This window comes from Cetorhinus maximus, chromosome 16 (assembly GCF_964194155.1).
Source record: "Cetorhinus maximus chromosome 16, sCetMax3.hap1.1, whole genome shotgun sequence".
NCBI lineage: Eukaryota > Metazoa > Chordata > Chondrichthyes > Lamniformes > Cetorhinidae > Cetorhinus > Cetorhinus maximus.
In genome coordinates this window covers 16,264,291-16,408,469 of record NC_135894.1, presented here as the reverse complement: position 1 = coordinate 16,408,469, position 144,179 = coordinate 16,264,291, and the positions used below count along the sequence as shown (strand labels likewise).

General features: G+C 49.1%; 1 long non-coding RNA gene across 1 annotated transcript; it reads left to right on the top strand.

Annotated features, from left to right (window-relative positions):
- The first annotated feature begins 59,086 nt into the window (after nucleotides 1-59,086).
- LOC144691921 (uncharacterized) lies at nucleotides 59,087-109,939 on the top strand. The gene is made up of 4 exons (XR_013579232.1): nucleotides 59,087-59,172; nucleotides 95,908-96,021; nucleotides 97,667-97,763; nucleotides 109,668-109,939. It is a non-coding gene; the product is annotated as an uncharacterized LOC144691921 (long non-coding RNA).
- Nucleotides 109,940-144,179: the final 34,240 nt, after the last annotated feature.

Genomic DNA, 144,179 nt, shown 5'->3' with positions numbered 1-144,179 from the left:
TTGCTTAAGCAATAATGTCTTCCATCTTCACCATCACACGAGACCTGGGCTACATGTCGAGCAGCTGAGATTAATACCAGTCAACAGTCTGCTGGAGGAATTCTGAGCTGTGGGGGTGGGTGGTGAGGGTACTGTGACAATAAGGGAGACTCCATTCTGACTCCAATGTTCAGTCTATGTTTAAGGCCTCCTTAGCCCTGTGCATTTGGTCCAAAATTTAACAATTTTAAATGTCTTACTGTCACTCCTGACTCAGCACATGTCTGAGTGCCACTCCACAGACTGCAGCGTAGTGTCTAGGTTGATAGCCCAGCCAGTATTGAGGGGGCAGGCACTGCGCTGTCAGCTGCCATCTTTTGGGGTGAAACAATAAACAGATGCCCTGTCAACCCTTTCAGTTCGGAATAAAAGAACCACGGGCACTATTTTGGAGAAGAGCCGGGAGGGGGTTCTCAGGTATCCTGGTCAATACTTATCCCTCAATCAACATCATTAAAATGGATTATCTGGTCATTATCATATTGCTGTTTATTGGAACTTGCTGTGTGCAAACTGACCGCCACATTTCCTACATTACAACAGTGATTACACTTCTAAAATACTTAATTGGATGGGCTTTGGATATCCTGAAGTTGTGATAGGCGCCACATAAATGCAAGTTCTTTTTTTTGTCTTTCTTTGCTCCAATTTCAATTGACTATTACTCAGTGAACCATTAACCATCCTTCTAACATTGTGCTTTTACTGCAGAACTGTCGAACCGTACAGCTCAGAAGGGGCCCTTGATGCCCATTGTGTTTGTGTAGGCCTTTCGCTAATGCAATCCAAAACCATCCCCCCCACAAAGGCCTTCACCATCATCTGCTTCAAATATTTACTGCTCTGAGCAGCCCATTCATGAATAGAAATTATCCATAAATTGCATATGTCTTAAGTATAGTAGATTAAAATCAGGGGGTAATGAGGAGAATGTTTTTACACAGTGGGTTATAATGAACTGGAATGTACTGCCTGACAGGATAGTGGAAGCAGATTCAATAGTAAAGTTCAAAAAGGGAATTGGATAATTAATTGAAAAGGAAACATTTGCAGAGAAAGAACGTGGTGTGGGTGGGGTGGGGGGGAGGGGGTGGTGGGGGTAGTGGACTAATTGGATAGCCCGTTCAAAGAGTCAGCACAGGCGTGATGGGCCGAATGGCCTCCTGCTGTGCTGAGGAAACTATGAAAACATCTGCCTTCAATCAGAGATTTTCTAACATGGTTGGGGGTTGGGTGGGGTTTAAGGGTAAAATCCCAGTAAACTTCAGCCTAGTTAATCGATAAGCTGAAATTCTGCTGCCGAATGATTCCCCTCTATTCTGGTGGTGACATTTCAGGCCGTTTTGAATGGATCTCCGAGCAGTTCCTTGGGAGTGGAATTATTTTGTGCAGCACTGTCTCGAGCGGTGCCAGGGATGCCTCGTGCTGTTTCAATGGTGTGGCCTGCACTGCTGGCTGCACCCGGTAGACCCAACGTGGCGCTGCGGCAGCTGTACGCGTACTTTTGCATCCCTCGCGTCCACTGGGAAGCTTTGAGTTAACTATCCTGATATCACACAAACTACCCAGCTAACGCAATGTCAGGATTCCAAATTTGGGCAACGCTTGCTCTGGCAACCAATTTGCACATTAGTCTTGGAAAAGCAAGCATCGTTGGGAAAGATGGGGAGAAAGCGGGAGCAGGCTATTGAGTTGGATGATCAGCCATGATCATAATGAATGGGGGAGCAGGCTCAAAGGGCCGAATGGCCTACTCCTGCTCCTAGTTTCTATGTTTCTATAAGAGTGCAATTTGTGCATTCTTCCCTCCCTTTTTATTACTTGTACATTATAAAATAGTTAGTTATCTTTTGCCCTAGCTTCCACAGTAGCTTTGCAGAATGTGACTGAGGTGCAAGTATTTCCCTCAACAAAATTGTCATGTTCTCAGTTATTTGAATGAGTAGAAAAGCTAGTTTTTCCCTGTTATTTCCTAGTTCTTGCTGAGGTGTAGTCCAACCCAGGCACAAATCCTTGCATCAAGGCTTTACATGTCCGACTCTCAAACAGGTGGTCGCTTTGCAGAAAAAAAATGAAAAAAAAACTTAATTTTCCTCAGTGTTCTGGCCAACATTCAATCCTCAAACAACGTTTAAAACTGGTTACCTGGGGTGGAATTTTTCCACTCTGGAGACTTAAGTGCGGTGGGAGGAGGGAAAGGTGGTGTGCATCCCGCTGGCCAGCGTGGGAGGTATCAGTGCCAGATCGCCCGCTTTCTACCCCATTATGTATGCATGAAAGAGCAGCCCATTGTATCCCGTGGCTGGGCAAGCTAGGTTTTTTTCCGCCCCACCATTACCTCACCGGGTCCTGTTTCTGGGAGGTGTATTTTAATGGCACCAACACACGCATTCAATCTCTGCAGCCCAGGACTTGTCATGGCGGGGCAGCAGAATGGTCCCCACAAGAGACAAAACATGAGCGCCAAAGTTCAGCGACAAGCTACTGGCGGCACTCTTCCAGGCAGTCGAGGACCCGTGGGAGATCCTTTACCCTGTGATGGGAGCCAGAAGTCCACCAACCTCATCACCACAGCTTGGGAGGAGCTCGGCAGGGTGGTCAGCACTTGCGCTTCTCAGAAGACTGCCTTTCTCCAGTGCAGGAAGAAGCTGAATGATCTCATCCGCTCCGCCAGGGTAAGTCGACCTTCTCCTCAGTCTCAACTCACACTCTCACAAAGCCTACAGGGATTTGCAGGGTTACATTCCACAGGAATCTCACACGCTGTCAGCACAAGGGACATGGCCACTGATACTCTCACACACATTTTTACACCTTCGTCTTTTGTCACATTCTGCACAAGTCACACCTTCATCCCTTACAGCTAAATTGGCTTAGTTGTAGGAGGCAGAGGGTGATGACAGAAGGATGCTTTAGTGACTGGAAGCCAGTGTCTAATGGCGTACCACAGGGATCTTGCTCGGTCCCCTATTATTTGTCATTTATATAAATGACATAGATGACTACGTGGGGGGTAGGATTAGTAAGTTTGCGGATGACACAAAGATTGGCCGGGTGGTTAACAGTGAGGTTGAGTGTCTTGGGCTACAGGAAAATATAGATGGTATGGTCAAATGGGCAGATAAGTGGCAAATTGAATTTAACCCTGAAAAGTGTGAGGTGATACACTTTGGAAGGAGTAATTTGGCAAGGAAATATTCAACGAACTGCATAGCACTAGGAAGTTCTGAGGAACAAAGGGACCTTGGCGTGTGTGTCCATAGATCTCTGAAGGCAGAGGGGCATGTTAGTGGAGTGGTGAAAAAGGCATATGGGACACTTGTCTTTATCAATCGAGGCATAGATTACAAAAGTAGGGAGGTCATGTTGGAGTTGTATAGAAACTTGGTGAGGCCACAGCTGGAGTACTGTGTGCAGTTCTGGTCACCACATTATAGGAAGGATGTGATTGCACTGGAGGGGGTGCAGAGGAGATTCACCAGAGTGTTGCCTGGGATGAAACATTTAAGTTATGAAGAGAGTTTGGATAACTTGGGTTGTTTTCGTTGGAGCAGAGAAGACTGAGGGGGAGACCTGATCGAGGTGTACAAGATTATGAGGGGCATGGACAGGTTGGATAGGGAGCAGCTGCTCCCCTTAGTTGAAAGGTCAGTCACAAGGGGGCATAAGTTCAAGGTGAGGGGCAGGAGGTTTGGGGGGATGTGAGGAAAAACTTTTTTACCCAGAGGGTGGTGATGGTCTGGAATGCGCTGCCTGGGAGGGTGGTGGAGGCGGGTTGCCTCACATCCTTTAAAAAGTACCTGGATGAGCACTTGGCACATCATAACATTCAAGGCTATGGGCCAAGTGCTGGTAAATGGGATTAGGTAGGTAGGTCAGGTGTTTCTCACATGTCGGGGCAGACTCGATGGGCTGAAGGGCCTCTTCTACACTGTGATTCTGTGATTCTGTGTGATGGGTCCATTCAGCACACACACAGAAGGCAGGCATGCTTATCATCTTTGGCATCTGCCCTGTTCAGTCTGTCCATCTGTTTTTATGCAGGAAAAGATCACCCACAACAACATGGAGAGATCCCAGGCTGGAGGGGACATGTAGGAGCTCAGGCCACTGCCCCCCACCCCCATTGAGGAGCAGGCAGCAGTACTGGCCAGTGAGGACCAGGACTGTTCCTGCGCCAAAAGTGAGATAGGCGTCTCCCAACAAGCCAGTGAGGCCCCACCCATTAGTCTTCACCCACCTGCCGAAATTGTGAGTGCTCTTTAATATAGGCGACTATCCGGCCAATCACTAATTATCTCTTCTATCTGTTACAGCCACCAGCAAGAAAAGCAGGAGGCACATAGCCCATCAGCCCCAGCCTCAGACTACCTCAGATGAGCATCCTGAGGTCCGGCTAGATGTGAAGCTGTCACTGTGTTTACCTGCACCCTCCACCAGCACAGAGACACACACCTCGGTGGGACCTAGTTTTAGAGCAGGCTTGGGGACACCATCTGGTGAGCAGAGTACAGATTCCGGTCCACAGCAGGCGGAGGTGGTGACAGCCAGGATCACTGACACTCGGAGGACTGCAGGAGGCCAGGCTCCTACTGAGTCTGAGTCCAATGATGAGCCTCTGGAATTGGCCCTCAGAGAAATGTTGTAACTCCAAAGACTGGCAGGGACACAGCAGGCGGGGTTGTCAGAGACTGTCACCAGATTAGAACGGAGGATGGAGGAGTCTGTCCACGTTCTGTTTGATGTCATGGCGCCAACATGCCCACGCATTGAGGTCACCATTGAGAGGGTGGCGACCCGCCATGGAGACCTTGGTCTAGCAGTTTGTACCGGATAGGTGCTCGGACCTGCACTCCACATCGCTATAGCCATGAGTGGGATGCGTCCGTGGCTATGCGAGAGGGGGACGGGGCACCTCGATCTCCCTCCAGGAGCCCCTTCTTCTCAAGGAGTCAGAGAGCCACAGGGAGGAGGAGCGTGAGCCGGACACCCCAGGTCAATCCACCCAAGCCTCTCCTCGGCTCTCCAGTCGCCCCCCAGTCCCCTCTGCCTGTCACCCCAGCAACTCCAGCTGCTCGGGCCAAGGAGGGTGCACCTGCCCCACAGCAGGAGACCCAAGGTAGGCAGGGTCTCTCCAGGCCTCAGCCCTCCACAGGACGTGTGCCAAGGTCATCACAAACAACAGGGCATAGTAGTCAGCAGGCTGCCTCCACCACTGCTGAGGATGTTTGGGAAGCACCTAGACGTAGCAGTAGGGCACAAAAAATTAAGAAATATTGAGAGCACAAAGGTGGCATGGATGTTCACTCACTGTACTTTGCACTTCTGTAAATATATTTTGCTTATCTGAAATTCTCATCCAGTGAATGTCTCTTCTATCTGATGCAATGCTCCACGGTCCTACAAGTGTATTAGGTGATCCCCCCTCCTCACTTATCTCCGATCATGTGCCTCAGGCCTATGGTGTCTCGCACACTCTCAGTACAGTGAGTCTCCTTTCTGGCCCCAGCAGCAACATGAGCAAAGTCTCTTGCTCTATCAACATGGTGGTTGGGTCATGCTTATCCTAGACTTGCCTCAGAGCATCATATCATGTGGCCTCATAAGTATAGATTTTGCAGTTATGTTTATTCTCCTGATGCTGCTGAACTGAAGCCTGGCCTATGTGAATCTTATAGGATTTAATGACGACCTGCACTGGAGTCTAACTCAGTGCATCTTTCAATGGCCTCCATGTAACGTCTGTCAGGCTTGAGTGTGGATTACATTTCAAGGAATAGTCAGGGACCTTAGCTGCTCATGATGGCCTGGAGCATGATGATGTGACTGCGCGTACAGCTAGACATCACCCCTATAGTACTTCCCATTCTCCACCTGCATGATGCAGAGCTATGGACCGAGCTAGCATTTGGTGACTCCTGAAATGTCTGCCATTCGGCAACAGCTATGTGAGATCAGAGATGTGCGTCTAGGCTCTTGATGCCGGGCTATTAAATGGGAAGATGCCACTTTGGATTGGACAGTCTGGCTATCGTGACTTGATGGAATCCCTGAGCCAGATCTCCGATGGGCAATCGGCATAGTTATCTGATCGTCACAATGTCATGAGTGTGCCAGGTTTCCCTGAGTCTATCTGAAACTGCTGGAATGAAAATGAGGAGGCTTCAAATGGGATCAGAGTGAAGCTCCCCTACACCTGATGTGTGCTCTTTATTATCAGTGAAGTTACTAAGTAATGCCTAAATGCAGTGGCAACATTTTCCAGCCCACAGATTCCAAGGCAAAGCTGGACGTGAACTTGGGAAGCTCCAGGTGAAGGCTGGGTCATTAGTAATGTCAATGATCAGACGAAGGTGCTGCTGGAGCTCTCTCTGTGCACACAAAGGTGACCGGACTCACAGGCTCACATCCTTGGCTGAGAGTGTCCTAAAGAACGGTCATGCTGGGGAATCAGTATGAGGATGAGGCCAGAACATTATTCTTGCATAAGGGATGGCCTGTGGAGAGATGCCGCAGTCCAGATTCAGAGCAGACCTTAGACAGTTAAGTGAGAACCAGTGACAGATGATTGTCCTCCTTGAGGCACTTTGCAATGTTGCAGGCATACTGCCACGAGTGCTCTGAGGTTTGCAGAGCTGCTCCTGCCTCTTGAAGGCTGCCATAGCTAGTGAAATGTTGGCCTGATGCTTGAAAAGACTGCAGCATTTCAAATTTCTTCACAGTGCACGCTGGTGGAGTTCTTATCTCATAACAGAATGGTCACATGCTCCAGAGACGGCCTAGCCTTCCAAGGATGAGGCCATCTTAACACAAGATTGTGACTACTCATTCTGAGATTGGAGTCCTTCATTGAGATGCTGAGGACAGCAAAGAGGGTGTTAATGTCGAGCCCGTATGGAGGGCGGAGGTGAAAGCGTCTCGTATGAGCTAGTTGTCATCATTGTCCTGGAACCTTCTGTTATAAAGATCTCACGGGGCGTGTCTGCCGTCTGGCCCGTGCTATGGCCTCTTTCCTGGAGCCCTTATCGAGCTCATTCCTCTCAACTTCCTCCTTATTGGAAGAGACGTGCAGCCCCTCCATCTCTCCATCTGGCAACTCACCCCCCTTTTGGAACGCTAGGTTGTGTGGGGTGCAGCAAAGCATGATATTGCAGGACACCCTCTGGGGAAAGTACTGGAGAGCGCCGCCTGATCAGTGCAGACATCTGAAACGCATCTTGAACATGCCAATGGTCTGCTCAATCAAAGAGTGTGTTGCAGAATGAGCTGCATTGCACCTCTTCTCTGAAGCACTCTGTGACTGCTGAAAGGGCGTCATTAGCCACGTCTTTTGTGGGTGGCCTTTGTCACTGATGAGCCAACTCTGAATGCGCTGAGGGCCCTCGAACATCTGCGGCACCTGTCAGTAACTCAAGATGTAAGAGTTGTATGAGTTCCTAGGGTATCTCGCACAGAACTGCATAATCTGCTTTTGGTGGTTACAGATCAGCTTCACATTGAGAGAGTGGGGCCCTTTTCTATTGATGAATCATAGTGGCTGCTGCCAAGGAGCTCTTAAGGCCACGTGTGCAGTCGATGACACCTTGCACCTGTAGGAAGCTGGTGATTGTTGCAAATCCCACTGTTCTGGCAGTGACTGACTCCATCCAGGGAAAGCTGGACGCAATTGTGTGCCTTACTGAATAGGGTGTCAGTAACTGCTCGGATGCATTTATGAGCAGAAGATTGTGTTATTCTGCAGAGGTCCCTGGTGGAGCCCTGGACTGAGCCACTTGTGAAAAAGTTAACTGCTGTGGTCAGCTTTAGAGCCACTGGCAATGGATGACCACCCAGGATGTGCAGCGTCAGATCCTCCTGAAGAATCTGGCAGATGTGAGCTACCACATCCCTTGACAAGTGAAAGTGTCTATGACGCTGTCTCTTGCTCATCTGCAAGTAGGAGAGGCATCTTTGGTACGGCCTGGGTGGTGCCAAATGCCTCCGTGGAATTGGTCTCTCCTCCTTGGCTGCTGGGTTTTCATGGGGCCCTGCTGGCCCATGTTCCGCCTCAGGCTCTTCCCTTTGCCCTGCCTGGTGGTGATGGGTCTCTCTCCTCCTCAGTTGCATGAGAGCCATGAGAAAGGCAGCGTTGCCCGCTGCCTCCATTCTGCACTCCTCCTTGTCTGTGCAGGAAAACTGAACAGAGACGTGATTGAACATAACCCCGCAATGATCACCTTCCATGCCAAGCTAGGGAGTCATTGTGAAGCCCTTGGGCTGCCCTCAGTCCAGGAATTCCATCCCCAGATCCTCCCTTGCAGCTGTCGCACTGGATCACTGGAAGCTGAACCCCATCTTCAACCCCCACCCCCAAACTCCCCAGATACCCCAGGCATGACAGTGCTTTCACAGAGGAGGTGGGATCTGGATGAGTACAGCCAGGCGCTATGAGCCTCAGTCAGGGCTCTGTCAGGCTGCCTCCTTTGGAGTGGACTAGAGCCCAGCCTTGCACTAGTGTGATGACTGTAATCGTGTAGGCTTGTAAAACCTTTCAGATGCGATGTGCAGAGGTCTTTGGAGCTTTTTGCGTCCGTACTTTAGCTGTTGCCCTTTACAGCTGGATCCTTGTGACCTTTGTGCATTCCGATGAGAGGGAGAAATGGCCATTCAAACCCAATCAACATTTGACCCCAGGCCGCTATGGATTCTCGCAAGAACACCCCCATGAGTTAAAGTGCCCAAATTCTTCAACTGGTATTTGAATATTTCTAACATGTCTCAGTTGAGCCTTGCTCTCCATGTCCTGAAGTGGAAATTTATTAGGGTGCCCCATTAATTGGCCTCAAAGCGCAGTAGTCGACTCCTCCCACAAGCCCTCAGACTCCTTCCCTGGCGATTTTTGTCCTAGGTTATTTTTCAACTTCGTCATTCCATCGGCTGTCGAAATGGTGCTGCTCTGGTTCTACTGTGAGACCAGGTTTCAACACCCCCTCCCTCCTCCCCCTCCCCACTCTGTGACCATCCAAGTCCCTCTTATCATCCTGGAAGAGCATTATTTGCAAGCTTCCCACACTCCGATCACAATCCTTCCTCTTCCCTCTAATCCTGGAGCCCACCGTAATTCCTGTAGATATTCTTGTCCTCCCCCTGTACCGTTTTCCATGGTTGTCCCCGTGCCCCATGTCGACCTGATCCCACCCCACATCTTGAGGCTCTACGCACAGGAACCTAGTGAGAACTCCCACATGAGACCATTGAGTTTTCAGTTCCCCAGATACAGGCTGCAGATGCCTCCCCTGACTGTGACTGTGCCCAATACAGCCCAATACGAAGCCAGCAGCACCCAGGACACAAATGTGAGAGGGACTGGCCACTCTCTGCACACCATGCTGTCCATGAATGACACAGGATGGACAGGCCTTCCCCCCCCGGACCAGGACAGGACATGCGTGCCAGACACAGCCTTGTCGCATGGTGCGCAATGGTCCAGGACTGTCTCTGCTTTCTGGCCCCAATTACACGGTGCGCACTGCCCCAGGTCTTCATTATAACCACCACCACCACCACACAACCCCCCAAGTCATGTGTCTCTGTCCGTTCCCTCCCTGGCTCTGGGCAACCCACCTACCCCCGACTCATCACCACCCCCCAGTCAAGCGTGTACCTTCCAGACCCCACCCCCTTGCCTTCCTGTTGGTATTGCCTAAACACAGAGTCAGAGTAGCCGCGAACGCAGCGCAGACAAAGGTAGTCGATTGCTGCACATGCAAACCTCAAGGTTGTGAGTGAAGTGAGTTTGGCAGGTGAGCGTCAGTTATATCTGGTTATGGTTCACGATGGTCTAATTGGCCGACGGCGTGATCATTGGATTTAAGTGGAGTGTGCTTCTGGCAAACTGGGTTTTTAATGAGCATTCGTGAGATGTAAATACGGTTCCTGACATGGCGCGGTGGGCAACCCGAGAGTCAGGAGGGGAAAATTACAATCCATTTTTACGCTGGCAGGAAACTGACTTTTGGCCACGCACCAAATTTTCCGGTCCCAGCTGCCATATTGCCCACTGCTGGCAGGACTGGAAAATCCCGCCCCTGGTCTTTCATCTCATGGCTGTCCAGACGCAAATTGGTCACCATATTTCCTACATTATAGCAGCGACCACACTTCAAACATATTTCGTTGGCTGTAACATGCTTTGGGACATTCTAAGGCTGTGAAAAGCACTATAGAAATGCAAGTCCTTTATGTTTGTTCTTTATTGGGTACTTGTTCGTCAATGGATGCTTTGCAAATCATTTCCATTTAGTGATTCAGATATCTGATCGGTTGATTAACAGATCAGTGGCTGTTTGTGCCTGTTATATTTTTTGTTTGCCCTCATCACAGCAGTTTGTCCTGGTGGGCTGGGCTTGTGATGATTTAGAGATATGACAATTCCGACGTGTGGGATGTGATGCTTCTGGTTGCAACATGTTGATATTTTTGAGGAGCATTTCCAGGTATGATGGGATGGCAATAAAATAGATTCAGGAGTCATCATAATAGATATTTATAGGTGTTAAACATGTATTTTCCCAGTTTCCACAATGGCTAGATGTGTAGCCACACCCTATAAGGTGATATTGAACCATAAGGATCAGGACGGTCCTGGGCCTGATGTCTGCTCCATGCTGAGGTACCTGATCTCACACAAGGAGGCAAGTCCTGTTGTCTGCCCTTTCATCCAGCCAGGTGGCAAATTAACCAGAGTTTCCACTTCTGATTCCTACTCTGTGGCTTCTTCTGGAAGAACAATGTAGATTCTGAAGGAGAAGGGGCCAAACTTACCTGGGATAGAATCCCACAGTCGTATAGTTTGCCTAAGGCCGCAGATAAGGAAAGACCAGTTGTGTGAAGTCTTGAGCCTCATTGGATTCTATCCCTGAATGTTAGCTCCTTCAGTAGGAGAGGAAAGTACATAAAGGGATCTCCTAATAGGGTTGCCAACTGTGATTAAATGTATTCCTGGAGGTTTCATCACTTGACTTGCCTCATGCTCCTTCAGCCAACACATCCATTCTTGTGATGCACTGCCTTCCTCCTGTTGTGAGGGTTTGTTCTGTCCCTCACAAAGAGGGCTGGAGTGTGGTTGGACATTGAATGTGTATTAACAACTCATTGTTATCTACATTTCCAAGGTACAGCTCTCACTCGGTACTATCCCCATGTTAGCTTCTGCTAGTCTCTACTGTACTCAGTCCACTACCACGTGAATCTCTAAATCATACTCTGGGCTGTACTGTTCTCTAGTTCCACATTAACCATTGCTATATCAAACGCCTTTATACTACACCTGCACCACATGGAAAGCAAACAGATTCATTGCCGAATCGGATGATGCTTGACTGTAGCTAAACAGCATTTACCCCCTCACCCGCTCCGCCCGCCCCCTTTTCAACATTTGTACGTTGGGTAAAGGGAAATGATTAAAGAAAATTAAAACAAAAATCCTTTATTTTTTATGGCCCTATGATTTTTCTCCAGGATTGCACACAGTGGTGTCCTGGAGAGTGATCTGCAATTCCTGGAGATGCCACACTAATCCTGGGGTGGTTGGCAACCATAGCCCACTGAGGGAGAGGAAGTTTGCTTTTGTTAAAAAAAACTCCTTTAATATGCATTTTGAATATTTTTGCTGGTTTGAATTCATTGAGAAGCCCAAATATAAGCTAAAAAGAGTGGAGAGAATTCTGATAGTTTCTTGCTCCTAGCTGGGCTGTGTTGGACTCTCAATCAAAGACCAAATTCAAATTCCAACCTTCCAAGCTGAATATAGGGGCACTGAAATTAACGGTAGCAGTAGTAACCCAATGAAGGGTGTTACAGACCAAAGAGGGATTAATTTAAACAGCCCTGGTTTCTTCTCTACTACCCATCCATAAACAGAAAGGTGTTTTTGATTTCTGATTTCCCCCTTTATAAATGGTGGTGTGTTTTCCCCCAACCCTTCAGTTTTGGAGTGATCCAATCCACACACCAAACTTGAGGTAAGGTAAAATAAGAGGGGTAGTTTATTTTACACACACACAAAACACGGGAAGGGGTTTTGTACCATCTGCCCCTTTTTTGCATTCATACAATAAAAGAGGCATAAGAGGAAAGAAAAGGGTACAGGGCAAAACCATGATAAAAATTAGAGTTATGGTTTTGTGAGTCTAGACTCCAGAATCAGAAGTCTGGTGACATGTTCTTTCAGAGGTTAGCAGGCTGAAACTGTTGCAGGGTGATCCGACTTCACAGCAATGAGGACTTCCATGGTGGGATAGAGCACATAGAGATGAATTAGTCTTGAAGGCACAGATACAGAAGTTCCTATGTTCCAGTAGTTCACAGTGTAGATGAGAGTCAGGCATTTCATCTGGACAGAGCTCTTTCTGCTGCTACCCGTTAGATGGTAAGATGATAGTCTGCCTGGGTTCAGTTCCACACGGCAGTATTACAGGTTCCAGCCGCTTATGGGAGGTCATGTGACATATAAAAACAAAAACAAAAATACCTGGAAAATCTCAGCAGGTCTGGCAGCATCGGTGGAGAAGAGAACAGTTGACGTTTCGAATCCTCATGACCCTTCAACAGAACTAAGTAAAAATAGGAAAGGGGTGAAATATAAGCATGTGACATACCTCCCACTTCTCCCAGGGCTCAATCAAAGAATGCATTTTCCCAGGTCTGGAATCTTGAGGTGTTTAAAAGAGGAGTCAGGGTCCCTTTTATCCTTTGCAGACATACTGTCTCCATTGGCCAGGGCTCTGCCTTAGAAATGTAAAGGTGGTTTCTTTGGAATTTGATTGTCGGCAGTCACAGAGGGCATTAGCACCTCTTTAAAGATAACGAGGTTCCTGCTGGTTTCTGAAGGTTAGAAATTCATCTGGTATGAGTCATGGCTAGTCAGGGTAAAGCACTGTCCACTTTTAAAATAAAAAATCAGATAATAATTTTATAGAGTAGCCAGGTTGATGTGGATATCTGTACACATTTTGCTTCTGTCTTCTGGACGGGGCACGGGGCAATTTATTTAAATACGCTTTAAAATATATCACCTGAATATTATTGTAAGCAATACTGACAGTTAAAAACATGTGTAATATTTTATTGTATGTTTTGCCCCTTTAGTTGTGACCATTTGCTGCTGATTTCACCAGGGCCATGGGAAAGGGCTCATGTTTCGGAGGAAACCCGAGAGCCTCAGCTGCAATCTGGTTCCTCCTCTTCAGGCTGTGCAGACTTCAGTATCCCAAGAGAACTATTTGTTTACCAGACTTCCTCAGACTTTGAGCACTGCCCAGATCCATTCCAAGCACTGCCCTCTATTTTAGAATAGTACACCACCATGGTTCAGCTGCAACAACACCGAACCATAGTTTGATGAGAAATTACCAACAGGCACATTTTAACAGAACGTAAACTTCCCTCATGGTGACAGTTATCACATGGGATCCATCTCTCTGCCAAATGTTATTACAGTCCCTGTCTTCATGTTAATGTCAGAGGGTAAAACTGCAACAGGTTTATCAAAAGTGTCGCATTAACAAGAAACAGCCCCCACGGTTTATGAAGTCTGATCATCTTTCATTAAAAATATTCCTGGGGCAATTTTAATGTGGTTTCCTTGGGTTTCAGTGGCTCAGTGATGGATTGTAGTCTGGTCTGAGCTCGTCTCCCAGTCGAAATGGTCATCATCATTAGAGACAACGAGAGATGGAACGGGAAAAGGAGGCCAAGTGGATTCCAATCCCGTGGTAACTCCAACTGACCAATTTGAGTAAACCAGGATTGTCAACTCATCCCCTTTAAACAGACACCTCAAAACAGTAAACAATAAACAATGGGTGGAATTGTCCCAGATTCGCACTAAGTTTGGTCGAAGGCAGGAAAGAGGACGTTTTATCTGCCGGCCACAATGGTGGCTTTTCACGCCGCATCGTCCCAGTCCGCCTCATTAATTCCGCATTCCCGGGAAACACTCTGTTTCGATGGTGGGAAGGCTCTCATTTGCCCGCCATGCCATCACCTCGCCGCGTCATCACGCCGGGCACCATATTTAACGTGCAGCTGTGAGCGCACCTCTCAGTGTTTCCAGCCCAAGACTGCTGCAAATAAGACATGGCCCTGAAAGGCAAGAGGACTGCAGCCTGCCCGGTTTAATGACGCTTCCCTTGAGCACCTTTTGGATGCAATGGAGGCTCGCCATGATGTCCTTTACCCCCACTCTAGCTGCAGGATGGGCAGCAACTTCACTAATCCAGCATGGGAGACAGTGGCTCTTCTCATCGCGCTCAACTCTCACACTCACAAACCCACCACACATCCACAAGGCCCTCACTCACTGCCAGTGCAAGGGACATCACCATTCACTCTCTCACACACACCATCATTGTCCTCATCCTGTCTGTGGGACCACTCACCACCCACACATGCCAGGCATACTTAGCATCTGGCCTGGCAGGCATCCTGCTTACACTCTCTCCATCTCTATTCATGCAGGACAGATTGTCAGGCTGAGGTGTGATAGAGCCGGCATGCCAATGCAGCAAGGTCAACACAGGTAAGATGGCGGCTGCCATGGAGACATTGCAGGAGTGACGCCCCGGACCATTGCGGACGCCATAGTTGGGCCTTCAACAGTGTGTATGCGAGAGGGGTGCAGGGCAGTTCGATCTCACTCCAGCTACCCCTTCTCCTCAAGGAGTCAGCCAGGGGCCCTTGGGCACCTATAGGGAGGGGCATAGCAGGTGCACACCCTGGGGCTATCCACCCAGGTGAGTCTGGGAGCATCTGGATCCCCTCTTCCTGTGACCCCACAGCTCCAGCTCCACAGGTCAAGGAGGGTGCCACTGCCACACAGCAGGAGCCTGAAACCAGGTCTCGGCCCGCCAGATGATGCCCACCAAGGCCATCACAGGCAGGGCATAGCCGTCAGCAGGCTGCCTCCACCTCCGCTGTGGATGTCCAGGGAGCACCAAGACATAGCGGCAGGGTTAGGAAAGCTGAGAAGATGTAACTTTTTTGACCCAACCAAATAAACTAAATTAGCAAAATCAGGGACAAATTAATAGGCAGCCCCTTAAAGGGAAACAGCAAAAACAAAAGACAAAACACAAAGGAAACTTACAAACATTAAATCAAAATGTGATTAAAGGGGTCGATAAAACACCCCACGGTGCCCACCGGACATGGAAAGCCTCCATGGTGCCAGCAGACACCGTCTGCTCCCTCTCCAGGGACACCCGGCCGCGAACGTAGCCATGGAAGAGGGACAGAGAGACGGGTGGGATGACCCTCTCGATCGCCCGCTGCCTGGACCTGTTAATGGCCAACTTGGCCAGGCCCAGGAGCAGGTTCACGAGGAGGTCCTCCTCCTTTCCAGCCCCATTCTGCACCGGGTGTCCGTAGATCAGGAGCGTGGGGCTGAAGTGCAAACAAAACAACAGTAAAAGGTTTTTCAAGAAACTAAAAAGGGGGTGTAGCCGACAACAACCAACATACACGTGGTCCACAGACTCCACAAGACCGCAAAAAACGCAGGCATCTTGGGAGTCCGTGAACCGACACATCCTGTGGTTGTAGGGGGCTGCTGTGTGCAACATCCTTCACCCCAGGTCCCCACTGGAAAGGGGGAGGACTCCAGTGTAGAGATCCCCCACTGGGGACCTCCTCCACCAGACGGCAACAAAGCACACCAGGGTGTGCCCAGGCGGTGGGCGAGGGCAAGGAAGTGAAGGGTGTGCAGCAGCAGCCCATACAGAAACGCCTCCGCACCGTGATAAAGGACATCGAGGGCATTTCCGCGAGGCAACTCAGGTTGTGGGGCACCGGCTCCCGAGGGAGGGTCCAGGGCTTGGGGCCAATGTGGTACTCCCGGACGGAAGACAACCGCACACCTCGAGTCCCAGTGTGATGCGGGGTCAAGAATGACCGTACAAAGGTCTTGAATGGCACTGGCCGCGAGCTGGATGTCCACTGACGTGTGATGTTCCAGCTCCTGTGAAATCATCCAGCCCACTCCTCCGCCACCCAGCACGTCCCCGATCCTGGTCACCCGGGCAGCCACAGCCCTCCTCTCCGCCAGCCACTGAAAAGGACGGAGGGGCAGATTCCTGAGCGGTAAGACAGCACTTGGAGCAGTCCTGTCCAGCGCCACAGGCGAGTGGTGACTTTAGCCTCCAACTCCTGCCAGTTCGCTGGCCAGGGTTCCTCAGCAGAGCAGAGTTGGGCCTCCAGGTAGAGGAGGCAGGTCCTGCTACAGGTGAAAGGCCTGAGCTCCTCGGGTAGGGGATCCATCTGCCACGGGCCGACCAGGAGTCCAGAACACTTGCCCCAGTTGATCCTGGCAGAAGATGCGGCAGAGTAGACCTCCTGGCACTCACACATCCTCCACAGGTCAGCCGGGTCAGTGAACGTGAGGAGCACGTCATCAGCCGAGAGGACCACCCCGATGCCCGGCCCACGCAGAACCAATCCCGACAACCTCCTCCGCAAGAGGTGCAGGAAAGGCTCCGCCAGACAGGGGGCAGCCCTGACGCACACCTCTCCAAAGTGAAGAGGCGCCATCAGGGACCCTGTTAACCTTCACTAGACACTCTGCAGCAGTGTACAGAAGTTGGAAATGGGCAACAAAATGCGTCCCGAACCCAAATGCTCACAGAGTCCCGAATAAGTATTCATGATCAACCCTGTCGAACACCTTCTTCTAGTCAAGAGGCAGGAAGGCGCTGGACAGACCAGCCCTCTGGGAAAAGTGGATGACGTCCCGGACCAGATGGATAGTATCGAAGATGGTCTGGCCCGGGACCATGTAGGACTGGTCAGAGTGGATCATGTGATCCAGCACGGTGCCAAGGTGAGAAGACATTGCCCTGGCAAAGATTTTGTAATCTGTGCTGAGGAGGGAGACTGGGCGCCAGTTTTTAAGAAGGCGGCAATCCCCCTTCTTTGGCAGCAGGGTAATGACCGCCCTGCACCACGAGAGGGACATCTCCCCGGGAGCGATACTTTCCCCCAGGACCCCCGCATAGTCACTCCCCAGGACATCCCAGGATGCCCTGAAGAACTCCACGGTTAGCTCATCTAGCCACAGGGACTTGCCCCTGGAGAGGCTGTTGAGGGCGGTGTTCAGCTCCCCCAGACTTATAGAGGAGTCAAGCTTTCTGGCACCCTCCGGGCCGACCTGCGGCAGGTCCTCCCACAAAACTCGCGAGCATCCTTGCTGGACAAATCCGGAGAGAACAGGGCTGTGTAATAATCTCGGGCGAAGGCCCTGATGCCCTCCGGATCCGAGACAAGGGATCCATTGTTGGCCAGCAGCGTAAGGAGCTGCTGATGGACCCCGTGCCTTTTTTCCAGCGTGTAGAAGAAGGGGGAGCCATGGTCCAGGTCCTTGAGGAACTGGATCCATGACCTCACGGATGCGCCCCGGGACCCGACAAGTTGCAGGTCCCGCAGCGCGCCCTTCTTCTCATCGTACACCAGCCGCAGGGCCGGGTCCGCGTCGGGCTGACGGAGACGTGACTCCAGGTCCCGCAGCGAGCCCTTCTTCTCATCGTACACCAGCCGTAGGGCCAGGTCCGCGTTGGGCTGATGGAGAAATGCCTCCAGGTCGAGCACCTCCTTCTCCAACTCCTCGACCCTGGATTTCCGCCTCTTTGTCGACCCCCTCGCGTACTCCTGACAGAAGTCATGGACATGAGTCTTGCCCACGTCCCACATCCCACCATAGCCTCAAGGAGGGGAACCCTCCCCGCTTCCTTCTCCAGCCGGCCCAGAAACGATGGAACGAGTCCAGGAACCGCTCGTCCTCCAGCAGCAGGTTGTTAAAGTGCCAGTACGCGGACCCCGTCCGAGCGCAGAATGGAGCGAGTTCCACCCACACCAGATGCTGGTCCGTGCATGGCACCTGCCGCACAGAAGCCGATGGAATGCAGGACACGAACGTCTCAGAAACACAGAGGCGGTCAAGTCTGGACGCTCTGACTCCAGGTGACACAAAAGTGAAAACGCTGGAGTCAGGATGGGGATGTCGCCAAGTCGAAGGACCCGCAACATACTCACACCTAGTGTGTGGTGCTGGGCACCGAGACAGTTCCTGGCCTCGAGGGTACTGTTGAAATCCCCCCCACACCTCCCCCCCCAGCCCTGGGGGATGATGTACTCGCCCCCGTCAATGGAGCCCAGATGAGTGGACGCTTCCTCAAAGAAGCCCACTTGCTGCTGCGGGCCCAGGGGAGTGTACACATTCACAAAGTGAAGTGCCGTGTCCTCTAGGCACACAGTAAGGTGCAGCAACCGGCCTGGCACCAGCTCCTTGACCCGCAAGATCGCCAGGGCCAATAAAATGGTCACCCCGCCAGAATTGGAGGCTGGGTGACTCATGTAGACCCCCCCTCGCCACTTCAGGAGCCACGTAGCTTGTCTCCTGGAACGGTCTGGATTTCCTGTAGGAAGAACAGCGTATACTTCCTGTCCCGGAGGACCGAGACATTCTGGAACCTGCGCTGTGCGTCCCTGCTACCATTGATGTTGAGGCTAGCTATGGTTGTCTTCATTGTCAGATATGTGCTCCCATTCACCCAGTGAATGTAAGTGTAAGAAGGAGAGGACATTTTTTCAAGTCTTCCTCTCCTTCAGGAGCCCAGCAAGAAATGTGTGGACCCTCCTCTTAGTGTTCCGGTCCAGCCCAGGAGCCTCAAAGGCCTCATGGGTGGACCAGAACACTAGTGGAAAAGAATGCCAATGGTCCAAGGCCAACTGGGCCCTGTCTCGGTGACTGCGATGACTCGCTAGAAAGTCCTGGAGTTCCCGTGGGGGGATGAGGGGAGAGTTGACAGCGGGCGCCAGGGGATCCACCACCTCACCTGATAATGACTCCGAGTCGCCCCCAGTGCTCACCACCGGAACCCCATCCTCCTCCGGGTCATCGCCTCTGGCCTCCAGTCCCTCCCCCACATCGAGTGCAGGGACTGATCCGGAGCCACCAGCTGGCTCTACCTCTGCCTCGATCCCACCCAAAGGATCAAGGCCAGAGGGGTCCTCTCTCTCTCTCTCTCTCTCTCTCTCCTCACATAGTGCTGGGCCACAGGGAGACAGCGGCTCAGAACACCACTCCCTCCCCGGCACCGGAACGCCCGGCGAGTCTGGAAAAAGCTCCGGGCCCAGAACTGTGGCGCTTGGTGCCAAAGGCTGAGAGGGAGCAGGGAGGCCTCCCATGTCACTGCCGCCCAATGACCCAGCATCTGCAGTAGTCAGTGGCAGGCCACAGTCCCCTGCCAAGCCAGATGGTATCTTGGGGGCTTCAGGTGGATCGGGGTGGGGTACCACCGCAAGGAGGATACCCTCACCTAGCCCCCCGAGGGGCCCTGTTCAGGGGACTGCAGTGGAATTTATGAACTTTCGTGTTCCCTCAGAGAGCAAAATGAGATCTTTTGTGGCAGAGGCACCACTTCCCCCAACAGGAGGGGAGGCAACCCCGACCTCATCGGCTACAGGGTCCTTCCCCTCAGGCGGGTGGCGCCTCTTCCGGGGTAGGCTGGGTTGGGGAGACCTCCAATAGGGAGGCCTCCACTGCCTCATTCACCGCCCCAGGACGTACCACCCCCTGCGGTATGGACAGGTTAACCCTCTCAATAACATGACCGGCACAGGGTCTCACGCCTCACCGCCGGGGGACCCGGGAATCCACGCAGGGATGACACCAGGCCCAGCACCTGGTGCTAATGTGCCTACAGGCACATGAGCATCGCCTGGTCACACCGCTGGGGCCAGATGTTGTCATTCCCCTCGAGCCAGTGCCTTTGGGGGTCTGGGGGATCAGGGTGCATTTTGCAGGGGGGGGCTGCCTCTGTCTCCTCACCTTCTCTCGGCACGGGGTCTCTCCCCGGCCGCCTTGCTGGCAGCCGAGGTGGTGTTGGCCACTGGCATCACCTCCCCTTGCAGGGAAGTAATTGGAGTGATGGCGGGGGTGGGGCGGGGGGGTGGGGTGAGGGGGAGGTGGGGGGGTGGCGGGGGTGGGGGAGCGGCGTCGCCTGCCGTGGCCGACTGAGTGTTGCTGGCGGCCGTGGAGATGGGGCAGTTCTTCCTTACATGCCCCACCTCCTTGCAGGCATGGCACCGCACAACATCCAACCAGAAATTACAGCACCTCCAGGAACAGGACCAGCACCAGGACCAGGACCAGCACCAGCACCAGGACCAGCACCAGCACCAGGACCAGGACCAGGACCAGGACCAGCACCAGCACCAGGACCAGCACCAGCACCAGGACCAGCACCAGGACCAGCACCAGCACCAGGACCAGGGCCAGCACCAGGACCAGGACCAGGACCAGGACCAGGACCAGCACCAGGACCAGGAACAGGACCAGGACCAGGACCAGCACCAGCACCAGCACCAGGACCAGGACCAGGACCAGGACCAGGACCAGCACCAGCACCAGGACCAGGACCTGCACCAGGACCAGGACCAGGACCAGGAACAGGACCAGCACCAGGACCAGGACCAGGACCAGCACCAGCACCAGCACCAGGACCAGGACCAGGACCAGGACCAGCACCATCACCAGGACCAGGACCAGGACCAGGACCAGCACCAGGACCAGGACCAGGACCAGGACCAGCACCAGGACCAGGACCAGCACCAGGACCAGGACCAGGACCAGCACCAGCACCAGGAACAGGACCAGCACCAGGACCAGGACCAGGACCAGGACCAGCACCAGCACCAGGACCAGGACCAGGACCAGGGCCAGGACCAGCACCATCACCAGGACCAGGAACAGGACCAGGACCAGCACCAGGACCAGGACCAGGACCAGCACCAGGACCAGGACCAGCACCAGGACCAGGACCAGGACCAGCACCAGCACCAGGAACAGGACCAGCACCAGGACCAGGACCAGGACCAGGACCAGCACCAGCACCAGGACCAGGACCAGGACCAGGGCCAGGACCAGCACCATCACCAGGACCAGGAACAGGACCAGGACCAGGACCAGGACCAGGACCAGGACCAGGACCAGGACCAGCACCAGCACCAGCACCAGCACCAGCACCAGGACCAGGACCAGGACCAGGACCAGGACCAGCACCAGGACCAGGACCAGGACCAGCACCAGCACCAGGAACAGGAACAGCACCAGCACCAGGACCAGGACCAGGACCAGCACCAGCACCAGCACCAGGACCAGGACCAGGACCAGGACCAGCACCATCACCAGGACCAGGACCAGGACCAGCACCAGGACCAGGACCAGGACCAGCACCAGCACCAGCACCAGCACCAGCACCAGGACCAGGACCAGGACCAGGACCAGCACCAGCACCAGGACCAGGACCTGCACCAGGACCAGGACCAGGACCAGGAACAGGACCAGGACCAGGACCAGCACCAGGACCAGGACCAGCACCAGCACCAGCACCAGGACCAGGACCAGCACCAGGAACAGGACCAGGACCAGGACCAGCACCAGCACCAGGACCAAGACCAGGACCAGCACCAGGACCAGCACCAGCACCAGGACCAGGACCAGGACCAGCACCAGCACCAGGAACAGGAACAGCACCAGCACCAGGACCAGGACCAGCACCAGCACCAGGACCAGGACCAGCACCAGCACCAGGACCAGGACCAGCACCAGCACCAGGACCAGCACCAGGACCAGGACCAGCACCAGGACCAGGACCAGGAACAGGACCAGGACCAGCAACAGCACCAGCACCAGGACCTGCACCAGGACCAGGACCAGGACCAGGAACAGGACCAGGACCAGGACCAGCACCAGGACCAGGCACAGACACAGACACAGACACAGCCAGCAGCAGCTACAATCACAACAGCTCCCACTCAGGCAACAACGAGCTGGTCCTGAGCCCAATCAGGAAGATGTAACTCTTTTGAGTCAAAAAAAATAAACTACATTTTAACAAATCAGGGACAAATTAAAAAGCAGTCCCTTAAAGGGAAACTGCAAAAACAAAAGACAAAAGTTAAAGGAAACTTACCAACATTAAATCAAAATGTGATTAAAGGGGTTGATAGAACACTCCAGTCCCCGTGGTGCCCATCGGGCACGGAAGGCCTCGATGATGCTGGCAGACACTGTGTGCTCCCTCTCCAGAAACACCCGGCTACGAACATAACCGCGGAAGAGGGGCAGACAGTCGGGTCGGACGACCCCCTTCATCGCCCACTACCTGGACCGGGTGCCCGTCGATCAGGAGCTTGGGGCTGAAGTGCAAACAAAACAGCAGCAAAAGGTTTTTCAAGTAACTAAAAAGGGGGTGTAGCCTACAATAGCCAACATACACGTGGCCCACAGACTCCACAAGGCTGCAAAACACGCAGGCATCTTGGGAGTCCGTGAACCGACATAACCGATGATTGTATAGGACTGCTGCGTGCAACACCATCCACCCCAGGCCCCCGATGGAAAGTGGGAGGACACCCCCATAGAGAGCCTCCCACTGGGGACCTCCACCGCTGGACGGCAACAAGGCACACCAGGGTGTGCCCGGGTGGTGGGCGCAGTCAAGGAAGTGAAGGGTGTGCAGCAGCAGCCCGTACAGAAACCCCTCCACACTGTGCTAAAGGACACGGAGGGCATTTCCGCGAGGCGACTCAAGTTGCAGGGCACCAGCTCCCGAGGGAGGGTTCGGGGCTTGGGGCCAATGTGGAATTCCATCTGAACAGGGGTACGCTTGGACAGAAGACCACCGCGCAGCTGCACCACCTCGAAGCCCAGTACGATATCATGGCCGAGCACGACCATCCTAAGGTCTTGAATGGCACTGACCGCGAGGCGGACACCCACCATCACGCGATGCGGCAACTCCTGCGGGAGCATCCAGCCCACTCCTCCGCCACCCAGCACATCCCCGATCCTGGTCACCCCGGCAGCCACAGCCCTCCTCTCCACCAGCCACTGAAAAGGGTGGAGGGGTGGATTCCTGAGCAGCTGTTCTTTGACAATAGCCCCTACTGCTGACGGGGGAGAGCTGCATCGCGAGGCGACCACGTTCTAGGCTTTGATCAGGTGTACATACTGTTCACTATTGTAAATAAACTCCCAAGAGTGTCTCCTTGCCTATGGCACCTTGTTCTGAGGAACAGTGCTCCTCCCACTCAGATGTGGAGCCTTGATTTCTGCTTTCAAGATAAAGGCAGGTGTCTTAGTCCAGGGCCTCTTCCCTGTGCTTTGTGCGGCCTTCAGACCACAGTGATGGTCCAGCCTCACACTCACTGGAAACATTACTGATGCCTGCACCTCAGGGGTGCTGGTCATTGCTGCCAGAATATCGTGGGCAGGCGTCACAATGTTCCATCATTCTCTCTGTGTGCTCTCAGCACCTTTAAGGTGGGGCTGGACCCCCATCATACCAGCATCTGTGACCAGTGATGCTGTGCTCCTGAAGGGGACAGGAGATGAAGGTTGACAAAGGATCAGGTGCATTTAACATTTCACAGCTGTGGCTCTATGGTATATCCCTGATCACAGAGCACAAGTGAGCTGCCCTCAGACAGACAGGAGTCAGACATTCTCAGAGGCTATGTGAAGATCTATGGAGTGTCCTCACTGCATGTCATCATCATCCTCCTGCAATCAAGCGACTATTAGGGCCTCTACTGCGTCTCTATGACAGGGGCATTCTCACAGAGGGTCTGTGCGTTGCCATAAGCCAGACTGGAGTCAAACGTTCACAGATGCAATGTGAGGATCTATGGGGACACCTTACTGATGTCATCATCATTCTCCACACATCTAGCAGCTATGAGGGCCTCCCGAGCATGCCTGCCTCACCTGGCCAGTGTGAGGGCGTCATCCCCGTCATCGGCACCTTCGAGGACCTCCTCACCCTCATCCCCAGCGATGTCCTTCTGATTGGAGGAGACCTCCAGTTCCTTCATCTCCTCCTCAGCCAGCTCCTCTCTCCGTTGCAGTGCCAGGTTGTAAAGGTTATAGTAAGTGATGACGATGTGTGGCACCCTCTGTGGACTGTATTGCAGGGCTGCACCAGACTGGCCCAGGCACCAGAACCTCATTTTCAACATCCTGATGGTTTGCTCCACCAAACTGCAAGTTGCAGCATGAGCCTCATTGTACCGTCGCTCTGCTGCAGTCTGAGGCCACCACACAGGTGTTATCAGCCATGTCCTCTGCGGGTAGCCCTTGTCCCCAAGGAGCCAGCCTGCAGCCTCTGTGGACACTGGATGACCTCAGGGATCTGTGGCCGATTGAGAATGTAGGCATTATGCACACTCCCTGGGAACCGTGCACAGACTGCAAAACGTGTTTCTGGTGGTCACACACCAGCTACACATTCAGCGAGTGGAAGCCCTTGCGATTGACATTGTTGACCGCTTGTTGCGACAGAGACCTGAGCGACATGTGAGAGCAATCATGCACCCTGCACCTGTGGGAAACCTGAGATCTGGACAAATCCAATCGCTCTTGCAAACTGGCTTTCCTGGTCCTGTGCGAAATGCATAAGGTTGTGTGCCCTCGTGAAGATAGCAACCCCTCAACCCTTCCCCTCTACTCCACTCCCTTATGGATGCATTGGTGGGTGGAGGCTTGCGATATCCCACTGAGGTCACTTGTGGAGCCCTGGAAGGAGCCACTGGTGTAAAAAATGAGCGCCACAGTCACTTTCACAGCCACTAACAGTGAATACCCTCCATGTCCCCATGGCGTCAAATCCTGCAGCAGGTGGCAGGTGTGACTGACCAGTTCCCCAGACATGCGCAGTCTTCGGTCATCTGCAGGAGTGAAAGGCGGTGTCTATAGACCCTGGGTGTCGCTAGGTGCTGCCCACCGCTGGCTCGCTGTGGCTCTTTGGCAGTGTGTGCAGGAGCCCCAGCTGCCCCTTCTTCCTGAGGGTGCTGCTCCTCTCTCTGCCCAGGCAGGCATCTCTGTCGCTCTCTTCTCCTTTGTCTCCGCTCACTGTAAGCCATGAGGCCTACAGCTAGGTTACCAGGCTCCATGCTCCTGATGTACTCCTTCTGCAGGATGAAAGAGAGAGATGCGTGGGTTAGATTGGGTGTTCTAAGAACCTCTCTTGGTTAAGCCTGAAGGCCCCTTAACAGACCCTGGGGAGTGCTGGCCATCACTTGGAAGGCCAGAGTTTAGTGCGCTGCATGGCTACCCGAGACCCCACCTTCTTCCGCCCGATTCTACCTGACCGATTGGCGGCAGTTTGGCCACTGGACTGCATGTTATGCTCTCAGCTCAGACACAGGCATTCTCCTAACCCGCACTGCAAGGCTGCCCTGTTAGCTTGAACCATGGGGGAGACTGGTCCAGACCTGAATGGGATGATGACTGGGATGATGACATTACAAGGGGCTGTGATCACCTCCACCAGTGACTGCTCCATGGCCAGATTTAGCAAGGAGATTGTACAACTTGCCCAGTCATCCAACTGTTCTGCAGTCCACTAAAGCGCACATTAGTTTGCAGTCTGTGCCCGTGGAGTGAAAAGCTTTGGATGCCTCTGCGTTGCTTGAGTGGGCAGAGAAGCTAGAGGCCCGACTCCAATCATATCAATGTGGCTGCGTCTGACTTGTCTCAGCTGCAGAGGAATGGTAACTTTACACAAGGTTTCCCTAATGCATGGCTGCTTCCCTCCCCATGCCCTGCACGTGCTTGTGCACTACCTTCAACCGTGGTGCAGCCCTTGCTCCTCCCCAACTTGCCTCAATCGCAGGTCAACCCTTGTGCCTCCTCGCAACTCACCTCACCCACAGGCAAACCTTGCCCCCACACCCAATGCGCCTCAACCTTGAAGTCCAACAGTTGACCCTTGGGAGCGCTGCACAAAATTACTGTGGGCTGACCTCCGAGTTGCCCTCAAAGTGTTTATAATGATATGCAGATGTATTACAGTGAGGCCCCCAACATCCGACAGTGGGAAACGATGGGCAGAGCAGACGATTATGAACCAGTTTCACGATGTCATGAAGCCTTCTCGCCATATTGTCTGCTCATGGCACCTAACACGCTCGACGCCAGCGCTCACGGAAAATTCCACCAAATATCTTTGTAATCCAATGATGATGCAAATAGTTAGTGTTATTTGCCTGATATAGGCGCTTGCCTGTAATAAGCGAGGAGGGGGTAAATGGTGACAACTGTATTAAAATGAGGCCAGGGTTACTCTGCCTACATCGCATCAGCTATTCGCTAGTCATGGGTGTCTTCTTCCTCAGCCTCTGCTAGGAAGATGGCACCTCCTCAACCCCCTCCCCCTCTACTCCACTCCTTCACACTCTGCAAAGTCACCAGTGCCATCTCCTCAACCCCTCTCCTCTACTTCCTCACCCATGAATTAGCCAATAGCAGCTGCTTGTTTCTCCTCTGCTCCCTCATGCCCTGCGAATGGTCTGGTGCCAACCTTTCCCCTCTCAATGTCCTAGTGCTAACCTTTCCGCTCGCAATGTCCTGGTGCTAACCTTTCCCCTCTCCTCCGCTCCCTCACACTTTGTGAATACCTGGTATTAAACTATCCCCTCTCTTTTGCTCCCTCACACATGACCCTGTGCCACATCTCACTAAGCCTAGCTAATTCCCAAAGCCTATTTAACTGCCTCCAGCTGAAAGTACTTGAGCTGGTGCCTGGGAGTGAATGAGGAAATGATGCAGTGTGATGGGAGGCTGTGGTGTTGAGATCAGAAGTGTTGCAGCAGGTGGCACTGGTGACTGTATAGAGTGTGAGGGAGCGGAGTAGAGGGGAAGGGTTGAGGAGGTGCCATCTTCCCAGTGGAGGCTGAGGAAAAAGACACTCATGACTAGCAAATAAGCTGATGAAACGTAGGCAGAGTAACCCTGACCTCATTTTAATACAGTTGATACCATTTATCCCCTCCTTTCTTATTACAGGCAAGCACCTATATGCAGGATCTAATAGCAGGGCTCGACCTTGACACATCCGTGTCTCTTCATCGCCATCCGCATCTCTTCACCGCAATCTGTGCCTCTTCATCGCCATCCATGTCTCTTCGTCACCATCCGTGTCTCTTCGTCACCATCTGCATCTCTTCACCGCAATCCGTGTCTCTTCGTCACCATCCGTGTCTCTTCGTCACCATCCGCATCTCTTCACCGCAATCCGTGTCTCTTCGTCACCATCCGCATCTCTTCACCGCAATCCATGTCTCTTCGTCACCATCCGTGTCTCTTCATCACCATCCGTGTCTCTTCATCACCATCCGCATCTCTTCGTCACCATCCGCATCTCTTCGTCACCATCCGCGTCTCTTCATCACCATCCGTGTCTCTTCATCACCATCCGCATCTCTTCGTTACCATCCGCGTCTCTTCGTCACCATCCGTGTCTCTTCGTCACCATCCATGTCTCTTCGTCACCATCCGTGTCTCTTCATCACCATCAGTGTCTCTTCGTCACCATCCGTGTCTCTTCGTCACCATCCGTGCCTCTTCATCACCATCCGTGTCTCTTCATCGCCATCCGTGTCTCTTCATCACCATCCGTGTCTCTTCATCACCATCCGTGTCTCTTCGTCACCATCCGCGTCTCTTCACCGCAATCCGTGTCTCTTCGTCACCATCCGTGTCTCTTCATCACCATCCGTGTCTCTTCATCACCATCCGCATCTCTTCATCACCATCCGTGTCTCTTCGTCACCATCCGTGTCTCTTCGTCACCATCCGCATCTCTTCACCGCAATCCGTGTCTCTTCGTCACCATTCGTGCCTCTTCATCACCATCCGTGTCTCTTCATCACCATCCGCATCTCTTCGTCACCATCTGTGTCTCTTCATCACCATCCTTGTCTCTTCATCACCATCCTTGTCTCTTCATCACCATCCGCATCTCTTCACCGCAATCTGTGCCTCTTCATCGCCATCCGTGCCTCTTCGTCACCATCCGCATCTCTTCACCGCAATCCGTGTCTCTTCGTCACCATCCGCATCTCTTCACCGCAATCCATGTCTCTTCACCGCAATCTGTGCCTCTTCATCACCATCCGTGCCTCTTCGTCACCATCCGCATCTCTTCACCGCAATCCGTGTCTCTTCGTCACCATCCGCAACTCTTCACCGCAATCCGTGTCTCTTCGTCACCATCCGTGTCTCTTCACCGCAATCCGTGCCTCTTCATAACCATCCTTGTCTCTTCATCACTATCCATGTCTCTTCATCACCATTCTTGTCTCTCCGTCCTTCCAATGGATGAGGAAGAAATACCATTGCTGTTCCTCCTAATCCTCACCCTTCTCCTCTTCCTAATGCTCACCACTTTCTGCTGTGGTGAATGAGCAAGGAAGGATTGTGCAGGTTAAGAATGGATGAACAGTTCCCCCCTTGGGATGAAGAAAGCAGAGGAGGGGTTTTGGAAGGTCGTGGCTGTGTACTCCTTCACAGAGATGCCATAGTGACTGTGTAAGAGGCCAACCCAACGCTGGATATCTGCCCCCCTTTGACAGCCTCCACACAGCAGTATTAGTTCCAAGGCCAGTGACAAGTTGTTTAATATGAGAATGCCCCTCTGATACTGTCTCTAGCTGATGTGATATGCATGTGACCTCTGCAACAAGTTTAGTTGAATTAGGTGAAGGTTGCAGTCTAGGGCTGTTTTCTAGGTTGCATTGGGGATCCAAGGTATCACCCTGTTAAAGTGGAAGAAGGAGTTCTAAGGTTCTGCTGTTGGGCGAGATAGCTCCACATACTGATAGATCCATAGTCTGTGCATCCTTTAACCAGACCGCAGTGAAAAGGGTTAGTTACAGAGTGCTTCATTCTCCAGAGTGAAGAGAGAGGGACAGTTCTCACACCAGGGAGCCAGAACCTAGGAAATAGCAAGGAGGTATTTGGATTTATACAGGGTCTTTCCTAGCTCCAGGAGATCCCAAAGTGTTTCACAGTCAACGGAGTGGAGTCGTTGTCATTTGTAGGCAAGGTCAGCAGCGGGACTGTGCACAGCAAGATCTCACAAATAGGCGTACGGTGAGCACACCATCTGTTCCTGGCCGTGTTGCTTTGATTCATTCAAATCCGCTAGATGTAAGAAGATTTCTCATTTTCCCTTCTGTCACCCATTTGGAAGTTGTAACTGACAGCCAGGAAAATAAGGAAAAGCAAAAGGGATGTGCTCGCTCGTTTTCACCTTGGCCACAAAGCAAAGCCTGTGGATTGGATTCCACTGATTTTGCAGGGAACAAAGTAAAATACTGCGGATACAGGAGATCAGAAATAAAAACAGGAATTGACATAAAGCACTCAGCAGTTCAGAAAGCATCTGTGGAGAAAGAAACAGAGTTACCTTTCCAGCTCCATGACCAGTTCCGATGAGAGGTCAGAAACACTGTTTCTCTCCACGCAGAAGTTGCCAGACCTGCTGAGTGTTCCCAGCATTTTTTGCTTATATTTCTGATCTTACAGGACCCTGTTCAATTCCACCTTCATCCAAATGGCTGTGAAGGACCTGTGAGTGAAAGGAGTTTGGGTGGTGACTCCTGCTGGGTTTCTAGTTGGGGGCGAGTGCAGGTTCCAACGTCGGCATCACTATTCTAAATCAGCACAGTGAAAAAAAGAGGGACAGATGTTAGTTAGTTGGGCAAAATTCAGCTTGTTTTCAGTTCAATAGTGATCAAAGATTTGCAGAAAGTATTGAGCAAGATGAGGGAGTGCCCTTTAAACCCACAGCAGACTATAAACCACTGTTATTCTCACCAAGAATCCCATTCACTTCTCCTCAGAACCTTTGATAGGCTTATTAATGAAGTAACTAAAGTACATCTGCAATAATATCTGTGACAAGGGTGTGTAAGATCAAAAGGAATTTGACACTTGCTCGATGAAAGGAGGCTAGTGTCTAGGTAATCGCATTGTTTCAATAGTATAGTCTTTGCTATTATTCTTTTAACTATGACTCATTTTTAAACAGTTCAGGTTTATTTGAACTCATGTTAGTCTGATGTGAAGAGGAACTTGAGACCACAATAAACAGTTAGGAAGGAGTGAACGAGAGAGCTTTGATTTGGTTGTTTACTTCAATTTGCGAGCAAGCCTCAGGCTCAGTGGTAACATTCATATCTCTGATTCACAAGGTGCTGGGTTCAAATCCCACTCCAGACTGCACGGTGAGTGGAGACTGGAACTCTGGCTCTGAATTCTGGGTTGACTTCCAACAGGATGCTTGAATCCAATGGGTGCGGGCGGAACTCTTCCCTGTCACCTGCCCACGCCTCCTCCCCTCACTGTGTGGGCTGTGGGAGTTCATAAAAGCTCTGTTGCTGCATAGGGCTAACCACCCTCTCAGTAACTCTTTCGAGTTATCAACAGTCACAGATTGTAACTCTTTCGAGTACATTCACAGTTCTTGGTTTCCGGGAGTGGGACATGAACCCACAACCTTCTGATTCAAAGGTGAGGGTGCTATGGACTGAGCCACAGCTGTTTATTGCAAAGGAAGGAGCATTCGCATTGTGTCCTGTTAGACTGTTAACCAGCCTGCGTATCCTCCCACTGCTGTGCTCCAAGGACAGAGTGTGAAAATATGAAAACACCAACAGGGGTTTTAATACAGTAAATGAGAAGCTGGCAGAAGGGTCATTAACCAGGGGGATACAGACTGAAGACAATTTACACAAAAATCAAAGGAGAGATGAGAAGATTTATGCAGGGATTTGCTATGATCTGGAATGTGCTGATTGAAAGGATGGTGGAAGCAGACTCAGTAATAAGTCTGAAAAGATGGGGTTAGTGTGGCTCAGTTGGTAGCTCTCTCACCCCTGAGTTAGAAGGTTCAAGTCCCACTCCAGATCTTGAGCACAAAAATCAAGTTTGACACTGCAGTGCAGTACCTAGGGAGTGCTGCAATGTCTGTGGCACTGTCCTTTGGATGAGATGTTAAACTGAGGTACTGTCTGCCCTCTCAGGTGGATGTGAAAGGTCATAGGGCACGATTTTCAAGAAGAGCAGGGGAGTCATCCCCGGTGTCCTGGCCAATATTTATCCCTCAATCAACAGCTCAAAAATCAGATTATCGCATTGCTGTTCATGGGAGCTTGTTGTGTACATATTGATTGCTGCGTTTTCTACATTATAACAGTGACTACACTGGAAAAGTACTTCATTAGTTGTGTAGTGATTGAGATGGCTGCCGGTCCTGAAAGAAGTTATATAAATGCAAATTTTCATTTCAAAAGGGAATTGGATAATTGCTTGAAAAGGAAACATTTGCAGGGCTATGGTTAGTAGGAGAGTGGAATTAATTAACTAGCTTTTTCAATGATTGGCTGTAATCTATGCTGTAAGATTCTATGGACTGGATTTAATGGCCATGATGGTGAGTTCATTCATTGGCTGGAGAGCCAGTGGCAACCCTGCTGTAGCCCTTCCTAGGCGATTGAATGCGATCAAAAGCCAATCAAGCACCTACCTGGTCAACGCCAAGGTTCCTGGGGGCCTGAGGTGTTAGCTGTGGCTCAGTTCATAGCACCCTCGCCTTTGAATCAGAAGGTTGTGGGTTCATGTCCCACTCCCGGAAACCAAGAACTGTGATTGTACTCGAAAGAGTTGCAATCTGTGACTGTTGATAACTCGAAAGAGTTTCCTGGGGGCCTAAATAACAGATGTCCCGCCTTCGAGAGCTGCTGGCCAACCAGGAGCAGGCAACTCTTCAGTGCCAGAAGTGCCACTGGAAGTGGTGGCTGCTGCTGGCAGTGCAGTAGGTATCAGAAGGATGAACAGCCATGGAGTCCTGGAAGCCAGGTGAATGAGGCAGACTCGCTGGGGCCAGTCAGGAAGGGGAGTGGGGAGGGGTGGGGTTTAAAGGGGGGTGGTCTCCCATTGGAGGGCTCTTGCCGCTGGCAGGTCCCTCCGTTGGGCATAGGCTGCCCAAACAGGAGGGGCCCCCAGCCGCTGACAGGCTTGCCAGGGTATACCTGGCTGCTTTTCCACATACCGTGGTCTCCGTCAGCTGCTGGCAGAATAACAGTGGTGGTGGCTGAGGCACTTAGGTGGCTCTTAATTGATCAATTAAAGAGCTCACTTGGCCTCCAGGCTGGAAGGCCGTCCTCCACTCTTCCTTCCCCAGACTTGACTGGGGAGTCAGCAAGGAGACAGGGTCTCCATCTTGAGACTTCCCATTCCATCATATACCCCCCTGCCCCCAAACCCCCCAACCACCCCCCTCACCCCAAACTGCCTCCCTTCCCACTCCTGGGGGGAGCATTAAATTCCACACTAAGATTCTATGAGCGTCAATACGAATACAAACATTACGTTTTTTTCAAAACAAGCCGACTGACAGCATGTTGCAAAACCAGGCCTGACCTGTGGCAATGCTGTACAGTAAATGAGGAAAGCCCTATTGCTTGTGGAGATACTGGGACTTGGTTGGAGAGCTCGTTTGCTCCTCTTCCATTGAAGTAAGCTTCAGCCTCCGAGATAGGTGAGATGCTCATCCTCGAGAGGCACAGCTTCTGACCAGATGGGAGCCTGGCAGCCAGCCTGCTCAGGGAGGCCGACAATGTAGCTTCCTGATCAAGAATTTGTGCCAAATTTTTCTAACCAGCAGTAAAGGGATGAAATGGAGTCATGAATCTCAACTTAAACAGTTTCTCAAGCAAAAACCTTCAGGGTGGTGATGAGACTGACAATATTACAGGGTACAGTCTCAGCTCTTGAATAAACCTGCATATTTGACTCTTTCTCTGCCTGTAATATATGCTGGTGGGTTATAGCCACACAGTAATGATAGATTGGGCAATAGTGTGAAATGGGCGTTAGCAAATCAGCAGACTGTTATACACCCTGAGCTATTTCTACACTAATCATCAGAACATGCAGCAACAAGCTGACTGAATCTGTGGCTCACTGTGTTTCTCAGGTAAATGACATGTCTATGACTGGGTTGAAGGTGTCTAGCTATGATGCTGCAACCCATCGTGAGTGTGGAATAGACCTGATGGACCAGCTAGTCTAATCCTGCCCATAATTCCCTTAGTTTCAATTATGTTTCCCAGCTTGTTTTTAAGAAAAATGCTGTTGCCTTTCTAAAATAGTTTGGTTATTTGGTAACGTTAGTGAGGTGGTTGATGTGAGGGTGATCGAATGGATGATCCACATCTCGCCACATTTGATCAATATGATTCTTCGTGCTGGCGCGCTATTACAAATCACTTCACATCAGTATTTCACAGCTAGTGCTTACCCCTCACGAGGCACACTTCAAACAGAAAGCTTAACTGAGATCAGGAAACCTGATTCTCAGTTTCCCAGGCCCCAGGCACCACACTTCAAAGAATGCAGTCCTTTTACCAGGTTTCAGCTGCTGATCTTTGCACTTGGACAGTTGTAATTAATTTTTTTTCCATGGATGTAAGTAAAACAAATTGTAAACAATCAGCTTTGGCTCATTTAAAGTAAAGATGTGTTTGACTTTTAGCGCTGGTTTGATACTGGTCCCTACTATAGAAAGAACTTTTGTTTGTGCTCAATGCGCAAGGAAGCTGCTACGAAAGAGAAAGACTTGCATTTCCATAGCGCCTTTTACAACCTCAGGATGTCCCAAAACCATTTACAATCAGTGAAGTACTTTTGAAGCATTGCTACTGTTTTAATGTAGGAAATATGGAGCATAATGTTTAGGAGGCAAAACTCCACTCCAAAGCGGGATTGCTTCCCCCAAGCTTTAGTTTATTATGTTCTCGGGAGGTGGGCATCACTGTCAAGGTTGGTATTTGTTGTCCGTTCCAAGTTGGCCCGAGAGTGAAGTCATGAGCCTTATTCTTGACCTGTTCTTGTCCGCGTGGTCTCCTTTGTAGCATGAACTCTAGTGGCAGTGGGCAGGCCAAAGTCACATTTAACCCAGAGTGGCTAATCCACAAGCCCAGCTGGGATTTTTACATCAATCTGAAAGTCTCACCATCACTTTCACTAATACCAGCTCCTTAGTTCCAGATTAAAAAAAAAATGTTCTCTGGATTATTAGTCCTGAAAATGACTACACTTCTATACCTGCTAGTTTGTGGGTTACCAGAGATATTAGAAGTGAGCCAAGGCCTTTCAAAATGTATACAACTGTAACTTTAAGCACAAATTCTTCAAGTAGTAATGAATTTGCATTTATTTGGTGCCTTTTTAAAAATTTATTCATGGGATGTAGGTGTCACTGGCTAGGCCAGCATCTATTGCCCATCCCTAATTGCCCTTGTTCAGAGGGCATTTAAGAATCAACCACATTGCTGTGGGTCTGGAGTCACATGTAGGCCAGACCAGGTAAGGATGGCAGAGTCCCTTCCCTAAAGGACATTAGTGAACCAGATGGGATTTTATGACAATCAGCAATGGTTTCATGGGGCGGGATTTTCTGAGCCCGCTGGCGGTGGGCACGATAGGTGGCGGGTATGGAAAATATGGCGTGACCTGCTTCACAAGGGTGTTAAGAAAGGTGGCAATTGTCCACTCAGGCTGCTGATGGTGGGCCGCGTTTCCCATCATCGGTCAGCAGGGAGCTAATTGTAACACATTAGCAAATAATGAAAAGGCCATCCACCAGGCTCTTGGAACCTCACCGTATCGTCTGTCCACGTCGGCGAGAAAGCACACTGACGTGTTTCACAACAGCACACAGGTGGCGTACACTTGGCAACCTTCACTTTGGGGGAACTGAGGTGAGTGAGCAGCAGCGTTTTCCACAGCTCGCCCATTGTTTACAGGCCTCAGGGGCACCGGGGGGAGGGAGCAACCAATGCCTGGCCTCGGAGGCAACTGCTAAGGGCTGTGGGGGAGGGGGACATTATCTGGGGGCAAGTGTTGGCCAACCTCGGAGGCAACCGTTGTCGGTGGTGGGGTGGGGGTGGGAGGGGGTCGAGTGCTGCCCTGGCGCTGCATCCCGCGCACAGGCAATCGAGGTGGGGGGCAGGATAAGCGAGGGGAGTGGGCACACATTAGCGACACCTGTATAAACTGACCATGTCTCTGCAACTGAGACAGATCAGGCGCAGCCACAGTGATATGATTGGGGTCAGGCTCCTAGCCTGCCCGCCCATGCAAGCAACACGGAGGCACCAAAGGGCCACCAAGCGCTCCATATCTTACCCCACTACCCCCCACCCACCCACCCATCACTCCTGGCACAGACTTCGAGTCCGTCACCACTTTATTGGACTGTGGAGCAGTTGCACTGTACATGTTGTACAATCTCCTCACCAATGCTGGCCATGTAGCAGTCACTGTGGGAGGCGCTCGCAGCCCCTTGCAATCTCAGCATCCCGGTTTGCACAAGTGCCCCCCCATGTTGCAGGTTGGCGGGACAGCCATGCAGCGCACTCATCTCTGGCCATCCGAGGGGTGACCAGCACTCTCCGGGAAGCATTAAGGGGCGGTCACACAGGGCCAGGAAAGGTGCTAAGTAAAGCCATGATAACCACATCTCTCTAACTTTTGTGCTGCAGGAGGACCACGTCAGGATCATGGATCCTGGAGACCTAGCTGTGTGCCTGATGGCCTACAGAGACTGTAGAAGACGGAGGAGAGAGTGACTGAAGCTCCTGGCTGCGCAAAGGCAGGAGCAGCAACCTCATGAAGAAGGGCAACAGGCTCCTGCACAGACTGCCCAGGAGCGACAGCGAGCTGTGGCTGGTCAGCGACTAGTGACCCCCAGGGTCTATAGACACCACCTGCCAGTCCTTCAGATGACTGAGAACCAGTGTCGCCAATGACTGCGCATGTCTAGGGACCTGGTGGCTCACATCTGACACTTGCTGCAGGACTTGGTGCCAAGGGGATATGGAGGGCATGAACTGCCAGTGGCTGTGAAAGTGACCGTGGTGCTCAATTTCTATGCCAGTGGCTCCTTTCATGGCTCCGCAGGTGACCTCTGTGGGATTTCACAATCCGCCACCCACAAATGTATCCACGAGGTCACGGATGCCATCTTCTCCATGGCACACAACTTTGTGTATTCTGCCCGGGACCGGGACAGCCAGGATGCCAGGGCCATTGGACTCGCCCTGATCTCGGGATTCCCACAGGTGCAGGGTGCGATTGGCTGCACTCATGTGGCGCTCAGGTTTCCGTCGCTACACACAGTGGACTCCATCAACCACAAGGGCTTCCACTCACTGAACGTGCAGCTGATATGCGACCACCAGAAACGCATCCTGCAGGTATGCGCACGGTTTCCAGGGAGTGTGCACGACGCCTACATCCTGAGTAGCTCGCAGATCCCTGCAGCCTTCCAGGGTCCACAGAGGCTGCAGGGTTGGCTCCTCGGGGACAAGGGCTACCCACAGAGGCCGTGGCTGATGATACCCGTGCAGCGGCCTCAGACTGTAGCAGAGCGACACTATAATGAGACTCACGCAGCAGCTCGGAACCTAATGGAGCAGACCATCGGGATGCTGAAGATGAGGTTCCAGTTCCTGGACCGGTCTGGCGGAGCCTGTAATACAGTCCGCAGAGGGTGTCACACATCATCGTTGTCTGCTGTGCCCTTTACAACCTGGCACTGCAACGGGGTGAGGAGCTGGCTGAGGAGGAGATGGAGGAGCTGGAGGTCTCCTCAGATGAGGAGAACGTTGATGAGGATGATGGTGAGGAGGTCCTCAGTGGTGACAATGATGGGGATGAGGTCCTTGCACTGGCCGGACAGGCAGGTGCACTCGGGAGGCCCCCATAACTGCTAGATTTGTGGAGGATGATGGCGACATGCAGTGAGGTGACCTCATAGATCCTCACATCGCAGTTTGACTCCAGCCTGGCTTATGGCAATGCAAATACCCTCTGTGAGAATGTCCCTGTCATGGAGATGCAGTGGAAGTCCTAATAGTTGCTTGATCGCAGGAGGGTGATGACAACATGCAGTGAGGACACTCCATAGATCTTCACAAAGCCTCTGAGAATGTCTGACTCCTGTCTGGCCGAGGGCAGCTTGCTTGCGCTCTGTGATCAGGGCCATCTCAGAGACATAGCCATGAAACTTTAGATGCATCTGATGCTGTGTCCGCCTTCAGCACCTTCAGGAGCTGGTGCACAGCATCACTGGTCGCAGATGCTGGTGTGATGGGGGCCAGCCCCACCTTAAAGGTGCTGAGAGCACACAGAGAGAATGAGGGAACTCTGTGGCACCTGCCCACTACACTCTGGTAGCAATGACCAGCACTGCCGAGGTGCAGGCATCAGTAATGTGTCCAGGGAGTGTGAGGCTGGACCATCATTGTGGTCTGAAGGCTGCACAGAGCACAGGGAAGAGGCCCTGGACTGAGACACCTGCCTTTATCTTGTGCAGAAAGGTTTCACATCTGAGTGACAAGAACACTGCTCAACAGAACAAGGAGCCACAGGCAGGGAGACATTCTTAGGAGTTAATTGACAATACTGAACAGTATGTACAAGTGATCAACACACGTCTCCAGGATGTGCAACTAATTTTACCCAACTTTCCTAACCTTGCTGCTACATCTTGTTGCTCCCCGGACATCCACTTGAGGTGGAGGCAGCCTGCTGACTGCGGAGCCCTGTCTGTGATGACCTTGGCAGGCGTCCTCTGGAGGTCTGAGACCTGGAAGGCCCCGGCCTGCTTTGGGGGTCCTGCTGTGTGGCAGTGACACCCTCCTCGGCCTGTGGAGCTGGAGCTGCTGAGGCCACAGGAAGAGGAGATTCGGATGGGCCGGTCACTCCCAGAGTCACCTGAGTGGATGGCCCCAGAGCGTGCACCTGCTGACCCTCCTCCCTGTGGGTGCTCGAGGGCCCCTGGCTGACTCCGTGAGCAGAAGGAGTAGCTGGAGTGAGATCGAGCTGCCCAGCACCCCTCTTGCGTACACACTGTTAGAGACCAACAATAGCGTCAGCAATGGAGTTCAGCCCGCGCAGCAATGGCGTCCTGGACCAAGGTCTCCATGGCGGCCGCCATCCTGCCAGTGTTGATCTCAGTGCGTTGCAATGTCGACGCTATCACCTCAGCCTGAAGATGGATGGACTCCTCCATTGTGCCTTGCAATCTGAGGAGTGCAGCGGACATCCCTTCCTGATGTTCCCGAGCTTGTCTTTGCAGCTCCAGCAACTGTGACATGACTGAATCCAGAGGCTCGTCATCTGACTCAGACTCAGCAACGTTCTGGCCTCCAGCAGTCCTCTGAGTGCCGGGGACCTGGGAAGTCCCTGCCTCCGCCTGCTGTGGATCAGACAGTGCAATGTGCTCACCAGATTGTGATCCCGAGGCTACTCTAAAGCTAGGTCCCACCTAGGTGTGTGTCTCTGCACTGGTGGAGGGTGTGGGTGAGCGCTGTGATGGGACTTCAGGGAGGGTGCCTCCAGATTCTCTTCAGAGGTTTCTTCAGAGCTTGATTGAGGCCCTGGGTCATGGGCTCTGTTGGCTGTTTGGCAGATGTGCCTGTGGAAGCAAGAAAAGATAATGTGTGCATGGCAGTGGCCTGTGAAAGAGGACGCATCACTCATGGCATGGTTGTCTGATGGATGTTACATTGCTGGATTCTCACTTGGTAGAGCAGCGCCGACCTCACTGTCAGCACAGGACCGGTCCCGGTCATCACCGGCCAGCTGGATGGCTCTGGTTTCAAATTCTGTCAGAACTTTAATTTCTGGCATCCCTCCACCTCTCCGCGACCTTTCCCTCCTGTTGTGAGCCAGTTTGTCCTGCACAGATAGAGATGGGGAGAGTGTATCAGGAGCCGGGCCTGATGATAATTATGCCTGGCCTGTGTGGGTGGTGAGTGGTCCCATGGACAGGATGAGGACAATGACGGTGTGTGTGAGAAAGTGAATGGTGGTGTCCCTTGAACTGGCAGTGAGTGAGGGCCCAGTAGATGAGTGATGGGTTTGTGAGTGTGTGAGTTGGGAGTGATGAAAAGTGTGACTTACCCTGGCGGGATGGAGGAGATCATCCATCCTTTTGCAGCACTGGGTGACTGTCCTCTTCTGAAGGGCATTGGCACTGACCACCACTGCCACCGCCTCCCAAGCTGGGTTGGTGACTTTGCTGCCCATCCTGTGGCCAAAGCCGGGGTAGAGCCCAGCCACAGCATCCAGTAGTCACTCAAGGGACCCCTGATTGAAACGGGGAACTGCTGTCTTTTTCCCTTTGCTGGCCATGTCTCCCAGGCAGCGGTGGTGAGCTGGTGGCAATGAGCGCTTTGCTGCCTGTTAAAGATGACTACCCGCATGATGCAACAGCGGGCGGGTGAATGAGAGCCCATCTGCCATGGAAACCGAGTGTTTCGCAGGAGTGAATAAATAATGAGGCGGCTCGGGACAATACGGCATCGAAACACAGCAGCAGCTCGGACTCCACTTCACCTGCCCGCTATCACACTTAGTGCAATTCTGGGGAAATTCCACCCATCATCATCAGACTTTTAATTCCAGATTTTTATTGAATTCAAATTTCACCATCTACCATGGTGGCACGCCCCCAGAGCATTCCCCTGGGTCCCTGGAACATTAGGTCAATACCGCTACACCATCACCTCCCCTTTCTTGTACCTTTAGAACCAATGACTACTTCTTGAAGTGCAGTCACTGCTCTATTCGTCCTTCAACCACAATCATTCATATAAATGTTCTGGTCTTTTATCTCTCTTGCTGTTTATGGGAGCTTGTTATGTGCACATCAGCTGCCATATTTCCCACATTTACAACAGTGACTACACTTCAAAAGTACTTCCTTTGTTGTAAAGCGATTTGGGGCATCTTGAGGTTGTGAAAGGTGCCATATAAATGCAAGTTATTTCTTTCTTCTCTCGGTTACATTGCGATGTATCTCCAAATTTGGATAAGTTTAGCTTTACAATCTAGAATGAAGGCGATTAAGAGGGAACTTACAGCAAAATATCGGTTAATATTAAATGGTATTTAAAGGTACAAAACTATTTAATAGTATGGGAAGATGATGGGACCAGAGGACATAAATGCAAATTAAGAAAAGTAAATGTGAAACAAATATTGGACAAAACATCTTTACTCAATGAGTAGCAATGTTTGGATTAATCTACCTGGCAATATAATAAAGACAAATGAATGAAAATACAATTAGGCACCATGGGTGGAAGTTAATCTGGCCTATGGGATTGGGCTGGGGTGTGGGGGAATGCCATAGAATTGGGAGGGGTAAGCAGGGAATGGAGTGCTCATTGTCTCCCTGACTCCATGCAATTCAGTCAGCTGTGGGGTAAGTCGAGAACTGACAGACCTTGACCTAGGTTGTGGCCAAGATGGTTAATTTTTAATGACCAAACCTGCACTTCTGAATGATCCATTCTCCCATGTAAGGAACTGGAAGAACCATACCAACAACTCCAAGTTGACCATTGTCTGAATGCAAATGGTGGCAGCCATTTTTTTGTATTCATTCAAGGGATGTGGGCTTCGCTGGTTAGGCCAGCATTTATTGCCCATTTTAAATTCCAGTCCATCTTTGAAGTGATAATTGACATCAGCAGGTGTGAAATTCCAGAAGAGAGTTGCCTGGACATGTCCTATTTATAATCAACATTGGAAGCTTTCAGAAACTTGACCAATTTGCGGTTGCCTTCATGTCAGGTGACTTCTGGCAGCCATCTTAAGTCAGTGTTTTAACAGGCTACATGGTCAGTCAATTCACTGTCCATAGTTATATCAAATAGGTAACCAATGGATTAGTTAGCAGTTCCGACACCTTCATTAGTTGATACTCAATATCGTTTGTGTTGACTTACAGTGATACAATGAATTGCCTCTGTAATCTTTCCTGCTCCTTTTGTTTAACGAACTTGCCATTAACGCTCAATTGCGATGTAACTCTGCTGCCACTTATAAAAGTCTATTACGTGTTCATGTACCCAACTTTAACCATGGCCAGGATTTTACATTGGTCGGGTGGGCTCGGTGGGAGCGGGCGTGGGTGGTCAGGAACCCGACTGCCACCTGCGATTGGCTCCGCAGCGCCATTTTACGTGGGCAGGCCAATTAAGGCCCGCCCAGTGTAATAGGTGACTCCAGCATCAGTGAGAAGGGGTGGGCGGGGGCGGGAGCTCAATATCCGCCGGGTCCAATGGCGACCCGGCAGCCGATTCAAAAGTGGCCCTGGCACCCATGCGAAGGCTGCCATTGACTCGGAGGATCGCAGGATTGGAGAACGTCAGTGCTGAACACGGCAGGCGGGAGGGCAGGTTGGCGGGGCAGTCGGCTCCGTGGTTTTCCGGCGAGTGTCTCACTGCCCTCCTGGTGTAGCTGGCAGCACTCAGAGAAATACTTGTCCCCAGGGACAGGGGGAGGAGGCCCCCCCGGCCTCACTAAGAATGCCTGGGAGGAGGTGGCATCCAGGGTCAGCTCCCGGTTCAATGATCTCCTCCGATCGGGAAGGGTGAGTACCGTGTTGGCACGGGTCACTTAGCACAGCAGTTAGGAGCGCCACCCCGCCCCACTCTCCCCCCTGGACCTCAGAGTTCTTAGAGTGCGAGAGGCAAATGTCAATGAGGCAGCATCTGGCCAAGGGGTGAGCCCTGGCAGCCCGGTGTCACGAATCGGCTGAGCCCTGTGAGGTGTTCTTCAGGTGGGGTTGGCCGGGCTGCAATGGCGCTGCAGGTACAGGGTGCACTAATCAATGCTCCTCTATCCTTTCAGGAGAAGACATCCCACAGTAACGCAGAGAGGCTGTGGACTGGCGGAGGACAGCCCCACCTTCTAATCTTGTCCAGATATGAGCAGGAGGTACTGGAGCTGGAGAGACGCCATGCGCCCAGGTCAACCAGCCGCGGTGAGGTTGGGGCGCCACAGGGAGGTAAGAGTGCAGTGCACTGAGGTCAGAATGTCTGTCAGAGCAAACATTCCACTGTTATCTCTATATTGATGTAAGCCTGGAACACGGAATCCCCATTGATAATGGAAGGACGAGCGCCCCCTGATCCCGGTGCCAGGCATGCACAGTAATGACTTCAACTAATGAGATGTCCTTGTTCTTCCTTTCAGGCTCACCAGCAGCCCATCGGGGTCAGGAGCCTGAAGGTCCACCACTGACCCCAGAGGACACAGACGATAGAAATGTACCAGCGTCACACCCTTTCAGCCAGGCAAGCACCAGCACAGATACCAGCACCTCAGTGGGCATTAGATCAACAGATATTATCTCGGTGCACAGTAGTGAGGGCACTTCACACTCACTTGAGGTGCAGGCGGAGGCAGAGAGTGCCCAGGGCTCCGACAGTCGGAGGATTGCTGGGGACCAGGAACATGCTCAGTCGGTGGCTGATGATGAGCCTCTGGAGTTGTCCCTGAGGCAGCAGATGCTGGAAGTCCAGCAGGGTGTGCGGGAGGATCTGGCGGAGATACATGAGGGAATGCGTGCCATGGTCTCTGTTGTGAAGGAGTCCATGTGGAGCATGAGCAATGCAGTGACCCTCATGGCCGAGCACACTGCCTTCTCCATGGAGAGAGTGGCGACTCTCATGGAGAGGCTCCTCCAGGAGAACAATCAGGGCTTCCTGGGGATGTGATCGGACCTGCAAGCCCACACAGCGGCAATGACCTCAGGCGGTCAGTGTCAACGTGGGAGATGGATTGGGCACCCAGTATCCCAGCTCGGTGCCCATCCATCAATGGTGAGCAGGGAGGCCTGAAGAAACCTCACGTTGGCGCACAAGTTGCTTGTTGTCTCTGTGGGCTCCACTCAGGGCGCCCTGGATGAGGGTAGCAGCTCCTCCACCCCTCTGCCAGTGACCATGGCATCCGATGAGGCTGCGGCAACAGGGGAGATGCCAGCTGTGGAACTGGCCGCTCCCTCCCTGGCGGCACAGGCTCCACGGGCCAGAGGACGCCTGCCAAGGTCATCAAGGCTAACAGGACAGCAGAGTCAGCAGGCTGTCTCCATTGCTGGTGCCGGTGAGGGGGGAGCACCTAAACGTAGCACCCACAAACTTAAACACCTTAAGCACAACACGGGCTTATCATTAGTGATATTTTTTCCCCCACTTTTAAGTTAGTTATTATTAGGTGTGATGGAGAGCACCTTTCCCTTTAATTTGTTTAATGTGTGCCAGGCACCACACCATTAAATGTGTTTGTGTTCAGCAAGCCTCTGGGTGCTTCATTAGTTCTGCAGGTGAAGGGGAACCCATGATGTTATGAGTGACTTGTTTGTCATTGAGCTTTATTGAAATGGTACATAGTGCGTATTGTTCACCAAGCAAATATCCCGGTCAGGTATCGAGTATAGAGCCTGCAGCCCTGGCATGTGGTGGTGGTTCATCTTTGTTAGACTAGCTGAAGGAGCATTGGACCAAAGCCTCCCAGGTGTCCCTGCCTCCCTGCGGGTTGCCCAGGTCAGCGTCTATCCCCTCAGCGTTCTCCTGAGCGTACTTGTCCTTAGAATCACCACTGGACTCATCGTCTGCTGCCAGAGCAGCTGTGTCAACATCTTCCTCCTCCACTGCATCCCCCCTTTCCAGCGCCAGATTGTGGAGAGCGCAGCATGCAACCACTATCAGTGACACATGATCTGGGGGTACTGGAGTGCGCCCCCTGAGCGGTCCAGGCATGAGAAGTGCACCTTTAGAAGACTGATGGTTCTCTCTCCCACAGCCCTTGTGGTGCCCTGGCTCCTATTGTACCGCTGCTCAGCTTCTGTTCTTGGATGGCAGAGAGGCTTCATGAGCTTCTGAGGGGATAGCCCTTGTCACCCAGCAGCCATCCATCCAGCCGAGCCGGAGCACTGAAGAGCCCTGGCACCTGGGAGTGCCTGAGGATGTAGGCGTCATGGGAGCTGCCTGGGTACCTTGCACAGACTTGTAGAATCAGCATCCTGTGGTCACACACTATCTGCACGTTCATGGAGTGGAAGCCCTTCCTGTTGACGAAGGCACCGGGCTCACCTGCTGGCGCCTTGATGGCCACATGTGTACAGTCTATAGCACCCTGGACATGGGGGAAGCCAGCAATGGCCACGAAGCCTCTGGCTCGCTGTGCCTGGCTGGCCTCGGCCGCACAGTAGTGGATGAAAGTCAATGCCCGTCTGAACAGAGTGTCTGTCACCAGCTTGACACAACTGTAAACAGCTGATTGGGAGACTCCACAAAGATCACCCACCGATCCCTGGAAAGAGCCGCAGGCAGTGACGTTGAGGGGCACTGTGACCTTCAGAACCACTGGCATGGGGTGTCCACCCACACATTCGGAGCTGATCTCAGAGCCAATCCTCTGACAGATGGAGGTGACTGTCTCCCTTGAGAGATAGAGCCTCCTTCGGCACTGCACCTCAGACATATTGAGGTAGCTGCATCGCCGCCTGTGAACCCTGGCAGTAGGATAGTGGCGTCTTCTACGACCCCTTCTGCCTCAGACTTCCTGTTGGGCCTGCGCCCCTTGTGCCTGTGCCTCTCCTCCCACAGGTCCCTCCCCTGGAGGCTGATTATGGACTCCTGGCCTCCTCCTCCTTCTGGCCTCGCTTCCTCCTCAGAAGAGGTGCCTCCAGCAGAGACCACAATCCTCATTCCCAGGGTAAGGGAAGGCTGTCTGATACCTGGAAGGCCCCAAGTGTTATGACTCCTCCGGAGTCCTGAACTGAAACCTGTTATTTCTGTCAAAGCAGCTCTGAAGCGAAATGAAGTTGTCCCGTTCACACAAGCAAGCAGCAGTAAGTTATAATCTAATGTACTAACAACTCGCATTAGTGAGCCCACTCACCCCTCTTATCCCGCCCGTGGATGAGGTTTTTGAAAATGTGGCCTACCCGCCTGCCCATTGCACCCATGAGACACCCTGAAAATCGCACGGGCTGTGTAAAGTCAAAGACAATTGGTGCCTCAAGGGCCTTAACTGGCCCGTTAATTAGTGGCGGGCACGCCTCTGTCCTCATAGTGTGCCCGCCGACCGAAATATTGCGATGGCGCGTGGTGACGTCGGGACGCACGCCTGACATCATCGCGCGTCATTTTACATTCCGGCGTGTTGGGCCCACCCCAGCACACCGAATGTAAAACTCTGCCCCATATGTTGTGATTTGTAACCTATAAATAGTGTTTAGTGTGTGACTTGTCGTCTGGATTGTTCCTTGGTGATTTGAGAGGAGTTAATTCACTTACTCACCATCTTGAGGGTAACCTAATCGAGGGTTAGCAAATGAAATTCATTTTGATCAAAGCAGAGTCAGGCGTTATTCACCGCGAGAGCTTTGCTATGAGGTAAAACCTCAGTTGGTTCCTTCATGAGGAATTAAATAGGGAATTAAGGATTTGACTGGTACCTTTGCATATGGTTATCAGTTTACTGAAACCCTACGGCTTTCCTGTATATTCCAGAGATGAAAAATAGAAGAAATCAATATTATAATGCTGGGTACAGATTCCTTGTCATCTACCATTATGATGATTTTATTGTTGCATGTGTGCTAATGAGTGAGCAGGCAAGAAGTAAAACATGGCAGCAGGCTAGGAGTAGCCTTTAGTTTGGGAAGGCTGATGCTGTAACCCACCTTTACGATGACTATAGTCTCCAGTCAATCAGGTCCAACCCAGCCTCTTCAAAGTCAGCCAAGGAAGGGTTTGATGGTTCCGGCCCTCCTTCAGCTTCGTTCTGCTTCCTGTAACTTGCCCAGTAAATGGAAAAGCAGTTCAGAGATGCTACAAGTTTCAAGATCAGGTAAAGTGACACAAGCGCCATTCTTGGAGCTCATCGTGGTGTCATGGGCTTGTCAACTCTTGTTGGACCGCTCCCCACTCTCCGCATCAACACGTGCATCCTTGCAACACACTACCTTCCCAAACCAGCTGGAGAATAAACAGTCTCTTCACTAACCAATCGAATAAAACCAGACCGACATCTCCAGCATTCTCATAATTAATGAGTGAAAGTGTTCAAAGAGATGAAGAAAGGAAGCATACAGTTTCTCTCCTGGGTTGCTTGCAAGAGTGTTCTTCATTAATCTGTAAGTCTTGGAGATGCCAAGGCAAGTCTGGCATATTGGTGAAACTATAGGGCAGAATTGTCCCAGATGGTTTGCACTAAGTGCGGTAGTGGGTGTGAAAAAAGACATTTTACCCAGCAGTGGCAATGGTGGGTTTTCATCCGTATCGTCCCCTTCCTACCTCATAAATTATGCAGTCATGGGAGAATCTAAAACTAGGGGTCAGTGTTTAAAAATAAGGGGTTGTCCATTTAAGACAGAAATGAGGCAACATTTTTTCACTCAGAGGGTCGAGTGTCTTTGGAACTCTCTTCCTGAAAAGGCGGTGGAAGCAGAGTCTTCGAATATTTTTAAGGCAAACATGGAAAGATTCTTAGTAAGGAAGGGGGCGATAGGTTATCGGAATAGGTGGGATGCAGGTTTCAGGTTACTATTGGGTCAGCCTGATCTTATTAAATGGCGGAGCAGGCTCAAGGGCTGAATGGCCTACTCCTGCTCCTTGTTCCTATGTTCGTATGTCATGGGGAACACAGGATCACTGCTGGCAGGCCTGTGAGTGGCCCACCACGCCATTGCCTCACGCGTGGCACCACATTTAAAATGTAGGCGCGTGCACACTTCTCAATGCTTGTAGCCCAGGACTGCTCAACAAACATGGTCCCAAAAGCCAGGAAGATTGCAGAGCCCCGATTTAGTGACTCATCCCTGGGACACCTTCTGGTACCGTGGAGGTCAGCCGTGAGGTCCTCTATCCCTGATCTGGCCCATCAGTCCTACTGCCCCGGCTTGGGAGGCGGTGGAAGAGGTGGTCAGTGCCAACGCTGCACACAAGAGGTTGGCCATCCAATGCAGAAAAAGAATGAATGATCTCATCTGTGCCTCCAGGTGAGTCAACCAGCTCATCACTCTCAACTCACCCACTTACAAGCCCATTACGCATTCATTGGCATCTCACTCACTGTCAGCTCAAAGAACATCACCACTCACTCTCACACACACACCCTCACATCTCCATCTGGCCTCATGTCCTCTGTAGAATGGCTCCTCATCTTGTCCATGGCTCCACTCAGCACACATGCGTGCCTGGCATCCTTCTCCTTTGGCCTGGCATGTGCCTTACTCACACTTTCTCCACCTGTCTTTATGTAGGACAAGGTTGCGCACAATCACCGGGAGAGGTCCCAGACTGGGGGTGGAGGGCTGGAAATCAAGGTCATCACTCCAGATGAGAGCCGAGCGTTGGAGCTGGCTGGAGAGGATGTCGGCTGTTTCTGCGGCGATGGTGAGGTTGGCGGCGGGCACCCACGTGAAGATCCTGCCCCACATCAACCCTCTCTCAACACTACCCTGAGTGCACTGTTCTGTGTTCAACACAGCTTCCAAGCTCTAACAATCTCCACTTTCTCTCCTAGGCACATCTGGCACGTCACACTCAGGCACCCGTGACCCTAACCCCAGTGCCAAGAGAACCTCGGATGAGGACCCTGAGGGCAGCACCATTGAAGACCCGTCATGGCGCTCACCCACACCCGCCAACAGCGCAACGACACACACCTAGATGTAGAGTAGCCTCGGGATCACAGTCTGGTGAGCACAGCGCACAGTCTGTTCCACAGCAGACGGAGGCAGAGACATCCTTTTTTGCCAGCTCTTGGAGGGCTGCCAGAGGCAAGGAATCTGCTGACTCCGAGTCAGACGATGACCCTCTGGGCTTGGTTCTCAATCAGCTGTTGGAGCTGCAAAGACAATCAGGGGAACATCAGGAAGGGATGTCTGGTGCACTCCTCAGATTGGGGGAGTCTGTCTGCCTTCAGCCCGAGGTGATAGTGTCAGCATGCCAACGCATCAAGGTCAACACTGGCAGGATGGTGGCTGCCTTGGAGACCTTGGCCTAGGATATCAGTCCTGCACTGCTGCTCGAGCCGGACTCCATCGCTGACGCCATAGTTGGCCTCCAGCAGTGTCAATGCGAGAGGGGTGCAGTGCTGTTCGGTCTCACTCCAGCTTTCCCTTCTCCTCAAGGAGCCGGCCAGGGGCTCCTGGGCACCCATAGGGAGGAGGATCAGCAGAAGCACACCTCCCGAGGGCCCGGCCATCCACCCAGGTGACTCGGAGTGTCTGGCTGATCCAAATCCCCTATTCCTGTGACATCTGCAGCCCCAGCAACAAGAGGCCGAGGAGGGTGTCACTGCCACACAGGAGGACCCCAAAAGCAGACTGGGGCCCTCCAGGTCTCAGCCCTCCAGAGGACAGGGTCATCATCGACAGGGTGTAGCAGTCAGCAGGCTGCCTCCGCCTCTGCTGTGGATGCTGGGGGAGAACCAAAATATAGGGGCAGGGTTAGGAAGGTTAAGAAGATGTAGTTACACAGCCTGGGCATGGGTGTTAATCATTTGTTCATAATGTTCATGGTTGTAAATAAAGTCCCAAAAATGTCTCCTTGTCTATGTCTCCTTGTTATGATGAGAAGTGTTCTTGTCACTCAGTTGTGAAACCTTGGTCCCTGCACATGATAAAGGCAGGTGTCTCAGTCCAGGGCCTCTTCCCTGTGCAGTGTGGAACCTTCAGACCAAAGTGATGGTCCAGCTTCACACTCACTGGATACATCAGTGATGCCTGCACCTCGATGGTGCTGGTCATTGCTGCCAGAATGTCGTGGGCAGGACTCACAGTGTTCCATCATTCTCTCTCTGTGTGCTCTCAGCACCTTTAAGGTGGGGCTGGCCCCCATCTCTTCAGCATCTGTGACCAGTGACGCTGTGCTCCTGAAGGGGATGGGTGCTGAAGGCTGACAAAGGATCAGGTTCATTTCAAGTTTCATGGCTGCGACTCTATGATATGACCTATGACTTAGGGGGAGGCGATTGTGTAGTGATATTGTCGCTGGATTGTAATCCAGAGATTTAGGGTAATGATCTGGGGACCCGGGTTTGAATGCTACCACAGCAGATGGTGGAATTTGAATTCAATAAAAATCTGGAATTAAAAGTCTAATGATGACCATAGAACCATTTGTTGTAAAAACTCATCTGGTTCACTGATGTCCTTTAGGGAAGGAAATCTGTCATGCTTACCTGGTCTGGCCTACATGTGACTCCAGACCCACAGCAATGTGGTTGACCCTAAAAGGACTAGCAAGCCACTCAGTTGTTAACAAACCGCTACAAAGACACAAAAAAGGAATGAAACCGGGCGGACTACCCGGCATCGACCTAGGCACCGGAAACGACAACGGCAACCTCAGCCCTGTCGACCCTGCAAAGTCCTCCTTACTAACATCTGGGGGCTAGTGCCAAAAGTGGGAGAGTTGTCTCTCAGACTAGTCAAGCAACAGCCAGACATAGTCATCCTCATGGAATCATACCTCACAGATAATGTCCCAGACTCCACCATCACCATCCCTGGGTATGTCCTGTCCCACTGGCAGGACAGACCCAGCAGAGGTGGAGGCACAGTGGTATACAGTTGGGAGGGAGTTTGCCGTGGGAATCCTCAACCTCGACTCTGTCCCCTATGAAGTCTCATGGCATCAGGTCAAATATGGGCAAGGAAACCTTCTGCCGATTACCACATACTGCCCTCCCTCAGCTGATGAATCAGTGCTCCTCCATGTTGAACACCACACTGAGGGTGGAAAAGACATAGGATGTACTCTGGAATGTATATGAATGTACTTCAATGTCCACCACCAAGAGTGGCTCGGTAGCATCACTACTGACCGTGCTGGCCGAGTCCTAAAGGACATAGCTGTTAGACTGGGTCTGCGGCAGGTGGTGAGGGAACCAACAAGAGGGAAAAATATACTTGACCTGATCCTTACCAACCTGCCTGCCACAGATGCATCTGTCCATGACAGTACCGGTAGGAGTGACCACCTCACAGTCATTGTGGAGATGAAGTCCCAGCTTCACATTGAGGATGCCCTCCATCGTGTTGTGTGGCACTACGACCGTGCTAAATGTGGTAGATTTCAAACAGATCTAGCAACTCAAGACTGGGCACCCATGAGGCGCTGTGGGCCATCAGCAGCAGAATTGTACTCAACCACAATCTGTAACCTCATGGCCTGGCATATCCCCCACCCTACCATTACCATCAAGCCAGGAGATCAACCCTGGTTCATTGAAGAGTGCAGGAGGGCATGCCAGGAGCAGCACCAGGCATACCTAAAAATGAGGTCTCAACCTGGTGAAGCTACAACACAGGACTATTTATGTGCCAAACAGCATAAGCAGCAAGTGATAGACAGGGGTAAGTGATACTACAACCAACGGATCAGACCTAAGACCTGCAGTCCTGCCACATTCAGTCGTGAATGGTGGTGGAAAATTAAACAACTCACTGGAGGAGGTGGCTCCACAAACATCCCCATCCTCAATGATGGAGGAGCCCAGCACAGCAGTGCAAAAGATAAGGCTGAAGCATTCACAACAATCTTCAGCCAGATGTGCCGATTGGATAATCCATCTCGGCCTCCTCTGGAGGTCCCCAGCATTACAGAAGCCAGTCTTCAGCCAATTCGATTCACTCCACATGATATCAGGAAATGGCTGAAGGCACTGGATACTGCAAGGCTATGGACTCTGACAATATTCCAGCAATAGTACTGAAGACTTGTGCTCCAGAACTTGCCGCGCCCCTAGCTAAGCTGTTCCAGTACAGCCACAACACTGGAATCTACCCAGCTATGTGGAAATTGCCCAACAAAAAGCAGGACAAATCCAACCCGGCCAATTACCGCCCCATCAGTCTACTCTCCATCATCAGTAAAGTAATGGAAGGGGTCATCAACAGTGCTATCAAGCAGCACTTGCTCATCAATAACCTGCTCACTGATGCCCATTTGGGTTCCGCCAGGGCCACTCAGCTCCTGACCTCATTACAGCCTTGGTTCAAACATGGACAAAAGAGCTGAACTCCCGAGGTGAGGTGAGAGTGACTGACCTTGACATCAAGGCAGCATTTGACCGAGTGTGACATTAAGGAGCCCCAGCAAAACTGGAGTCAATGGGAATCAGGTGGAAAACCCTCCGCTGGTTGGCGTCATACCTAGCACAAAGGAAGATGGTTGTGGTTGTTGGAGGTCAGTCATCTCAGCTCCAGGACATCACTGCAGGAGTTCCTCAGGATAGTGTCCTAGGCCCAACCATCTTCAGCTGCTTCATCAATGACCTTCCTTCCATCATAAGGTCAGAAGTGGGGTTGTTCGCTGATGATTGCACAATGTTCAGCACCATTCATGACCCCTCAGATACTGAAGCAGTCAATGTCGAAATGCAGCAAGACCTGGACAATATTTCCAGACTTGGGCTGACAAGTGGCAGGTAACATTCGCACCACACAAGTGTCAGGCAATGATCATCTCCAACAAGAGAGAATCCAATCATTGCCCCTTGATGTTCAATGGAATTACCACCACTGAATCCCCCACTATCAACATCCTGGGGGTTACCATTGACCAGAAACTGAACTGGACTAGCCATATAAATATTGCGGCTACAAGATCAGGTCAGAGGCTAGGAATCGTGTGATGAGTAACTCACCTCCTGACTCCCCAAAGCATGTCCACCATCTACAAGGCACAAGTCAAGAGTGTGATGGAATACTCCCTACTTGCCTGGATGAGTGCAGCTCCCACAACACTCAAGAAGCTTGACACCATCCAGGACAAAGCAGTCCACTTGATTGGCACCACATCCACAAACATTCACTCCCTCCACCACCGACGCACAGTAGCAGCAGTGTGTACCATCTACAAGATGCACTGCAGGAATTCACCAAGGCTCCTTCAACAGCACCTTCCAAACCCACGGCCACTACCACCTAGAAGGACAAGGGCAGCGGATAGATGGGAACACCACCACCTGGAAGTTCCCCTCCAAGTCACTCACCATCCTGACTTGGAAATATATCGCTGTTCCTTCACTGTTGCTGGGCCAAAACCCTGGAACTCCCTCCCTAACAGCACTGTGGGTGTACCTACACTACTTGGTCTGCAGTGGTTCAAGAAGGCTGCTTACCACCACCTTCTCAAGGGCAATTAGGGATGGGCAATAAATGCTGGCCCAGCCAGCGACACCCACCTCCCATGAATGAATAAAAACAAAATGACTTGCAGTCTGTGCAAGGGAGCTGCCCTCAGCCAGAGAGGAGTCAGTCATTCACAGAGGCTCTGTGAAGATCTATGGAGTGTCCTCTCTGCAGGTCATCATCATCCTCCTGGAATTGAGCGATTATTAGGGCCTCCGCTGTATCCCCATGACATGAGCCTCAGCACTGAGGGTATGTGCGCTGACATCAGCCACAAAGGAGTCAAACATTCACAGGCGCAAGGTGAGGGTGTCAGGGCTGTCCTCACTGCATCTCGCCATCATCCTCCACAGATATTGCGGCTATGAGGGCCTCCAGAGTGCGCCTGCCTCATCTGGCCAGTGCGATGGCCTCATTGCCAGCGCCCCCTTCGACGTCCCTCTCATCAGAGGAGATGTGCAGTTATTCGGTCTCTTCCTCAGCAACGGTCTTCCCGCCATGGCAGCACCAAATTGTATAGTGCAGCAAGTGATAATGATGCGCAATACTCTCAGTGGACTGTATTTCAGTGCTCCATTGGACCTGTCGAGGCACTGGAACCTCATTTTCAAAATGCCTATTGTTTGCCCCACCAAAGCCCAGGTGGAGTCTCATTATACCGTCACTCTGCTGCAGTCTGAGACACACAGGAGTCATCAGCCACGTCCTCTGTGGGTGGCCCTTGTCCCCGAGGAGCCAACCCTGCAGCCTCTGTGGATCCTGGAAGATGTCAGGGATCTGAGACCTGCTAAGGATGTAGGAGATGTGGACGGTCCCTGAAAATCATGCACAGACCTGAGGATGTGTTTGTGGTGGTTGCAGACCAGCTGAACATTCAGCGAATGGAAGCCTTTGCGGTTGATGTAGTTGACTCTTTGTTGCCATGGAGATCTAAGCGCCATGTGAGTGTAGTCAATGGCACCCTGCACCTGTGCAAAGCCAGAGATCTGCGCAAATCCCAGCGTTCTTGCGTCCTGGCTTTCCTGATCCATGAAGATGGCATCCATGTCCCCATGGTGCCAAATCCTGCAGCAGGTGGTATATGTAACCGACCAGTTCCCTAGACACACACAGTCTTTGGTGACACTGGTTCTCAGTCATCTGCAGGAATGACAGGTGCAGTCTGTAGACCCTGGGCCTACTGAGGTGTCTACGAGCGATGGCTCTCTGTGGATCTTCAGCTGCGTACACAGCAGGCCCTGCTGCCCCTTCATCTTGAGGGCGGTGCTCCTTCCTTTGCTGGGCCAGGCGCCTCTGCTGTTCTCTTCTCCTTCTTCTCTGCTCCCTGTAAGCTATGAGGCAAACTGCTAAATCACCAGGCTACATGATCCTGATGTTCTCCTCCTGCAGGATCAAAGAGAGAGACACATGGATTTGCATGGCAGTACTAAGAACCTCTCTTAGTTAAGTCTGAAGCCCCCTTCATGCATGCAGGAGAGTGCTGGCCACCACTTGGATGGCCAGTGTGTAACGCACTCATTGGCTGTCCGAAACCTCACCCACCTCCACCCCAATCCACTTGACCAATTGGTGGCAGCATCGGCCATTGGACTGCATGCTGTGCTCTGAGCTCAGGCGCAGGCATTCTCCTAAACCCCACTGCAAGGCTGCGCTGTTAGCTTGGACCATGATGGATACTGGTCCAAACCTTAATAAAGACATTGCAAGGGGCTGTGAGCACCTCTGCCAGTGACTGCACCATTGCCTGCTTTAGCAAGGGGATTCTACAACTTGCCCAGTCGGCCAATTGTTCACTGCCCCCTAAAATGCACATTAATTTGCAGCCTACAGCCAGGAGTGAAAAGTTCTGGAGCATTTGCTGGCACTTTCATGCTCTTGCGTTGCATGAGGGGGCAGAGAAGCTTCAGAGGCCGAACTCCAAGCATTTCAATGGAGCTGCAGGTGAACAGTCTCAGCTGTGGAAGAATGCTCATTTTCAACAAGCTTTCCCAATAGCTTGGCCGCTTCCCTCACCCTCCCCCGCCCTCCTGGCATGTGCTAGTTTGCTGCCTTCAATCTGTGCTGCCTTGACCCCCCACCCCTGGCCAGACCTGCACTGGAGCCCTTGCATTGGCAGCTCACTGAAAGCTGGTGGGAAAATGTTACTTGCCTGTGACCCCACCAATGCATGGTGCCTCTTCCTTGATGTCCTATGGACCATGCTTGCAAGTGCAAGGTTGTGGGCACTCACCTCCGAGCTCCCCTCGAAGTTCAGGTCGCCAGGTGCACGCCTTTTAAAGGCGGTTGTGAAGCACACGGTTCTGAAGTTACGGTGACATGGGGGGTAAATTTGATGTGGGGGTGAATGACTCTGGCGAGCAGGGCTTATAATGAGATGCTAAAGGACCTGATGTGCAGCAGTGGAAAACACAGCCCACCACTGAAGGGTGGAGCGGACAATCGCAAACTGGTACCACCATGCCGTTAAACAAATTTTAGCCTTCTCGCTATATTTTCCGCTCATGCCCGCATGACATCCGCCTCCAATGGGACCAGACGATTCTGTCCCTAGTGAGAGTAGTTAAACGTTGATCAAGCTCTGTGTTCTCTCAGGAAGATTTATATGACAACAGTTTCAGTTATAAATTGCAACTTGAATTGATGTCCTGTTACTGTGTGACCCTGTTTAGTACTCCTTCAAAGGGCTGGAAGGTTGCCTGTGTGTTTTGCAGCAGTGAAAGACCAACAGGAAATACTTGATGTCTTACATACTTGGGCTACCTACTTGAGAAAGGAAATTTATTATAATCTCACTGTCCTGAGACATGTCACCTTCCTCCTCATGTGCCAACAAGTTCTCTGGGTTGTTCTGACAACATTCAACTTGTCCGTTATTCTCTGAACCACCCTAATGCATGGACATATGGAATTCAAGCTGCAGACATTGGTGGAGTCTCATGCATTGTGCCATTCCTGCCCAAATTGCTCCCTGATAGGAATTTTCACCCTTCTAGGGCTTTGCAAAATTAACCAATACAACACATTGGTGCTTAGTAAATCAGAGCATGTCTGCCATTTATCCTTAACCCTAACACAGGGTCCTACTTAGGACATCCCACCTCCTCAGACAAGCATTTTGAAACATTGGTGAATACAAGTTCCATCTACGATGTCTTTGAACCAAAAGAAATCAAGCTGGCATTTCATAGGCATGATGGTCGGTAGCTAAAAAACACAGATATAAATCAATTGGCAAAAACTCAGAGGGACGATGAAGGGGCTTTTTTTTAACACAGCGACTTGTTATGATCTGGAATGCTCTGAAAGGATGGTTGAAGCCGATTCAGTAACTTTCAAAGGGGAATTGGACTTATATGGCGAAAAGGAGATATTGACAGGTCTGTAGGAAAAGAACTGGGGTGTTGGGTTAATTGGAAAGCTTCTCCAAAGAGCCAGCAAAGACACAATGGGCCTAATGGTCTCCTTCTGTGCTGTATGGTTCTATGATTATTTTATTTCAGTTGTGTAAGAAAGTTACTGACACTAAAATATTAGCAGTGTGACTGATGAGGCCCAGAATGCTAATTGCACTTTACAATAATTTGATACGACCTAGATGCTGAAGGTCACAGGGTGCTAATCAGTACCTAATTCGTCCTCCTGCAATTATATTATTGCCATGGTAACTTGTGAGGATATTGACAATTTTAAAATAAAACACCACTTGGACTGATGGGAGTGAATAAAAAATCAGGTCTAACTGGCTCATTAACAGCACCAACACCACCACATGTCATCTGAGCTATTCCTGTCTCCATGGAAACAAATTTAGATTTATGTGAAGGAATTAATTATTTTAAGGGGTACACAAAGCATTTGCTGTTTTCAATTCCCAGCGTGCACACTATTGTAATTAGTTCTGTCTTTCCAGCTTTTATTTATTTTTTTGAAAAGATGGTGGCACTGAGACACTGCCTTAAAATGAAGGCATCGTGTGAAATCCCTGAGAGATGGGCAGTTAGCTCCAGTATTCTGCACTGGTGGTTGGGTACCTACTTCAAATCGACAAAGTAAAAGTACTTGAGCTTGGCACGGGGCATTGCATTTTGCACAGAGGCCAAAATGGCGGCATGCATGCAGTCAATAGGTGTATTATCCAGTCCTGGGATGCCATGCTACCTAGAGAAATGTGTTATGTGACCTGTTGCTCCATTGGAACAGAAGGGGAACTGTGTAACTCACGTCATAAGACACCTAACTCCATCGTGATGGAGAGCAAAACTGGCACTGTATGCATGATCAGTGCTCAAAATAGAATGACTCAGCATTGTATCCAATTCTGGGCATCAACTTTACGAAGGACATCAAGACATGGAGAGGGTACAGAGGAGACTTACTGGAATGGGTCCCAGTTGAGGGGCTTCAGTTATGTGGAGAGGCTGGAGACGCTGGGGTTGTTCTCCTTAGAACAGAGAAGATTATGAGGAGATTTAATAGAGGTGTTCAAAATTCTGAAAGGTTTTGATAGAGTAAATAAGGAGAAACTGTTTCCACCGGCAGATGGGTCAATAATCAGAGGACACAGTTTTTAGATAATTGGCAAAAGAACTAGTGGGAAGGTGAGGAGGATTTTTTTACGCAGCAAGTAGTTATGATCTGGAATGCACTGCCTGAGTGGGTGGTAAAGGCAGATTCAATAATAACTTTCAAAAGGGAACTGGATAAGTATATGAAAACAAAATATTTCCGGGGGAGCGGAGGGAGAGCACGGGATGGGACCAATTGGTATCTCTTTCAAAGAGCCAGCATGGCCACAATGGATCAAATGGCCTCTGTGCTGTAATATTCTATAACTCTGAGGCAGAGATTCACGGCCTACTGTGACTTCTGTGTTATTGTTGGTGACTTGCTGGTAGCCTATTGGATCTGCAGATAAAAACAAAATGTTGGAAAGACATAGCAAGTCCATCAGTACCTGCAAAAACAGATTCCCATTTGAGCTGCAGACTCTCAGAACACTCAAATCTGCATCAGACCCCTTGCAGCCTAACTCGCTCACCTTGTCCTTCAGGGATGGGAAACTACCACCCCAAGCTGATCTGGCTCCAATCCCACACTCCATGGTCAACTCAAGATGCCCTCACGGTAACTCGAGATGGCCAACAAATACTGCTTTGTCAGCGCCACTCGCATCAATATCTGAATTTGTTCTTTATATATGTGACAGATCCATCATAGTCTCCCAACTTCTCAAGTCACTGCTCATCAGCCATCTCAGATAGTTCTGGGGCAGTCTATTTGATGTGTTGATGCCACTGGTACCTCGGGGTCCACAGTTCATGCCACCTTATATCATGGGCGCTGTCCCTTGTTTTTCTCAGTTCTTCTCTGTCGAGTGCTGCACTGATGTCACATTCTGTGGTATCCAATATAATCGAGGCTATTGCTCGCCTCTCCAGTTCATCAGCTCTGAGGAAAGCAAAATGGTCTGCACCAGCTGCTGTATCTCTAGTTATAAAACACTACAGTCAACATACCAGGCATATAAAGAGAGAATACTGGAGAACGCAGCCACTTAAATAACAATTCTGTTGTCATTCGTTTAACAAGGGCCCCCAGAGGGATTCAGTGCTGTGGTGCTGGGATGAAAATGAAAAGGTTGAAAATGTCCATGTTAGATTATCGATTATTGGAGCCTTTCACCCTGATTTGGACTCAGGCCACGAGTGTAAGTTAATGAGTGCCAAAGTGGGAATGATTCCTCGCCCGCTGGATGTAAGTGAGATTTCAGCTATCAGGAAGCCATTGCCATGGAGTGAGCAGATGATGAGGATCAGGATAGCATTGTGGTTGGGGGGGGCGGGTGAGTGAGGGGAGTCTAGGGGAAGCTTGATGTTTTCCGATGGATCCATGGGAGCCCTCTTGCCCCTCCTGACTCACAGGAAACCATTAAAAAACAATTGAACTTATTCCTCAGTCTTCTGACAGCCATCTTCATTACTGCCAGGTTTCTCCTCGGAGAATCCCAAAACACTTTACAGCGAACGAGGTACTTTTGAAGCACAGTCGGTTATAATATAAGAGACATGGTAGGGGGAGGGTGGTGGTGTTGGTGCGGGGGGGGTGTTGTAAGGGGGTTTTGTCAACAGCATGCCATTCCTGACAGTGTAACCTCGCTTCCGCTCTCTTGCTTTTTCCTGTTTCCCACACGATTACAATTAAAATCTAAAGTTCCAGCAGCATCCACGGGAAACACTCGCGACCATACAGCAGGAGAAGCTTTTCAGTGGTGAAACCCCCCCATCGGCTCGCTGACAGTGTTGCAGTTACGGGCGGGCTACCAAGGAGTCTCCTGGACCAACCGGAAGGCTCTATATCAAGGCCGAAACTTTCCTACCCAACTCCATTGTCATTAATATAAGACTAATGGAGAGCACAACAGTGACATGGGTGTTTGTTCAAATTTAAATTTCACTTGTAAATATTTCACATTGCATTGGCTTCACGTTATTCATTTATGGATCATCATTATTTGTTGAGACTTAGCTTAGTCAGAGAACTAAATGTACTGGCAACACCTCCTGGTTGGCACACATTGATGATTACAGGGGAGTTAGGGACATTCCCTTTATTGTAGGAGAAACAATGTTGTGTTTTTTGTTCAGTTTATTGAATGCTCAGGTTAGAGTCTAGTTTTTTACTCATCACTCTGTGGGAAATGGCATGCTTAGCTGGCTCTCCTATCTATGCATTGTAAAGAACATTGTCCCAGATCAGTGTCAGCAGGGATAATTGAAATGTTGTGGGTAAACTTAAAACCCTGTAAGGACTCTGTTAGCCAATACCCTGAGATGGACCGATATTTGGACAGTACTGACACCACCTTTTCAGCCCCTCATTTTTTTTACCTTGATTGGCTGTTTCTACCACCCCTCCCCCCACCACACCAGACACCAGGCCCTTCTCACTTCACTCCTCCATGCCCCTGACCCCACCATCAGGCCTCCCGTGTATTCATTTTCCACTCTTCCATGCTGAAGCCCACATCGCACCTCCACCCCTCACCACTGACTCATCCCTGCCAGTCTCAAGTCTCCACATAAGCTGCCATTCTCCTGCTCCCCTCCCTTGTGTAGTAGAGTTATAAAATTGCTGACCTTACACACAAACTGCACAAAGCGGATTGGTGCATCCAGCTTCAAACAAACCTGAACCAGGTGCCAGGAGATTCTTGAGCGCCGCTGGCTTTAACTTGAAGGTAGGACATAACTTAAAAAAAGTTTTACACTAACAAGTATTCGCGGCATACAAAATGTATTACAAGTACTAACCTGCCACAGGGTGACATGAGGCTCGATACATTGCAAACACGCTGCTGACTTAATCTTTGCATCTCAACCCGCCACCAGGAAATCAACATTTCGCATCCCGTCTCATTAGGTCACCCCACACACCATGTTTCCAACTCTTGCAGCCTCAATAAAATCCTCCCCCCACCCCCGTCCCCACCAAGATAGCCAACTTGCGCAGAGCAAGGTCCTGTAAGAATCTCATTTACTTTTATGATGTTGGTTGATGGATAAACATTGGCCAGGTCCCTGGTCTTCTTCAAAACGGTACTACAGGGCCTTTTTCAGAGAACTGATTGGGCTCAGTTTAACGTTAAAAGATGTTACCCCTTCAGTGCTTCACTGGAGTGTCAGCTGGGGGTTTGTGTGCCCGAGTTTCTGGATTGGAACTTGAGCTCGTGGCTTTTTACCTCAGGTTCCATTGAGCCACAGCTGACACCGAGGTGGAATTTTCCAGCCCCTCACGCCGGAGGGATCTTCCGGTCCCGCCGATGTGAACGGAGATTTCATTGGCTCGCCAGGGAGCTGGAAGATTCCGGCCTGAGTAACAGTGTGAAATGTTGAAGCATTAAGACTGAGTGGCCTTGAAATTCAAAGTCCCCTGAAAAACAGACATGGGAATTGTGATGGGTAATTAATTCACGCCTGTTGCTTTCGATGCAGGCAGCCTGCCAAACTTCAGGCTGCCTGCTCATTTCACTTTTGTAATGTTTCAAATGTCTAAGGTCACATGTGCGGCTAGTCATCTGAATTTTGTAGCCGCATTTCTCAATGGACAGCGGTCCACAGCCTAGGAAACTCTTTCGAGTTATCAACAGTCACAGATTGCAACCCTTTCAAGTACAATCACAGTTCTTGGTTTCCAGGAGTGGGACATGAACCCACGACCCTCTGATTCAAAGGCGAGGGTGCTATGAACTGAGCCACAGCTGACACCTCAAACAGCCTAGGAAACTCTTTCGAGTTACCAACAGTCACAGATTGCAACTTCTTTCGAGTACAATCACAGTTCTTGGTTTTTTTTTCCAGGAGTGGGACATGAACCCACAACCCTCTGATTCAAAGGCAAGGGTGCTATGAACTGAGCCACAGCTGACACCTCCAAAAATTCTTTCGAGTTATCAACAGTCACAGATTGCAACTCTTTTAAGTACAATCACAGTTCTTGGTTTCCGGGAGTGGGACATGAACCCACAACCCTCTGATTCAAAGGCGAGGGTGCTATGAACTGACCCACAGCTGACACCTCCACAGCCTAGGAAAGTTGTCCAAAGAGGCATGAGTGGTCAATGGGGCATGCTGATGTAATTAATAAGTCTTCGGTTGATGCTCTGAACAAGTGTTTTCCTAAATGTGATTGCAAACCACTGATGTCAATTGGATTATTAGAGCTGCAATCAGATGGGGATCATTATGTTCAATTGAATGAGGCAATATTCTGTGAGTCTTTCTGAAGAATAGTTTGCTGGAATGTATAGTCACTGAGAGCTATTGGGCGAATAATATTTCTCGTAATGTGGCTGGACAACATGCTATATGCTAGTCATCACTGTTAATCCATTGCACTTGGCACAACGCATCTAGTTAACCCACTCAATCCCAAAACATACCAGGTGATTGACATCCTAGGGAAGTGGGTTAGATTGACATGGGGTGGGGGGGATTTTTCCCTCGTCAGGTGGGCTCGGTGGGGGTGGACGAGTGCGGGTGGGGGTGGTCAGGAAGCCAACGGCTGCCCGCGATCTGGACCGGACCGCAATGTCACGCTGGCTGGCCAATGAAGGCCCGCCCAGCGTGAAACGTGACCAGCAGTGCTCAGCGCTGCCTGTGTGGTGGGGGAGAGGAGGACGAGCGAGGAGGTTCATGCCTGTGCGCATCTACACGCGTGAAAATCTCCCTGAGGCACAGAGCTGCCTCAGGGAGATGAACAATTTAAAACATTAAAAATAAAGTTTTCTTAAATGTTAGAAAACACGTCCCCTCATGTGACTCTGTCTCATGAGCAGGGACATGTTATTCATTAAATTTAAAAGTTTTTATTTTAATTTTATTTGCTGTTGGAAACCTCATCCTGCCTGTGGATGAGATTTCTTAAAAAATGCAAAGGCCGCTTGGTCTTTTCACCTGCCTGTCAACCGTTGGATGGGTAGTGAAAAATTCATTCAATTGCCCTTTTAATGGCCGTAATAGGCCTTTTAATTGTCGGCGGGCACGCTGCTGACTGAAATACCGCGTGAGTGTGTGATTATGCCAGGACACTCGCCCGATGTTATCGCACGTCATTTTACACTCGGCTGGGTCGGGCACCCATGTGCCCAACGAGTGGAAAATTCTCCCCCTGGTTCTTTGTAGTCTCTTTAATGGGCGCGGCTCAAGCCAGAGCCCTCCAATTGAGGACATAGCAGTGTTTTATTCAGTCAGTGTGAGGCTATTCTGGAGGCAGGACGATTCTCTGCTGTTAGGGTTTTACCATTTAAGAAATGGGCAACCAAGGGTTCATTATGACAAATGAGTTCAGGAGAAGCATCTTCGTTACCCTTGATATATTAAGGGGATGAGATCTCACTGCAGGTGCCCCTTCCCCTCAAGGATGCAGCCAGGGACACTTGGGCTCTGATAGAGATAAGGACCAGCAGCCAGATACCCTGGGGCCAACCATCCAGGTGAGTCTGGGAGTGTCCAACTGATCCCACCCCCTCTGTCTGTGAGCCCATCACTTGCTGCTCCACAGGCCGAGGAGGGTGCACCTCCCCCACAGCAGGAGACCCAAAGCAGGCCAAGGCCTCCAAGTCTCAGCCCTCCAGAGGACGCCTGCCAAGGTCATCATAGACAGCAGAGCGTAGCAGTCAGCAGGCTGCCTCCACCTCTGCTGTGGATGTCGGGGATGCACCAAGACATAGCGGTAGGGTTAGGAAGATCAAGAAACATTGGGAGCACAACAATGGCACGAGTGTTCACCACATGTTTATACTTTCCACCAATGTAAATAGAATTGCACCCATTCCACATCTCCTCTTGTGTGTGCCTCCTGTGTATACTGAGTTGTCTTGTGCTCGATCAGATGTCACATAATGTTCCCTCCCCACACTTATCGCAGATTTCACATTCTGTGCCTCTGGTTGATGTTGTGTGCAGCCATCACAGCATAGTGTGTGTCCCTTCTCAGCTCATTCCCGACATCACTGATGCCTCATCCTCAATGTAAAGTGTGCACGTGCAGGACATCTCATCGACATGCATTATAGGTTCAAGTGATGTTGACTCTTGGTTGTGTAAGATGGAAGCTCATGTAGTCCCCTAACTTGTCTGCATTGTGGAAAGGTGATGGTGCAGTGTAGAAGGAGTTGCGCATGGAGAAGGGTAATCAGTCCTTTAACTGCATGCTCTTGGTCATCTGTGAGTGTTTGCAATCTATGTGCCCATACTTGGAGGTCATGAGCATTGTCAACTCTACCAGTGTACATCTGCTAAGCTGACCAATAAGTGTGTGCACCTTCCCCCCTCAATGTGCTGGTGCTCTGTCTCTCGCTCACAGCTGTAGCTTTAAACGTCTTGCACCTTGGAATTGTCTGCATGGTGCCCACAAGGCTGTCGTCAAAAAGAAGGGATGCAGCACTGGCCCATTGATTCTGTTTAGCCTCCCCTCGCCTAAGCACTTGCCGGGTTCAGCGATTCTACATCCATATGGAGATGTGTTATGCTCAATGGAACCATTGAGCATACTCTCGATGCTCATATGTTAGCTTGATAGGAAGACAATGCTGAGGGCAGAAGTGGGCAAGGAGCTAGGATGGAATGCAGCTGATGTGTGCTCTTTATTATCAACAAAGCAGAACCTTGAGGACTCCATGGTGTGTCTGCATTTTCAGGGTTGCAAGTGCCAGGGCTGACCATTATGGGGAAATGATGGTGTCGAGGAGGAAGCTTTTTCATGTCTATCAGGCAAATGTGTGAAGATTATCATCGTGAGGTGATCTATGTCCATTGAAAGGTCAGGCTAACTGGAGCCCCGCATCCCTAACTGAGAGTGGAGGGTCTCAATGTAATGGGGCTTAAGGTAACACTGAGGACTGAGTATCTGAACAAGCGCTAACATCTGTTGAACGTCCTCACCAGCCTTGCCCAAGTCTAGCCTAGCAATATCACCATCAATGTGACACATAAAGTGTTTTTCCATTGCTGGAGATGGATCTCCTTGAGGCACTTTGTCAGGCTGAAGGTACTGCCCTGAGTCCACTGAGGACTCCAGTGCAACTCCTGCCTCCTGCAGGCTGCCTTAGCGATTGGGATGCTGGAGAGGCACTTGAAGAGGCAGCACCTTCTGTCGTGTGATGCCGGAATGTCCTCCTGCAGTTGGTACCTCATCTTAGCAAGACACGTGCCCCTGAGGCTTCATCTTCCTTCAAAGGGTTAGGACATGGTGAACAAAATATGTAAAAACTCAGTCTCAGAATGAAGAGGATGGCTGAGAAGACTAGCCACCCTGGTGGTGATGTGGGACCATTATGGCAGGCACTGGTCTGACAGGATAATCACTGCTGCTTGTCATCATCCTCCTGGGCTATGAGTGCCTCACATGCACTCCTGCCTCATCTGCCCTGTGTTATGGCTTCTTCCCCTGCAGCCTTGGCTGCCATGACCTCACTGCCCTCACCCCTCTCGATTTCCTCTTCATTCGAGGAGATGGGCAGCTCCTCCATCTCAGCATCTGGCAAGTCCTCTCCCCTTGCAACAGCAGGTTGTGCAGGATGATCTGTGAGATCCTCTCGGGAGTGCACTGGAGTGTTCAGCTGGATATGTCGAGGCGTCGGTATCACATCTTCAAGATGCCAATGGTCTGCTCTACCAATGTTCGTGTGGTGGAATGAGCATCATTTTACCTTCCCTCAGTTTGCGGCAGCTGGACAGACGTCACCAGCCACGTACTTTGCAGGTAGCCTTTGTCACTGAGGTGCCAGCCCTGGATGTGGTGTGGCCCCTCAAAGACGTCTGGGATCTGTGATCTACCCAAGCTTGAGGAGTCGTGGCAGCCTCCTGGGTATCTCATACAAACTTGCATGATGTGTTTCTGGTGATCACAGACCAGCTGCGCATTGAGTGAATGAAAGCCTTTCCTGTTGATGTATTACATTGCCTGTTGTCGGGAGCTCTTTTAGCTACATGAGTGCAGTCAATGGCATCCTACACCCATGGGAATCTGGAAATAACAAAGCCCAGCTCTGGCTGCCTGGCTAGCTTGATCTCTAGCCCAGTGCACATAATTGTGGACCGTCACCTCCTGTATGCACTTGTGAGTGGAAGCTTGAGAGATCCCACAGAGGTCCCCAGTGGAGCCCTGGAAAGAGCCACTCACTTAGAAATTAACAGCAGTGGTGACATTCAGACCCACTGGCAAAGGATGTTTTTCCAGTTGTTACGAAAGTATAATAATTTTCATAATATTATTTATTGTAAAAGTAGGCTAATAGTGGGGCTTGGATAGTTTCTGTGTGTGTGTGTGTGTGTGGGATTTAATTGAATTGGAGACAGCTGGTCTGGAGGTTTGGAAGTATCAAAAGAAGTTAGGTAGAGAGGGGTTTGAAATGCTAAATACATAAACATGGCTGAAGTCTTAGAACATAAGGTATGAGGAGAACCTGCATCTTTAGATAAATCGGGGCAGTTTGAATTTCAGAGATAGTAGGATGTTTACATCTAGCCAGATAAGCTAGGCCAAGCAGTGTGTTTATTTTTCCCACAGGTTACTGACCAAATTAGCACCGTGAGAAGTTTTATATTATGGGAACGTACATTTTCAAAGACATATGGTACAATGAAATTTACAGATTAAAAAGAGAGAAAACGTATATAAGGGAGAATGAAAGGCTATGTTGGGGGAGGCCCTGTGACATCTAGAGAAGTTTGAAAAACAGCCTCCATTATGTCTGCATGAGTCTGCTAAATCCAGCCCTTAAAGGTGAAAACTGTGCTGATCTGTCTTTCCAACTTTAAAATCTATTTTGGGACTGTTGCCTTACAAGGGGGTGTGTTTGGGAGTCAGGTTAGGTAGGAATTTTAGTATTTACTATAGCATTAAGTAACTGGAATCTTATGTATGTGTTTGACATCTTTTCTTTTGTTAAGAAATATTTTAATTTAAAACTTTCAAACTCTAAAGGTCTTAGTGGACTCATTACTTCTGATTTCTATGCTCACTCTTCACGTAATAAATACAGATTGCAAAGCCATTGTGATCACGGAACTATGTTTCCCTCATGGATTTGGGTCCACCTGGTACACATCACCTTCCATGTCATAACACAGCCCCCGTGACAGCTACTCATGGACTATATGGCAGATGTGAGCCGCCAGATCCTTGGACATGCGGAGGTGTCGACGACACTGTCTCTCGCTCATCTGCAGAAAAGACATGCATCTTCTGTACACCCTTGGTCTTGAGAGGCGCCTACACACAGTGTTTCTGTGAGCCTCATCCTCTGGGTCTGGAGGGGGCCCTGTTGCCCCTTGCTCATCAGGGTGAAGCTCCTCCCCTTGGCAAGCCTGGCACTGCCATAGCACTCTTCTCCACCTTTCCTCCTGCCTGCATGTGATGATACAGCCAACATTAAATACATCTTCCACCTTCCTGAAGGTTTCCTCTCTGCAAGAACATTGAAAGAAAGACATGACTGAGCATCAGCCTCCAAAGGCTCTCTTTCTGTCGCTGACTTGTAAGTAATTGTGTGTTCAAGGGCTTGGTTATAGTCTAGGAACCTATTAGCCAATACAATCCTGGCCATCACAACGACTGCTCTCAGTGCCACAGTATGCTGCCCCATTGCTGCCTCTCCCCAGCCCCATTTCAGTAGATCTACTGCTGTGAGATAGATTTGGCCAGGCGCTTGGGTGTCCTGCATTTATTTGAGATGATAAATTACTCATTCAGTGGACTCTATGACTACATCCTTTGGAATACACATGAGGGCACATGCTCTGTGAGGGGATGAGGTTCTTTTTGGGGGTCCTGGGAGTTTCCATCTCTGAACCTGGCAGCTCCAAGGTTCTGAGGTGGGCTTTCCAAGAGGCTTTTACCATTTGTCCAGGTGCCCACTTGTTTTTGGAGTCATTATCACACTGGGGAATTACCACGATTGGTACAGTGGGTTATTGCAAGGAGATCAATGATTGGAACGCATCGGAATTAACGCCGTGTGAATGTGTTATTACATTGAAGGCTCCAGATTGCCTCTATAGTTATTGAGATGCTCCTAAAATATGTCAGCTGTGCTTTCCCCCTCATTTGGTAATACAGATTCCAGATGGGTGTGCCTTTAATCGGCCCCGAGTGATGTGATCCACTCCTCCCAGAAGCCCCAAAGCCCACCCCAGCAGCATTTTATCTGAGCTTTACTTCCTGCTGCACCATCACCTGAGGTTCCAAGAAGGTTTTACCACCAGACCAGCTTCAATCCTCCCTGTGTGACCATGGAAATCCCTCCCATCGTCCTGGGGGATTCAGGTTTCCCTCCCTCCTATTACTCTCAGTCCTCCTCCTGTAATCCTTGATCCCACTGTAATTGTGATTGATATCCCTGTGCTACCCCCTGAGTTGTTTGAGGAGGGATGTGCCTATGTCCCATGTAGACCTTATCCCTCCCCTCTACACTACCTGTTCCTCATCTATTGGCAGCAGATGCCTCCCCTGACTGTGACTGAGTGCTCTGTGGCCGAATACTATGCCAGAAACCCCCCCACCGGACCAGCGTGCATTAGGTGATGACCACATCCTGCGCACACTGTGCTGGGCATGACTGACATTGGACTGACATGCCCTCCTTGTCCCTGGACTGGGACTATCTTTGGAAGCTCAGCAATGTAAGCTGAAGAACTCCTTCAGTCCGCAATCCTCCCACTCTGGCCTCCACTCACTTATACCTTCTGTAAAGGGCTCTTTCCCAATTCCGGCCCCGACTTGCTTATATCTTCTGTAAGAGACTCTCTCTTAGCTATGGCCCAGGCAACGATTCCCCCACCCCACCCCTCGGTCATGTGTCTGAGCGCAACCTTCCCGGTATTCCCTCTCCCCTCAGGCAAGCCCTTACCCTCCCTCCCTTTCCTTGCCTCTGTCTTGTCTTCCCCCTCAGTTGAGCCCTTGCCCTGCAGCACATTACAACCCACCTCTGCCTTACCACAGGTCTGGTATATAGAGCCTTGCCTCTGTAACCACCCCCCCCTCCTAGAAATTGAATTGGTGCTGCCTGCGAAGTTGGCATGGAGTCCGAGGTGCCACGAACGCTCAAGGTTGGCGAACAAACCTCAAAGTCACGAGCAAAGTGCAGGTTGCAGGTGCACATTGCTGAAATGCGGTTGTGCATCATGTTGGTGATCCAGTGTGGGGGCGTGATTCCGGAGAGCTGCCTTGATAATGAGCATCCATGATATTCTAATGTATTCAAATAGCGTTCCTGACATAGCACAGTGGGAAAAGCGCGCCATCATTGAGGGTGGGAGTGGACAATCGCAACCTGCTTTTATGCTGATGGGAAGCTGACTTTTGCCTTCCCGTGATATTTTCCCTTCTTGCCCACCTCAGGGACTGGAAAATCCCAGCCATTGTCTGGGCAGACCCTATGACTTTGTTAGAGGGCTAAGCTTATAAAGCTGCAAATCATGTCTATTTTCCCCTCAATATTCTCCTTTTGAAATGGACCTGGACAGTCCCAGGTGTGAGATGGGTCTTTTAACACCTTTGCAGGAATAATGAATTTCAATCTCTATGAGGTTTCACCATCATAATGTCCTTACAATGAGGTGTGAGGTTCCACAAGGATGAGAAGGGAACTCATTTGTTCTTGTAACTCCTGTTGGAAGTTTCCAGGACAGATGGCCAAACCTTTGAGTCATGTGACCTGTAGCAGCCATCTTTTGGTTCAGCAAAAGTCCATTTTAAAATAGCCAAAAAAGAATAGAGTTTGATGTAAGCAGTTTTGATATCTTTCATGTCTTCTTGACATGTCAGTGGTTTCACCCTCGGGGGAAATAAATGAGTTCCATACCAGACCCTGGAACACTGCCTCCAGCTGGTCTAAGTGATCACTCCAGGTGTCATCGTAAATGATCAAATCATCCAGGTGCACTGCACAATTGCTGAGGCCAGCTACTATCTGGTTTGTCAACGGCTGAGAGGTTTCTGGGGCATTTTTTTAAGGCCAAAGGGTATGACCCTGCACTGGTATCGGTCATCCGGGGTGACACAGGCTGAGGTTTCTCTTGCCATGGGGATTTGCCAGTGCTCTTTTAAAAGGTCGATTTTGCTGAGGTAGGCTGAGTGGCTTACCATGTCGATACAATCCTCAAGGCATGTGATTGGCCCTGGTTACCACATTTACTTTCCGGTAGTCAATGCAGAGCCATTTTGATCCATCCGGATTCGGGACCAGTCCAATGGGAGAAGCTCCAACAACTCAGGCTAGGCTCAACTATATCATGATCTACCATGCACTGGGTTTCCTGTCTGGCCTGAGGCAGCTTGTCAGGGCTCAGTTGGTAAGGGTGTGGTTTGATTGTTGGGGAGTCTCCCACATCCACGTTGTGGACCATTAGGGTTAGACGCCTTGGTTGGTCCCTACAAATTTCTCTAAATGTTTGGGACAGGGTGATGACATTCTCCCTCTTTGGCGTGCTCATTGGGCACTTATTTTGTATTTAATTTGTCGCTGTGTGAAAATGCAGCTTTGTTCAGGGAGCAACAGGAATACAAACTAAATTGTCCTTTCTAAATGAACCTATCATTATAAATGGCAGTAAGCGGTCCTTGTCAAAATGTTCTCTGTAATCATGCTTTGCACAGGCATAAAGCAATTTGTTGTAGACTTTCATTCGTTGGCAGTCCTTAAGAGTGATCAGGTAGGAGAATGTTCACACAGTGTCAGCAGAACCAGTCCAGCAGTGCAACATCAATCAGACAACCATGGTCTGAGTGATGTATCCTGTTTCACAGGCCACTGCCATCTACTAATTATCTCTCCTTGCTTTCGCAGGCACATCTGGGAAACAGCCGACGGAGTCTATGACCCAGGGCATCCAATCAAACCCCTAAGAAACCTCTGAAGAGAAATATGAAGGCACCCTCCCTGAAGTCCCGTCACAGCGCCCACCCTCACCCTCCACCAGCGCAGAGACACACACCTTGGTGGGACCTTGCTTTAGAGTAGCTCCGGGACCACAATCTGGTGAGCACATCACACTTTCTGATCCACAGCAGGCGGAGGCAGGGACTTCCCAGGTCCCCGGCACTCGGAGGACTGCTGGAGGCCAGAACGTTGTTGAGTCCCAGTCAGATGACAAGTCTCTGGACTCGGTCATGGCACAATTGCTGGAGCTGCAAAGGCAAGTTCAGGAACATCAGGAAGGGATGTCCGCTGCACTCCTCAGATTGCAAGGCACGATAGAGGAGTCTGTCTGTCTTCAGGCTGAGGTGATAGCGCCGGCATTGCAACGCACTGAGGCCAACACTGGCAGGATGGCGGCCGTCATGGAGACCTTGATCCGAGACGTCGCTCCTGCACTGCTGCGTGGGCTTAACTTCATCACTGATGCCATTTTTGGCCTCCAACAGTGTGTACGCGAGAGGGGTGCCAGGCAGCTCGATCTCACTCCAGCTACCCCTTACACTCACGGAGTCAGCCAGGGGCCCTCGGGCACCCATAGGGAGGAGGGTCAGCAGGTGCATGCTCCAAGGCCATCCACCCGGGTGACTCTGGGAGTGTCCGGCCCATCCGAATCCTCTCTTCCTGTGACCTCCGCAGCTCCAGCTTCACTGCCACACAGCAGGACCCCGAAAGCAGGCCGGGGCCCTCCAGGTCTTGGCCCTCCAGAGGACGCCCGTCAAGGTCATTACAGACAGGGCGTAGCAGTCAGCAGGCTGCCTCCACCTCAAGTGGATGTCTGGGGAGCACCAAGACGTAGCGACAGGGTTAGGAAAGTTAAGAAGAATTAGTTGCACAGCCTGGGCACGGGTGTTAATCACTTGTACATAATGTTCATTATTGTCAATAAACTCCCAAGAATGTCTCCCTGCCTGTGGCTCCTTGTTCTAATGAGCAATGTTCTTGTCACTCAGATGTGAAACTTTTCTACACAGGATAAAGGCAGGTGTCTCAGTCCAAGGCCTCTTCCCTGTGCTTGGTGCAGCCTTCAGACCAAAGTGATGGTCCAGCCTCACACTCCCTGGAGACATTACTGATGCCTGCACCTCGGCGATGCTGGTCATTGATGCCAGGATGTAGTGGGCAGGTGCTACAGAGTTCTCTCATACTCTCTAAGTGAGCTGGCCCCCATCTCTTCAGCATCTGTGACCAGTGATGCTGTGCACCAGCTCCTGAAGGGTTCAGGTGCTGAAGGCAGACAAAGGATCAGATGCTTCTAAAATTTCATGGCTGTGTCTCTATGATGTGATCCTGATCACAGAGTGCAAGTGAGCTGCCCTCAGACAGACAGGAGTCAGACATTCTCAGAGGCTATGTGAAGATCTATGGAGTCTCCTCACTGTCGCCATCATCCTCCTGTAATCAAGTGACTATTAGGGCCTCCACTGCGTCTCCATGACAGGAGCATTCTCACAGAGGGTCTGTGCGCCGCCATAAGCCAGACTGGAATCAAACGTTCACAGATCCAATGTCGGGATTGATGGGGTCACCTCACTACATGTCGTCACCATCCTCCACAAATCTGTGAGGCCCTCCCGGGTGCGCCTGCCTTGTCTAGCCAGTGCAAGGGCCTCATCCCCATCATCGTCAACTCCGATGACCTCCTCAACCTCATCCCTGTCAGTGTCCCCCTCATCAGAGGAGACCTCCAGCTCCTCCATCTCCTCCTCAGCCAGCTCCTCTCCCTGTTGCAGCGCCAGGTTGTAAAGGGTGCAGCAGATGACGATGATGTGTGACACCCTCTGCGGGACAGTATTGCAGGGCTCCACCAGACCGGTCCAGGCACCGGAACCTCATCTTCAGCATCCCAATGGTCTGCTCCACCAAGTTACGAGCTGTAGAATGAGCCTTATTATAGCGTCGCTCTACTGCAGTCTGAGGCCGCTGCACGGGTGTCATCAGCCACGGCCTCTGTGGGTAGCCCTTGTCCCCGAGGAGCCATCCCCGCAGCTTCTGTGGACCCTGGAAGGCGTCAGGGATCTGTGACTGACCAAGGATGTAGGTGTTGTGCACACTCCCTGGAAACTGTGTGCAGGCCTGCAGGATGTGTTTCTGGTGGTCACACATCAGCTGCACATTCAGTGAGTGAGAGCCCTTGTGGAGGATGTAGTTCACCACATGTTGTGATGGGGATCTGAGCACCATGTGAGTGCAGTCAATCGCATCCTGAACCTTTGGGAAACCTGGGGTTTGGGCGAATCCAATGGCCCTTACATCCTGGCTGTCCTGGTCCCGGGTGAAATGCACAAAGTTGTGGTGCCATGGAGAAGATGGCATCCATGACCTCGTGGATACTTTTGTGGGTGGCGGCTGTGAGATCCCACAGAGGATACCTGTGGGACCCTGAAAGGAGCCACTGGTGTAGAAATGGATCTCCGTGGTCACTTTCACAGCCACTGGCCTGTGGTGTCAAACCCTGCAGTAAATGGCAGATGTGAGCAACCAGGTCCCTAGACATGCGCAGTCTTTGGCGACACTGGTTCTCGGTTATCTGCAGGAATGACTGGCAGTGTCTATAGACCCTGGATGTCACTAGGCGCTGACCAGCCACAGCTCACTGTGGCTCTTGGGTGACATGTGCGGGAGCCCCAGCTGCCCCTTCTTCTTGAAGCTGCTGCTCCTGCCTCTGCACAGCCAGGAGCCTCAGTAACTCTCTCTTCTGTCGTCTTTGCTCTCTGTAGGCCATGAGGCATACAGCTGGTTCACCAGGCTCCATGATCCTGATGTACTCCTCCTGCAGGATGAAAGAGAGAGAGATACATGGTTAGCATGGGTGTACTAAGGGCCTGTCCTGGTTAAGTCTGAAGGCCCCTTAACGTATCCTGGAGAGTGCTGGCCACCACTTGGATGGCCAGTGTTTAGTGTGCTGCATTGATGCCCAAAACCCAACCACTTCCGCTCCACTCCACCTGACCGATTGGCAGCAGCTTTGCCCAATGGACTGCATGCTGTGCTCTCAGCTCAGGCCCAGGCATTCTCCTTACCCACACTGCAAGGCTGCACTGTTAGCTTGAACCATGTGGGAGACTGAAACAAAAACAGAATTACCTGGAAAAACTCAGCAGGTCTGGCAGCATCGGCGGAGAAGAAATCAGTCAACGTTTCGAGCCTCATGGCCCTTCGGCAGAACTGAAGCATAATTAGAAGAAGGGAGAAATATAAATTGGTTTAAGGAAGGGGGGTGGGGGGGGGTTGTGGGGGGAGAGAGAGACATTGAGGGTGTGGTGATTGTGGAGATGAGCAGATAATCAAAAGATGTCACAGACAAAAGGGTCAAAGAGGTGTTTTGTCTGAGAAAACTAGGCACTTTACAGCCTTCCGGGCTGAATATTGAATTCAACAACTTTAGATCTTAAACTCCCCCTCCCCCCATCCCCACCCCGTTTCTTTCCACCCCCACCCCCACCCCGCTTTTTTTTTTCAATAATTTATAAAGATTCTTCTTTCCCCACCTATTTCCATTATTTTTAAATCTAAAACTAAAACCTTGTTAGCCTTTCCACCCCACCCCCACTAGAGCTGTACTTTGAATATCCTGTCCTCCATTCTTAATTAGCACTTTTCTCAGACAAAACACCTCTTTGACCCTTTTGTCTGTGACATCTTTTGATTATCTGCTCATCTCCACAATCACCACACCCTCAATGTGTCTCTCTCTCCCCCCCTCCCCACCCCACCCCACCCCACCCCACCCCACCCCACCCCACCCCACCACCCCCCCCCTCCCCCCACCTTAAACCAGTTTATATTTCTCCCTTCTTCTGACAATGCTTCAGTTCTGCTGAAGGGCCATGGAGGCTCGAAACGTTGACTGATTTCTTCTCCGCCGATGCTGCCAGACCTGCTGAGTTTTTCCAGGTAATTCTGTTTTTGTTTTGGATTTCCAGCATCCGCAGTAGCTTTTAGCTTTTTGTTTTTACCATGGGGGAGACTGGTCCAAACCGGGATGATGACATTACAAGGGACTGTGATCACCTCCAGCAGCGACTGCTCCATGGCCAGATTTAGCAAGGAGATTGTACAACGTTCCCAGTCATCCAACTGTTCTGCAGTCCCCTAAAACACTCATTAGTTTGCAGTCTGTGCCTGAGGGGTGGAGGTTGGGAGGGTGGGGGGTGGTGCCGGGTTGGGGGTGAGAAAAGCTTTGGAGCATGTGGTGGCACTTTGATGTCTCTGCATTGCTTGAGAGGGCAGATAAGCTAGAGGCCCAACTCCAGTCATATCACTGTGGCTGCGCCTGAACTGTCCCAGCTGCAGAGGAATGGTCACTTTATACAGGCTTCCCTAATGTGTGGCCACTTCCCTCGCCCACCCTACCCCATACCCCAAATGTTTGTGCGTTATATTCTAAGGCTGGGCTGCCCTTGCCCGCACCCCTCCGCCTCCCCACGACTGGATCAGACCTCCCCTGACCCCCCCAACTCCCCTCAAGCTTGAAGCCCAACAGGCGACCCTGGCGAGTGCTGCACTATGTTACTGTGTACTCACCTCTGAGTTCCCCTCAAAGTGCAGCTCGCCAAGTGCATGCCTTTTATACACTGTTGTGAAAGCCCGGCGACGTGGATGGATGATCCAGTGGGGGGAGGCGGGAGGGTGAGGGAGGGATGATTCCTGAGGGCTGGCCCGAAAATTACATGCTGATGTATTACGATGAAGTTCTCAACGCCCGATGGCGGGAAATGCAGCCCGCTATCGGCGGGCTAAGCGGACAATCGCGAACTGGTTTCATGCTGTCGTGAAACCGATCGCTCCATATTGTCCGCTCATGCCGCCAAACACGCCCGACGTCGGTGGGCACAGAAAATTGCACCCAGTGTCTCTGAGCTTGTCTGTTGAGTGTATCTAACTCCCATACTTGGTTTACCATGTTAAAGCTGATCCTATTTCAGAAGCATATTTGTACAAGAGGATTTCTCAGTAAAATTTGCCAGTGAGTCTACTGAGTGCCTCAGGCAGTCATTTACTCATTCTACTCTGCTGGGCCATACTGCATGCACATTCCTTGAATTCAGAGGTAATGCAGCACAGTAATATACCCCATATGTACTTGTTCCCTCTGAGTAACATCAGCAGAATTAAACACTGTAATTTTCTAATTAAGGTAAACTAGAAGCTTGTGTTGACCAAATGTCTCCGGGACCACAGCTTCATGCAAAATAAATGACTGAGTGAATTGGTTGCAAAATCTCACAGGAATTGCCATTGACATGCCAAGAATGATTTATTTTGTACTCAAATGTGCATGAGGTTTGTACAATAGACAACGATAGAGATTGCAGAAGCAATCACTCACATTTATATAGCATTTATATAGCATTTTCAACATGGAGGAATGTCTCCTAATGGGCATAAAGGAAAGGGCATTGTACCAGGAGAGAGAGATTGTGGCTGAGGTCGGGTGGGGACATTGGTGGTGGCAGGATGGGAGGGAAAGGGCAGGGTGGGAGGGAAAGGGGGGCAGGGTGGGAGGGAGAGGGCAGGGTGGGGGGGAGAGGGGGGCAGGGTGGGAGGGAGAGGGGGGCAGGGTGGGGGGGAGAGGGGGGCAGGGTGGGAGGGAGAGGGCAGGGTGGGAGGGAGAGGGGGGCAGGGTGGGGGGAGAGGGGGGCAGGGTGGGAGGGAGAGGGCAGGGTGGGGGGGAGAGGGGGGCAGGGTGGGGGGGAGAGGGGGGCAGGGTGGGAGGGAGAGGGCAGGGTGGGGGGGAGAGGGGGGCAGGGTGGGAGAGATAGGGGGGCAGGGTGGGAGGGAGAGGGCAGGGTGGGAGGGAGAGGGGGGCAGGGTGGGAGGGAAAGGGGGACAGGGTGGGAGGGAAAGGGCGGGGTGAGAGAGAGAGGGGGCAGGGTGGGAGGGAAAGGGGGACAGGGTGGGAGGGAAAGGGGGGCAGGGTGGGAGGGAGAGGGCAGGGTGGGGGGGAGAGGGCAGGGTGGGGGGGAGAGGGGGGCAGGGTGGGGGGAGAGGGGGGCAGGGTGGGAGGGAGAGGGCAGGGTGGGGGGGAGAGGGGGGCAGGGTGGGAGAGATAGGGGGGCAGGGTGGGAGGGAGAGGGCAGGGTGGGAGGGAGAGGGGGGCAGGGTGGGAGGGAAAGGGGGACAGGGTGGGAGGGAAAGGGCGGGGTGAGAGAGAGAGGGGGCAGGGTGGGAGGGAAGGGGGACAGGGTGGGAGGGAAAGGGGGGCAGGGTGGGAGGGAAAGGGGAACAGGGTGGGAGGGAAAGGGGGACAGGGTGGGAGGGAGAGGGGGGCAGGGTGGGGGGGAAAGGGGGACAGGGTGGGAGAGATAGGGGGGCAGGGTGGGGGGGAAAGGGGGACAGGGTGGGAGGGAAAGGGTGGCAGGGTGGGAGAGAGAGGGGGGCAGGGTGGGAGGGAAAGGGCGGGGTGAGAGAGAGAGGGGGCAGGGTGGGAGGGAAAGGGCGGGGTGAGAGAGAGAGGGGGCAGGGTGGGAGGGAGAGGGGGCAGGGTGGGAGGGAGAGGGGGGCAGGGTGGGAGGGAAAGGGCGGGGTGAGAGAGAGAGGGGGCAGGGTGGGAGGGAAAGGGGGACAGGGTGGGAGGGAAAGGGGGGCAGGGTGGGAGAGAGAGGGGGGCAGGGTGGGAGGGAAAGGGCGGGGTGAGAGAGAGAGGGGGCAGGGTGGGAGGGAGAGGGGGCAGGGTGGGAGGGAGAGGGGGCAGGGTGGGAGGGAAAGGGGGGCAGGGTGGGAGGGAAAGGGGGGCAGGGTGGGAGAGAGAGGGGGGCAGGGTGGGAGGGAAAGGGGGGCAGGGTGGGAGGGAGAGGGGGGAGGGTGGGAGGGAGAGGGGGGAGGGTGGGAGGGAGAGGTGATTGAAAGGTTATGTGAAGAGATGGATTTTGAGAAGATTTTGAAAGTTAGGGGGAATAGGCCAGTGGAGATATTTAAGAATGGAGTTCCAGAGAATGAGACCAAGATGCTCTAAGGCACAAGGCACAATGATAGAACAAGCAAGAGGACGAAGGGACTGGCAGTTGACCAAGCGGGCAGGGGAAAAGTGTCAGGCAGCCGGAGGCCATTGCTAAGGGATGAAAGGATGGATATAGCAATTGGGTAAGTCATGGGGAGTGTGTTTCAGGAGGACATTGCAATTGTGGGGGCAAGGAGCCAGGGAAGCACAGGTCTGAACTTCCCTTATGGAACTGAATTCCTGAGCCCTCTGAGCACCACAAGGAGAGTTTAAAAAACTACTTTCTGAAATTTTCCACTTGGGTCGTTTCTGATGTTGAGCCCTCATCCCAACAGTTTGATCTGACAGGAAAGTCACAACCATTTCGCCATTTCAGGCCTTGGGCTGGAAGAGCAGTTGTGCCTGGTGACCTCAGGAGAGCAGGTTAAGATAATGCTTGCGAGTTGGGAACATGATATTGGTGGGCGAGTACCAAGGGCAGTTCTAACAGCCCACATGCCTGGTTTGAATTCCACCAGGTGGGCATGGTTAAAATCACTCCTTTGACAACTGAGTGTAGCAAGGTGGCGCTGGATGCCATCAACACCCATAGGCATATCTCATTCCTCTAGATGATGCTGCAAAGGGATAGCATGAAGATAAAGAAGAGAAAGTGCCGAGGATGGATCAGGGGCAGCCAATGCAGGATAGAACAAAATAGTCATTCCTGTAGATGCACTGGCTACAATTCAATAGGCAATAAGAAAGAACTTGCATTTATATAGCACCTTCCACAGTCTCAAAACTTCCCAAAGTATGTTATAGCTAAGGAAGCACTTTTGAAATGTAGTCAACTTATAAGAAAAGTGGCAACCAATTAGCGCACAGCAAATTCCCACAAACAGCAATAATCAAGTAATCCATTTTTACATGACAGTTGAGGTATAAATATTAGGCAAGACACCAGGGAGAACTCTCTTACTCCTCTTCAAATAGTGCCATTTGATCTTTTATTTACACCCAAGAGGACAGATAGGCCTTCAATTTATAATCTCAAATGAAGGACAGTACCTCTGATCATGCAGCACTCCCTCAGTGCTACACTGGTGTGTCGGCCTGGATCTTGTGCTCATGCCTGTAGAGTGGGATTTGAACAGCTTCATGACTTGGAGGTGAGAGAGCTACCACCGAGCCACAGTGCAGGAATAGAATCATACAAGGACAGTCCCGCAGAGTTGGACAGCAGACGATAGGCAGTGTAGGAGGCTTGTCTGGTCAACCGTATCAATCATTGCAATAAGTTTGAGGAAGGTGAGGAAAGATAATGCACATTCACAATTGTGGAGGATGTGATTTGTACCTTTGCTGGGGATGTTTGGGTACTGTGAGAAGAGCAGCTGGAACTGGAGAGCTTTAAATAGAGAGTGTCAGGAGAGATTGCAACAGGGCAGGGAGGCTGCATAATTTGCGGAATTTAGAGAAGAGAGGAACAATTGGGGCAATAGGCGTCTAGGACTCAGAGTTGGATCTTTTTTCAGAGGGGGTTTGATGACAATTTTCAAGGTGAGAGGGCCGATGCCTGAGGAAGAAGAAACCTGGACAACACCAACCAGCCGGGAACCAGAGAAGCTTCAGAAGTCCGGAGATGGGTGAGGATGGGATTGAGGGAACTGAGGCCGTATCATATGGACAAGATGAGCTAACAGCAATCAGAATGGAAATGAGGGAAAAACTGCAAAAATACACTGTTGAAGGAATTGCATACCTTTAATCCCATCTCCCTCTTCTTCAATATGTTCTTCCTTTACAATGATTTATCCTATTCATTATTAATGATGTAGCCATTATAGTATGTGATTCAATAATCATGTATTTCATCTATGCATTAAAAAGCTCACCTTTCATCCTCCCAAGTTTATGTCTCATTTTTTAAATAAATAAAATCTAGTATTATTCTCCAGACTATACCACATAGTTGTAGTTCAAGGTTAAGGTTTGACACATCTTGTGACATCATTTAATCTGCATGTTTGAGGCTTGAGTTTAAACAATGCAAGAGTTTTATAAACCTCTGGAGATCTTCCTCACTTTTGGAGAGCTGAATATTTTAAATGGTCAAACATCAAGCAAATCGTAGAAAAAATACAATTAGGGTTTGTTCTGGTCCAGCGTAGGTACTCAATGGGAATTTAAAAAAATATTCATTCTCAACTGTGGGCAAAGCCACCATCGGCCATCCCCACATGCTCTTGAGAAGGTGCTACCATAAATAAAAGATAATTATGCATAAAGCCAATCAGGAAACAAGGGGAAATCACAGGGGAGTGATTAGACTGTGGGACTGGCTACCACAGGAAGTGGCCAAGGAGAGGTTTTCAAAAGGCAAACTAGACAAGTACATGAGAGAAGAGGGAATAGAAACATATACAAAAAGGTCAATATGAAGTTGATGAAAGGGAGGAGGCTGGTGTGGAGTTTCACTTTCATACTTTTCCATTAGGGTTACTCGGTTTCACACAGATCTGTTGCGCATTGCGAATTTCTGTTCCAGATTGCAGCACTTAATTGTCCTGGTGCCCCACTCACTCTGCCCACTAAGAATTTGAATCTATATAGCACCTTTCACAACCTCAGGACATCCCAAAATTGCATTAGAGCCAATGAAGTACTATGCAAGAGGAGTTGCTATTATAATGTAGGAAACGTGGCAGTCAGTTTTTGTACAGCAAGCTCCCCCAAGCAGAAATTAGATAATGGACAGATAATCTGTTTCTGTGATCCTGGCTGAAGCTACATATTGTCCAGGATAGGGAGAGCTCCTTTGCTCTTCTTCAAATAGTACCATGGGATCTTTTACATAATCCATTAGTTTGGATTTTTAAAAAATTCATTTAAGAGACATGGGTGTTGCTGGCTAGGCCAGCATTTATTGCCCATCCCCAATTGCCCTTGAGAAGGTAGTGGTGAGCTGCCTTCTTGAACCGCTGCAGTCCATGTGGTGTAGGTACACCCACAGTGCTGTTAGGGAGGGAGCTCCAGGATTTTGACACAGCGATTGTGAAGGAACGGTGATATATTTCCAAGTCAAGATAGTGAGTGGCTTGGAGGGGAACTTGCAGGTGGTGGTGTTCCCATGTGTCTGCTGCTCTTGTCCTGCTAGATGGTGGCGGTCGTTGGCCTGAGGAGTCCTGATGAGTTCTTGTAGTGCATCTTGTAAATAGTACACACTGCTGCTACTGTTCATCAGTGGTGGAGGGAGTGAATGTTTGTGGAAGGGGTGCCAATCAAGCAAACTGCTTTGTCCTGGATGGTGTCAAGCTTCTTGAGCGTTGTTGTAGCTACACTCACCCAGGCAAGTGGAGAGTATTCTATCACACTCCTGACTTGTGCCTTGTAGATGGTGGGCAGGCTTTAGAGGGTCAGGAGGTGAGTTACCCACCACAGAATTACTAGCCTCTGACCTGCTCTTATAGCCACAGTCTTTATATGGATTGTTCAGTTCAGTTTCTGGTCAATGGTAACCTCCAGGATGTTGATAGTGCTCTATTGTCTGGAATAAGGGCTTGAATCCAGAGGTGAGAGTGTTACACTGAGCCAACGCTGACACTTACAATGAGTGTTGAAGACCATCATGGTTGATACCCATTGGGAACAGATCTCTTAAAGTCACAAGCTGAAAAAATGGATCTGCTGCACCCATTTTTTGGAGTGTAAAATGGGTGCATCGTGTTTAAATTTCTAGGTGCAGGGCTAATCACCCAACCTGTGGGACTCTCACAGCATTGCTCCTTTCTGTATTCTAGTGTTCCTGGTTACCAGCTGAAATTACCAATAGCCCAATTTAAATATGCAAATAAGATTCATGTGCTAAATGCAGAATTCTTCTTCAAAATTAATGAAAAACTGGGAGGAGCACATGCCTTGTACAACCGGTTTTCAGAGCTCTACAACTGCCTGATCAGCAGTCCTTGAAGGGACAAATTCCCTATTTTACTTCCTGGTGGTGGGGCTATTAGTTTTCTGCTGGTTTGGGCGAGGGTGTCATTTTCCTGCTGGTTTGGGCGAGGGTGTCAGTTTCCTGCTGGTTTGGTCGAGGTGTCAGTTTCCTGCTGGTTTGTTCGAGGTGTCAGTTTCCTGCTGGTTTGGTCGAGGTGTCAGTTTCCTGCTGGTTTGGTGGAGGGTGTCAGTTTCCTACTGGTTTGGTCGAGGGTGTCAGTTTCCTGCTGGTTTGTTTGAGGTGCCAGTTTCCTGCTGGTTTGGTCGAGGTGTCAGTTTCCTGCTGGTTTGGTCGAGGTATCAGTTTCCTGCTGGTTTGGGCGAGGGTGTCAGTTTCCTGCTGGTTTGGTCGAGGTGTCAGTTTTCTGCTGGTTTGGGCGAGGGTGTCAGTTTCCTGCTGGTTTGGTGGAGGGTGTCAGTTTCCTGCTGGTTTGGTCGAGGGTGTCAGTTTCCTGCTGGTTTGTTTGAGGTGCCAGTTTCCTGCTGGTTTGGTCGAGGTGTCAGTTTCCTGCTGGTTTGGTCGAGGTATCAGTTTCCTGCTGATTTGGTCGAGGGTGTCAGTTTCCTGCTGGTTTGGTCGAGGTGTCAGTTTTCTGCTGGTTTGGGCGAGGGTGTCAGTTTCCTGCTGGTTTGGGCGAGGGTGTCAGTTTCCTGCTGGTTTGGGCGAGGGTGTCAGTTTCCTGCTGGTTTGGGCGAGGGTGTCAGTTTCCTGCTGGTTTGGTCGAGGGTGTCAGTTTCCTGCTGGTTTGGTGGAGGGTGTCAGTTTCCTGCTGGTTCGGTCGAGGGTGTCAGTTTCCTGCTGGTTTGGTGGAGGGTGTCAGTTTCCTGCTGGTTTGGTGGAGGGTGTCAGTTTCCTGCTGGTTTGGTGGAGGGTGTCAGTTTCCTGCTGGTTTGGTGGAGGGTGTCAGTTTCCTGCTGGTTTGGTGGAGGGTGTCAGTTTCCTGCTGGTGGATGGATTGCTAAGTGGCAGGAGTGGATATATTTCATTACATTATAACAGTAACTATACTTCAAAAATGCACCTTTGTAAAGTGCTTTGGGATGTCGGGTGGTTATGAAAGGTGCTTATCTTTGCTTATCTGCATTGCTGGGGGGCACAATAGTGAGTTTCTGTCCAATTCTTGTGAGTTTACCTTTTAAATGAGGATGAGGAACGGGTTAAAGAAGCTCGTCTGAAAATACCAACGAAAGTAACAAGCCATGATAGCAATTTATACCCCAGTCTCCAATGCAACTGTGTCTCTGTTCCTTGCTGATTTATTATTGGTTCTATGCGAGGTACTTATGTGAGGAAAGAATGTGTCTTTCTTTACTGTCAAGGTTCACACACTGCCTTGCAATCATACCCTGACCCAGCGCACTGACTAACCCTCCCCCATACTCTGAACTGGCCCTTGATCTCCCGAGCAAGAATCCCAGGGAACTATCTGTTGATGCGGTCATTAAGCAGACAAAGCCAAAGTTTTCCAGATCATAATGTGATATTTATACAGCTATTATGAGTAACTTCAAAGCAAGACCCTGGGGGAAAACATGCTAAAGAAATGGTAGCCATTTGGAGGCTCTCTTATTTCTTCAGATCTCATTTACTCTTGAGAATGAGAAACATCAGACTTTTTTAATCTAGTAGCTGAAGATGTAACCATATATTAAACTCAGTCTGCATTTTTCATGTCTCATTTCAGTTGTTTCATTTGTTTTAAACCTTACAGCAGTATGCAAAATGATGCCTGCTATGCTGCATATGTTTCAGTGTCTAAATAAGCTGCTTTTGTCTTCATTTGATAGACAAGGGGCAAGAGCAAAGCCCTGTTTCATCTTGAGAAAGTCAGACTCAAGGCCAAAGCCCCACCTCCTCCACTACAATCATTTACTTTGACAACATGTGACCTGAGTTAGTGCCCAATAAGCTGTTCCCTGTCCTCCTGACTCAAGCTTCTGAACCTAGTACTAACTGGACCCTAAATGGTGGTCCCGGTGAAGAGTCATCGGGTGGGATTTTCCAGCTCCACCCGCCGCCTGGATCTTCCAGTCCCTCCGAAAGTCAATGGGAGTTTTGGCTGCCCCACTGCAGCCCCCATGGGAGGGCAGCCTTGGCGAGGCCGGTTATCATGTTGTAGGGTGACTCTAAGCTCTATCAGATGTAAGTTCTTAGATAAAACTTGTAAGTTAGGAAAATAAGACTACATTTGCCACTGAAAATGGAAAATTGGACAATTGAAATATAATAAATTTTCCTAGCTAGGTGAGAGATGAGTATTTTGTCCTATTTGAAGAGAGCTAAACATTTGAGTTATCATGAAACCTCGAGCCAAGCTCATATTACCATTAGATTATCCAGAGTTGAATTGATCCTCATTATTGTCTCTAGACCGCCAACAATTGGGTATCCACTCACTGGAGAATATAGATGCTGCCTCTACACTGAACTGTTCACCACTCTGCAAATGTCCTGGATCATCACTTGTTACATTAAATTAGCGAGGGAGGAGGGGAAAAAGCACAGCTGAACGTGACCATGCACATTCAATACTGATATTTTAATAGTGACTACATGACTGCATGGTGATCAGAAGCAGGCACGTGCTGAGACACTTCTCCTACATTAGCTCTTGAATGACCAAACCTATTCCAGCATCTGGTTTTCATGGTCTGGCTGGCAGACATTAATTCAACCCAGATTAGGGATCAGGCAAGAGAGACCCCTATGTATTACATACACACACATAGACACACACATTCATACACACGCGCACACACACACATACATACACACACTCTCACAGACACACACATGTGCATACGCACACGCACACATACACAAGCCTACATATACACACACGCACATATACAAGCCTACATATACACACACGCACATACACAAGCCTGCATATACACACGCGCACATACACACACAAATGCAATTAGTTGTAATGACAGCGGTGAATAGCCAACTTTCTATCTTGCCTCTCCTTTACCTACCTCCTTGATGCCAGTCCACAGTGCCATGTGACCAAGATCTAGCATCGAATTATGACAATAAGCTTGGTTCATGTTTCAATCATTGCAAAGTTTAGAAGACTGGGGGCCTAAGGTGAATATGCATCTAATTATATGTGTCAAAGAAAGAAAGCCCGTAGTTATATAGCGCCTTTCACATCCTCAAGATCTTCCAAAGTGCTTCACAGCCAAGTACTTTGGAATCGTAGTCACTCGTGAAGTAGGAAATGCGACATGCAATTCACGCAGAGCAAGATCCCACAAACAGCAATATGATAATGACCGGAATCTGTTTCAGCGATGTTGGCGGAAGGATAAATATTGGTCTGGTGACCGAGAGAAATCCCTTGCTCCTCTTGAAAATAGTGTCATGGGATCTTTTACCTCCGTCTAGGATGGAAAACGGCCTCTGTTTAACATCTCATCTGAAAGACAGTAGCTCTGCCAGTGCAGCACTCCCTCAGTCCTGCAGTATCAGCCTGGATTACCTACTCAAATCTCTGCATTGGGCCTTGAATCTACAACTTTCTGACTTAGGGATGAGGGTACTACCACTAGGCCACAGCTGACATGCATTTTGCTACATTGTTAATTGTAGTTCATGGTGTTATTGTGAAACACTGGAGATGAGTTGATGTTTCCTTTCTGCTGTACTATCCTGGCACATTGCCAGCTTGATTATTGTAATTCTTCAATCCCTGTAATCTATCTCACATTTTATGCTATGGTATAGTGGTTTGACATTTTTTATTCAGTTTTGTAGAGTGTTGATCCTTGTAGATGCAGGAATAATTGCTACCTTGTCTGCAAATCATGCATGGATTACTCAGGATCCAAATGGCAAGAACACAGTACTGTAAACACTCACTCGAATCATGTGTCCTTTCTTCATTAAGGGAAATCACACTTTAAAGATACATGGTCTCTGGTGAGGCAAAAAAAGAGCTTTTGCAAAGATGCTGTGAGATGGCGGATTAGTGCACTGCCCTTTAACTTCTAAAAACTTGAATCCAGCCTTATGTTTTGCATTCAAAGTCCCCACCTCGCTGTAAGTAAACACATGGTACAATATGGCACCGGTCTGAACTTGCTCTCCTAAACTAGTTGGGTGTCAGCAGTATCACTCTCACATCTGAGTTAGAAGATTCAAGAGTCCAAGCCCAATTCCAGTGGTTGAGTACATCATCTAGGCCAGTGCTTCTGTACAGTACAGAGGGAGCACTGCACTGTCAGATGTGCTGGTCACAAAGTTTTGTTATGCAGTGCCTGCATTTTCAATGTTACAAATGCTAAACCCTGTGCCAAAATGGTGTCTGGGCTGCATGCGTCCACCCCTGGTGTGGATCTATGCCAAGTGCCATTTTGGGTAGGTCATTAGAGCAGACGTTAGAAGCATGTGTTGGAGGTGTACAGAGCAGGCAGATGGTGAGATCAGTCAGTGTGTAAAGCTGATTTGACTCTAGCGGTGCCATTTCTGACCTCAAAGCTCCAGCTAATGTGCTCTCTTAACCTTGAACAGACCAACATGCGTTCAGCAGCAGCAAGAACAGCACCATCCACCCCCAGCACCATCAGTGCTATTTAAAGGGATCACCATCCACTTTCTGGTTAGTTGCTGATTGATTTCTATTGGCTGTTGCTGAGTTTGTAGTAGTGTTTGGAGGTTTGTACTGCTATTTAAAGTTGGTGAAATCTACAGGGAGTGGCAAAGGCCTCGGTTCTCACTCCAAGGTCAGTTGCTTCCAGTCCTGGACGCTGTAGTTTCTGTCCCTTTGGTTTCCAGGACAACAAGTAGAATGAGCTGGGGTGACACAAAGCAGGACAAGCTGCTTGAAGAGGGAGGAGGAGATGGAGGAGGAAGAAAAGGAGAAGAGCTCTCAGCAGGAGACCATATCCATCAAAGGTAATCAGAAAGCACAACCTGAGCCAGGAACAGCATAATGTTTCCTTTTAATTAAGGAAGTGTTCACTAAAATCTGCTGGACAGACCTGCAGCCTCAGAGCAGGGTGAGGACGGCATTGCCAGTGGCTGTGAAGGTGACCATGGCCATAAGCTTTGGGCTCCTTCCAGGTTGGTGCAGGCCAATATTTCTTGGCTCACTGTCCATTGATGTATGTCGGAGGTCAGTGGTGCTATGTATGCGAAGAGAAGGGAATACATTGTATCCTCTCTTTCCAGAGAGAAGCAGTGAGAGCATGCGTGTGGCATCACCAGGATAACAAGCTTCCCCATGGTACTGGCTGCTATCAACTGCACGCATGTGGCATTGCAGGCGCTGCAGGTAAATTATGAAATGTACCACAACCACAAATAGCTCCACTCCCCCAATGTCCAGTCTGTGTGCAACCACATTCAGCCTGCAGTGTTCATCATCACGCACTATCCTGGCCTTACCTCCCATCTGTTACTGACCATCACAATGTCTGCTTGGCCACAATGCTGAAACAAAAATCTCCATGAAGCAAAGATTTAAAGTCAACTCTATCAATCAAACCATCCAATATTCCATACAAAAGTCAACTACACATCCTTGTATATTCCCTTCTGTGTGTCTTTGCCTGTCTTATAGGCAGCGTTACCCTAACGCTTGCAGCATGAAGACAGAGGCTACTGCCTTTCAGTGGAGGAGGCTGCTGCCTTTCAGTGGAGGAGACTGCTGGGGATAACCTCAATGGTCAGGATTTGGGCTCTGCCACCACAGCAGAGGAAGCAGCAGTCTGGGCTGGTTGGCTGACAGGAAAGAGCTAGGTCACTAGTGGGGTGACAGTGGTAGGAGGACCAATGTTGTCACCCTGAGAGAGATTGTGTTCCAAGGAGCTAGCACTACTTTCTGAGGGTGGTGCCACAGATCCTAGTAATCTGCTGGAGCACAGATTGATGGATTGATGTACTCCTTGAGTACTGATATCGATCTGCGGCCATGGCGGCAGCAGTCTGAGCCTGCATGGCTGAGATTTCACGACCTCAGTTTCACTACGACATTGCTTGTGCTGCAATGGAAGCTGAGACATCAACCATCAGGTGCTGCAACACGGTTGGAGTCATGTTCCGGACACACTGCCAATTTCAATGCTTTTAAACCCCCCACCTGCTCCCAGACCCACTTACTCCTGGAAGTTAACATTCTGCCCATTGGGAGGGATGATCAAAAGCTTGGTCAAAAAAGGTAGGCTTTAAGGAGGCTCTTAAAAAAGGAGTCAGATGGAGGGATTGGGAAAATAGAGAGAGCAGTAAGCCATTCCAGTTATCCCTCCATTCAGTTTCAAGTTCTGATGAAAGGTCACAGACCTGAAATGTTAACTCTGTTTCTCTCTCCAGCCCTGCTGAGTTTTTCCAGCATTTTCTGTTTTTACCTCCATTCAATTGGATCTTAGGTGATCTGTATTTTAAGACTATATATCCCCATCTTGGTCCCATGTCCCTTAATACTCTTATCAAGCTCAGTTTTGAAATTTTCATTGGACTCAGCTTGCACTGGTCAATGGGAGAGAGAATTCCAGGTTTCCATTTGTTTTCATATCAAGGCTGTACAGCCTCGTTCTAATTTTAATGTTATGTCCGCTTATTCTGGACTGCTCTCACACCAGAGGAAAGAGTTTCTATCTACCCTATCAAATCCTTTAATCATCTTAACACCTCGATCAGGTCATCCCTTAATCTTCTATACTTAAGGGAATACTAGCTTATGTTACCTGTCATCATAACTTAACCTTTTCAGCTCTGGTATCATTCAATGAATTTGACTTGCACCCCCTCCTAAGCCAATATATCTGTTTAGAGGTGCAGTGCCCAGAACTGAATACAGGAGTGCAGATAGAGTCTAACCAGGGCTGTACCATCACTTTTACTCTTTTGTATTCCATTTTGAGATAAAGGCCAACATTCCATTAGCCTTTTTAATTATTTTTTTTTTGTACCTGTCCACTTGCTGTCAGTGATGAATGGAGTGCTTCTGTTGTTGGTGCACTTTCCTTTAGCATCCTTTACTTTCCACAGCATTAGATTTGCTCTCTTTGATAGCCCTCGACAGCAGTGAAGAATTTCTTGCGAGCCTCTGGTTGGCATTTTCCCCCCCCCCCCACTTCCTTGAAAAGATTTCACAGAGCAGCTTAACATATTGAAATTTGCATTGTGGAGGGAAAGTAATTCTCTTGCACAAGAGGGAAAATAAATAGGCTTGCAGACCTATTCTTGCAAGAAGATAAGGGACCGTGGTTTGTTAAATAAACTACATGCGCCCTGTCCGATATCTTCAAGCCACAGACGTTAATTTATAATGGGTAATGTAGATATGCATTGGACCTTTTGATATCTACAAATAGGTTTGCCAGTGATGCACTTGGGGCAATTTAATTATAGGAAGGTTCGGTGCTATCTATGGATTTTCAACAGTAATAATGGAGTTTAGTCTAAGGTTGTGATTGAGTGTCCCGATATGACTTTCATTGGCCAATAGCCTGATCTTGCAGAAGAGTGATATGGAAAATCTCATCTGTGTCAGAATGTGCATGGTTCCATGTCTCATTTCCATTGATATGCAATGTCTATTTGAATATCAATATGCAGGGGTTTGGAAAGCGAATATTCAGCTAACTTATGCAGACCTATTTGTAATTACGTGTGACGTACAGCGCAGAATGGGCTTTTTGAGCCAACTGGCCTATGCCAGGGTTTTTACTCCGCATGAACTGTGCATCCCATCCCACTTCAGCCCCATCGTATCCTTCTATCCCTCATAGGTTTATCTAGCTTCTTCCCTAGAAGTAACTATGGTATTCACCTCAATTACTCCATGTAGTAGTGAGGTCCAACTCCCTGCCATTCCCTGGGTAAATAACTTTCTCTTGAATATATTATGAATGCATTTAAAGAATTATGTTCAAGAAATTTATCACCAAGTTAAGAATATGTGCGATCCACCAATGAAAACGATTGACCCAAAATGGCAACAGATGAAAGCCTTACATTACCTACAGCAGTCTGAAAATGATCTAAATCACCCCAAGATGCCCAACCAGAGACTTGGGTTCACAGAATAGCCACAATTTCTTACATGTAAAAGGCTTTCATTTCTGGACTCATCCATTTTTCCTGGTTAACACTGTAACCTTCGCACATTCAGCAAGAAAGAAAGAATTTATATAGCACCTTTCATGACCTCAGGATGTCCCAAAGCACTTTACAGCCAATGAAGTCATTTATCAAAGTGTACTCACTGTTGTAAAGTAGGAAACGTGGCAGTCAATGTGCGCACAGCAAGCTCCCACCAATAGCAATGAGCTGTTTTATTGATCTTGGTTGAGGGATAAAAATGGGCCAAGACACCAGGGGGTCTCCCTTGCTCTTCTTTGAAATAGTGTCATGGGATCTTTCTCACCCACATGGATGATCAGCAGCTTCTCACCTCCCTGAGGCTGAAAATCCATCTCGTAGAAGCATTGGAATAGATAAATGAGCAAACAGGTCAGGCATTAAGAATAATTTCTTTCAACATTTTAAGAGCAGGAAATGTTAAAATCCACAATGTGTATGATGTGCTGTTGGTCTTCTTACTTGTAGTTCTGAAGGAGGAAGGACAATGAGGCTAGCAGTGTTGGAAGGCATTCTGAAGGTGAGAAGAAAGGGTGGGGAAAAGAGTCAGACTGTTGCTGTACTCAGTGTGGGCCTTCTCAGGGGAACCTCTGTTCAGTAATGTTATGCCTTAAATATCAGGAAGCTGACAGCACTGCTTGGCCTTGGTCTTCATCATCTTCTTCCTCATTCCCTTCTTCACCTTGCTCCTTCTCCGTCTCCTGCCATCTACAAGGCGTGGCCCCTCCCAGTGACACAGTTCTGCAACGCGTAGCAAACCACTGCTAATCTAGAGACTCGCTCAGGGCTGTGCTGCAGAACTCCACGGGACTCATTTGAATGGAAGTGGAGACTCCTTCAAATAGTGCTGCTTCAGACAGCTTCCTGAGTGTTGATGCCATGATTTTTCTGGGTGAGCATAAGAATGAATGTATCAATCGCTGCCATGCACCAATTTCCAAAAGGAGTTGTAATTGAGTGCCAGTGATGCCTAACCTAAATCAATGTTACACAGAACTTACAGCCCTGAAACAGGCCATTCGGCCCAACTGGTCTATGCCAGTGTTTATACTCTGCATGAGCCTCCTCCCTTCAGCTGACCTATCATCTTATCCCTTCTATTCCTTTTTCCCTCATGTGTTTATTTCGCTTCCCCTTAAATGCAACATTGTTATCAGCCTCACATTCTGACCAGTATGGCGACAGCTGCTTTTTGTGGGCATTTCCGGCATGGGATGTCCCACTGTGAAATTGGTATGCTGAACCCCAGGATGAATTTCCAATGGCCCCTGGGTGTGGGTCTGGAAGCGGGTGGTGGATATTTCCACTGGGCTGGCTCCCTGACACATTCTCACCTCTATGGGACCTTGAAGGAGAAGGATTAATGGCAGGAATGGTTGCCCAGACACTTTGCTGTCGCCAACCAGATTTTTGATACGCGCGTGTGCCTGTCACGTCAGGTTGGCCATCCTTGAACCCATGGTGGCCTCCCAGCAGCACAGTGAGCAGATATCGAAACCGAAGGCTCCAATCTAATTTGGAAACGTCCACCCCATAAATTGGCTGCGACCGGGTCAGTTTCTATTACTACAGTGGGCTTTCCTCCCTATCTCCGAAGGCCCAAACGCTTCTGACCTTGTGGCCAACAGCTGGAAATGGAGGTGCCTCGTGCCACCGTACACACTTCAGCAGCGCCCAACTCTGCTGATGGGGCTGCTGATCTCTAACTGCTGGAAGGCCTGCTATTGATGTTCCAGACTTGGGAGGACACCTACTGTCCTTAATTGGAAGGGCTCCTAGAGATGGCCGTTTAATTGGCTGCCTCTTCGAGAATTGGCCCTCTTGGTCCCGGTGCTGACATGTGTGGATTTCCAGCCTCTTGATGGGGGGATCGGGACTCTACAACCAACATTCAGCCCAACAATTTTGCCTTCAAAAGCTTGGCAAAACGAAGGAAATTCTACCCCTTTATATTCAACATAATTCTTTATCTTGATTGAATTTCAGGACAATGGTGTGGGAACCAGAGCGGTTTATTGATTCCAGCACACAAGCCAGCAGTTAATTCACTCTTTTTATTTAATGATAAATCACTTGTTACTTTGCAGAATATTTCTAACACTACCGAAATTTAACAGATGATGGGTACACATCTTAGGTCAAGGTTAAGGTTGATGCTTTGGGCTCACCTTTCTTTCACTCACTTTGTAGTCCATGGGCTGATACTAATAAAAAAAAAGTTAGACACAGGGAGAGAGAAGAATTGAGTCCGACAAGGCTTTTCAGACCGAGAGAGGGAAACATGTAGAGAAAGAGAGACAGACTGAAAGAGAAATACAGAGAGAGAAAGAGGGAGAGAGAGACAGAGAGAGACAAGTGAGAGGGACAAACAGAGAGAGAGAGAAAGACAGATGAGAGAGACAGATAGAGACAGGCATAGGCATAAATAGAAAGACAGAGAAAGGTAAAGAAAATGAGAGACAGAGGGAGAGAGAGAACAGGTAGAGATAGGAACAGAGAGAGAGACCGAGGCAGAGACAGTGAGCAAGAGTGACTGAGAGATTGACATGGAGACAGACAGACATGACTGAGTACAGAGACAGAGATAGGAAGAGACAGACAGAGAGGCAGAAAGGGAGACTGAGAGATTGACATCAAGACAAAGAGACAGACACAGAGAAAATGTGTGTATATGCATCACTGTGCATGTGTTACAAATGATATATTTCTCGTTTCCCACACCACAGAAGACTTTAAATGAAGAAAGAGATTATCCTATCCCCAAGGACTCAGTAAATTTCCATCTGCCACCACCAGTCTTTGAATAAATACCTTAATGCCTGCCGTGCATCTCCATAGTAACCATTGATACTAGGTGCTAGCTATATGTGCTTCACTAAAGAAGTTTTACAAAACAAAAAACTCTAAAAAAGAACTCTAATTGTGGTAATTCAGGTTGAGCAATATTAACTACAAGTAGCACAACTGTAAAAGGTGGTGGTGAAGGAGTCTTGCCAGCACTAAGAGCAGGGAAATCTAAGGTTTAGAGTGATGAATAGCCAATTGAGAATGAACTGGTAACATTTTCAGGTTAAACTGCTTGTGGCTTCAAAGTTTTCAAGCCCCTTTTCTCATTGATTAACTCTATTTATGGAGATTTCAGCTGCATATGATGTGATAAATTGACAGAAGACCATTCTTTGGTGCAATGATCTGATGTTATTGTAATGTGTCCTGAAGAGAAAGCCTGAGGCAGGGGACTGGGGGCAGGGGGGGGTGTTGGTGGTAAGCGATGAACCTCTTCTCCACACGTACTTAATACATGAGTGGAATCTGCTTACCTGGTGGTGAGAGTGATGGGGCAGCTTTTTTAAATAAAATTCACCTCAGAATTATAACTGGAATTGTCTGGACTTTGAAACAGAGGATCCTAAACATTCCAACCTTCATTGACAGAGACAGATTACTTCTGTTATGATTTTTTTTGTCTTTTAAAAGCTGCCAGGAGTCAAATAAAACTATCCAGACATTAGGCTAGATTTTCACCTTGATCCCTGGATGTAAAACTGGCATTGCTATCAGCTGCCTGATTTTCATTTCCATCGGTATTAATGCTGGTTTCACACAAAGGTTGAAAGTGGAAAATCTAGCTCAAATTACATTACTCCAAATCAAAAATTCAAACTTTTTGCCTGGTGTTATGTGCCCTTGTTGTCTTTTGGTTCCCAGATGTTGTTAATAATCACACTATAAGTTTGTAAAGATCAGAAACATTTTATGGGCAGGGTTTTACATTCGGTGTGCTGGGGTGGGCCTGACATCTCAAGATGGTGAGTAAGTGAATTAACTCCTCTCAAATCACCAAGGAACAATCCAGACGACAAGTCACACACTTTACACAGCCCGTGCGATTTTCAGGGTGTCTCATGGGTGCAATGGGCAGGCGGGTAGGCCACATTTTCAAAAACCTCATCCACAGACGGGATAAGAGGGGTGAGTGGGCTCACTAATGCGAGTTGTTAGTACATTAGATTATAACTTACTGCTGCTTGCTTGTGTGAACAGGACAACTTCATTTCGCTTCAGAGCTGCTTTGATGGAAGTAACTCCGGAGGAGTCATAACACTTGAGGCCTTCCAGGTATCAGAGCCTTCCCTTACCCTGGGAATGGGGATTGTGGTCTCTGTTAGAGGCACCTCCTCTGAGGAGGAAGAGAGGGCCAGAAGGGGGAGGAGGCCAGGTGTCCCTATTCAGCCTCCAGGGGAGGGACCTGTGGGAGGAGAGGCGCAGGCACAAGGGGCGCAGGCCCAACAGGAAGTCCAAGGCAGAAGGGGCAGCAGAAGATGCCACTATCCTGCTGCCAGGGTATACAGGCGGCAATGAAGCTACCTCAATATGTCTGAGGTGCAGTGCTGAAGGAGGCTCCACCTCTCAAGGGAGACAGTGACCTCCATCTGTCAGATGATCGGCCCTGAGATCAGCTCCGACTGTGTGGGTGGACACCCCATGCCAGTGGCTCTGAAGGTCACAGCTGCCCTCAACTTCTATGCCTCCAGCTCTTTCCAGGGGTCGGTGGGTGATCTTTGTGGAGTCTCCCAATCAGCTGCCCACAGTTGTGTCAAGCTGGTGACAGACGCTCTGTTCAGGTGCGCATTGACTTTCATCCACTACCGCTGGGATCAGGCCAGCCAGACAGATCGAGCCAGAGGCTTTGCGGCTATTGCTGGCTTCCCCCGCGTCCAGGGTGCTATAGACTGCACACATGTGGCCAACAAGGCACCAGCAGGTGAGCCCGGTGCCTTTGTCAACAGGAAGGGCTTCCACTCCATGAACGTGCAGAGAGCAGGAGACTTTTGGTTAGCCAGAACCTGCAGGAGGAAATGGCAAATGCATTATCTGACCAAACATAGCCATGGACCAACACATGGAAGTCCATGGTCGCCAATGCCTTCATAGAGCATGGTACTTGAAGAGAGAGAGACAGTATATTTGAGAGGGCATGTACCAAACTGATTCAGAGATGAGTATGAGGCCCTCTCAGGAAGGTCATCTCTCACTGATTTGGCTTGACCCTGCGTGGACTATAACTCAAATCCATGGTCACCAGAAGACAGGACCAAGAGTAGGCCATTCATCCCCTCAAGCTTGTTCCAGAATTTAATTGGATCATGTTAATCTGCATCTTAACTCAACTTACCTGCCTTGGCTCCATATCCCTTGATATCCTTACCCAACAAAAATCTATTAATCTCAGTCTTGAACAGTTCCACTGACTCCGAGCATCTATAACCTTTTTGGGAGAAAGAGTTCCATATTTCAATCACCTTTTGTGCAAAAGATGCTTCCTAATTTTACCCTTGATTGTCCTGGCTTGGGTTTTACGATTCTGGATTCCCCCATCAGAGAAAATAATTTATCTTTATCAGTCCTACCAAACACTTCTCCGGAAGAACAGCACCTCATCTTCTGACTAGGCACTTTACAGTCTTCCGGACTTAATATTGAGTTCAACAATTTCAGATCAAGAACTCTCTCCTACATCCCCACCCCCTTTCCGATCCCTCCCTTTTTCAATAATTTATAATTTTTTTACTAATATATTTTTCTTTTCCCACACATTTTAAATTTATTTCGATCGATTGTTTCATCTCCACCTTTTAGCCCATTTCGATCTCTTCCCCCCCACCCCACCCCCACTAGGGCCATCTGCCACTAGCTTGTCCTGCTTGCTATCCTTAATGTCCCCATTAGCACATCCTTTAGAGAATGTCACCACCGTCAACACCCCTTTGTCCTTTTGTCTATGACATCTTTGGCAGTCTCTTCTTGGCCTCCACCTATCACTGACCCCCTATCGAGCTCTACCTGTCCCACCCAACCTCTACCAGCTTATATTTCATCTCATTTCTATATGTCTTAGTTCTGATGAAGGGTCATACGGACTCAAAACGTTAACTGTACCCCTCTCTGCAGATGCTGTCAGACCTGCTGAGTTTTTCCAGGTATTTTTGTTTTTGTTTTAGTTGAGTTGATGCTCTTACTCATGGCTTTTGAAATGTTTAACATTTATAGGCTGGGGGCTGAGCTCTGTATGAGCAGATGAGTCTTTAAAAGTCAGACAGTATCTTGCTTGGGCCTGAGTGCTGTGTTCAGCTTTAGTCACCATCCCATAAGAGAAACAAATCATTCCACTCATACAAGTGCTGCGGGGAAGGAAGACCAGGTTGATTCCTGGTGTCAACAGGTTGAGTTTCAAGGAAAGTCTGGATAAACTAGGGTCCTTTCAACTTGAAAGGTTGTGACTGGAAGAAGCCCTTATGCAATCTATCAATAGAGTTAAGCAAGAACGCAACTTCAAGACATAGCAGAACACTGGGCCAAACTGCTCAAATTAGTGAAAGGAAAGTTATGGACAGGAAAACTATCAGACACTTGAGATTTATTTGTCCTTGGGATGTGACTGTCCATCCAGGATTGACCCAAGGGCATTAATGGGATGATTTTTCCATGGTGGGTTTCTCTCATTTTTCCACCAGGACTTCATGATGCCGATTTTCCGGGGATTGCCATGGCCACTTCCATCAAAGCTAAAGCAGACGAGCAGGAGAATGCTCATGGGAATTCACTCCCTCAAATACAGGCACGTCATGTGGGACTGGAATCACGTGGAGACCAGACCATGGTAGCAGTGGGAGGTTCCCTTCCTGATGCATATCACAGTGAACCAGTTGAGTTTTTATAGTAATCCACCAGATTTCGTGGACAGGTGGCCACCCTCAAATGACTAGATTTATTGAAATGGATCTCACAACCCATCAGGTTTGGTTTGCTAGCCAGAGTTGGTAGTGAGGTACCATACCCACAAGTCTTCCAATCATTGCCAATAATTTCAACCTCCACCACTCTGTGCTTTCCTGTCTCGGTTTCCCTCTTGGAATGCTAATCTACCACTTGATCTTTGAACTGTTAATAATGATTAGATCATTCTGGTTACTGAAGTACTGAATGCATGGAGGTTAATTGGTTTGCACAACACCATATTCCAGAACTAATCTGACCACTGTTTGTAGACGCTTCATTGTCCCACTTTCTAATGTTGTGTATCAACTTGAGCAGTGAGACCTCGTATTTCCACAAAGAGAATCCTAACTGTGCTGGCTCTGAACAAGTTGTTGTTTCAATCTGGTTAAGACCTAGTGATGTCTTAGAGTAAACTGGGGGCTGTCCCCATCCGTGCCAAAGTAATCTCATTCTACACAAATTCTTCTTGGTGTTCTTTGTGGTGATTCTAAAACAACTGCATGGTCACTCCAGAAAGCATTTGGAGTGGGACTGGAGTTAGGCTAGGCAGGGTAAGGACAGGTGATTGTTTTACCCAGTTGGGATTTTACAAAAAACCAACAGCTTCATCGTGACTTTTACTAATATCAGCTTTTTACAGTATTTCCAAATTTTTTATGTTCAAATTCTCAAACTGCCATGATGTTCTCACGTTTATTAATCTCAGGCCTCTGGATTACTAGTCTAGCAACAAAACCACAACTACTGTACCTGTCTAGACAATGACGGACACTTTAAAGGCATACTTCACTGATGAAACTGGCTAGTGCCTGAAAAGGAGGTAATTTTTCATCTTGTAATAATACCTCATATGTTTTGAAATTTCCTGAGTCACTTGTTTGTGAACAGAATTAGTAGCTGTTCTGTTCTGTCTCCAAGTCTGTCAAAGTGGAGATTGTTTCTTTGTGCTCTCACCTCACCAGGCCAGTTTAAATTCGTATCACATTTGGTCAATATTGAAGTCTCATTCTTCAGAACCAGAAAACTGGGTCCCAGCCTTCAGTGATAAAGGAGTCATATTTGTAGTTTGACTGTTGCACTGACCGAAATATTATTGTGTAGGATCAGTTTTAGCACCAGGGCGGAAAGTGCAAAGACTTTGGCCTGAAACCTAGCCCATTATGGAATACTCCGTGAAGCCATCGACAACTTAAATGGGCAACTTGCCGCAAGGACCAGGAGGCATGAGATTAAGCTATGCAAGGGTATCAACACACTGGATGTGAAGGACTTTGTTTTTACCCCAGAGTAGGAAGGCTCTGCAATGTGTTGGCAGTTGGTGTGGGGAGAGTGCTGTTTTTCCACGGTATTTTCTTCCTTATTGACTCTAGGTTCTGACTTTTTTTGCCACTCCCAGGAGACTACATGGCTGGAGGGGAAGGCGGGGATGAGTGAGGGACAGGGAAAGGTAGTGCTGGGGATGTTGGATCGAGAGTCTAGCCATGATGTTTTAGACATCGTGGGCTGGATTTTACAGGGCGCTATGATACTCCCCACTTGCCTGGATGAGTGCAGCTCCCACAACACTCAAGAAGCTCGACACCATCCGGGACAAAGCAGTCCTCTTGATTGGCACCCCATCCTCAAACATACACTTCCTCCATCCGCAACGCACATTAGCAGCAGTGTGTACCATCTACAAGATGCACTGCAGGAATTCGCCAAGGATCCTTCAACAGCACCTTCCAAACCCATGACCACTACCATCTAGGAGGACAAGGGCAGCAGATAGATGGGAACACCACCTCTTGGAAGTTCCCCCCCAAGTCACTCACCATCCTGACTTGGAAATATTTCGCCATTCCTTCACTGTTGTTGGGTGAAAATCCTGGAACTGCCTTCCTAACAGCACTGTCCATACATCACATGGACTACAGCAGTTCAAGAAGGCAGCTCACCACCACCTTCTCAAGGGCAATTAGAGATGGGCAATAAATGCTGGCCCAGCCAGTGAAGCCCACATCCCATGAATGAATTAAAAAAAAGTTGTTATCCTGCCCACTTCAGGGTCAGAACGTTATGGCTTCAAGTCCCACTTCAGAGACTTGAACACAAAATCAACACAGGAACTCCAGTGCAATACTGAGGGAAGTGCTGTCTTTTGAATGAAACTTCTAAAACTAGGCCCCATCTGCTCTCTCAGGTGGATGCAAATGATTTCATGCCATTACTTAAAGAAGAGCAGGGAAATTATCCTGACCGTCCTGACCAATATTTATTCTGCAATCAACATCATTGAAACAGATGACCTGGTCATTATCACATCACATTTCTTGGGAGCTGGCTGTGTGCAAATTGATTGCTGTGTTTCCTACATTACCACTGATAAAAGTACTTCACTGGCTGTAAAAGTGCTTTGGAATGCCCTGTGGTTGTGAAAGGTGCTACATAAATGCAATTTTTTCTATGTTTTCTATCTCTGTTAGAACTGCAAATGGACCATCAGAAAAGAAGAGGGCGAATTGGGGCTTCATGTAAATTGCAAGAGGATCATCTGGGGCAGCAGCTGGCAAACAGTAGGAGGTTTGTTCTCATTAAATTAAATTATATGTAGTGATTAAATGTATGTAAACATTCTGCTCATCTCAGTTGTTGTCTTCATCCCGAGCCAGCTTTATTTCTTGTAGCTTCTTTCAATCCACCATTAGGCCTACTAAATTTATTGATAAGGTACGTCACCTGCTGTTTTCCTGTCTTTCTAACAACCACTCCTTCTGGTCCCTTGCCAATGTTATTTCTTGTAGCAGAAGGCCTTATGTTACGCTGCAACAGTGACTACACTTCAAAAGTACTCCATTGTCAGTGAGGTGCTTTGAAGCCTCCTAAAGCTCTGAAAGGCAATGTAGAAATGTAAACCTTTCTTTCATTCTTTCTAATTCACAATATCAAGATATTGGCTCCAACTATAGCCTTCAGTTGAGAGGTGTTATCAGAGTTTCTATGCTCCTACTAAACAATGTTTGCTTATGATAACTATGGAGGAAGAACATGAATAGATGGGTTTGAAATATACTTATCAATAATTGAATCACACCAGTGGGACGCAGGGAGGTTTATGTTCTATTGAAAATATGGAGCAGTATTAATGCTCATTAACAGGGATCCCTCGTGCGTTTTATTGCTGCAGCTGTGGTGCAATTTTTAAAATGAAACAATTTGCGCAATGTATGGAATCAGTCAAGTCCTTTGAGGAACGATGATCTTCTCAAAAACAAATTTACTTCTTAGCATTTGTGAGAATGATGAACGATGGAAGGTTATTATCTTCACTTAACAAGTCATTGCTTTGGGTCTCCACAACGGGCTATAAAAGAATGATGGCAATTTTAATGGAAGACTTTGATAAATATGCAAGCACATTAAAGTGCGTCCTTTTAAAAGACTCTCTGAATGCTTTTAGCCTATTTCGATCCCTTCCCCCCACCCCACCCCCACTAGGGCACCCCCACTTGCTCGCCCTGCTTTCTACCCTTAATTAGCACATTCCTTAGATAATATCACCACCTTCAACACCTCTTTGTCCTTTTGTCTATGACATCTTTTGGCAATCTCCACCTATCACTGGCCCTCTATCCAGCTCTACCTGTCCCACCCCCCCTTAAACCAGCTTATATTTCACCCCTTTTCTATTTTTCCTTAGTTCTGTTGAAGGGTCATTCGGACTCGAAACGTTAACTGTGTTCCTCTCCGCAGATGCTGCCAGACCTGCTGAGTTTTTCCAGGTATTTTTATTTCTGCTCTGAATGCTGATGTTCATATGAAACTATTTTGCAACCAGCTTTATATGGATAGCATAGGGTTTCTGGCCTACATGGAAGTGCAATCTCTTTGTGACATCTTAAGGTCGTTGCCTAAATGCCAGTCCTTTATTCATTCTTCCGAAGGTTGTGAGCATTTAACTCAAAACAATCTAGCACTCATTCTCTGCTCAGTTTTTCACTCCAACTTACTGTACCTTATTGTCTTCACATTTTAGTTGGAGATCGCCAGACTGTTTTTGATTGTAACCTGTACCTGCCTGGCAGCAGCCAGGGTCACTGTTGGGGGCCTGCACCCCATCCTGTCCTTCACTGATTTTGTTGTCGTGTAAAATTGAGGATGCAACATGGGGCTTTGATGCCAAACCTGCCCCAACCCCAGTTCAAATCGGGACTGTGTGTTCTTCAATGGCCTGAAGTGCATTAGCCGAAGCAGGAACTTTGAACCCCTTGAATAAATCATGCTTTGCCTGGTCAAAGTTCTTCCTTACTGGGGACCTGACTGCATACATTTGATTATTTGTCAATTTACAGTTTGTTTGCAATTATTCTGTCAGCCTCCTTTAGACATATCACAGATGATTAGCCCTTGACCAAGTGAAACACCACTTTAGATTGTATAAATATACTTGTGAGCAGCATTAGTACTGATTAGTGGAGTGGATATTTGAGAGATACTTAAATCATTGAATAACTGATGTGATTTATAGCGGTTAAATAAAGTGGCATTCAGTTTATCCTTAAAGGGCAGTAGCTTCTCTCCTACTGAGTTACACTAGCTGCCAAAATTAAAATCTTAATTTATCTACTTACAGCTGCGTAAGCCAGAAGTGGAAATTCAAAAATAAATAGCTACCAAATGTCTCCACAATATGTTAATCATGAAAATATTACATTAGTAGATTAAATTTGAAGTTAGCAGGCACACCGATTTCGACTTGTGTTCCTTCAGAGTTGATTCATGGTGGGGAATAAAATCTGGTTTGTTGTTGACTATCTCACTGCACTGTGGAAGCACCTTCACTACACAACGGTTCAAGAAGGCGGCACACCATCATTACTGCCTTCTCATGGGGCAATGGGGGATAGGTAAATAAATGCCAGCCTTGCCAGTTTTGCCCACATCCTGAGAATGAACTAAAAAACACCCTTCATGTTTGCCTTTTGTTCAAATGGGGTGGCATCAATCTTTTGAGTGTCAGTTAGCAATGACACAATTCTTTTTTTAAGAATGATATATAGCAATGAGATTGGAGTGCTGCAGTAATTGGTTGTTGGGAATAGTTCATGGGGCCTGCACTACACTTGAATGGATTTTAATTCCTGCCAGCCTCAGGTGACATCTGAGCCGGGTTTTTAACAACCCCCCACCCCACCCCGCCCCCACTAGAGCTGTACCTTGAGTGTCCTGCCATCCATTCTTAATTAACACATTCTCTTAGATAATATCACCACCTTCAACACCTCTTTGTTCCTTTGTCTGTGACATCTTTTGATTATCTGCTCCTATCACTGCTTGCTTGTCCCTACAACCATACCCCCCACCCCCAACTTCTCATCCCCCACACCCCCCCCACCTTAAACCAGCTTATATTTCACCCCTCTCCTAATATTACTCAGTTCTGTTGAAGGGTCATGAGGACTCAAAACGTCAACTCTTTTCTTCTCCGCCGATGCTGCCAGACCTGCTGAGTTTTTCCAGGTAATTCTGTTTTTGTTTTGGCCCAGAATCCCCTCGCTCAGCAAGATTGGTGAGCATGAGGGCTTATGGTTAGGCCGAACCCTCTTACCAAGCTGAAGCCACTTAACCCCTGCCTGGAGCCAATCTAACTTCGCTGGCTATGGAACAGGCCGAGGCTCCCACTACAGGCAGGTAGGGGCCGAATTTGAATTCCAAAGTCGTGATGCGTTTTTAATGTGACATCAGAGGGTGTCCTGCACTGCACAGAACTTCACAGCTGAGGCACAGCGGGAGGTGCCAACTGGCCAGAAGATGCCACAGAAGAGGTCTACTTTGATAGGCTCATAGGCTAGGGGGTGTAGCAATGGTCCTCCTCAAACCCGCCCCACCATGAGTCATCAGGCATCCCCGCTCGCTGACACGACTCTTCCTCTGTGATCTGGCCTTGGCCTGCCCAAGTCCTTCACCAGTGCTGAGGTTATTCCTTAGGAGCCCCAGTGCCCTAAGTTTCCATTGCCAATTTCCTGCTCCTGCTCATCAGTCCTGCTGAATTTGGGCAGGGGACAATGTTGGAATATTTAAACAAGGCCTGGACCACACACTGAGCTTCCCAGCTGCCTGGACCCCCTGGTTAGGCCTCAGTGGGAACATTGGGTTGGATTTTGTCATCACAGTGGGAGTCCCACCCCAATGGGACTGAAAGCGGGACCCAGGGCCTTACCTTTTCAGCAGCAGCCGACGAAGGATGGTCGCCCGTCCCCAGGAGCCACTGGCCAATCGGAGGGAGTGGTGGCCACTGCTGGGGCTGTACCAGGAAGAAGAGGGCGCTGTGGATGGACACCACGCTCACAATCAGGTAAGTGATACCTGGGGGGATGCTGGTACCAGTCAGGCATGTCCTGAGAAGGGGGTGTTGGGCAGTGAGGGCAGGAAGCACCATTGGGCGGGGCCAGCCATTGCCACAAAGGGGGGAGCTCTTCGCAGGACAAAAATACCAGCAGCAGCAGGAAGAGGCCCTTAACTGGCCATTTAAGGGGCTCAATGGGCCTCTTGGCAAGGCAGCCATCTGCCACCTTCCCCATCGCTGGCAAGATGGCATGGTAATGGGAAGACGACGGACACACCAACCCCATCTTCCCTTGCCACTTTACAGGCCCCCACCTGCCCCTCCCCTCCCCACCCCAGCCTGCCCCAGTGGGCTAGTAAAATTCACCCCATTGTGTTCACTTCTGGGCACCACAGTTTAGGAAGAATGTCAAAGCCTTGGGGAAGAGATTTACTGGAATGCTAGCAGGGGATGTGGGATTTCAGTTATGTGGGGAAACCTGAAATCTAGAGTTCATCTTCTTACAACACAGAAGGTTAGGGAGATTTAATAGAGATGTTCAAAACTAATAAGAGTAAATAAGGAGCGTCAATACGCAGAGATATAAGGTAATTGGTAAGAGAACCAGAGGGGAGGTGAGAATATGTTTGTACAAAAGGGAATTGTTTTGACCTGGAATTGTTCTACCTGAAAGGATGATGGAAGCAGGTTGAATAGTAACTTTCAGATGGAAATTGCATCTATACTTGATAGGGAAACATCGTTAGGGCTATGGGGAGTGGAATTGACTGGGTAACCTTTTCAACGAGCCAGCACAAGCACAACAGGCTGAAAGGACACTTCCTCGTGTTTTATGATGCGCTGGTTCTATAAACTACGAAATGTCCAGCCTTTGTTAAAACATTATTGTTCATCCGAATGTCAAGCAATGTAAAATTAACCTGCCAGACTCACTGTCGGTGACTGAGGCTGAGCAAACAGCTGGAAAAACAAATGGCAGGAAATGAGAAGTGTTTTACTTTTTATAAAAAATGAATCTGTCAGTATTGCAATATGGAAAAGTTGAAATTCTGCTTGCCTCAGAGCTCTGCTAGCAATGTTGTTTCCATAATAATGTGAAACGCAATTGCTCATTATTAAAATGGAGGTTTTAACCTATTTTATATCATGACCACATAGTTAAGAATTCAATACAGATACATTAGGTGCTCGTACTCAAATATTCCGTGATTTGATTGTAAGGCCTTTGGGGTAAATCTCGACTCGCTGTGAAATCGAGTTGGGAGCCTGCTTTCATTCTTCTGATTTTTATTTTCACTGTTGAAGATGAAGCCTTTTTTTTTGTGTAATATTTTAGAATGACCTCCTGCTTCTTCATATTTTGTGGTCTTTTTATTTTACCTCTGCCATGGAAGGTGAGCAGAGGTTGTGTCCCAGATCTCTCTGTCAGTGTCAGAGAGGGTGCGTCCGACGGTGACTGGTGATTTTATCTGCCCATTTACCATTTTATGCTGGAGCCTTTCTGCCTTCTGATGCAGGCTCCAGCAAGGATACAGGGATGAACAGAGCCGGGAAGCCAATTGTTCAAGACAGTGACCTTCCTTCCATCATAAGGTCAGAAGTGGGGATGTTCACTGATGATTGCACAATGTTCAGCACTATTCACCACTCCTCAGATACTGAAGCAGTCCATGCCCAAATGCAGCAAGACCTGGATAACATGCAGTGTTGGGCTGACAAGCGGCAAGTAACAATCGTGCCACATAAGTGTCAGGCAATGACCATCTCCAACAAGAGAGAATCCAACCATTGCCCCTTGACATTCAAAGGCATTACCATCACTGAGTCCCCCACTAGTAACATCCTGGGGGTTACTAATGAGCATAAACTGAACTGGACTAGCCATATAAATACTGGCTACAAGAGCAGGTCGGAGACTGGGAATTCTGTGGTGAGTAACTCACCTCCTGACTCCCCAAAGCCTGTCCACTACCTACAAGGCACAAGTCAGGAATGTGATGGAACCCTCTCTACTTGCCTGGATGAGTGCAGCTCCAAAAACACTCAAGGAGCTTGACACCATCCAGGACAAAGCAGCCCGCTTGATTGGCACCCCATCCACCACCTTCAACGTTTACTCCCTCCATCCCCAACGCACAGTGGCAGCAGTGTGTACCATCTAAAGATATACTGCAGCAAATCACCAGGGCTCCTTTGACAGCACCTTCCAAACCCGCGACCTCTACCACTTAGAAGAACAAGGGCAGCTTATACATGGGATTGCCACCACCTGCATGGTCCCCTCCACACAGCATCCTGACTTAGAATTATATCACTGTTTCTTCACTGGGCCAAAATCTTGGAACACCCTCCCTAACAGCACTGTGGGTGTACCTACACCACATGGACTGCAGCGGTTCAAGAAGGCAATAAATACTGGCCTAAGCCAGCAATGCCCACACCCCATGAAAGAATAAAAAACAATGGGTGCTATCAAATTAGCTGTACATTATACACCACAACTGATTCTCACTCCACCGAAATCAGTGGAAAGGAACATTGGGCAGAATACCTAACAGAAGGTTTATCTGCTATTGGCTGGTTTACACTGTCACCAAACATTAAAATTACTCTTTCCCCTTGGGTGGGAAATTCCAGGAAATACCATACTCTACCGCTCTCTTTCAAAGGATATTAATTTCTGTTTCTTATGTTGACTTTGTGTTGAATGCCAACTTGGCTCCATTGATGGCACTTTTGCCATTTAATCAGAAGGCTGAGTGTTTAGGATTTGAACCTTAAGTCAGTGCACAACTGAGGGAGCATGTGTTCACAGAATCTTACAGCACAGAAGGAGGCCTTTTCTTTGGGGAACTTTGCTAATTGGTTGCTGTATCGACTACATTACTATAACTGCAAATCAGAAGCATCTTGTTTTTATTTCAGATTCGCAGCATGCTGCAGTATTTTACTTTTGTATTAGTGTTTAATTCACTTCCACTTCCCTTCCAGGAGAGCCCACCTTGGTTCTGCTCTTCTCTCTGAAGGGATTTCTGTTTGTCACTTTTACCTTGTTTTTCTAAACTATGAAATCTCTAACTTCTAACAGTGACAAAAGGCCAGTGGCCTCAAATGTTGGGGGTAACCTTGTGCACTTTAAGGGATAGTTGAAGGTTGGGTGTCTTTCCGGGTCCTGATCTTGCACTGGCTGTTGTATGCCTGTCTGGGCGATCTTCCTGGAAGTGAGCAATTAAGAGGCCACCTCCGGGCCTGTTGTCCACTTAAGCATGGCAGGCCTGAGATCACAGGCCCAATCTGAGGACCTGCAGCTTTGGAAGGATGACAGTCCCTGACCAGAGTTAGGTGCTGCCACTATTGGAGGGGGGAACGTGACTGTGTATCCATCTTGAGACGCCCTCTGAAGAGGATTGGATTTGTTTTAAAAAAAAAGCCTCTGCTGTGATCTGTCTCTGGGAAAATCACCCAAGGTGGGAATGGGTCAGCCCGGTGACCTGGTGGCTACTTTTATGAAACTCCTTCTGGTCCCGCGTTCAAACTGGTCCCTGTGGGAAGATAAAGGTTTCTCCCGATGAACCCTGCTTCTCTCTCCTGCCTGACCTGCTGAGTATTTCTAGCGTTATTTGTTTTTATTTTGAAAGTATTGCATTGGGCATTAAGCGTTTCTTCCAGCCCTTCTCTCTTCCTCCCTCTCCTTCCATTTTGGTCTTTGCCTGATTTTTTTTTGTCCCAATATGTTACAGCGACAAAAAAAATTAAAACCTTTTGAAAGTCCGTGTTTTGGCTTGAGTGAGTGCTGGGGGGGTGGGAGGAGGGGAAAGCTAAACTCAACGGACAGCTTGAGTGTTCACCATGCTACAGACATCGTGGGCTGAATTTTTCGGGGGGTGGATCTTGAACTCCCGCTGTCGGGGCTGAAAGAGGGAGGCCTTGCTCCGGTGGCTGGTGAGACCCTGGGGTGACATTTTGGGGGTGGCAGCTAAATGAGAGGATGGGTGCCCACCCCCCAGGAGCTGCCAGCTCAAGCAGTGGACCAGCAGCTTGGCAGCCTCAGCAGCGCCACTGCTACTGGTGGCCAGTTCTGAGACTGCATGACCAGGGAGGTGGTGGGGGGTGGGGGTGGGGTGGGCATGTCAATGACCTGTCGCCCTCAAAGAGAAGTGAGTTTGGTTTTGGGGGCAGCCGGGGCCAGGCAGGCAGATACTGATGTTTGGGGGGTAGGGGGCTGTGGTGCACATGCAATGCCATTGCTGCAGAGGGGCCCCTCCATGGGTCAGTGAGTGCCCATCAAGACTGGCCCCCGGTACGTACTGTGCTGCCACCAGGGTGTACCTGGCGATCTCCCCACGTGGCAGCAGGCCCTCCCAACATGGATAAAATTCCCACAGGGGTAGGAGTTGACCTTTAATTGGTCACTTAAATGACTCAATTGGCTGTTCGATGGGCAGCCTTGTCACTAAGGTTCCCGCCACTGGCAATATGCCATGTGCCATGATGGTGGGAAGACGTCAAGCTCCATTGCAGATGCTTTCCCGCACCATATTGCCCATCCTCCTGCCTCCCCAGCCATCACCAATGGGCTGGGCAAATTTGGCCACATGAGTGTGGGGCAAGCTTGATGGACTAGTGGTCTGTCCCTGCCCATCACTTTTTGGGTGTTTTATAATGAAGTACAGTAAGGAGAGTTGGAAATAATGGAAAAAAACACCATTGTTGTTGGACTGTCGGCACTTTGGGTCCCTGGAGTAAAAATGATTGTAGCTGGAATCTGTTGCCAGAACTGTTATTATTCAGCATTTCAGATGGTTTGCATTGATTCTGATTACATGCTATGGGGATGAATACTTTGGCGTGCAGCTCAAACATATGTTAGCCTCAGTACAGTTTACACATCTGTTATTACTGAAGCTTTGCTGTCTGCTGGTCCTGCTATCAGTCTGCAGGAGTTCAATGAGAGGTGATAAAACAATAAATAGAGTGGTTGAATGTTCCTCTGTGTTTATTTTTTCTGCACATCAGACAAAGGACTTCCATTTGAAGGGATTACTATTTACTTTATTGGCTGCTTTTATGATGTTGTCTGCTTCTTGTAATTTTATTTTGCCTTTGTTCTTTACTGCACCCCTCCTGATCTCTGTAACTACCTCCAGCCTGACAGCCCTCTGACATTCCTGAAATCCTTCAACTCTGGAGCCTTGTCCACCTACTTCCTTCACTCCACCAATGGTGGCTGCGTCTTCAGCTGTTTAGACCTTATGCTCTGGAATCCCCTCCCTAAACTTTTCCATTGATCCCTCTCTCCCCCCTCAAAATCGACCGCTTTGACCAAGATTTTGGGTCACCTGGTCTTTGGCCCAGTTCAATTTATGTCTGATTCTGTCTAAGTGCCTTTTGGAACTTTTCACAATGTTGAAAGTCTTATATAAATACAAGTTTTAGTTGTTGCATCGGCTGTATGGTCAGGTCACATAGTTGAGATGGACGTGAGAGAGGTTCTGCTGGTTTTCAAGGTTTCCCCAGAAAGATTTGTTCACTGGAATGTTAGTCCATTGTTTCTTGTTCTCAATGTGTGTTGTTGATTGATATTGAGACTCTCTTACGCAGCCGAGGTCAATTATACTGCATGCCTCTGTACACCTGGAATGGTGTTAAAACAGCAGTGACAGTATTGAAGAGACAACTGTTTTGCTGACTTCCTGACAAAATGTAGAAATTTTACATTCTTAAAATTAATTAGGAGACTTGATAAGCAAGGCTGGTGCTCCTGGGCGGTACAGAGGTTGGGCTACTTTGTTGGTGCCACTGTCTCTCAGACGAGATATTAGACCATGCTGATCTGTTCAGATGGATCTGTAAGATCCCACGGCACTTCTTGAAGAAGGGTAATATCCCCTGGTGCTCCGGCCAATATTTATCCCTCAACCAACACTGCTCAACAGCTGATGACCTGCTCATTATTGTATTGCTGTTTGTGAGACCATGTATCACAAATTGTCTGCTGCATTTCCTACATTACAGCAGTGACTACTCCTCCTTCCTTCCATATTCACTTCAGTAAGAGCAGATGGGGGTGCCATCATTGAGGTCCAAACCCCAAAGATTTTTTTTAATGTTTGGAAGATTGGTCTCAATGCTGGGGTGGATAGGGGTAAAGAGCTAATGGCCAGAATGGGATGATACCAGCCCAATGTGGCAAACGTGGACTGGCAATTTGCCATAAATGTGCCTGAAGTGGCATGTATACCTGCCTTGATCCATGGCAATGAGGCCAGACCAGTGTTATCCAGGGCGAGCACATCTGCAGTAAGTGTTTGCAGCTTGAGGAGCTTTGGCTCAGAGTCATTGAGCTGGAGGCCGAGCTGCAGACACTGTGACACATCCGGGAGGGGGAAAGTTACCTGGATGCTTTGTACCAGGAGGCAATCACACCGCTTAGGATAGGATCTTCTGATTTGGAAGGTGGTCAGGGACAGGAGGGTGTGACTTAGACAGGTAAGGGGACCCAGAGGGCAGAAGTGCAGGGGCATCAGGGATGTTGCTGGTCTCTTTGCCTGAGTGAACTGCTCGTGGAGGCATTCCTAATCCCTGCAGCTCATGTCTGCAACGCCAGTTAAGCCCGATCGAGGGCCAATCCCCACCCACCCTGAGCCCCTAAGTTTGGATAGGCTGGTCACTCAATGGTGTGCCTGGGCCCAAAACTGAAATCAACTGTCTAGTCTTTTAATCTCTTGTTGATGCTTATTACATGAAATCATTATGTAATGACTTTTGCAATTGTCAATTACAAGATCAGGGAATTTGATTATTCCATTGCCATATAGTGAATCATTATCTGATGATTATTGCAATATGTGGGAGCTTGCTGTGCACAATTTGCAGCCGTGTAACAACAGTGACTACATTTCAAGTGTAATTAATTGGCCATAAAACACTTTGGGGCATCCTGAGGTTGCGAAAGGTGCTATATAAATGCAAGTTTTTTTCCCTTTCTTTGTGGGTCTGCTCTATTCAGTTACACTTCATTCTAAACTTGGCTCCTTCTCATTCCCTGAACATCAATGAAAATCTACACTGTAATTTAACACAGCCGTAGACCCAAAGGCTTGAAAAGAAAAAAAATATTGATCTCTCTTCCGTAAGCAGGCTTCACATAGCTCCAAGTGACAATTCTGGTGGAGATTTTTTTTCACTGCTCATTCTCGAGATGTCAGGCATTGCTGGCAAAGCGACATTGATTCCCCATCCCTTGGTCCCCTCGGGAAGGTGGTGGTGAGCCAGCTTCTTCAACAACTGCAGTTCATATGGTGAAGGTGCTCTCACAGTGCTGTTAAAGTGAGAAAGACCAGGCAATGGACCCAGAGAACAATGGAGGAACGGTGATATGTGACTACACCAGGATGGTGTGCCACTTTGACATACTGATTTATTGAATTTGACAGTTGCCAATTTGAGCCGTAGAGAGCTGGGATCAGTTTACACCGACGGCACAGACAGTAATTCTCAAACTCTGAAAAGAACCGGACAAGGAATGCAATATCTTTAAGAGCCCGGCTTGTTCTCACTAGAGCATTCATGTTCAGGATCTTTGGAGACCTCTCTCCATGTGTAGCTCCTTACCAATCCATGCTTGCCCTTTGGTTCAGACTGTTTATTTGCATTACAAAGGGGGACATTCCAATGGATGAAAATTACAGCATTCCTGCTTTTAGAGGGAAATGATGTGGAATAAATCTGACTGGCTCAGACTTCTCCGCATTTCTTTTGATATTTTGCCATCTAAAGAGAGAGAGGAGAAATGCAATACATGAGGCCTTCCATGGTATGGCTTCAGTTTTTGGATGATTTGCTTCACAGTGATAGGGGTGTCACAGTAGATCACCCACAATGCATTATTCTGTTGCGAGGCAACCAGTCTTTCGCAGGACCTGCCACTCAAGGCCACAGGCTCTCATCACTGTCCATCTTGCTGGTTCTTGGGGAACAAAGTTTATGTCCTGTCAGGAGCTTGTAACATTCATTCTCCAAATCAGAAGAAACCTGCATGAAAAGACTGCCTTTCCCTCTTCTTTTCAGCTTTTAACACTTTGTGAAGTTGGTGGTAAATCATTGTGACATATGTCTCTTTTCTGCTTCTGTTCCTGTAGGTATCTCCCAAGTAACAATTCCAACATGCCATGTCATAGGAGAAGTTGGCATCTCAGTACTTAGGTCACACCATGTAAACACGTAGCAGGAAGGAAGAGGGATGACTGGAGGTGGCAGTGGTGGAGGAGGAACCTGCTGGCTGTGTGTGTATCATTGTACACACTTGATTCCTTTCAGGAATTCCTGTTCCTTGAAGGAATACATAAGGATAAAATAGCAGGATCCAGTTTGAAAAGCTCCCAGACACTTTGAAGACTTTATACTGGGCCTGATTGACAAGGATGAAACGCTTGGCTACCGTGTTTTCATCTACCTTCTGCTGTAAAGCCCATTGGGATATGTTCTATGTTACAGGCATAATATAAATGTACCGGTGTTGTTTATCCTGTTGCCCTCCGCTCCAAGATCAGGACTAGTACCATTCTATTTATTGCTGGAATCCACTTAAACACAAATTTATGGTACGGCAATGCAAGCCACGGACATTTCATTGCCCACCTACAAGGGCAGATAGGGTTTTGGTTTAACATTACATAGGAAAGGGAGCAGCTCTGAAAGGACTCCCTCTATACTGAGCTAAACTGCCAGCCTAGAATATGTACTCAAGTGTCTGGAGGTCCCATCTCCTCCCTCAGGTACATGGCATGGATTTTGAAGATGAGCAGGAGAGCCCCTGTGTCCTGGCCAATATTTATCCCCTCAATCAACATCACCAAAACCGATTATCTGGTCATTATCACATTGTTGTTTGTGGGAGCTTGCTGTGCACAATTTGCTGCCGCGTTTTCTATATTACAGCAGTGACTACACTTTAAAAGCACTTTATTAGATGTAAAGTGCTTTGGGGTGTCTTGAGGTTGTGAAAGGTGTTATATAAATACACATTCTTCATTCCTTCTTTCATTCCACAGCATAATCCCACAAACAGCAATGTGATAAATGATCAGATAAACTATTTTAGTGATGGTGGTTATGTGATTGTTTAGGGCGGAACTCCCTTGATCTCCTACGAATAGTGTTGTGGGATATTTTATGTCCACCTGTGAAGAGAGATGGGGATTTGGTTTAAGGTCTCATCCAAAAAGACAATGCATCTGCCCTTGCTGCTGCACTGAGGTATCAGCCTGGATTACATGCTTACGTCTCTGGAATGGGCCCTGAACCTGTGGCCTTCTAAGTCAGATGCAAGGATGTCAAAACTGAGCCAAGGCTGAGTTCCATTTGAATAGGAAGCTTTTAGGGATTGCAGGAAACATGTACTGCACTCAATATTACCTACAACCAAGGCATAAAATTGAGTTATCTTCATACCCTACCTGAAAACTTTGACCGAATTCTGTGGGCAACAGTGTTAATGTGCACTCGGGTGTGATACTCTGTGTTCGGGAGTGATTTTTAAGTCATCACTTGACATCTGAAAGTGATCAAGTGAAGAAACTGACCTGAAACCACATCAATTGCAAACAGCAACTGCTCAGCTGACATCACTGGTGTTGGACTGACATAGAATGCGATCCCAGATAGCTTCAAGTGTGCTCACGGAAGTAAGTTGGCATGTTTAAGTGGCACAGGGTAGAAGTTGTTGTTGGAAGTTATCTAAGTCCTGCACGGCCCATACCTGGAGTGTGGTTAAGGGCATGTACCAGCGATTAGTATGGGCCGGCCTGGTGGTGAACATGTCCGCCTCCCAATTTCTGGTATCATGGGGCATAGAGATATAATTAGATGCAGTATCGATATTAGGTAGAATCCATATGTAATTAGGACCTTAACTTTAGAATTGAATAAATGATTACAGTTTGCTAACAAGCAGAAAAAGGCTCGAAACCTTTTACCCATTTTGCACACAGTGGGACAGCTCTGAATTTAATTAAAGGTAGATATGTTTGGAATCAACCAGAATTTTAAAAAGCTTTTTTCAGACATGGGTACCAGACATGGACTAGTCTCAAGACTGGTGGGGGCCACCCCTTACCTACACCCAACCTCCTCCACACCCCTCTCCGCCACCCCATCCTACGATCAACCTCCCCAAAGCCCCCAAACCCCGCCTAACCCCCAACCCCCTACCCCGTCCCACCTCCTACTCCACCCTATCTTCCACTCCCCCACCCCCATACACTCCACCCCTACCCACCTCCTTCTCCACACTGACCTACTCCCACCCCTTACCCCCCACCCCTTCTACCCCCCACCCACTCTACTCCCAACCCCCACACTCCAAGCACCCACACCCCCTCCTAAGCCACAACCTCCCTCCTCAACCCCACTTTCTTCTCCCCAAACCCTCCTACCCCCACCCTTACCCCCTCTACCCGCCACCTCCCCTCCTACCCCCATCCGTGTCCTTCCCCCTAACCCCCATCCACTTCTCCAACCCCTACATGCCATCTTAGGTCCCCTCCTATCACCAAACCACCCACCCCTACCACCCCTCCTATCCCTACCCCCTACCAGCCCTTCCCCCTCCACTCCACCTCCCCCCTCTATCCCTCCTTCCCCCTTTATCCTTCCTCCCCCTCCCCTCCCTCCCCGACGATAGTGAAGTGAAATTTCCCCTTCTTCTAAAATCCATAAGTAACAGAGGGTTTAACTATTCTGGAAGCTAAAGGCCTTTTCCAGTTTCTAAATGTTTTCTATTAGTTAACATAGAATACACAAGGTGAATCTGGGACAATTCGCCCTAAGTGTGGTAGTGGATGTGAAAAGTGATGTTTTACCCGCTGGCTGCAATGGAGGGTTTTTGTGCCATATCATCCCATTGCTGGTGTACCCCGCCTCATTAATAATGCATTCACGGGAAACACGCCAGATCGCTAGTGGGCGGGCTCGGATTTGTCCGCTACGCCGTGACTTCAGCATTTCCTCACTCCGGGCGCCATATTTAAAGCACACCAGAGCGCAGCCTACTTCATACCTACAGACCAGGACCGCTCCAGGCAAAAAATGGCCCAGAAAGTAAAGATGATGGCAGTCCCCAAATTTAGTGGCGCCTCTCTGGGGCACTGGCTGGACACAGAGGAAGGCCGTCGCAATGTCCCCTACCCCGACTCTGGTGGACCTCTTGCAGCCAGAGTCACCAGTCTGGTCTGGGAGGCGGTGGCAGCAGTGGTCAGTGCCACCGGAGCACAGAGGAGGGCAGCCATCCGGTACGGGAAGAGGATGAATGGTCTCATCCATTCCGCCAGGGTAGGTCAACCACCTCATCAACTCACGCACTCACAAACCCATCGCACATCCACAGGGATCTCACACCTCAAGGGACAACACCACTAACTCTCACACACACCCTCACTTCCCCACCAGACTCGTACCCTCTGGAGCTCATGTCCTCATCCTGTCCATGGCTCCACTCACCACACAAACATTCCACACAGTGCCATGTGTCCTGCTCACACTCTCTCCATCTGTTTCCATGTAGGAGAAGCTGGCTCACAACAGGAGTGTGAGATCCCAGACTTTGGTGGAGTGGCCCACATGAGGCCCCTCTCTCTCTTTGAGGAGTGTGTCCTCGAGCTGACTGGTGAGGACGTGGACCCTGCCTGCGGTGACAGTGGGGCTAGCGGTGAACACCCACGTGAGGATCCTACATCACATCATCCCTCTCTCAACACAACTGTGAGTGCTCTCTCTCTTCTGTTTTTGACTCTGCTGCCATGAACTAATTATCTCTACTTTGGTTCACAGGGAGCTCTGCCAAGTGACCAACACCCTCAGCCAGCCAATCCCTCAGCTCCATCCAGGTCCTCACCTCCAGCCAAGAGGACACCTCCTCCATTGAAGAGCTGGAAATAAGCAGCCTGGAAGACCCATCACAGCGCTTACCCACACCCTCCACCAGCGCAGAGACACACACCTCGGTGGGACCTAGATCTAGAGCAGGCTCGGGTTCACAATCTGGTGGTCACCGCATGGACACGTGTCCACAGCAGGAGGAGGCAGGTTCAGCCGAGCTCCCTGGCACTCGGAGGCCTGCTGGGGAAGAGGCATCTGTGAGGCCCGAGTCAGATGACGAGCCTCTGGATTTGGCCTTCCAACTCATCCTGGAGAGACAGCAGAAGGCGGGGGAACATCATGCAGAGCTGTTGGAAGCCCTCAACAGAGTGGCACGTGAGTTGTAGGTGTGCTTCTGCCTGCTCTCTGATGAAGTGCTGTGCCCACATGTGTGCACATGAAGGCCTCTATAGGAAGGATGGTGGACACCATAGAAACCCTGGTCCAGCAGAATATGGAGATGCACACAGACCTGCACTCCATTGCGTTAGCCATGGGTAAGTTCCTGCAGTGGCAACACGAGGGAGAAACAGGGCACCTCGACATCCCTCCAGGTGCTCCATTCCTCAAGGAGACAGGCAGGGGCCATCGGGCATTTAAAGGGAGGAGGAGAGGCAGCTGGACACCCTTGGGTTACCCAATCAAGAATCTCACAGGCTGTTTGCTCCCTCTGAGGCCCCTTTGCCTGTGACCTCCTCAACCTCATCCTCTGTCACTGCAGAGGGAGCAGCTGGCCCACAGGAGGACAGCAAAAGCAGGCCAGGGCCCTCAAGGCCTCAGCTCTCCAGAGGACACACGCTGAAGTCATCAGAGGTAACAGGGCCAACCATTGCACAGGCTGTCTCCGCTCCTGCTGCGGATGTCAGGGCAGCACCTAGAAGAAGTGGTAGGCCTAGAAATGTTAAGAAATTCTGATCACAAGTGGTTGTGCAGGTGAACACATTTTGCCACTTTATAATCTGAATATAAATATTCACTCTCATTGAATAATATGTAATGGTGTCTTTCAACTTCACTTAAAGGCTTTGTAGGTCCTTCCCCTGTATCCCCCCCTCCACTAGCAGTTCAACTGCATGCAGCTGGACAAGGATTGAATCTGGAGGGAGAAGTGTGAGTGTGAGTGTGAGTGTGTGCGGCAGGGCCTTTTGGAGCCTCGTGTGAGCCTCTCCCACACACACGGAGCTTTCCTCCATCACACTCATCTCACTGTCCCGAGCATTTTCAATGCTGCCTGCTGGGGTTCTCTTTCAGGTGTCCATCTGATCTGACCGGCATCTCCGCCCACCCACTGCTCGCACTCCCATGTAGCACCTGTGCCCGTCCAACACGATGTTCTGCTCATTTTTGATTTGTGCAAAATGGTCATAGTAAAGTTTTTGATAAGCTCCCCCATCCTTTCCCCTCCCCCGTCTCCGTGTCCATTCCCCCATCACAGTCCACCCCCCTGGCATCACCTTCCACTTCCCCATCATTACCCCCACAGCCCAAAACCGTCTCCTTCACGAATGTCCAGGTGGACGTGCACATTCTCTACCTTCCTGAGAATCCCACGCACAGTGAACTCCCTGACCTCCTTCTTCCCACCCCTAGGGTCTGTGTTTGCCTCATGTCCCCACCAACCACCTTCTGCCCCTTTTAATGATACCGATGCACCCTCAAGCTCCCACCCTACTGGCTTCCTCTGCCTCTCGCTCATTCGCCATTCCCTCCTACCATACCCACCCTGACTTCGTTCCCCAGACCCCCTCCCTCGCACGTTCACCTGGATATTCCAGCCCCAGCCCTTAGCCCTTCGTCCACCATTACTCCTTCCTCCACCCTTATTCCCTCCTCCCACTGTACTCCCTCCTACCCCTTCAAACCTCACCCCCCGACAACTTTGACACCCCACTTCCAATCTCACTCCCCAACACCTTTGCTCCCCCAAACTCACTCCCCCGACACCTTCACCCTCCCCAACTTCGCCCCTTGACACCTTTTCCCTCTCCCCCAACCTCACCCCTCAAGGGAGACCATGGAAGATGGTGCGAGCTCATGGCGAAATCCCTGAAGTTCCAAAGTCTCAGCGAAGTCAAAGCTGCTGCATGGGGACCTCCCGCCTTCCAAGAGCTGCTTCATGGAGGAGCCATGTGCTTCAGAATCCACCCACCATGAGACCCCCCCCCAGGGTCCGGTAGCCATAGGACTCCAGCACCTTCTTCCTCTCAGATGTCTGTGATCTGAACGAGGCCTTAATGGTAAGTCCCAACTCCTGCATGTCATGCTTGTCCAGATGTGTTCTGAGCTGACGTGTTTTCCTGCCAACGTAAGGGTAAATCAGTCGGGTGGTGGGGGGGTGGGTTGTGGGGGGGTACGATTCTGGCTGGGCTCACTTTGTACCCCATTACCGGGATGCAAATCGGGTTCACGCCGGTTTCCAAATGGACTCACGATCCACCATGGCGGACACCATTGGATGATCCCGCTGTGATTTCACTCCGGCGTGACACCTCCCGCCAAATACTCTCCCCTGCCAACGGGAAGCGGAAAATTCCAACCAGGGCCCAATTCGTCCTAATTTCAAAAAAATTATTAGTTCATGGGATGCGCATGACACTGGCTAGGCCAGCATTTATTGCCCATCCCTAACTGCCCTTGTTCAGAGGGCATTTATGAGTCAACCACATTGCTGTGGGTCTGGAGTCACATATAGGCCAGACCAGGTGAGGGCGGCAGATTTCCTTCCCTAAAGGACATTAGTGAACCAGATGGGTTTTTATAACAATCGGCAATGGTTTTGTGGCCATCATTAGACTTTTAATTCCAGATTTTGTTTTCAAATTTCAGCATCTATTGTGGTGGGATTGAATGCCAGGTCCCCAGAGCATTACCCTGGGTATCTGGAATACTAGCCCAGTGACAATACCACTATGCCACCGTCTCTCCTCTAATATGGCCACTTGGCTCATGGGGCACATACGGCAAATGAGAAAAAGCACTATTGGAGCAGCAGAGCTGTAAAAGGGCTAATATATCCACATCATTATGAACTCTTTCACGTTTGCCAATATATTTCATACCAATTCCTATTCAAATGCTAAATTATCTAACTTCCCCCTGGATAATTTCCACCCCTCACCTTTGACAGAGTTTTGTTCAGATCAACAAATTTGAAAATTCCACTCCGAATCCCCTCAATCCTATCTTTAATGACAATCTTGAGAGGCTCTCAGCTAAAGCCATATCCCTGTGGGATTCCATTAATGAGTGCTCCCTCGCACAAAACAGCAATCTCCAGTTACCCAACATTTCCTTGTGTAATTGCAAATGTTGCCTTTTCCTAACCAAGTGAACAGAATAATAAAGAAAAAAGTGATACCTCCTCAGGGCATCCCAAAATGCCTTGCAGCCATTGAATTATATTTGAATTACAATTACTGTTATCATAGAGCAGGAGTAGGCCATTCGGCCCTTCGAGCCTTCTCCGCCATTCACTATGATCATGGCTGATCATGCAACTCAATAGCCTGCTCCTGCTTTCTCCCCATATCCTTTGATCCCTTTTGCCCCAAGAGCTATATCTAACTCATTCTTGAAAACATACAATGTTTTGGTATCAACTTCTTTCTGTGGTAGCGAATTCCACAGGCTCACCACTCTCTGGGTGAAGAAATTTCTCCTGATCTCAGTCCTAAATGGTCTACCCCATATCCTCAGACTATGACCCCTGGTTCTGGACTCCCCCACCATCGGGAACATCCTTCCTGCATCCACCCTGCCTAGTCCTGTTAGAATTTTATAGGTTTCTATGAAATCCCCCCTCATTCTTCTGAACTCCAGCAGATATAATCCTAACCGACTCAATCTCTCCTCATATGTCAGTCCTGCCATCCCAGGAATCAGCCTGGTAAACCTTCGCTGCACTCCCTCTATAGCAAGAACATCCTTCCTCAGATAAGGAGACCAAAACTGCAAATAATATTCCAGGTGTGGTCTCACCAAGGCCCTGTATAATTGCAGCAAGACATCCCTACTCCTGTACTCGAATCCTCTGGCTATGAAGGCCAACATACCATTTGCCTTCTTTACCGCCTGCTGTACCTGCATGCTTACCTTCAGCGACTGGTGTACAAGGACACCCAGGTCTCATTGCACGTTCCCCTCTCTCAATTTATTGCCATTCAGTTAATAATCTGCCTTCCTGTTTTTGCTGCCTCACATTTATCCACATTATACTGCATCTGCCATGCTAACATGTCAACAAACAAGGTTGTCAATTTGTGCATAAGAAACTTATACAAATGGTAAATGTTGTTTGAGGGAAGAATGTTAGTCAGGACAATGAGAGATTATCTAGCCCTCTTCCATTTATTGCATGGGGTCTTTTGCATCCACCTGTGGGCAAAACTGATCCTTAGTTTAACGGCTGTCCTGAAGGAGGACACATTCCCCCGGTACCTGCACAGTGCTGTGCTTAACTCCAGCTTAGTGCCTTCCTGCAACTATGATGAGCACTAAGTAGGAGGAGTGGGGCTATTTCAGCATTGTATCATGCTGGTTCATTGCCTAATGTTGGTACCATTTAAAGCCAATTTGGTCTGAAATAACTTTTAATCTGGACAAGGATTTCACCTCCCTTTTCAAGTCACACATGCAGCCACTACCAACAGGAAATCCCTATGCTGCCTTTCGAAACATTTAGGGTCACAGGAATACTCTGACAAGAGGGTCCCTCTTGTCTAGAAACATGTGGAGGAAACGGTCAAATTTGGTCGAAGGACGTTAACCTAAATAGTTATCTGGATGTGAGATATTAACATTGGCAATAATTGGCAATATTATCAAGCTACTTGGGCACTGGATACCATTTAAAGCTGTAGCATCTTTCACAATCTCAGAATTTCCCAAAGTGTGTAGAAGGCTGTCCTCAGCAAAGGTTGAAATGATAGTCGATTGTTAACTCAATCCATGTCAGCCAACAATTTGAATATCCCAGATTTGTTCTGAATGTGTTTTCCAGTTTGAAGTCATGTCAGGGTGGGTGTACCTGATTCAAATAAACTTGACTGAGAACTGCAGGACAATTTTCTCATGCCTGGCATTTGCATCTAAATTTAAAGATGGACCAGTCAGGTAAAGAGGACTTCACTGCTCACAAGCTCTTCCATCCCTTGTACTCCACCGGGCAACAAGGGTTACCGGGAAGCCAAGGCCTAACAAAAACATAGGAAGGTGTGGGGTAGAAACTCGTCATGGGCAGTAACCCATATAAATACTGGTGGTTATGTGACTGGACTAGTAATCCAACAGGCCTGAAGTAGTGACCCGGGGATTTGAGTTACAAATCCCATTGGGGAGTTTCAATTCAGTTAACTAATAAATCTGGAATAAAAGGTTAGTATCAGCAATGATGGTCCATGGAACTATTGGATTGTCACAAGGTTCACTAATGCCTTTAGGGAAGGAAATCCACTGTCCATAATCAGTCTGACCTACATGTAACTTCATAACCATAACAATGTGGTTGTCTCTTAACTGCCAACAGAAATGGCCAAGGAAGCTATTGAGTTAAGGGTAATTAGGCAATAAATGCTTGCCTTGCCTGCAAAATACGCACGCAGGCTGCAATTGGCTATTGCCCAAGTCAGACTTATTGTCAGTATGTTTCAATATCTTACCGTCAAAATGTGGGTGAGTTGTGGATCTGATTGGGAGTAAGATCATTTTGTCATTATCAACATATATGTAGTAATTATAGTTTGGAGTTAACATCATGGGGAACCTCTAGGAGAGAGTTCTTTAGTTATAGAGCTTGATGTACACATGTGGTGGCTGGTCCTGTCCATACACCCATGGCAGCAGGTCTGATAGACTCTGGGTGAAATTGCACACAGATTAGACTCATAGACGTTTACAGCACAGAAGGAGGCCATTCAACCCTTCATGTCTGCACCGGTCAACAGAAATCTGACAACACTAACCCCATTTTCCAGCGCTTGGCCCATAGCCCTGGAGGCTATGACAATGCAAGTAATTATGTTGGCCCTTTCCTTGGAACCATGTTTCTACTGATTATAGATGCTCATTCCAAGTGATTAGACATTTATGAGGTTAAGTCATTAATATCAGGCACTACTATAGAATAACCATATCCATGGATTGCCAGTGGTAATCGTCTCACATAATGGTACTGTGTTATGAGTGCTGAATTTCAATGATTTATCAGCCTCAATGGTATCATCCACATGAAGACTGCACCATAACTAATGGACTGGCGGAAAGAGCAGTACGAACTTTTAAGGCAGGAATGAAAAAGTTAACAGGTGAATTGTTGGAAACTAGACTTGCTTGTTTCCTCTTTCACTACAGAACAAACCCCCCACACTACGACAGGAGCAACACCTGCAAAATTACTGATGAGGCGCTGTCTTTGAACTGATACTTCCCAATTTGGAGGGGAAGGTGGAGAAAAGTCAAGGGAACCAAAAAGCGACACATGATTTGCAAAGTCGTGAGTGACAAGTTACTGTTGGAGAAGCAGTATATGTAAGGAACTTCGGTGGAGGACCGAAGTGGTTACCTGGTAAATAAGCTCTGTGACCGGGCCATTGTCATACCATGTGGAAGTGGAGGGCCAGATCACCCGTAAACATGTGGATCATTTAAGAAGCAGGGAGATACCCCAACAAAATGATGTTCCACCTGTAACCATTGCTGAACCTGTGGTTCTGTTTGAAGTTTCTCAACCAGGGATAGACATACCCAATGTCTCTGTTGGAGTGGAAGACAGTGAACTGCCTGTGCCTAATGAGGTACCTGAGCTTAATGCTGTTCCAGCGAATGTGGTTTCTGAAAAAGAATCTGAAGTTGTGGAGCTGCAACGTTCCACATGGATCAGGAAACCACCCGAAAGACTGAACTTGTAATTTCATGACCTGCATAAATATTGTAATGTCATGAGATAAATATCCTTGTAAATACAAAATGTACAGAGAAGTTAAAGGGGGAGGAATGTAGCAATTATAGTTTGGATAAATGTAGGACTGTGGCTTTAAGAATAATCCTGTGTTGTAAGATCACATGATCTGTGTAAGCCAATGAGCTAGCAGCATGGGGAACATCTAGGAGAGGGTTCTTCTTCTGTTGTAGAGTTAGGTGCACACATGTGGTGGCTGCTGCTGTCTTATAAATAAAGTTAAATGTGTCACTAAGAAAAGTTGCCTGGAAAATAAACTCTATAACAATATGCAAGGCTGAATTTTTCTCACAAAATGCTTGAAGTTAGCTGAGGGATAATCATTGGCCAAAACAACGGGGAAAGTTCCTTTGCTTCTTCAAGATATAGCCATGGGATCTTTTACAACCACCTGAGAGGGCAGATTGATTTCCGGCTTAAACTTTCGTATGAAAGACAACATTTCAGACAGTGAAGCACATCCTCAGTACTGCACCAGAGTGTCAACCTAGTATCTGGAGTGAAATTTGAACCCAGAACCTCAAAGGCCGAGTGCTACAAGTGAACGACAACTGATACTTCAGTGTCCCTTATAAAAGAAGAAAATATTTCTTATAACTAACATGCCCCTTCCTTTTTCATTGCCCTTCTATCCCCTGTCTTCCACCCCTCCATCACATCTCTCTTCAGTAGATCACTTAGCCACCTATTCCACCCATTCATATTAACCCTGACAATGATTTTCCTTGCTACCTTATTCTATACTCTTGCTAAGTGAGGAGAGAAGTCCTCTATGATTTCCTTTCTTGCTCCAATCAAGATGATTGGCCTCAAATTTGCTCAGATTAGAGTCTGCATTCTGCTATAAATAGGCAATATGGGTGGAAACAAAAAACTACTGCGGATGCTGGAAATCCAAAACAAAAACAGAATTACCTGGAAGATATGGGTGGAATATATATATGCGTGGAAGGCAGTTTATTAAAGAGAGATGAGCTGTTAATGTATTGAAATTATATCCAGCTAGAGCTGAATATCTCCTCATGATTCACAATATCAGTTCTCCCCTGCCTGCTGTTCCACACATTGGGTATGGTGAGTTAAAACTCAAGGCCTTTGGCTCAGTGGTGTCAATCCCACCTCTGGGTCAGAAGCTGCCAGGTTTGAACCCAACTCCTGACAGTCCTGGTGAGCAAAGACTGGAGGGCTCCTGCTCTGACTTCTGAGTTGACGGTGAGCGGGGTTGTCACATTCAGTGAGGGTGAGGGTAAGCCCCTCCACTCATCATATGGGTTGTGGGGGACGATAACGCCCTCCCACTAAATGGAACTGATTACAGTATAAAGATGGTTATGGCCATGGAAAGAACATGGATGTCATGGCCTGACAGACTGTCAATCAGCTTCTGAATCTTTCCATTGCATCACAGTGTTCTTCATCATAAAAGTCTGACAATACAAAACCAATAACTGTCCTAAAGCTGTCATTTCTAGCCTCTTATAAATAAAAAGTTTATTAAAAGATAGGCTAAATTGTCAGTATTATCCTTCTTCCCTCAGAGTTTAATGCAGCACCAATGAGGTTCATTCAGTAACCCAACTGAAAAGATCTGTGAAGATAGCTGGTATCTAAAATGGTAATGTCAAATGGCAATGTATATATATTCAAAAGCTTTAATTAGGAAAAACCATAGATTTTTATAACGTCTTTTGCATCAATGAATTATTTTTGTCGGTATTTATGCAAACACAAAAGCCAAATCCCACATGCAGCAATGAGATGTGATGTGAGAGTGAAGTGGAAGGGTTGAGCTTTGTTCTTTTCCAACTTGGTTCTCCCCCAATTATCTGCTGAAGTGTGCAGGCTGAATGGGGTTTCCATGCAATTCCGTTACTTACACCCATTTTACACTATTTTTATGCCAATGTCCAATCCAATGGATGAACCTACCCAAGAAACTCAAGTGTAGCTCCTCCCACAGCCACCAGCAGGCACAACACTTGAGTTTAACTGTGGAACAGTGGTGTTATTCACTTCGAGGAACCTCCCAAATGATATAAATGCAAGCTTGCTCTTCTAAATGTGGACATGTTTCACCACCCCGGATTTTCCATGCCCGCCGGCGTCGGGTGTGTTCAGTGGCGTGAGCGGACAATATGGCGCGATCAGTTTCACGACAGCGTGAAACCAATTCGTTATCATCTGCTCAGCCCTCCGATGGCAGGCCACATTCTCTGCCATCAGATGTCAGGAAACTCTTTGTAATACAGCAGCGTGTCATTATTAGGCCAGCCCATGGAATCACCCCGCTGGCTGGATCGGCTGCCCAAACACGCTGACGTGTTTCACAACAGCACATAAGCGACATGCATCCGGTGGGCTCCACTTCGCTCTGGACTCCAAGGTTTGTTTGCCTACCTTGCTGTGATCAGCACTCACAGTCATCAGCACCAGGCTTCACAGCCAGCACCACATCACTTTTAGGGGACTCACAGGTAGGCCTCAACCTACCAGATCAGCCATATATTTTCAATGGCTGCAGGGCTAGGGCTTGCTAGGGGAAGGGGGAGAACTGGCCTCAGGCAAGGGAAGAGGCTGCAGGACGAGGGCTGTACTGGGGAAGGAGGGTAATCCAGGGCGTGTGTGGGGGGCACATGTTGATCTGTGCAAGTGGCCTCAAGGCGGTGAGGGCTGAGGAGGCAGTCTCCAGAGGAGATGAGGCCAGATGGTGATGTGAGGGTGTGTGAGAGAATGAGTGGTGATGTCCCTTGATCTGGCAGTGAGTGAGATACCAGTGAATGTGTGATGGGTTTGAGTGTGTGAGTTTAGAATGATGAGATGGTTGCCTTACCCTGGCGGCATGGATGAGATCATTCATCCTCTATCTGCATTGGATGGCCGACCTCTTATGTGCCGCATTGGCATTGCTGCCACTGCCTACCAACCCTGGTTGGTCACACCTCTGCCCATCCTGCAGCCAGACCGGTGGTAGAGGACATCACGGCGGGCCTCCACAGAGTCCAAAAGGCGTTTCAGTGATGTGCCGCTAAACCTGGGGGCTGCAGTCTTTTTGACTTTCGTGGACATCTTCCCTGCAATAGCCATAGGCTGGAAGCACTGAGATGTAAATGTGCGTGTCTGGACTTTAAATATGACGCCTGGCTTGATGAAGCGGTGAGGTGATGGTGCGGTGTGTGAATGAGAGCCCGCCCACCATTGAAACGGTGTGTTTTCCAGGAACCCATAGCTAAGGTGGCCGGTTTGGGACAATACAGCATGAAAACCCTCCATTGCGGCTCGCTTCGTTTTACTGCCAGGTAACACACTTAGTGCAAATTTGGGACAATTCCACCCACCGTTCCCAAAGGGTATTTGTAGCTAAACCAACAGGGGGCAGCAGCAAACAGCCAGAAGCCCCTAGTTTGCAGCCAGGAAGCAGGTGGCAGAGCTGTCCAACATTGCTAATCTCTTCAGATTCTGGCCTTCAATTATAACCTCACTCTGTCAACACTGAGTCACTTTGTGCTTTTCTGGCTTGGGGAGGGGTCTCCTAGACAACAGCGAGCTTGCCTGCTGATATTAGAGCAAAGCCTTCTTTATTTATTGCTGCAAGGGGCCCTGCTTGTCCACAACTGTGACTGCTAAATCTCACAGCGTAAAATAACTTGCGCATAGTGTTACTCACTGCCCAACGCGACACAGAAACGAGAGAGGTTTATGCCATTTTTGGAATTCTCCAGATACCATCTCAGTTGAACCTTGTCACAGTTTGAATCCACTGGGGAAACGAGGGATGAATGAGAAGGCAGAAGACAAGCAGTGAAATTTTTTTGCCAGTGTTTTCTAACGTGTAAAGCATTGAAACAGTATTACAGTCATGAATACAGGATTGTAAAAGCTTAATGAGAATAACAAATGTGCCAATTGGCTGTTGAAATATTAACTATTCATAGCGTTCTCTGAATAACATGAAACAATAAAGCTCACAGAATATCTATTTAAGGAGCTACACGTGTGATTAAACTTTTAATCTTTACGGTGCCAGCTTTCCTGCAATCTTTGTTTTCAATTAAGTACTGGCAGAGTGCGATGCAATGATGTAAAGGGGGAACCATCTCCCTGAAATAGTATTTGGCAAGCTTTAAAGGAAACCTTAAGGGGTAAGATGGTGGATATGGCTGCACCACCCGCGTGTGCAATAACCGTGCCACTTGGTGACCAGTTCCTCTGACATGGTGTTCTGACTCCAAACCAACAAAAAGGTTTCCCATACGCTCTTGAGAAGATGGCACCTTTAAAATTGCCGTAACTAGATCCCATTGAACAGCTTGCAGGTCCTGCTCATTCGATGGTGCTGGGCTGTTATGCAAGCTGGGCCCATAGTCAAACAGCAGCCTGTTTCATGCCCCGTGCCTTGGGCGGAACCTTGTGGAGGGAGGGGCCAGGGGTCCGGCCTGCCGGCTGGACAGCCAGAGAGAGGCCCGGGCTACCTCTTTTCGGGGAGGCCCGCCGAGCCACACGCCAATCAGGCAGTGACGAGGCCAGCAGCAGGACTACCCCTGGAATCAAGATGCCGAGAGGGGCAGGAATCCCCCCTCCAAGAAGGAAAAAAACAGTTCGGATCAGTATTCTTATCTCCCAGCTTTTACTGTTTTGTGGCCCTGGGCTGCTAAGAGCCACCAGCCAATCAGAGGCCGGCAGCTCTTGTGCTCAGCTACGTCACTGGGCAGGCCATGGACAGGTACTAGAGTCCCCTGATCTAGGAGCAACCCAGGCCACAGGTAAGTAATGTGGTGGGGGAGGGGGGGGTGGGGGGCGTGGGACTGGGGGGGTGTTGTGGCGGGGGGGTTGTAAGAAGATGGGTGCAGGGAGGTCAGCAGCAAGGGCAGGGGGCAGCTCTCAGCAGGCTCCACTTCCCAAAGTCCAGTCCCTCGATCAGGCACTGAGTGCCTTTGATCGAGAGACCCCTTCCCACCGGAGGTGACAGGCTGGCCACATGGTTTGAGCTGCCATGCATGGAGACAGGCCCACCTGCAGCTGGGGTAATACCAGCAGCGCAATGAGGCCCTTAAGTTGTCATTAATTGGCCATGGGCCTGCCTGCCCAGCACTTAATTCTGACAGAGGCGGGCAGATTTCCAGAAGGCATCTGACTAGGTACCACATCAAAGGTTACTACACAAAATAAGAGCTCATGATGTAGAAGGCAACATATTAGCATGGATAGAGAATCGGTTAACTGACAAGAGACAGAGGGTAAGCATAAATGGAACATTGTGGCGTTGGCAAGATGCAATGAGTGGAGTGCCGCAGGGACCATACTGGGGCCTCAACTATTTACAATTTATATCAATGACTTGGATGAAGGGACCAAACGTATAGTTGCTGAATTTGCTGATGACAGAGACATAGGTAGGAAGGTAAGTTGTGAAGAGGATATAAGGAACCTGCAAAGGGATATAGACAGGTTAACTGAGTGGCAAAAATTTGGCAGCTGGAGTGCAATGTGAGAAAATGTGAACCTGCACACTTTGACAGGAAGAATAGAAAAGCAGCATATTGTCTAAATGGAGAAAGATTGCAGAGGGATCTGGGTGTCTTGGTACACGAATCACAAAAGGTTAGTATGCAGATACAGCAAGTGATTAGGAAGGCAAATGTAATGTCGTTATTTATTGCAAGGAGAGTGGAAGATAAAAGTAGGGAAGTTTTGCTACAGCTGTACAGAATGTTGGTGAGACCACATCTGGAATACTGTGTACAGTTTTGGTCTCCTTACTTAAAAAAGGAGATAATTGCACAAGAAGCAGTTCAATGAAGGTTCACTTGACTGATTCCTGAGATGAGGGATTATCTCATGAGGAAAGGTTGGACAGGCTGGGTCTGTATCCATTGGAGTTTAGAAGATTGAGAAGTGACCATATTGAAACATACATGATCCTGAGGGGATTTGAAAGTGTGGGTGCTGAAAGAATGTTTCCCCTTATGGGAGAGATTAGAACTAGGGAACACAGTTTAAAAATAAGGGGTCTCCCATTTAACACTGAGATGAGGAGAAATTTTTCTTTTCAGAGGGCTGTGAGCCTGTGGAATTATTTTCTCCAGAGAGCATTACAGGAGGGGCTGTCGAATATTTTTAAGGCAGAGGTAGGTAGATTCTTGACTACAAGGGATTCGAAGGGGGTAGGCAAGAAAGTGGCGTTGAGGCCACAATCAGATCAGCCATGATCTTATCAAATGGCAGAGCAGGCTTGAGGGGCAAAATAGCCTAGTCCTGCTCCTAATTTGTATGCTCGTATGTTCATATGGAAGGCAGAGAGGCTCAGGTACGCCACCATCCTACCTAATTAATCATCCTTCCCACCTCCAAGCTCGCCACCAGCTACAGCACAAGATTCCAGCCCAAGTCCTGGGTAGATTCAACTAGGAATTTGGTTTAGACTGTCTCCAGTGAGTCACACAAATAAAATGCAATGTGGAATTAGAATGTGCAGACTTGGGTAAAAATTATAAATGGCCACCAATCACTTTACAATTTATATCTAAGTTGTCAGATTGTGCTGGATAATCATTCCAAAATACAGGTTGGTTGCTCTCTCTGTACCTAAGGACCCAAATGCATTACGTAACCCTCTTGACAACTCCCCTTGACAACTCAGCCTGTACTGAGCTTTGGGAGCAGAGATACAAGGGCACTCTTGTAGTCTTACTTTCTCAGATATTGCGGATGGGGGAGTGGGTGAAATTGATCGTGGGTAGTAGGTCAAAACAGACCATAGCGAGTTGGCAGCCCGTTACACCCCCCCACCTAGACATGCTTTTCCGTTGAGGGAAATGAGCCGTACTGACCAGACCTGCTTCCCTCAAGCCTCAGGTCCTCCAGGCCTAGGTGCGGCCTTGTAACCAGCCACTACTGAAAAAGGTTATGCTTTTTAAAAATTTAAGTTCATGTGGAACCAGGAGGGGCAGGAGTGCCCCAGGACCCACTAGCCTCACAGCATAGCTGAGGGGCCACACAACCAAACTGCATGGGTGCGCGGCAATCCAGAACAGAGCATGCATTACTGGAAACAGCCTGTGCACAAGGAAGGTTTCTTCTATGATCTACATGTGTGCAATCGTGCAGCAACCTGCAAAGAAAGCATTTGTATAGCACCTTCCATGACCTCAGGATGCCCCAATATGCATTACAGCCAATGAAGGATATTTGAAGTGTAGTTGCTGTCATAATTTAGGGAAATACAGCAGCCAGTTTGCACACAGCAAGCTCGCACAATCAGTAATGTGATGACGACCAGCTAATGTGTTTTCTTGTGATGTTGATTGAGAGATAAATATTAACCAGAGCACTGGGTAGAATTTCCCTCCTCTTCTTCAAAATAGTGCCATGGAATCTTTTCTATCAACTGAGGGGGCATGAATTTAACACCTCTCCATCAAAAGGCACCTCCCAACAGTCCGTTAGTACCACACTGAAGCACCAGCCTGGATTCAATGCTGGAGTCTCTGGAGTGGGGCTTGAATCAGTTGACGGAGGCGAAATAGCCACCACTGAGGAGCTGAGATGGGCTTGCGAGTTGACCTAGGGAAATCATGTGAAGATATTGTGGACTGCTCAGCTTGTCTATTGTGAGAGAGATTGATCCCTAAGACATCCCATTGCATAAAAAGGAATGGTTTTCTATTTCTTATCGGGAACATTAGGGTCTTTATAAGTGGCACTTTGCATGTATTATGCTGCAGGCGTCTATTAAGTGTATTCATTCTTAGTGCAGATTATATTTTTCACTTACTATGTATGAATAGGCAGTTACTTTAAGTGACCTGTAAGTGAAGCTTAGTTTAAACACTGAGTGAAGTGTTAAACTTATTCCTGTGTCACTGGATACCTTTAACCTTGAGGCTATACTGAATCTTTTCAGTGTTACATTACTTTTACGTCTTGCGATACCTCAGTTAATAATTATTCTGCCTTCAAGGCTGGAACTTAGAAAATCATTTTTAAAATGCTGTTATACAACTGATTATTTTCTGCTCATTTATTTAATGATGTGAGGAGAAAGAGATTAGGCGATTTTTAATCCCCTTTCAGCAGGAGAATGCTGGTTGAGGAGAAATCTGTAATTTTGTTAAATTCACATAAATGGCAGAGGCCCTGTTCAATATAGTTACTTAACATAACAGAAATTGGCTGTGATCAGCTGAGAAAAGTGACATATATCAGATTTTTTAAAAACATAATTACAATTCTCAAACTATCATGACGGGATTTGAGCTCAATTCCTCAGGATTATTCATCCAGAAAGCCGTGGACCAACTCTATCATAACGCTTCTGGTTAAAATTTACAGTGACCTCCTTTGCCTCTTTGTCCTTCCCCGCTTATATGGAACCTTCTGTTGTGTGTTCCTTCCATGGAGATGGATCTAGAGTTCATAAGACCTCGACTTAGGTTCATAGGTTGCCCAGCCTGGCCTATAGGGTAAGAGTTGGAATACAGCTTGTACAGTGACCCTCAGTGCTGACCCTGCCACAGTATGTGCTGACTGCTCGTCACCTGATAGGAATAATCTGGGCCTCCTCAGGCACAATATGAAGGATAAGGTGCAGCCCCAGCACCCCATGAAAATGCCATCAGTACCCCATAGGTTTGACATTAAGCATGCTGGAAGAATGTCTTTGGTGGTTCCAGTCATGATCCTGGCCTGTACCCCAAAGTGCACCTCACATCTTGGAGCAGTGGAATTAGTCACACAAATTCCATACCACGGGACTTCAGGTCCCACCTCGTACACTTGAGCACCTAATTCAGGTTGACACTGTCCGAGAAGCCGTCTTTCAGATAAGATGCTAAACTGTCTGCTCTCTCGGGTTAACATAAATGATCACATAACGCTATTTTGAACAAGAGCAGGGGAGTTATCCCTATTGTCCAGGTCAGTATTTATCCCTCAATCAACATCACAAAAAAACCCCAGATTGACTGGTCATTATCATATTGTTGTTTGTGGGAGCTTGCTGTGTACAAAGATCTGTTGTTTTTTCTACATTACAATGGTGACTACACTTCATAGTCTGTGAAATGCTCTGGGACTTCCTAAGGTTGGGAAAGGTGCTATGTAAATGGGAATCCTTTCTTTCTGGGCTGGAGAATTGAGGCCACGAGGGCTGTAGCCTTATCTTTGATCTGCATTCCTGTGTTGTCACAGAATGATGCCTTAAATCTTCTTCACCAAATTTGAAAGCTGAAATACTCAGCACTGTCTCTGGGCTTGAGAAAAATGTTGGTTTGCCCCATTGGCCATGGATGTAGATGTCCGTGGTCTCATTCTGCACAAAATCCCACATCAAAACTACTCAGATTGGACTGGCAATTATTTCTGCATTAGGTCATGAACAATACTTCCCTGGCTTACAAAGCTAATTTCCTGGCAGTCAGCTAGCTGAAAAAATCTCAATGGGTTTGATGTGGGATCAAGTCAGCTGCAGAGAATTTCCAGACCGGACCTCTTATTATTTTGGCTATGGATCAGATTTATCGTTGGATCAGTAAAATTAAAAATGAGATGTGACAAAACAATTGCAGTCCCCCAAGTCCTGCAAGTTAAAAATATAATGACTGTTCCACACAAACTCTTCATAAGAACATGTCTGTTAAAGTTAGCATCTTATTAATTACCTGATATAAACTAAGTACAATTAACCTTTTGAGAGCTGCAGAAAAACTGGACTCAAAGAGGATGATAATTCAGTTTCCCCTATGTGGTTTATGCTTCCTTTAATTCTCCTGCTCGAATCTCTTGGTACATTCAGTCACAGAAATGAGACTGGTCACTGGGACCTGCTTCTACAATGCGACGGGCAGTGGGCGAGGGAAGGAAGGTTTCAGGCATACTGACCCTCTTTCATCTTTCCCTCCATCCCTTCATTCAAGCACCCCCACCCTCTAACTCCATCCACCAACCCCACCCTTCCCCTCCCCCTCACCCTCCACTTCCACCCTTACCCTCCACCCCCACCCATCTCACCCCCTCCATCCCCTCCCTCTCCACTTCCATCCTCACCCTCCACCTCCATCCACCCCCACCCCCTTCAGCCTCTGCCTCCCGCTCCCCTCCACCCTCCCCTCCACCCTCCCCTCCACCTCTATCCTCACCTACCACTTTCTCCACCCCTCCCCCTCCCCTTCCATCCTCCCCTCCGTCTCCATCCTCCCTCCTCCTCCATCCACCTCGTCCACCCTCCCCCTCCATCCTCACCCTCACACCATCCTCCCCTCCTTCTCTATCCTCCCCTCCATCTCCATTTTCACCCTCTCCCTCCATCCTCCCTTCCACCTCTATCCTTCCCCTCCATCTCCATCCTCACCCTCCATCTCCATCCTCACCCTCCGCCTCCTCCACCCCTTCCCCTCCCCTTCCACCCTCCCCTTCATCTCCGTCCTCAGCCTCCCCCATCCTCCCCTCCACCTCTATCCTCTATCCTCCCCTCCATCTCCATACTCCCCCTCCCCTCTATCCTCCACTCAATCTTTCCCCTGCCTGTTCCCCATCTCTCCCTCTCTACCATCATCCCCCTGCCCTCCATCCCATCTATCCTCCATCCTTCCCTCCATCCTCTTTTCCATCATTCCCCTTAACCCCTCCCATACCCTCCACCCCATCCTGCTCCTCCATCCCCTCCAGTCTCCCACCACACCCCCTCCTTCCTCCTTTATTTCCCCATCCAACCACTCTACCCGCATCCTCCCCCTTCACCCTTCTATCCACCCACTCACACCATCCCCCTGTCTACCCCACCCCCACCCGTCCCTGAGCTATGGTGGTGACATTCCATAGCGAGAGTTTGTTCAAGGTTTGCCTTGTTTATATAAAATGGTGGCAGAACCAGCCCACCGACCCGGCTCGCTGAAGTGGGGATACATAACCGTTGATCCCCATTGCCCAGGGCTGACTTTTACCTCCCACAGGTGGGTGTGCACCTGACCTGATCGCGCGTAAAATCGCACAAGAAGAAGCTGGGCGAGCGTCCTGATGCCATCAAGCGCTCGCGCGATATTTCGCTCGGCGGGCACGCGCATAAGTCGGAAGTGCGCCCGCCGACAATTAAGAGGGCAACGAAGCCCATTAACGGGCGCAATTATCCCCGGCTTTTCGTTGCCCGTCCAACCTTACGGTTGGCGGGCGGGCAAATCGGTCAGGCGGACTTTGCAAATTTTCATCGAACCTCATCCAAGGGCGGGATGAAATTTCTGTGATGAGATGAAACAAAAACACATTTTCGCGGACAGCCTCTTTATCAGCTGTATTTCCAGGTGATGGATTACGATGCACGGACACTCTTTTTATCAGGTTTTAAAACTTGTATTTTAGCTTTCTCAGGTCTGCAGCTCCCTGGGGCAGCTGCCTGCCTTCAGGGGGACTTTCTCACAGTGCTCAACCCTGCCTGTGGAAACGTCATCGCCCGCCCTCCTCCCACCCCACACCCTGGCAGTGCCGAGCTGGCCGTTAATTGGCCAGCCAGCGTGAAATCGTAGCCAGAGGAGCCAATCGCGGTCGGGGGTCCCTTTCCCAGCCGCTCCCAGGCCTGCCAATCGGACGCGCCCGCTAAAGGTAAATCTCAGGCCCCAAAGTTAACCCGGGATTTATCCTCGTGTCAGTGAATTCCAGCTCTACCTTGTTGTACACATCTCATTTAAAACAGAGTGCAAGCTATTCATTTGGAAAAAGAAGGAATTATTTTTGGAAAAATCTTCATAGCTGTTTGCAGCTGACATCTAGCCTGACATCTCGTCAACAGCAACAAGAGAAGCGTGTTACTGTTTAAATGTATGTAATTATTGCTAACACTGTCAAGTAAACAGCTATTTGCTCGTGCTAAAGTAGAAATTGCTGGAAATAAGCAGTAGGCCCTGAGCACCTAGAAAGGAAAAATAAATAGTCATGTAGGGGAGATGGTGACGTAGTGGTTTTGTCACTGGACTAGTTTTCTAGAGACCCAGGGTAATGCTCTGGGGACCTGGGTTCAAATCCCACCATGGCAGATGGTGAAGTTTAAATTCAGTAATAAACCTGATGATGATCATGACAACATTGTAAAAACCCATCTGGTTCACTAATGCCCTTTAGGGAAGGAAATCTGCTGCCCTTACCTGGCCTGGCCTACATGTGACAGCAATGGCCTAAATGCTGGCCTAGCCAGTGATGCCCACATCCCATGAACAGGATGGGACCACGTGAAGAAGGGGGAGTGAATAGTCCGGTATGCTAATGATTATTATACATTGATTGTTAATGAGTGTAAATGTTTGAGAACAGGGTTTTTAAGCTTGAGGTAAATGCTAGTGCTTATGTATACAAAGATCATCAATATGGAAGTGAAATGGCAATGCAAGGATAAAGGGGAAATAAAATCAGTTCTATAACGGAAGGGGAGGGGGACAGGTGTAGCAGCTTGGAAAATGGAGGAAACAGCTACAGCCTGAAGTTGCTAAAGTCAATGTTTAGATCCAAGGCCCAGGAGGAAGGTGAGACATTTCTCAGGATATTTGTACTGGTTGATGCGTATAAGAAGCCAAGTGTAAAGAAGGACACATGGGGTCATTGTGTTCTCAGTGCTGGCACTGATGAAGCCACCATTTTATTATCAAGTATACAGTTACATTGAAGCATTTATCAGGCTTGGTGCTGAGGCTGTTGAACAGCAAAGAAGCTATGGAGAAGGTGAGGAATTCCAGACACCCGCCTGGGATTTCCACAGGGATTCTCCCGATCTACTGCAGGCTGCAGATCAGCAGAAACCCCAGAGAGATGTAAGGGACATAGAACAAAGGAGGGTAAAAGAAATGGAGGCAAAATCAGCCATGATCTAAATGAGTGGCAGAACAGGCTTGAGAGTCTACATCAGCTGTGGCCCAGAGACAGTTCTGTCACCTCTGAATCAGAATGTTTATGGGTTCATGATCCACCCCAGAGATTTAAGTGTAAATCTTCTGTTCAGCGCTGAGAGAAAACTGCACCATCAAAGGGGCTGTCTTTTGAATGAGATGTTAAGGGTCCCTTCTGCTCTCTCGAGTAGGTACTGAAGTTCCCAAAGCACTTTCAGATGAAGAGTTAGGGTGGAGACAGTCCACATGGTGTCATTATGAACGTTTATCCCATTACAAACACTTTAAACAGAGGAACTGATCATTTTTTTTCAATAGTTGTAAAGGCTTTGGGGTGACCTGAAGTTGTGAAAGGCGCTATATAAATGCAAGATTTTTTTTCTTTCTTTTACTCTGGTTCCTATATATGAAATAAGTGGGTCATAATCTATATTAAATGCCTGCAAAAAGAATTTTCATTGGTTACTATGCTCACTGTTCATGTTGTTTGCAGCTCAACAACTTGCTTATGTAAAGTGTATTGCGTGCAAGAACTTCTTTGAATGCAGTGCGTGAAGTAACCATTAACCCAGCATTGACAAACTAGAACAGCTTTAATCCTATAAGAGCTTATGGAAAATGGTATTTCTGAATTTCTTTATACAGAGGGGCTGGTGTCCTTTATCATGTTACCTGGAGTACAGAAAGGACAGAATTGCAGATGGGAGCTGTGTGGCTCTCCAAATGATACTGGGAATTGGATTAGATTACAATAACAGGTTTGCATACACTAGGCTTGTATCCCCCTGAGTTTACAAGATTGAGAATTGCTCTAATCGAGGCGTTTAAAATGTTAAAAGGATTCCACAGGGCAGTTGCAAAAAAACTATTTCCTCTGATGGGGGATTAAGAGCAATGGAACAGTTAGAACCAGGTCACTTAGGAGGGAAATCGGGAAACACTTCCTCACCCAGAGAGTAGCAGAAGTCTGCAACTCTCTTCCACAAACCGTCGTGGGATCGATTGGAACGTTCCAGACTGAGGTTGATAGATTTATGTTGGGTAAGGACATCAAGGGATATGGAGCAAAGGTGGATAAATGGAGATAAAATACAGATCAACCATTATTTAATTGTTTGGGCTGAACAGGCTCAACATTGCCTACTCCTGTTTCTATGCTCTGATTCTTTTGGAAGGCCCATTCAAAGCAAGCTTCCTTTGAGTTGAAACATATTATAGAATGGAAACCAGTAAGTGCCTGATGCTCCTAGCAGGCTAAAGTCAATAAATTGCTTTATTATTGCCCTCTGAATAATCTTGTGCATCTGTTTCTTTGAGGTAGTCGTTGCCCCCTTTCCTTAGTCACCACAAATCTCACTGTAGGTCAGCATGGTGGGAGCTCAGCTGAAATAATAATTTACATTTTAGTACAATTGAGCTAAATATCACATAATCAATGTACAGAACAGCACCTTTGCTGTCAAGTGCAAACAGCGCATTACTGCCATGTCACACCAGTACACGCAGTAATTACATCCTCCTGATTTGAGTCAGATTCCATTGCTGCTGTTGCTAATTATAACTGTAAGCGGAGAGAGTGTTGGTCTTATTATCAATTGTATCGTAGCTGAAGCAAAAAGTGATAAAGAAACAGGCCTCTCAAGAATTAAAAAAAAAACCAAGTGAAGCTCCTCTCATGATTTTTTTAAAAATTCACTCTGAGATGTGGATGTGGGTGGCACTGGCCAGGCTGACTTTTATTGTCCATCTTTAGTTGCCCAGCTTGGATACAAATTGGTGCTTTGCCAGGCCAGTTCACAAGGCAGTCAAGAGTCAACAATTTTGGTGTAGGAATGGAATAGGCCAGACCAGGTAAGTACATTAGTGAACTGTTTGGATTTTCACAATAATCCAGTCGCTTCAATGGGATTTTTATTGATGTCAGCTTTTTAACTTTTTAGACTGAATTGAAATTCTCAAACTGCCATATAGGCAGTATATGAAATCACACATGCTGGATAATTGGACCAGTAACATAACCAACTGTATGCAGAGTAATAGACTAGCTGCTTATAAACAGATATGTGAACCCATCCTCCTGTACTGGAAAATACACAGACCTCGATGGAGCGAAGGATTCTACAGAGAGACAATAGGTGAGAGGCCAGCTGAGGGCAAGGAACACATTTGGTTCAGTAGTGAGCATCGCCCTGGCTCTAGAACTCAGCAATGGTCTTAGCGTCCAGCTTCCGGGTTTCCCAGTCAAGCAGAGGGTGGGCAGGATGACTTGCTGAATCTGTCAAATGAAGGATTTCTAGTTAAAGGGGCCCCAGCAGGGATCAGAATGGTTGACCTGTATATTGAGCACTGTGGCTTCAGCAATCACAGGAATGGATAAGGGACCTGAGAAGACTATCCCCCATGGTCTCTGACTATCACCTGGAGGTCTGGTTGCAGAATGTCAGGGAGCAAAATGAGGTGATTGCCAAGGGTGGGAGGAAGAGGCCAGCCTCTCAAGCTAACCAGGTATGGATGGAAGTGGCCGAGGGAGTGAACAATGTGGTCCCTTTAGCCTGGGATCAAGGGCTTAACTTATGAAGAAAGGTTGAACAGCTTGGGCCTATACGCACTGGTGACTGGAAGGATGAAAGACGATCTTATTGACTCATATAAGGTCCTGAGGGGATTTGATAGGGTGGATGCCAGGAGGATGTTTCTTCTTGTGGGAGACACTAGAACTAATGGACACTGTTTAAGAATAAGGCATCTCCCTTTTAAGATAGAGATGAAGAGAATATTTTTCTCTCAGAGTTCCAATAGAATTTGGAATTATCTTCCCCAGAAAGCAGTGGAAGCTGGGTCATTAAACTTATTCAAGGTTGAGTGGGACAGATTTTTGAAAGGCAAGGGAGTCAAGAGTTATGAGGGGGCAGATGGCAAAGTGGAACTGAGACCACAACCAGGTCAGCCATGATCTTATTGAATGGCGGAGCAGGCTCAAAGGGCCAAATGGCCTACTGCTGATACTAAGCCCCATGTTCCCATGTCCTACATTCCTATGGAGACAGTGCCCCAAGAGGTTTAAGTAACTCAGAAGGGAAGGAAACATGAATAGAAGAATACTTTCAGGTGCCAGCTCCCACTCTCTTGACATCCCCAGCATTCACCTGCATAGCACTTCTTGGACCAAGATAACTTGCATCTCCACTCATTCCTCTTTTTCCAGGCACCTCCTTACATTCTCATCTGAATATCCAACACACTCCCTCATCTTTTGTGCCATCTCATAACCGTGTCTCAGGTACCGAGTCAGCATTGGCAATGCATGCCTACTTGGCCCACTGGGAAAGGGCCCCCTTGCCAGGAGGTTGTAGATGTCAGCAGTGACCTGCCAGACCTGCCGTGAAAGCCTGAGCCTCCTGAGGCACTGCTGCTCAGACATGCCGGGCGGGAATTTTCCCAGATTTGCACTAAGTGCGGTAGTGGGTGGGTGAACCGATGTTTTAGCCGCTGGCCGCGATGGGGGGTTTTCACGCCGTATTGTCCCGAACCCGCCTCATTATTTATGCATTCCCAGGAAACACGCCGTTTCCATGGTGGGCGGGCTCTCATTCACCCGCACGCCATCACCTCGCCGCTGCATCAGGCCGGGCACCATGTTTAAAGCCCAGCCACAAGCACACATCTCAGTGCTTCCAGCTCACCACTGCTGCACGGGAGACATGGCCCTGAAACTGGAGGAGACTGCAGCCCCCAGGTTCAGCAACACGTCTCTCGGGCAACTTTAGGATACTGTGGAGGCCGTCGGGATGTCACCTACCCCTGCTCTGGCTGCAGGATGGGCAGCAACAGCACCAGTCTGGCTTTGGAGACGGTGGCAGCGGTGGTCAGTGCCAATGCCCTGAAAAAGAGGACAGCCACCCAGTGCCACAAGAGGATGGATGATCTCCTCCGTTCTGCCAGGGTAAGTCACTCTTCTCATCGCTCTCAATTCACACACTCACAAACCCATCACACATCCACAGGGCACTCACTCACTGCCAGTTCAAGGGACATCACCATTCACACTTTCACACTCACCGTCATTGTCCTCATCCTGCCCATTGGACCACTCAACACCCACACCTGTCATCTGGCCTGGCAGGCCTCCTGCTTAGACTTTCTCCATCTCGAACCATGCAGGACAAGCTGGCACACAACAAGAGGGAGAGGTCACAGACTGGTGGCAGAATGCCCGACATCAGGGTCCTCATGGACTTTGAAAACAGAGCCATCCAGCTGGCCGGCGATGACCAGGACCGGTCCTGTGCTGACGGTGAGGTCGGTGCTGCTCTACCAAGTGAGGGTCCAGCAGTGCAACATCCATCAGATAACCATGCTGTGAGTGATGTGTCCTGCTTCACAGGCCACTGCCATGTACTAATTATCTCCCCTTCGCAGGCACATCTGCCAAACAGTCCATGACCCAGGGCCTCCAATCAAGCTCTGAAGAAACCTCTGAAGAGGAATCTGGAGGCACCCTCCCTGAAGTCCCATCACAGCGCCCACCCTCACCCTCAAAACTCACCTCAGAGCAGGGCTGCATTTGCCCCCGATCACCACCCCCCCGCCCCGCCACCAGTCGGGCAGGGTGGCACTTAACCCCAACCCCCCGGCGCCCCTGAATACTGGGTTATATGCTCAGTTAATTGTCACTTTGAATATTTTAATTACTTCTTCATCTTGTGTATGACATCTTGCAGCCACACAAATCTAAATCCAAGTTGGGCAGCCAAACCTCAGCACTGTGTGGTGTTAGGCCTTGAATCCCTCAGCAGATTTACGTAGGCCGCATTCATTCACAGGACAGTCTGATCTGCGTGACGTAAGCAGCTCAACTATTTAGATTACTTACCCAACAGCTCGATGGGGGTTCCCCACTCACCTGCAAATTGCCCAGTGTTAAACCTGGAAGTGGAGGGGATCGGGTTGGATTGCTGACCCAACACCACTTTTTGGGGCTTTAATTCCTTGCCTGCACCCGAGCCCAGCTCCCCTTGCCGGTTAAAATTCGATTCAGTGACAGTGTGGAGAATCGGATGTGGACATCTGTATGAGTTGATTCCCACTGAAATTTCAGAGAAAATGGATGCAAGTAGTCTTGATTATTAGACCATTAGAGTCACAAAATGTTCAACAGCTTATTATTTATTTGATAAGAATCCTACGCACCCTTTCACACCTTGAAGTAAAACTGAAAGAAATTTTTATTTTTAAAAAAAGAAGCTTGTAGATTTTGCCCATCAGGGCAGCAGAGGCCATCTGAGATGGAAAATATCCTTCAGGAACATTTCATTGGCTGGAAAGGGCTTTGGGACGGCCTAAGGTCATGAAGGCCACTGTATAAATGCAAATTCTTTCCTTTCCTTTTCTGCAGAGTAAAGGAGTGAGGTATGAAACTTTAGGGATATACTGTTCCTTTTCTCCAGTCTGCCATTTTGTCCACCAGGAATTATAAGGAATTTACAGATCAGAAACAGGCTATTTAGCTCAGCTGTCTACACTGGTGTTTATGGGCAGAATTTTTCATCCTGCGGGTGGGCGTGTGCCCGACCTGCACGGGAGTAAAATAGTACGCGATGATGCTGGGCGAGTGTCCTGATGTTATTGCGCACACGTGCGATATTTCTCTCGGAAGGTGCCGGAGCGGCGCCCGCCATTATTTAAGTGGCCACTTAAGGCCCCAAACAGTCCAATTGACTGTGACTTTTCCTTGCCCGTGCAATTTTCTACTCGTCCCATGGGTAAAACAGGCAGGCAGCCAGTCAACATTTTCAAAAACCTCATCCACGGGCGGGATAAAGAGTTTCAGCAGCATTGCCAGTGTGAGTAGTGAGGAGTTTTGGAGATAGTTTGCTGCTGGTTGCTTATTGGTGTTTGGCGGCTTCATCTCTATTCAAGGCTTCATTCTTAGCATTTCCAGGCTTCATTTCAGGATTTATTGCTGTCTGCCAGGCGCCCGGAGGATTCAGACCGTGGGACCCTTCCAGTTATCAGACAACCTTCCCTCACCCTGGTAATGGGGATTGTGGTCTCCGCTGGAGGTACCTCCTCTGAGGAGGAAGAGAGGGGCAGAAGGGAGAGGAGGCCGGGTGTCCCAGTGCAGCTTCCAGGGGAGGGACCTATGGGAGGAGAGGCGCACGCATTGAAGAGGTGGCTCATGACACCTCTCCGCCACCCAAGAACAGAGGCAGAGAAGCATTACAATACGAGCCACGCCTCCACAAGGGCGGTGGTAGAGAGGACCATAGGTCTTCTCAAGATGTGCTTCCAATGCCTGGACCGTTCAGTGGGAGCACTATGATAGCCCCCAGAGCGGGTGTCACTGATAGTGGTTGCATGCTGAGCTCTCCACAATCTGGCACTGGCAAGGGGGAACCCACAGGAGGAAGAGGGTCTTTACGTAGCTCCACGGGCTATAGCTGATGAGTCCAGTAGTGAGTCTGAAGAAGAGCACGGTGAGGAGAAAGCTAAGAGCGTGGATCCAGACCTCGGTAACCTCCAAGGAGGAAGGGACGCCAGAGATGCCTTGAACCGACGTTCCTTCAGCTAGGTTACCAAAGATCAGCTTCAAACGCATGCCAGGGCTGCCACCTCCATCCCGATGTCTGAAAGGACCCTTTTGTATGAACACAAAGAACATTTAGTATCTGTGCAATAAAGTTCAGAGGCACCTACGTCCAGTATTACATACTGACGTACCCTGCCAATAAAACAAAAGATGAAGCATACACAGGCCATGACAACAAAAACACAATTTATGTCATTCTGACAGTTCAGTAATTTTAACAGAAACATTTCTGGTTTTCCACATCAGACCAGTATACATAAAGTAAAAAAAATGAGCATAAAATCACTTGTGGCCTGTCCCTCTTTTGCTCATAGTGCCTTTAACTTATGTTTGTGAGTGCTACATCTAGATGATTCCCCCCTCGCTGGCACCAGCATTGGACTCTGCTGTCTTGTTGGCCTTGATGATCTTGGTAGTCATCCTCTGCCCAGGGGAGCCTGTGCTGGCCCTGCCTGGGAGGAAGCGGCCAGTGCCATGGCTGGCATCTCCCTAGTCACCGTAGCCTCATCAGGTGCCACAGTCACTGGCGGAGGGGCGGAGGAGCGGCTGCCATCAGCCAGAGTACCAGAAGAGCCCGCAGTGATGGCAGGCAGCTGGTGTGCCAACATGAGGTCACTATAGACCTCCCTGCCCGCCATTGATGGATGGGCACCTAGCTGGGATACTGGGTGCCTCATCCATCTCCCACATGAATACTGACCACCTGAGGTCAGTGCCTGTGTGAGGGCTGCAGGTCCGAGCACAACCCCAGGAACCCCTCATTTTGTCCCTGGAGCTGCCTCTCCATAAGAGTCGCCACTCTCTCAATGGAGGAGGCAGTGTGCTTGGCCATGACAGTCAATGCAGTGCTCACGCCCAACATCACAGAGCCCATGGCAGGCAGACCTTCATGGATTTCCGCCATATCCTCCTGCACATTCAGCATCTGCCGCCTAATGGACGACTTCAGAGGCCCATCATCTGCTTTTAACTGAGCATCATCCTGGCTGTCCTCCGACTGCTGTTGCCCTGGGCACTCTCTGCCTCCGCCTGCACCTCAAGCGATTGTGAAGTCCCCTCACCAATGTGCACCAACATTCTAGCCGCTGATCTAATGCCCAGTCAGGTGCTGGTATCTGCGCTGGTGCCTGTCTCAGAGAGTAGCTGTAACACAGGTGTAAATAATGCTGGTGGTCCTCCAATGTCAGGGGTGGCCCTTTGGGGTCTGGAGATTGAACGCCTGCTGGCAAACCTAAAAAGGAGAAGAAGGACATTAGTTTAAGTCATCACACTGTCACTGTACATGCCAGGCACCCTGGTGAGACAATGGCGACCTGCATCATGGTGCCCTCATCTTCCAATGATCAATGGGGATTCCAGGTTTGAGGCTCCCATCAATGAAGAGGCTTCACTAGAATAGTTGCACAAGCTGAACTTCTCACCTCTGTGCACTGCGCTCTTACCTCTGTTTGGCACCCCAGCCTCTCTGCGCCCAGTTGCACACTTGAGCTCTAGGGCATCTTGCTCATGCCTGGAAAGGAATCGGAAGTTAGCAGGGCCTCCACCAGTCCGTGAACTTTCTATATTGTTGTGGGCCATCTTTGCCTGAAACAACAAAGGAGCATTGATTAGCCCACTCTCTACCTGCAGCGCCTTTGCAACCTGGCCAACCCCAGCTGAGGAACACCTCGCAGGGCACATCACTCAGTGCAAGCAGCCAGGGCTCACCCCCTTGGCCAGCTCTGGCGTGATTGATGTGTGACACTCAGACTCTAGCACCCCTGAGGTCCACGGTGGGGGACGGCCAGCCCTTAGCACATCTGCGCACTGACCCATGCCAACCTGGTACTCGCCCTTCCTGAGCGCAGCAGGTCATTGAAGCGCTTACGGCACTGCACCCATGTGTGCCACACCATGCCATAGCTGCTCACCAGCGCTGCCACCTCCTCCCATGCCCTCTTCGTGAGGATGATGGCCTCCTCCTCCCATCCCTGGGGACAGGGGTGTCCCTTCTGGTAGCCACCTCCTCCAGGAGGACGGAGAAGCACTCATCAGAGAAGCAGAGGGCTGAGTGCCCACCCAACCTGCCCTCCCGCCTGCCGTGTTCAGCTGCACTCAGGTCCATCGTGCCGGGGGCGCCCTCCATGGCAGACTTCCAGGGGCTGCCTGGGCTGCTTTTAAATGGCTGCCGGGTCGCCATTGGAGCTGGCAGTTGGCAGGCCCCGCCCCCCCCGCTCCAGCTCAGCCCTTCCTGGCCAGTGCGGAGCTGCATTTCACGCTGGGTGGGCCTTAATTGGCCCGTCGGTGTGAAATTGCGGTCAGAGCCTGATCGCGGGCGGTGGTCTGTTTCACGGCTGCTCCCAGGTACGCCTGCTACACCCGCCTGACGAGGGGAAAGTCCTGCCCCATGTTTCACATGCATCTCCTCCCACACGAATACAACAGCACAATCAGGATATTCCTTTCTCCTCTCCTCTTAAACGTCTCTTTGCTATTACACCCCAACGGCTTTGTTAAAGGTAGCAAGTGAGTTCCACATTTTAACTATTCTCTGAGGTTGTTGAGGCTGTTGACCCTCTGATTGGCCCCTTGACTGGGTGTCGGTCTGGGCCTGACTAGGTCCCTGGGTTTCTGACTGGATCTCTGTCTGGGTCTCTGTCTGGGTCTCTGTCTGGGTCTCTGCCTAGGTCTCTGCTGGATGTCTGACTGGGTCTCTGTCTAGATCTGTCTGGGCCTCTGACTGGGTCTGACTAGGTCCCTGGGTCTCTGACTGGATCTCTGTCTCGGTCTCTGTCTCGGTCTCTGCCTGGGTCTCTGACTGGGTCTCTGCCTAGGTCTCTTGCTGGATGTCTGACTGGGTCTCTGTCTGGATCTGTCGGGCCTCTGACTGGGTCTGATTAGGTCCCTGGATCTCTGTCTCGGTCTCTGCCTGGGTCTCTGACTGGGTCTCTGCTGGGTGTCTGACTGGGTCTCTGTCTGGATCTGTCTGGGTCTCTGACTGGGCCTCTGACTGGGTCTGACTAGGTCCCTGGGTCTCTGACTGGATCTCTGTCTGGGTCTCTGCCTGGGTCTCTGACTGGGTCTCTGCTGGGTGTCTGACTAGGTCTCTGTCTGGATCTGTCTGGGTCTCTGACTGGGCCTCTGACGGGGTCTGACTAGGTCCTTAGGTCTCTGACTGGATCTCTGTCTGGGTCTCTGCCTGGGTCTCTTATAAGGTCTCTGTCTCAGCCTCTGTCCGGTTCCAATACTAAGTTAATAGGTGAAGTTGGGGTGAGGGAGAAAGTAACAAAATCTAAATCAGGGTTACTATGCAAGAATGTGAATGCACGGAGTGTAAATAAGATTGGGGAGTTACAAGTACAGATGGCTATGTGGAAATATAATTTAGCGATAACAGAGACCTGGCTCAAGGAAGGGCAGAACTGGTTGTTAAATATTCCCGGGTACAAGGTGTTCAGAAAAGATAGGATAGGAAGGAAAGGAGGAGAGGTGGCGGTATTGGTTAAGGAGAGCATTGCAGTGCTGGGGAAAGAGGATATCCCGGGGGTTCAAGGCCAGAATCAATTTGGCTCAAACTAAGGAACAAAAAGGGTGCAATTCCATTGCTTGGTGTAGTGTATAGGCCGCCAACCAATGGGAAGGATGTGGAAGAACAGGTCTGCAAAGAAATTACAGAGAAATGCAGGCATTATGGATTAGTTATAATGGGTGATGTTAATTACCCGAATGTAGACTGGGATAGTGGTGGTGTAAAGGGTGGAGAGGGGCAAAAGTTCCTAGATTGTGTTCGGGAAAGTTTTCTACAGCTGTATGTGTCCAATTCAATAAGAAAAGATGTTGGACCTGGTTCTTGGAAATGAGGTGGGCCAAGTAGATTAAGTGTCAGTGGGGGACCATTTAGGAGACAGTGATCATTGTATTGTATGTTTTAGGATGATGATAGAGAAAAACGAAAGGCAATCCAGGGTAAGAATAATTAACTGGACAAGAGCCGACTTTGATGGGGCAAGAACGGAGTTGGGTCAGATAGTCTGGAACGAAAGATTGACGGGAAAAACTGTAGCTGAACAATGGGCTACCTTCAAAAACAAATTGGTTCTGGCACAGTCAAGGTATATTCCATCGAAAGGAAAAAGTAGGGCAAATAAATCCAGAGCTCCCTGGACGAAAAAGGAGATAGAAATTAAGATAAAAAAGAAAAAGTGCGCTTATGACAGGTGTCAGGTAGAAAATACAACTGAGAACCAAGAGGAATACAGAAGGTTCAGAGGGGAGGTGAAAAAGCATATTTTTAATTTCCAAGAATCAGGTCCAAAAGTGCGTCTTTTCTAAAAGCAAAATACTGCGGACA